At 38.1% G+C, this 144,179-nt stretch overlaps 2 protein-coding genes across 7 annotated transcripts; one reads left to right on the plus strand and one right to left on the minus strand.

Annotated features, from left to right (window-relative positions):
* The first annotated feature begins 1,519 nt into the window (after positions 1 to 1,519).
* On the plus strand, positions 1,520 to 23,622 carry GTF2B (general transcription factor IIB). Of its 3 annotated transcripts, none has more exons than XM_032117743.1 (7): positions 1,520 to 1,627; positions 4,052 to 4,158; positions 14,128 to 14,261; positions 20,252 to 20,398; positions 20,535 to 20,664; positions 21,248 to 21,529; positions 23,120 to 23,353. In XM_032117743.1, exons 1-7 carry the CDS (start codon positions 1,611 to 1,613, stop codon positions 23,251 to 23,253), a joined length of 951 nt encoding a protein of 316 aa, XP_031973634.1. In that variant the 5' UTR covers positions 1,520 to 1,610; the 3' UTR covers positions 23,254 to 23,353. The 3 variants fall into 3 exon arrangements, with proteins under 3 accessions (XP_031973634.1, XP_031973633.1, XP_031973635.1); XM_032117742.1 differs by lacking the exon at positions 1,520 to 1,627 and adding an exon at positions 1,836 to 2,532 and having other exon boundaries at positions 23,120 to 23,622; XM_032117744.1 differs by lacking the exon at positions 1,520 to 1,627 and adding an exon at positions 2,620 to 2,641.
* A 2,555-nt stretch (positions 23,623 to 26,177) lies between these two features.
* On the minus strand, positions 26,178 to 81,632 carry PKN2 (protein kinase N2). Of its 4 annotated transcripts, none has more exons than XM_032117727.1 (22): positions 81,302 to 81,632; positions 57,154 to 57,454; positions 49,112 to 49,263; positions 44,602 to 44,719; positions 42,899 to 43,044; positions 42,591 to 42,804; positions 39,621 to 39,806; positions 39,224 to 39,333; positions 37,163 to 37,306; positions 36,948 to 37,023; positions 36,450 to 36,624; positions 36,075 to 36,204; positions 35,477 to 35,613; positions 35,310 to 35,385; positions 35,136 to 35,227; positions 33,984 to 34,160; positions 33,339 to 33,401; positions 33,167 to 33,243; positions 31,675 to 31,817; positions 30,310 to 30,417; positions 28,650 to 28,730; positions 26,178 to 28,568 (listed from the first exon to the last, which is right to left on the minus strand). In XM_032117727.1, the coding sequence occupies exons 1-22, from the start codon at positions 81,347 to 81,349 to the stop codon at positions 28,365 to 28,367; spliced, it is 2,958 nt and encodes a 985-aa protein (XP_031973618.1). In that variant the 5' UTR covers positions 81,350 to 81,632; the 3' UTR covers positions 26,178 to 28,364. The 4 variants fall into 4 exon arrangements, with proteins under 4 accessions (XP_031973618.1, XP_031973619.1, XP_031973622.1 ...); XM_032117728.1 differs by lacking the exon at positions 81,302 to 81,632 and adding an exon at positions 78,178 to 78,267; XM_032117731.1 differs by lacking the exons at positions 57,154 to 57,454; positions 81,302 to 81,632 and adding an exon at positions 49,406 to 49,425.
* Positions 81,633 to 144,179: the final 62,547 nt, after the last annotated feature.

Raw genomic sequence — 144,179 nt, forward strand, 5'->3', positions numbered from 1 at the left:
TTTGTAGAACAGAATATAGAAGAAACCAAGACAAACCTGGAAAGCTTGAAGGTACTCATTGTGGTGATGGGGCACATCTGCTGCAGTCACTGCCCCATACGCATTTTGAGGTTATGGAGAAACTTAGTATCACGTACTGTATTACACCGCCAGTTACAGTGATTTTTCATTACTCTTTCATTATTTGGGTTTACTGAGCATTTCTGAAAAAAATCATTGGAAGTGGAAAAAAAGTTTTAAATTTGTATCTCAGCATCTCTAGTCTCTAATAGTTCAGCTTTCTTATATTCCAAAAGGTTTGTATTTTTTTATCCTAAGAAATTTGTTTTCAAGTTTAAACTAGCCCATTTTCAACCAGCACACAGTACTTCAGTTAGTAAAGAAGTGTTTGGAGATTGTGTGATAATTAATTTGACTCAATATTAGCAAGTATTAGAGAACTTTTCAACTGCAGGGAATTTCTTCCTTTGAGCTGGTAAATTGAAAAATATTCTTTTTATATAGTGGAGACATGGGCTTAACTGGTGTGAAAAGTCCTGTGTATATGATTAATAAATAGATAGCAAATTTATAACTGTTGAGAGACTTCAATACTGATCACTTTGAAGCATTGAAATAATGGCACTTTCAAAGATCTATAGACACTCCTGTCCCTTCTCTTTCAGCGAGGGTAGACTCATACTAAAGGAATACTTCCCTCCCCCCCCCCGTTTTATAGCTTGGGCTCGAAAACCTGTTGTTGCTACTCATTGTACAGACTAATTTTGCATACGGCTAATCTCTTGTGGAGTGAAAGCCGGGACTCGAGTCCAGTGCTAGAGGGCTTTGGTCTTGCAATAGTTTCTGTGGTTTCCCCTCCTCTTTGGCCCGATGTTTGCTGCTAAGGTGGATGCGAGTGGGAGAGACACAAGGGGAGCTGCTCACACCGTGCAGCTGTGTGCGGGGTAGCAAGGAAAGCCTGCACAAACCAGCGGGCTTTGCGTCTGCTTGAGTGAGCCCGAGCGTTTGGGCAGGGCCTGCTTGCACGGCCTTCCCTGGGACACAGGCCGCCCGACACCTGCGGGGCCCGCCCAGAGAAGCGCCGCGTTTTTCTCGTCATTCCGCCAGCACAGTGCCAAACCACAACAGCTGTAGCAGGCGATGGCAGCAAGCAGGAACTAAACTTTTTTTTCTCCTTCCCCTTTCAGGGAATTGGTCTCTGCTTAGTTTCAGAGCCAAGGACATGTGGTACCCCATATACGTTTGTGCAAGCTTGGGACAGTTTTGCTTACACTTGTTTTCTGTGGGAATTCAGGAAACTGCTGGAGTGTGCACAAGAGCAGCTGAACCGGAGTCACGGCCCGGGGACGGCACGGTGGGCTTTGTGCAGGGGCTCTGTGGGCTGCTGCCTGGGCCGATGGTTCCAGCCGCTGCCCCACAGCTGGCGCTGCCCGCCGGGACAGGGCCTCGGCTCGGGCCCGCAGCCGCACAACGCCGCCGTGCGCCCGCCCCTGCTCCCGCCCCTTCGCGGCACCCGTAGGAGCGCTCGCGGCGCCGCCCGCCCCTCTCAGCATTTAACAACCCGGGCCGCGCCGCCCCGCAGGCTCCGGCACTGCTGCAGCGTCGCCGAGATGGCGTCCACCAGCCGGTACGGGGGCGGCCCGGGCGCAGGGGACCAAGGGAGGAGCGGGAGCGGCTCCCACACCGCTCCCGTCCGCGGCACAGGCAGAAAATGGCCGCGTTGCCCCCACTGCCGGCCGGGGACGGACCGGCGGCCATCGGCGCTCTTTCCTGGCCCCGGTGCTGCCGGTTTAGCGCGGCTCTCGCGGTGCCCGGCGCACCGGCTCCGCTCTGGTGCCCGGTCTGTCGGGGCCGCTCCGTGCGCCGCTCCTGGTGCGGCGGGAGGCCGGACTTTGGGGAGCCCGCGCCTGTTTGGGCTGTGCCGGGAGGCCCCCGGCTGAGCGGCCTCTAAGGGGCCGAGCTCGCCGTCTTTGCGTCTTCGTGCTGCTTTTGCTGGGCAGCGCTCTCAGGGGACGCCGAGGTTTTTGGGGCATTTATGACCTGAGTGCGGGACTCCTCGTTAGCCACAGCGCGGTGCGAACGGTGACCCGGCCCGGTTCTTTCCCCGAGCGCGGCTCCGGCCTGGGCCTGGGGCGGTACCGAGCTCGTCCCACCGTGTCCCTCGGGCGGGCACCGCCTGGCGCGGCCCCCCGGGTCCCTCCTGCTCTGCACCGCCTCGAGCTGAGGTGCAGCTCCCCGGCCTGGCTCCGCCTTATCGGGCCTTGGAAACTGCTTTTAGCCTCCCGCCCTAAATCCGTACCGGCACCAGTTTGTGACCAGTTTCGGGCTCTGAATTCTTTTCTCCTGGAGACGTATCGAGTTTTTCTTTCTAGTCAGGAACGAAGAAAGGCCCACGAAGTCGGCTGGAGTGACTCTTAACTCCTGCTAAACCTGTCCTAGGATCTAGGAAGTGCTTCCTAGTAGTCTTGCTGCAACTCGGGAGTTATTTGCTGAGATGGGCCTTTACACACGTGCCATGCATTTTCCTTCGGTGTAGGTGGCTTAGTAAATTGAACCCATTGCAAGGAGTACGGTATATATGTCTAGATAAACCGAGGTAAAATTGGGATGGGAAGACAAATTTTTGCAATGTTTTATGAAGGTAAAGTCTGAAACAAAACACCACTGGTATTCTTTGAGGTGTCTGGATTTTTTTTTTTTTTTTTCTTTTGCTTAGTGTGTCGCTAGCCTTTTGTGTAATGCCAAATGTCAGGTGATTGTGAATGCTTTGTCAACAGTGTTGTCATATGAAACTACTGGCTGGGAATAGAGAGGAGGAAAGTAGTTTAAAGAGCTTTAAGGTAGCATTTTGAATATAATTTACATCTGAAGATCTTGTGTTGACATGTGCTTTCTGGAGATTTTAATATGAATAGTGATGTTGATTTTCAGTTTTGGTTTCAAGTTGTAGATATTTTTTGTGAACAGTGGATTGAAGTGTTTGGGTTGTTTGTATTTACACTCATCAGAAATATCTAAAAACTTAAGATGGAATGTATAGATTAGGTTGAAATAATAGTGGAAAATGGGGGAACTCAGAATAATTTTACTTGGAAATTTTTTACAATTAAAAGGACTGCAAGTTGTTTTTTGGTTTAATCAGATGGGGGTTAGTGAGAAGCTGTGATAAATTTTTTGTGATCAACTCCTGTACTCTGTGCTTTTTAGCTTGAGCGGAATGGCTTTGTGGAATACATGGATCCCAGTTGTAAACACATATTACTCCATTTCTGAAATAATTGGTCTTAGTAGAATTACTGAACAGTTGCTAGTATGAGGTATTTACTTTTAAAACATTTGGTTAGAAACAATTTTTTGTTATTTTGGTCAGTAACTAAAAGTTGTTGTAGTGAGTAATGCTAGTGCTTTATGGGAAGTTGTAATTGTTGAAGATCCATGGGTGTGAAAGAGACAGATCCCTGTTATCAGAACTTGTTGTCATATAATTGCCTTATGAGCTGATTATTTTTTGTTAAGATCTCACAGTTAATGAATTGCTTAATTAAAAATGGGATTTATTCTTCAAATAGTTGAAAATAAACTAGTGTTTGAGCTGAGAGTTTTCTAAACATACATGTTGTATGTGCACTACTTCCAGAGTTAAGGACTTGGTAAATAATACTGTTCTGATCAGAAGGAGTGAAAATGCTCATTTGGAATGAAGAAATCACCACTGACTTCTTGGGAGACTTCATTTAGCAGTAGTTTGTGAATTATGCTGTGTTTAATCAAGTCTGTTACATAGATTCTTGATGTTTTGAGTTGAAGTGGTTTTGGTATAGGATACATTACAATAAAATTGGAATTTAAGGTGATGTGAAGTCTTGATTGTCAAATGTAGTGTTACAGCATTTAAATTAAAAGTGCAGCTCAGGTAATTACGTTAATATTCTATAATTTAAGTCATTAAATACTGTATTATTAAAGCATTCTTATCAGCAAGGAACTCTTTTTTTTTTGATACGCAGCCTGCTTTTTTAATAATGATTGATACTTCTCATTTGTTTCTTAGTTTGGATGTACTGCCAAGAGTGACTTGCCCAAATCATCCAGATTCCATTTTAGTGGAGGATTACAGAGCTGGTGATATGATTTGTTCTGAGTGTGGGCTTGTAGTAGGTAAGTAGTTATTCATATTTTTATAAATTGCCGTATAACCCGAATGTTGTGTGTAGGTTTGCTCTCCCTTGATGCCCAAGTGTGGGTGGTAGATTTGGTGGTGTTTGTTTGGTTTTGTGAGGTTTTTTTTGGGGGGGGGGTGTAGTGTTTAGGGGTTTTTTTGTGATGGTCCGTTGGCTAAAAGCTTACTGTTTTGAATAGCCTGTTTTCTGGTAACTTCTTGCACTATGAAAAGAATCAAACTCTCTTTAAAGACTGAGAATTTAAAATATGCTGTAATATGAATTAGAGTAATCGTGTTGTCCAGTATTCTGTCTTTAATCATGACTCTTCTTTCATTTAGGAAAGTATAAGAAATGTTATAAAAGTGCTCTGTGAAATAACTTGCTTACAAGAAAAAAAAAATCACAACACAAAACCAAACCCCAACCAACCTCTGTTTCCCATTAGCTAGAGGTTATCTTCTGCCCTGAAGGATTTAGATTTATATGGTTGCCAGCACCTGTGTTTGTTAATTACCTCTCCCAAGGCTTTTGAGACTGGAATTCTGTGGAGCTCTTTTACTTGGTTTGTGTAGCAGCAGTTCTACAGACTAAACTGTATTTCTAAGTGTAATGGAATATTTAACATGAAGGGCCTTTTAGGCATTGTTTTTTGTTTGAATGAGAGAGAGGAAGTTGTCATAGAACCTGCTGCATATACATTTTTATGTATCTTTTCTAGGATGAGCATCTTATGTGCACCTTATTGTCTTTATTCCTTTTATCATGGGAACCTTTCCACACTTGGATTATGATAATTCTTTAAACTTCATTGATTTCTGTTAATTTTTTGTTAGGCATGCCATTATGAGAAAAAAACCCTCCTTGAGGGTGCATGTTTGGGTGATTCATCCAGTGGTGCTAAATGTTTCAAATTGTTTATATCCCTCTCTCCTAGACTGTGGTGGTTTTGTTTTGCCTTGCTAAACTTAAAATTTTTCACAAAAAGCTGAAAGTTAAGGAATTTGTGGCAAAGGTAGTACTAATTTAGCCAAGCAACTAAAATAAAATAACATAACTTGTTAAAGTAAATGTTAAACTTGAGTACCAGTTTCCTTTAAAATTATGAAACCATTTAAAACCTAAAGGAAGGGTTAAATCTGCTTTGTTAAAAGAAGGGCTGGTTTAGATTGCATAAATTTTGATAAAGGTCAGTGAATCAGAATAAACTTGCTGGTTAAAAATTCAAATATCCACAGCAGCGTTTCCTACTGAAATATGATAGTAAGTGTCATGGTGCATGTTCAGCTCTTTGTGGGGTTGTCATAGAAGTTGAGCAAAAGTTTAGAAAAGCCCGTTTTGATCAGTTCATAACTTTTAAGATAGTTCTGGTATTAGGAGAAGAGGAAAAGCTTTTTCTTCATAAATGTAATTTTTAGGAGCTTGGAATTTGTCAGAAGTCTCGCTTCATGTACTTTCTGTTACAAGGTACTCTTGCCTGAAGAGTTTTATCCCTCTGGCTTTTCTGAATTAATAGCATTGGTGATTTTTTTAGTTCAAATTGTTAGCACTTTCAATGAGCAGGATCATTAGAATATTAATAGAAACTGTTGCTGAATTGAGTTTTTAATGTGTTTGTAATTGTCTTAGTGCAGTTTACAGCCAACATTACTGGTAGAATAAAATATGTTTTTTAAGTTAGCATTTCTTGTAGATTTGTCACCAAAACGCTTTAACAGCATTGTGCTGATTGTTCTCATTCTGTGTTACATTCCTTCAGCTATTTAGCTTACCTGTATGTGTCCAATTCCTTAGCTAGGGTATCCAGCAGGTAATTTGGAAAACCAGTTAAATAGGATCAAGATGAATAATTGAAGAGCACATGACCAAAGAGAAGTGTGAGCACTCAATATTTTCTCACCTGATCTGATAAGAAATTTAGAGGAGGTGTAAACCAGATCCAGTTCTTGATGCCTGTTTTTTGGAGATGCTTATGAAGTAGGGATGTTTTAAAGGAGTGAATACAAAATTTAGTTTTGATGTGTTCCAAATGCAACTTTTCTGTATTTGTTGCAGATTCGATGATACATGTTCCCCTTAGGAGAGTAACAGTTTCATTTCTTGTTTTTACATAGAAAAGTTTTGTTTCAAGGCCTACATGCGTCATGATCACAAGTGAGCAGAGCCCACTGAAAATATATTTTGGGGTGGACTAAAAGTTACTGAGATCTTTTTTAGTGAAGGGGATCATTTAGAACAGTTAAGCCCCCCACCCAAAAATCAATATACTGTGTGGCCAAAGAAGTGCTACAGGTTTCTTTAAAAATATTATGATTTTAGTGTCTGCAGAGCACTGCTGGTGTATGTGGGACAGAATGGTAAATGCTGAATTTGTGCTCTTGCTTTACTACTGTAATGTACATACTGGTGTGACTTCACTGATTTTTTTTTTTTTATTTATTTTTTTTGGTGTGTGTGTGTGCAGTTTAGCTGTAGACAGAGCTAATAGTCTTTGAGTTAACTAAGTGTATTTGCATTTGATGTTTTTCTTGCTTGCTATGGTAAAGTACTGAAGTTGCATATTTATGGAAAAAGTGTAAATTTATTATCTGTAGAACTGTGTTGTAGGATAAAATAGCTGGTGAATAGATAGTTTTCAGGGAATAGGAGATTAAATCAGTATTGTTATTATAATAAATGATCTTGTATTTATCAGGTCTGCAGTTGAAAGGGTAAAGCAATAGAAAATTTTGGGGGAGCAGGAGGCTAGGAGAAGGGGGAGCTGATCTCTTTATCAAGTGAATTCCATATTTTAGGCAGAGCTGTATGCTGTGAGTACTGTGTTTTAAAGGGATTTTTTGAGAGATTTTTAATCAGAGTTGTTTTCTACTTGTAGGTTTTATTCTTAGTCTCAGTAAGATTGAAATTTAAGTTAAATCTAGTACGCTGGGGTTTTTTGCACAGTATTTTCCACGTGTTCTGAGCAAACTGGTGTTTTACTGTGCAGTATTAAGTCTTGTAATGTCAGTATGACTGAGACTGGTGTTGAGTGTATTATTGTTTCAAAATACTGCTTCAGTCTCGTATAAACTCTCACCTACCTTTCAGTATTACCTTTTGTGGATTAGCTTGTGTTCTGTCTTTTCATGGTAATTATTTCCAACTTGTTAACTTTTCCCTTTGCTAATTGCTTTTTGCATGAAAGGCACTTGGAGACCTAAATTACAATTATCCATGGAATTTTGATATTAGCCTGGATTGACCTGCATTTGAGACTTTACAACTCTGTCCAGGTTTATTTGCTGTCACAAGAATTGTATTTTATTATCCCTACCTTTCTCCATTCATTCTAAGCTATGTGCTACAGTAAGGGTTCTTGGGCTGGTGGGGGAGTTCATGGGCAGAGTTCTTAGGGCTTGGAGAAGTACTTAGTACTGTGTTAATTTAAAATGTTCACCATATCTCATTCTCCAGACAGACTTGGTGGGGGGAACAGCATGTTCTTCAAGAACAGAAGGCTAGTAAATCCTCTTTCTTGACAGGTAAATATTTTGTTTACTACCTTATAGGCAGTAAAAAAGGCTGGGAATCAGCTGATATGCCAGAAGGGGCTGAAGAAAGCAGAGTGAAAGTGGAAGACAAAGAACTGAATTTTCTTGTTGTAGCAAGGTGGTGATGTGAATTTCAGAGGAGGATAAGAACCAGTCCAGTGGCATGTACTGCTGTGTAGTATCTCAGGTATTAGGAATACCTTTCTAAGACATTCCTTAAATTTCTATATAGCTTCATTAAATGTTGTCTTAGTGTGCCAGAGTTAAGCAGCGAGGAATTTATTTTCAGTATGTAGTAAGTGATTTTCTCTAACTTAGCACTCTGCTTTGGTAGGCAGGTGTGGCTGAGAGAGGAACAGTGCTCTTGTATGGATCTTTTTTTGGGTAGGCTTTGATAAAAAAGCAGAAGTCTGTCTCCAGCTGATGAGGATCCTTGGACACGTATCAACTTGTTAAAGCTTTGAATCAGATTATGACCAATATTCAGATACTTATGCTGTGTTCTATGTATACCTGAGAGTTCAGTTGAAGAAATTTAGGGAAAAATATTCAACAGCCTGTGGTCGGGGTAAGGTTGTTGCAAAATTCTGTCTGCGTAGTTGTTTGGCTGATACTTCTGAAAAGTTTGAGATTGAAATGTTAGATTGTAAGTTCAAGTGTGGTCCATGAAGAATAGGTAAGATTTGACTATACTGCAGATATTTTCTTCTCAATAAACAAGTAGGAGGGGGTTTCACAGTTGCCTCCCAACTGGCCAGTTCATTACTCAGGATGTCTGTCATTAGGGGTAAGATTGCTTGCTTCTGTATAGCTGCTTGTTTTTTCTGAAAACCAAAGAAACCATTTTTTTCAGCTGTTTGTAGTATCCTGTAAGTGGGGAAGGTGCTTAAGTACTTCTGACTTGGATCCAGTAGAGGGCAGTTACATCCACAGGGAAAAATCTTTTGGTACTTGGGGTTTTGTTCAGGTTTACTCCTTTCTGCAAGTATTGTCAATCTTTAAAACTACAATATGAATTCTTAATTCAAAGTATAGCTTAAAATAGTAGGCAAAAGTCTTTAGATACGAATGTGTATTAGCAGCTTTTACATGCTTGGTGTCCAAACTACTACGTTGGTCTTGCAAAAAGACTTCGCATTCAGGGGAAAGCTAATTATAGAGGATACTGATGCTTAAAGACATTCTGAATAGTTGGCTCTTGCATGAGCATTCATGGGTACTTAATACAGGCAATTTATAATATGAAGAAAATACCCTACTTGCTTTTTTCAGCCAGCATTTCAAATAGTCTGTTTTAATTCTAACCCTTTTCAGCTTTAAAGGTAAGGGTGATACTTCTAGGTGTTCAGCAGTAATGCTTGTAAGAGTGGAAACAGAGTTTACATGTTAAAAGTTAGCATCCTTTGTCAGGCTTTGAAATAAGCACTGCTCTTAGCATGAAATTTCCTGGAGGGTGGAGGGGGCTTTCTAGTTGGTGGATTCTTGGCTGGCAACCAGAGGGGTTTGGGAGCCACTAGCAGTTCCATTAGATGAAGAGCTAGGTTTTTCTACTAGAGTAACAGTAACATTTTAAATCATCCTATTTAGGGAATGGTTCTTTACTTGCTTCCTTACCCAGCTGACAAAGTGATTTGGGCAAATAAGGACTGAAAACAATCTGAACTCCTCTGATGGAAAAAGAGTCTCTAATTTTGTGATGTAGGGTAGATCAGACACAACATTTTAAATTGAGATTCTGTAGTTTGGAGCATCCTTCACAAGTACTTGAGCTGTTAAACTTTGAAAGGCCTCAAGTCCTGGAGAGGTGTAACTTCAGCTGGCCAGACTTGTCCACCTGATCATTTAACATTTCTACTCTCATTTGCTTCCTCCAAAATTATTGTGGAAGCTGATGGATTAGGAAGCCTGTAAGTCCTTTTAGATTTGTCATCATTTTGATATGCAGGAGCTGCTGAGCCTTTGTTCTTGTAGCAGTCATTTGCCTGTGGTTCTGTACTGTCTTTTTCAATCCATAGTTGCCTTTTGGTACTGGTTCGATGCTGTTGATGTCTGGCAACTAGTAAAAATCATCTGTGGCTTTTTTGTTTTGTTTGCTTGTGGGGTTTTTGTGTTTGTTTAGCATCTGAAAGCCTGCTTTAGTTATTTTAATTGTGTTGTGAATAGACTGGTGTTGCTGGTTGTGATGATGTGTTTGTGGTGTTGACAATTCATTGAAAACAAGATAACTTTTACAAAGAATACTACTGTCTTATAAAAGGCTGGAAATTTTGTAGAAAAAGCTGGGACTGTAAAATTGTGTGTTCATTTTTTTCCCTCCTCATGAGTTTATTTTTTGGTAACATTTTATACATTTGGTCCTTAATAGAAGTTCTAAAGCTGCAAAGTAGAAAAAAAGGTTGAGTGCTACTCAAGTATGGGGCAGTCCGTAAGCTAATAAATAGAATGTGGAGTTGATACCTGGAGTACTGTGTCTGACTCTGTCCTTGTCTGTACCAGGAAGAGAGAGACTTGCTGGAGCAAGTCCAGCAGAAGGTTGCAAAAGTGATTTGGGAGTTAGGAGAGGCTGAGAGCTGAAACTTAACCTCAGACTGTTCAGCCTGGCTCTGTGCAGTTTCATGTCTTCATGATTCTCCCCACCTTGTAATCTGCTCCTTTAGTTTTTTCACTGTAGTTTGTTGCAACACCTGATTACCCTGCTTAATAAGGGGCTGACTGAAACTTAGGGTAATCCTAATATATATATATATATTTAAATTTGGTGTTGTAAAATGCTTTTAATTAAAACTATGATATATGTGCTCACTAGATGGCAGCAGATTCCTTAACTAACTGTAAGAATGATACATTCTCTACTAACAAACTTTTAATACTGTATTTATGTTAAAATTAAAATATTAGTTAATAATACACAGAACTTAATGCAATGTACAGCTAACATTAGAGCTCCTCTGAAAAGAGCTTATGAATGTACCTTCTCAGAACTGTTTCAAGACTAGATATGCTCATGAATATTTCTTGTTTTGGTTAGACATCTTGAATTTTAAGCTATATTGTCTTCTTATAACAGATAATGCAGAACGCAGAAGGAGAAGAAAATACATATGTTTTATGAGTTATTGCAAGTGGAGTGCAATGTTAAAATAGCTGGTATTCTCTGTAAATATGTAACTGAAAATTCGGGACTTGTTGATTGAAAATATTTTCCTCTCAGAAATGACTTCATTTTTAGGTGAGGAGTAAACCTACATAAATTTTGATGTGTAGATATTTCAAGCTAATTTTTGAAAACTGCTGAAAATTCTATTTTTATTTTTCAGTCTGACCTGAGTTTGCTTTTGCATTTCTGTAGCACATGCTCTTTGCATTTGTCAGTTGTGGAGAAAAGTAACCTTGGCCTGAGGTTTTCCGTTCTGAGTAGCACTTCTCCATTTTACTAAATGAGCTTTTCAGACGATGGGTAACCTGAGTCAGGGAAGTTGGCAGTCCGTGTTTGCACTGCAGCCTATGTGTTAGTCTGTTAGACTGTATTTTAAAGAGAAACTGGATACTGGAAGAGTAGTTTATGAAAAGAAATGGAGCAATGGAGAAAAATTCATCTGTTCAGAAAGGTGCTTTAGTATATCAGCCTGGAGATGCATTTCGCAAGGATTTGGTCCTGTAAACTGTTGTATTTGTATGTACTTAGAGGAGGAAGCTGAGAAGATGAACTCATCTGTTTGAGGAAAATTAAATAAAGGAGTGTCTAATGTAACTATATCTAGTAAAGCTGTTTTGTTCAAAAGGACTGCATCAAAAGGAAGTAGTGAAGGGAGTATGTGACCACTCCAATCCTTATTGCAGCTTTATAGAGTTGCCCAAAACAATACAATAATGTGAGAGAGACAACTTTATAGTGTACTGATTGGGAGCTTTTATACTCTCATGTAAGACTAAGTTTAGTGCTTTAAAGTTTTTTGCTTTGACCACTTAGGGTGGGGCTTAATTGCATCTGTACTAATATCACAGTTCCAAAGTGGTTTTTTGTATTTTGAAGAATTAAAGATAGTAAATGCCACATTTTGTGTTTTGTTTTTGTTTCTTGTTGAACACGGTAATCCAACCCATTGTACTTGTAGCTGAATATATTTTCCATCTATGGAAACCTTTGGGCTTATTTGTTCCATTTTCATTAATACTTCTAGCTTGTGTCACACTTTTATAAAAGCCTTTTGAAAGATGGAATGTGCTGCCTAGGACCTCCGTGTATTTTCAATGATACTGACAGTATACAGAAAAACTTCTTTCCTGCAGCAGCAGATTTCTTGGCAAAATGAAGGTATTTGCATACTGCATCTTAACTACACAAATGCTTTATATTCAGTGATTTGTTCTACTTAATCTTTTCTTACTCAGAAATAGTAGTCTCAATCTTCTGTTTGTAAAGTGTTTGCCAAAGCAGGCAGTGATATAGAACTTTTTTGTTAGAGCAGGAATGGTTCATAACTTACAAGAGGCAGATCCCTGAGTGAGTCATTTAGGTCATTCCCACTTGTGTGGAAAAATATTACATCATTGCTCTGTACCCAGTGTTCTATTTATACCATGCCAGAATTTTAAGTACATTTTGCTTTTTTTAGATGCTGTAAACAGTATTGGGGGTTTGTCTAAAAGTAAAGTTACTGCTAGGCCATAGAAGGAGCATTACTGAATCAAATATTTACAGAGAGTCCAGGAGCCAGAGGAGCACACTGTCTGCAAATTTAAGCTTGCCAAGGGTGTGGGGGTTGACCTTTATAGCAGAAAGAGTAAAAGGCAGCACAGATCCGTTCTGTCCTTAACCCTGTAGCTTTTAATAGTTGTTTTTTTTCTTCTCCCTTGTGGCTTTTATTAGACCAGTAAAAAAAGGTGGAGCCATAGCTATGAGCATGTCTGACAGATACTGATGAGAATACCTTTAACTTAAAGTTATTATTTTTTGTTGTAGCAATTTCTTTTGGTTCATTCACAGCTTTCAATTTCAGGCATTCTCCTTGCATAATTTTATGTTAAAAATTGAGTTACTCTGTCAGAATAGATTCCGCTTATATCCCCCGGGTAATTCTGCAGTTGCACCACTCTATCCACAGCTTCTGCATTTTCTCCAGCTTCGGATCTTGTATTACCATTGTTTGCAGAGTGCTTTTTTCTATCTTGTTTGTTTTCACCAGGTTAAATCAGCCTCTGTGGTTTCATTCTAAAACTTCCATAATGGAAATTAGGCAGTCAATGCTACTTGTTTTTGCAGACATTTCTTTCACAACACACTTAAACACTGATAAAGGTGGTGAATTTTTCCTTCGGTTTAGCAAAGAAGGGTGCCAATTATTCTGAAGTTTCTTCTGACATCCTACAAAGCTGTATTCTGCTTTACTGCAGAGCACTAAGAAAAGTGTTCTTCTGTACCTGTATTCTTAAAAATTCTGTAGTATTGCTCTGGAGGCAACACCTTTGAGATACAGCTTTTATCAGATCTGTGAATACAGTGAACTGTGCTGCCAGCAGTGGCTTTGGGGCTGGGGTTTATGTGTTTTCTTTTGTGTTTCTTTTTTACCCACCTAAATGTCTATTGTTGTGTTTACTGTAGGGCTTTTGCCTGCATCAGAATGTTGGTGAGAATTATTTCTCAAACTGATAAGTTGCTGTAGGAAAGGTTTAGGTGAATGTGAGATTAACAGAGGACAGCAAGGAAAGTTGTTTCATTCAAAGAATGTGGTGCTTTTCCTGTTTATTCTGAATCTGTACTGAAACTCTTCCAGGTATAGCAGGGTTGATTGTGTTTAAGAAGTAGTTGAGTATATATATTTTATCTTGATACTGTCAAGCATCTTGGAATTGGGCAGGGTCAGATCTGCCTTCAAAAACAAAAATTGATCTGCAAAATGTCAATGGTGGGTTAGAAGGTACAAAATTGAGAGTACAAAGGACCTGGAAATGATGCAACAGAAGTAATTTACTGTAGCTTAATGGGCTTGTGCATGATAGATAATTTACATGTGCACTATGAACACATGGCAAATGTGACAGAACTTGTTAAGTTACACCTGACTCATGGAGAACAATCCATAGGCAGTCCTGACTTCAGCTTGAAATCGAGGTTTTGGTTCCTTTTGTGTATTGGAAATGCCATGATACTCTTTATGGATAACTGTAATCCATAAAGATTACAGTTCCTGTGTTCTGGATGCATTTCTTTAGTTTTTTATGCCTTCTGTGCAGCTCTAATTGCGTTTTTTTTCCACTGCTTTAACTTGTAGGTCCTGAATGTTCTGGTTCATTGTCCTGCCAGTTACTGTTGTGTTTGGGAATGCCAGCAGACTGCCTTCTTACAATGCAGAGCTCAGATGTCTGACATAATGTTTCACGCAGTATTTTAAAGTGGTGTGTTAACGCAGACTTTGTGTTGCTTTCTGTGTTCTCAGGTGACCGCGTCATAGATGTGGGATCGGAGTGGAGAACATTCAGCAATGACAAAGCAACCAAAGACCCATCTCGAGTTGGGGATACTCAGAATCCTTTGCTCAGTGATGGTGACTTGAGTACAATGATTGGCAAGGTAACACTGGAAATACAAAATTTTACTAAGTTTGAGTGTTTTTATGCCAAGTACCAGATTGTATGTCCATAGAGAAACTATTCAGCATATGTATTTATGAAGAGATTTTGCCTGAACTGAACTTGCATGTTTCAGCAGTGGTCCTTTCCTGTGAATAGAAGGAAAGGGCTAACCTTTGCAAAAAAAAAAAAAAATTGCAGTACTGTGAGGTTACTTGCTACCCTTTGATATGTTGCTATAAATAGGAAAGCTGATGTTTCAATTTTTAAAGAAGTATACTTTGACTTAGCAAGTGTATTTGAGGTGATTCTGAAATAACATACTTAATTTTGAGATCTCAATACCTAGTGCTGCCTGTTTTTTTGTAGTAAAATCTGTGTCAGATTCATATTGGAGACCTGGAGATCTCATGTTGTACACGTTCTTCCAACTGATGTTAATGCACTGAATGTAGAATTCTTTCATGGTGTGAGTGCCCCAGAGGAAAATATTCAATCTATATTTGGGTTGAAATTTCGTGGTGCAATCATAATCTTGCTGTTTCCCATGAGAGGAAGCAAGACTAGTCACACAAATGCATTCTCTTTAATGAAGTAGTGACCCAGGTAAGTTTTAGTTGTTGTACTTTCTGCTTCATTTTTTACTGCAAGATCCAAATAAATTTTTGTGGATTTCCTGAATGTTTCATGAAAAGTGGTGCAGTTGTTGATAAATAACTATTAAAAATGTTTTGCTGCTTTGTGTGTTACATGCACACCAGGATTTCTCACAAGTTTTTGTCCCAGTGATGTTGCTAGGATGAAGTGCCTAAATATGTATGGCTATGTGTAGGGAAGTGTCCAACATACTTTTCATCCAAGAATTCTTCAAAGTAAAGAAGTAGACAACTTCTTCATAGAATACTGATGGGCAGCTAATGTTTCACCATTAGTGAAAAAGAAACCTTCTCTCTGAGGAATTGTCCAAGTAGATGGTTGTGTTTGGACAACTCCAAGCCTTGCTGCCTATCACATTTTAGGATTTTAGGTGGCTTTGGGAGTCCATTCAGGCAAACAGATTTCTGCACTGCTCCATTAAAAACATTGGCACTGCTAAGTGGCTCTGTGAAGCAGTCCTGTAGAAGTCACTGGAATTTTAATGCCACCTGCATAGGATCAGAAAGATTGCGGTTCAGAGGGCTTGGACTTCTGTCGCTGATTTGGTCAACTGTGATAAAGATCTATATACCTTTATAGACAGATGGAGAAATGGCCTGTTTGCTCCAGGTTCATATTGTTCCTCATTTTGGGGCTGTGTAAATACGAGGTTTGTTTCGAGAGCTCAGTTTGATTCAGTCAGTAGAATGACCGGAGCACCTTTAGAATCTGTGTGTTGGAAAAGACAAAAGATATTTTAGCTAAAGACAGATTTTTGTGTCCAGGTGATCAGTGACTTGTGCTGTTAACCCTCTTCCCTTTGGTTCAGATTCTAATTTAGAATAAAGAGGGATGGCAGCCTTAGTGAGAGAATTAAAGACACAAAGAACCTTTATGAAAAGTTTGTTTGCCCATGAAAACTAAAAATTTTTGGAGATGGACATTCAACTAATGAAACAGTTTTGCTGTGAACCAGAGCATCCCAGAAGGGGCATGACCAAACGTGTTGGAGCAGAGTGCCAGTCCATGAGGACAAGATGCAGGGCTGTTAGTGTGGCGTGATTTAACTGAGGAGAACCAAGTAAAAAGTACTGGAACTGCAGATTGTGTTGGGGAATGTAGAGGGGGTAGTCAGTCCAACTGTGGATACTTTATGTGCACAGGGAGGAATTGCAGAAGAGGTGCATTATTTTCTGTGGGAAATCGAGAGTCCCTTTGACAAACCAGGATGTTTCTGTACAAGAGTTCCTGTGTTTGTCTTGCTGGTAAGCAGGGGCTCTGGGATGTCAGTTCATTGATGTGAACTCTGTATCTAGGGCTGCTTTTTTTTTTCAGTCATTTGCAAGGAGGAGAATGGCTTTTATCAGAAGATGCTGAAGAAATCTTCTGTCAGTGCAGAAAGGGCATGAATTTTGCAGCAAAAATAACTAACTCAAGGAAGTAGTACATTTCTCAAGCAGTCATCTGAAGTCCCTGCTGGCAGTAGGCTGGGATGTGGATTGACCTAGATATGTACAGTGGTTGAACAAGGGTGAAATTGGTGTAGGCATGTAAGGGTAAGTAGTATCTGACAGGGTACAGAACAACTGTTGTGAATTCCAGAGAGTGAAGCAAGGTAAGGTTATTATTTTCCCAGTTACCAACTACTCTTAGAATGGCCTGGAGTGGACCCCTGTATTTGTGTGCCAGAGATAGATTTAGCCTTTCATATGGGACAGGACCAGGGCTATTTCTTTCTGCTTGAGGTAGGACTGCTGATAATAAAATCTTTACAGCTAACCTGTTCCACCCTCCCAAAAAGACCCCCACTAGAAAAAACCCTAAAACACAACCCATATTGTGGGAAATCTGAAAGAGAGGACACTGATAATTCTCATAGCACATCATGTTAGAGATCTGTTGTCGACTCCTGGGAATGTAGGTGGAAGTGGAGTCTGAACCAGTTACAACAGTATTGCCTTGTAACAGTAGAGGAACAGGGTCAGTTCTGCTCCACAGAGTGGTTTGTCCCTCTTTCCTTTGGGAAGGCAGGAGGTGCTGCTCTGGGGCCCCTTCCTGCAAGGGGGTGTGTGGTCTGTATGTGATAGCAGCAGAGGCTGCTCTGCCCGTGTAAAGGGATTAATTCCTAATTGGTTTTAATGCTCAAGGAACCCATCTGTCTGAGGCAGCAGCAGCCTGCATTGGAACAAAGATTAATTTGCCTGTGAAGAGGAGAGTGAATAGTATAGTTGGCTGTGATGGAAGTGGTTTAAATTCCACAGGCAGGTCTTCAGGATACTGGCACAGAACTGTAACTCTGAAATTAGATACTGTGTGCTACAGTTGATCTGATTACAATGCAGATCAATTGGAGGCATGGTGAAGTCTCACGTTAATTGTGGCTTCATTGCCAGAATGTTACAGATAGTTCTAACATAAAATAAAATTAAAAAAAAAATGGAACAAGCAGCTTTTAGTTTCGCTTTGATATAGGGAACTCTTTTCTATGAATCTGAAAGAAAACTGTAAGTTTTGTTTCCTATCTTGTGGAAAACATCTTTTGTCACCTTTGGTAGTTAATTGATTCCTTTCTGTAGTAACTGCAACTCCAAGAGAATTTAGATTGAAGAAAGATTTAATGCACTCTCTTGGCATAGAATTCCTATCCTTGGTTGATCAGGAAGCTGGCTGCTGTCAAACTGCATGGCCTGAATCTGGAAGTGCTACATTGATGAGCAATGAGAAGATATGAGGGGCTGATGATTCAAAAAAGAAAGGATCCATCAGACTGATCCACAATTCATAAAGTCAATTTAATTTCAGTTGAAACTGTGTGGCTTCTGTTTTTTTCCATGAAGGGAAAGGGGCTCCTATCATGGTTGTCAAGGGCTGAAATCAACAAAGCATTGTCCCTCGGTTGAAAGCTCCAGAAGGAAAGTTAGATGGTGCATTTAAATAACAAATGCAGGGAGAATTTCTGTGGTTTATGTAAGTAATTGAGGTGGAAGAGTGTTTTCCACCCCTTTGATAGTTGAGTTGTATATTGGTGATGGCTCTTGAAGAGTGCTCATATCAGCACAGTAAAATCTTTGTCTAGTTTTACTCTACAGCACCTAATAGATGTGGGGTTTTTTGTTTTGTTTTGGTTTTTTTTTTTTATGTTTTTGGTTCTCCTTAATCTGTGGACCAGGGAAAGTCCCTGTGGTGAAGGGGAATACTTGCTGGCTCCAGGACAGAGCAGTATTTCCTGGTAGTAGTCTCTGACATGAAGCCTGACTAGACAAGGACTGGGGACTTGCTGTTGTTTGTGCTCACTCTTCTGGCATTTACAAGAGTTTGAGCTCATGCAGTTCCTGGAAGCATTTAAGCATAGCACTGGTGTAGGAGGCCATGATAAACACAAATGTAACACACTGCAGGGAACAGGGGTGTGAGTGATGGCCAGCAAGGAGCCTTTTGACCTGAGACTTCTGTATACTTCGGGCCAAGGGAAGTTCTGGCATTATTTTTGAATGGAAGGCCTAGCATCGCTCTTCTTGGCCTGAAGTTTGTTGTGCTTTATTCTTGTTCTTTTTTTACCTTTTTGTCATACTGGGAACCTTTGAAGAGTTGGAGGTGTTCATCCAGCCAAGGAAGTAGGATTTTCTTTGGAGCAGACCTCCTCTGTGTTGGTGCCAGGATCATGTCTGGGTGCTTATTTTGTGTGAAAGGATGTTTGAAGTAGTAGGAAAAAACCAGAATGGTTCTGGAATCTGTTGTAGAGACCTGTTGAAGGAGCTAGGGAGACTTGTGAGGAGGGAGGGTTCTGTGCCGAAGTCCTCGGTTGCCACAGTGAATCAAGGTGTGTGAGCAGGGAGGGATCCACTGGGGCTGATGGAAATGGGATGTCATTGAGGCCTTGGGCATGGGAAGGGGAACAGTGTAAGTGAATGGTCAAGAGCGAGTGTTATTAGTGTCAGTCAGAGAAGCTGTATAAAATGCAGAAGTGCACCTCAGAGAGATGTCTTAAAATAGAAGGGCAGTCCCAAGAACATGGGTCAGGAAAGAAGAAACTGGGCAGCTCAGAAGAAGGAGGAGATGCCAGGGCGTGTTGTATCCTTTCTTCACTCTGTCTTTACCCCACTTTGTACAGCCTGGACATGTCAATACATTGCTGAATATTCAATTTGAGAACTCTGTGCAAGTGCTTAGCCAGGTTGTCAGTCAGTCACAGATCAAGACCTGCTTTATGTTTACTGGTTTTTGGCAAGATGACAGTGCAGTAGTTGGTGTCCGCAGTGGCTTGTTTAAATGACTAAATCTGTCTGCAGTGAAAGTTGGATGCCCTGCCCAGGTAAATTGTTTGAAGGTACCAGCAAGGAATAAATGTTGCAGATTCAGGAAATCCAGGTTTCTACACATAATGGAATTGTGAAGAAGTGTTTTCCACTTGAAAGAGCTGGGGGGGCCCTGCATACTGTGACAGCAAACATACATGTAGACAATGTAAATTACAGACATTGCTGTTCTGAACTTACAAGATGTGTTGTTGTCATCAGTTATCACTAATCTGACATGGCATAATTTGGTAAAGACTTGTTTTGGACTGCTGGCAAATTGAAAACCTTAAACATTTTAGACCCTCTTGGCTGCGCAAATTCGTATATTTAATAGAAGTATGCAATCTGCATTATCACTTTTAAGGTACAAACAAAAGTATACCTTGGAAGCTTGTTTTGAAGTTGCCAGGTTGAGTTTGAGGCTCTTAATTCTCCGAAGGCCTCAAGCCTTTCTTTTAAGAGGCCTGTGGTTTTCCCATAAAGTCAAAATATACAAAATATTTCCATTTTCTGATTAAGGCTTGCAGCCTCTAACAGGCACGGTATCAAGTTGCGTTTGACTGGTTTGTTGGTTTGGGTGTTCTCTTTGCCCAGGCCTTCACTCTGGTGGTTATCATTGTAACAACTGGTCTCCAGCTGACCATAAAATTGTTTTTCTGGCTTACTTGTCTGCCACAGATGCAGCCCAAAGGACACACAGGAGTTGCATAGAATATCATCTTGGACCTCAGCATTGGTGCCAGGAGTATTGAGATGCACACACTGGCTATATATTACCTTACTCTTTTTTACTCTGTAACTATTGTTACATGAGGAAAGAAAAAGCCCCATGTGATCTGTGGTCTTTGGAAAGCAATTCACAATTTGAGACTGGTGCAAAGTGTAGAACCTGTTGTGTGGAACAATGCTCAATTGAATGAGTTGCTTTCAGTGATGTTTCTGTGCAGACTGTTGGAACTGTTGCCTTGAATTAAAATGTATAAAGCTGGAAGATGTTTGCTCTTGAAGTGAGCAGGAAGTTGCATGTGTTATTGACAATACAAATTTTTCTTTTCAGGGCACAGGTGCAGCAAGTTTTGATGAATTTGGGAATTCAAAGTACCAAAATCGCAGAACTATGAGCAGCTCTGATCGTGCGATGATGAATGCTTTTAAAGAAATTACAAACATGGCAGACAGAATCAACCTCCCTAGAAATATAGTTGTAAGTTCATGTCTCCCTTTCTTAAATTGTTCTGGCATTGACTTAGTTAGCATAATATAATGAGCACATGAATTTTTGATATTGCTGCTAATTAAATGGCATAGAGTTAATTAAATTTTGTCTTCTTGTGTTGAAGGATCGAACAAATAATTTATTCAAGCAAGTGTATGAGCAAAAGAGCCTGAAGGGGAGAAGTAATGATGCTATTGCCTCTGCTTGTCTCTACATAGCCTGTAGGCAAGAGGGGGTTCCAAGAACATTTAAAGGTACGTCTTCAGTGATACAGATTCAATTTTGCTGTGAAGTAAAGGTTTAGTTACTGTCACTGTAGGAGGTTGGTTTTCTTATTCCTGGACTTTGTCAAATGGGTTGTTCTCAGCTGTAGCTCTCCTTTCAGGGGTGGGCAGAAGGGTCTGTGGGAATTTGTTATATTTGTGTAGTAGGCTCTTGGGCATGGGGGTTTTAGCATTTGCAAATTACTTTGAGTGTTGGTGAAATTTAAAAGGCATTGCTTTGATTAGAGGATGGATGGGGGGGCTGTTGTAACTGAACTTAACTGAATTTGAACCAGCAATTCTGCAGTAAATTTGTGCCACTTTTCCCTGACAGAGATACAATTCTCTAGCATTGAGTACCAAATTTCCCTTACTAAGTGAGCTGTATTAATTAGCTCCTTATGATAAATGTGCACTGACTGAAGTTTCACAAACATTCAGAGCTTATTTAGTGATGGTGGCCTTCAGGACATTGGCCATCTTTGTGGGTCTTAATATATTGAGAATCAAGTTTGATTATTTTGGGGGAGCGAATGCTGTGAAGCCTAAAATTTAATTTATACTCTTTCTTCAGAAATATGTGCAGTGTCCAGGATTTCAAAGAAGGAAATAGGCCGGTGTTTTAAACTTATTTTGAAAGCTCTGGAAACCAGTGTGGATTTGATTACAACTGGAGACTTCATGTCACGATTCTGTTCTAATCTGGGTCTTCCCAAACAAGTACAAATGGCAGCAACACATATTGCCCGTAAAGCTGTGGAATTAGATTTGGTTCCTGGAAGAAGCCCTATCTCTGTAGCAGCTGCAGCAATTTACATGGCATCACAGGCTTCTTCAGAGAAAAGGACACAAAAAGGTAAAACTTGACTTTTTTGGTCAAAAAAAAAAGCTTCCTGCTTGAAAGAAAATTCAGTGTTAGTGTAAAACTTGGATGAGGTCTGTGCAAACAGTGATAAGCTCCATTCTAACTGCATACAGCAAAGACCAAACCAGGGTCTCCCAGTCCCCAAAATGAACGTGGAGTAGTTGGCTATGCTCAGTGTAAACCGAGTTCATTTTCTTCTGGTATTAGAAGTTGGATTCTTGAATGCAGTGGACCAGTGCATTCAAATGACCATAATAATTTAAGTTCACCCATGCTAATATTTGCACATGTCCATTCTGTGGCTCTAAAATACTTCAAATGCAAACTTGGGGGCAGTTACAGGGAGCACTTGGGCTTTGGGATTACACTGAATCTTCAATCACTCCTACAGCCAGGAAATCACCTGCATTAGTACATGGTCCTTGACTTACTGTGAGCCTGTAGTAAGGACAGAAAATATGGCATTGCAGGGTTTGTTGTGGATCAGCTGGAGCAGATTCCCTGCTGGTAGGGTAGCCCCTGGGGAGCCAGTAAGGAGTTCAGGGCTTTTGAGCCTCAGGGCAGCATGGATCAGCCCCTGGAGCTCAAGGGAATGAGGCCTACAGGGTAGCAATGCCTGGAGAAAGAAGTGTGCTAAGACTGCAGGGGATAGAACTTGATGTGAGAAATAGATCCAAGTGCTCCACTGAGTTGTCCAGTTCAGATCAGAAATGTTAAAAATGTAGCAGTTTCTGAGTGGAGAGTTCCTTTTGGATAAAGAATAGCTTTTATCTGTCAGGTTCTGGTGTTTTGTTCTGCATTTGTAACTGCTTATGTCCCTGGAGCATCCATCATATTGGTACTTTCCTGGGCCTGTGAGTGATCTGGAGCCAAGGAAGTTCAGTGCCTTCATCCTTGCTCGTTGTGAGCTATGGGATTGTATCTCTTAAGAGTGAGTGTTAAAATACAGCTGCCTGCCATGGACACCACGGCTCCACACTGTTCCAGTGTTCTCAGACAATGCTGAAGGCTCTCATGCAGTTCAAGGTTTAAATCCTAACTTGACTAAATCTTGAATAAATTTAAGTTTCTGTGCATCTTAAACAAGTGTTCCCTTGGCTTGTTAGACAGTTCTCTGTGTCTCTGCCTTATTTCTTGGTGCATTTTAAGGTTAATGTATTTAATCTTTAATTGAAGGTATCACTTTTTGTCTGTGACTCAGTTTTTTGTTTGCTTTTGCTTATATTTCATCAAAGCATAAAAATGAAGATCCAGAAGTTGATGATGATTTGTTATAATATTAGTGGTCATATATAGAGCTTGCAGTAGATGTTTCTAATGACTTTTGCACTCTTAGCCCTCTGCCAATTTGAAATTGATGTTATTCCAAGATTGATAGGTTAAGTTGAACTGTGGCACATGAGAAGACAGACTTATACATGCAAAATATTAATCACCACAGTTAAAACCATTTCTAGCAGGCTTTTGGGAGAGTTGCAAATGAAGCAAGTGTCTAGTGCCTCTTGATAAGTTATGCTTGCTGGTTTCTTCAATTCAAATGGCAAAAGTAAAAACTAATCACTTCTCTGCTTTTTGTTGTAGAAATTGGAGATATTGCTGGTGTGGCTGATGTTACGATTAGACAGTCATACAGGCTGATCTATCCTCGAGCTCCTGATCTTTTCCCAGCAGACTTCAAGTTTGATACCCCAGTAGACAAGCTACCACAGCTGTGAGATTGCAGAGGGTTAATTTCTGCTAACCCCCTCCCCCCAAAAAACCAACAAAAACAAACTCTTTATTTTTGCCTATAATAAAGGATGTACAAAGTGTTAATACTGGGTCTTCGTGTTGTGGAACTGGAGGATATGGAGATGGAGCATAACTGCTGGAAGGCAGCACACATTCCAAGGGTAAAGAAGCTCATTGTGTGGCATTTCGTATGTATATATTAGTGGAAGTAAATATTTAATAACTGTTGCAACAAATTTAATTTCATATCGTTGTACTTATTTAGATTTCTTTTGTAGGGATCCAGTAAGATGTATTTTGGAGAATTTAAAATATTGTGTAATTCCCAAATAAACTGTTTTCCAAAAACACCATCTTGTGGGTATGACTGCAATGTGACATGCACGTACTGTTGTACATGCTGAGAACTGGAATGCAGTCCATGGAATGGTGGAGTGAGCTTCATGATTGTGGGCTTGGTCACAAGGCTGCTTAAATGCTCACTTTCTGGACAATTTCTGATCTCTAGAGTGGTTTAGTAGTTGTAGGGAGCTGTAGTGCAGGTGCTTGCACCCAGACTGTAAACAGTTGCTGAAAAGCTGTTCCAAGTTTTGCACAACTGCTGCAGGATATTTCTAAACTGGTTGTGAAATGATTAATCCCATCCTTGGCACAGTCTCCCTGATTCTCACTGATGTCTCTGCTTTTCTTCTGTGAATTTGACATAATGACAAAGCAGCTAAAGAGAAGCATGAGGACTCACTCTAGTTGAATTCCTGGTAACTTCATGATGCTTAGTACTGTACAGAGAAAAGTAGAAAGTATTTCTAGGGTAAGTTTCTGTTAAATTTCTGACCTGCCAGCCCTCCCTGCAGTCTGGCCTGCGGTTATGTTCTCAGTGAGCGCTTGCTGTTTGAAATGATGTGCCAGGTGCTGAGTGAAGGCCCAAAGTTGTTCAGCCCTGCCCAGACTAAGAACTTTGAACACTGGTTGCCTCCTGACAGTGTCCCTTTATGTACAAAGCAACAAATGTGCTTAACTGGGAGTCTTCTGGTTCCTGAGTTCATTTTGTATCACAGGTGCAAATTCAGTTTAACCATACAAATGAACAGCTGAGGGGTCAGCTTGCTGCACATCTGTTCCTAAGCCATCCAGAGGGACGGCTACGTGCAGTGCTAATAGCACTAATTGCCAGTAGCCCTCACTGTTTTCTTGCTAGTTGAGCTTTAATCCTCTTCTGCCAGTAGACTGGAAATATGACAACTGAACATTTTTTAATGCAAACAAGTAACAAAGGTTGTACAGTCCTGTTGCACCACAGGAGCTGTTGGTTGCAGAAATATTCTGGTGTCAGTGTTAGAAGGGGTATGACCAGTAGTTTGGAGGGTATGGATTCAGCGTCTGAGGTATTGCCTTTGACTTTGTTGCAACATTTTCTGTTACCTGGCTATTCCCGGTCTTGGTCTGAGCTACTCTGCCTGCCTCCTCTGTGGGTAAAGGTGGGATGTGTTGAATGGGATGGGCCTGACCTTTAATGCTCTGTTACATCTTGGGAATGCAAAGGTGGAAATTGCTTTTTCTGTGAGTGCTGCTTTCCAGTATAGATTCGTGGGTTAAATCTACCCCATGAAGGTTAGAAGTGACTGACATGTACATTGCCCATAATGCTCATACTTAAATCCTTTCAGGCATTAGGCATGAGCACTTGACAGGTGAGGGGTGAGTGTCTGCAGCTGAAATTGTTGCATACAACAAAGGCTGTCTGGACAGGAATTTAAGTGTATCTTTGCAAAGCTCTGAAGTGCAGCAGATGGAGGCAGGGATGTGCAATCCTGCCTTGACCCTGCAGTTCCACAAGCAGTTCCTGTGTCTGCCGGGCTGTGGAGCTGGCAGTAACTGTGCAGCACAAAGAGGCAGAACTGAGAATCTGCTTGATGGGGCAGGTATATTCTGAAGGCCACTTACTACTGGCTGCAGTAGACTGTAGTTAATGTGAAGCATTCCAGGAAAAAAAAGGCCTAGCTCTGAATTGTTTTTTAGGCAGCTCTGACCCCTTTGGTAGCTCCTGCCCTGCCTGTGTCAGCCAGGCCCGGGGGCAGGGCCCGGGGGCAGGGCCCAGGGTGGCAGCGTTTGCCCGGGAGCAGGGCCTGCAGTGCCGGCAGTGGCTGCCCTCAGGCTGGGGGGGCTCTGCTCACCCGGGGATGGGTGTGAGGGAGGTGGCTCGAAGCCAGCCCGGGAGAAGGCAGGAGGCTGAAGGGTTGCATTCCCCACACACAAGTGCAAGGGCAGAGCATCTTCAAGCACCTCCTCTGTTAATTCAACGGCAGTTTCAGACTAGATCCTTGAAACTCAGGAGCCTTGAAAACTCTGGAACAATTTTGTTTAGGCAGGTATGAAGTGTCTGTCTCTGGGCAAAATGGCGTCATGTGAAATTCCATGTGGCTCTTAAGAGTAAAGAATTCTGTTCTAAATGCACTCAGAAAAGAAAGCTTCATCCTCTGTCTAAAGAATGAGCTCAGTGTGGGGTAGGTAGGTATAGATTGTGGTTTGGTTACACAGCTTGCTATGGAATGGTGGGTAGGAAAGAGACTGTAATGAAGCAGTACCCAGGAGTGGGGGTGAGAGTTGTGTCCCCCCTGCCCTCAGAGGAAGCCTGTGAGGGAGAATGCTGAGTCAAGCAGGCCAGACTCCAGCTAACAAGGTCTGCTCCTGTCAGCACTGCTCCAAGCCAGAGACTGCTTTCCTTCAGAAAGAAGGGATGCCAGGAGCCAGTTTGTAATGTTCTTAAAAAAAAAAAAAAATGGAAGCACACTGAGCTCCCACCAAAAGACTGGGTCCCCTCCTGATGGTAAGTTCTTTTCTGAAGTTACCTGTGGAGAAAACATGACCAGCCACTTCAAGAAACAGCAAAATCATGTTTGCGACACAATTTACAAATTATTCTATTTAGAACTTTAATTTGTGATATTAATGACTGCAAAACACTTAGAATGACATTTGTTAAAGGCACATTTCATTTTAATGCATAGTGTACCATTCTAAAATATCCTAATTTCCTTACAAAGTGCTTGAGCAGCCACATACAGATAAAGTATAGCAAAATATATTTACAATCTAGGGTTTAAATCTTAATCTGCCTAAAAATATTTAAAAAACTACAGAGATAAAATTAGTGCTTTTTTCAGCTTAACTGGGTGAACATACCCTCTAATTTTTTCTAATTTTTTTTTTTTTTTTTAGTGATTTGCTTAGATTAAAAAAAGATTTCTGTACAAGATGTAGTTACAAAAAGGTATGTTTGAGGATACTTTTGTAAGTATTAAGCACCCTGTGAGATGCTTGTATATATATATTTGGGAACCAAAAAGGGTGAGCTGACTGTACCTCAAAACTATTGGTTTCAGCTAGATACAGGAACATAATGTTTCTTGTCAATATAGAACCTGGAAACAAGGAATGCTGAGGAGTTGACTCACTCTGCCCAACGTGATTTGTAGCACTGGGGAAGGTGCCTGCCCCACTCCTGTGGGGGACTGGCCTGATTTACACCTAGTAACCATTATTTTATTTTTTTCTCCCTTAAGCTGCTCCCCTGCCTGACCCTGCAGGTCTGTCCAGCATCGTGATTTTAAACCACCACCTTAGTATTGCATACTCCAGTGGTTTGTGTTTCTCTGAATTAATAAAATTACCAGTTTTTAATTCATTTGAGTGCGATGCTCACTGCCTTAGCCCATGAACAGCAAACTCTGGCCAGGATGAAGCTGTGAGGTTCCAGTGCTGAATAGTGCTCGAGGTAAGGACCACGTGGGAAATTTATTTTCCAAGAGTTAATGTCTGCCCACAGAACAGCAAATGCCAAAAATAGGTCTTGGTTTGCAAATACACACAGTGTTTGGTCTAAATTACTTCTCAGCTTTTGAGGTACAGCTTTTAGTGTTAAGGGGTTTATAAAATATACACTGTTTTTATCAAAAATATTCATACATTCTGTTACAACATATTGCTTTTTACCCTCAGTAACTGCCAATCCAGGGGCTGGAGGTCAGTGGCCTACATGGATACGTTTTTTTGTTCACTTGGCCACTATGCAACATTGGTGAAGTGGTACAGTTAAATTACTTGCCTGGAGGTAAGAATACATTACAACTTCCAAATATACATGTTCACAGCATGTATACATTGAAAATCCTTGAAGTTTTCTAAGTGATATGATCTTGTACAGCAGACAGAGGAGGTTGGAGGGGGTTAGATAGGGACTGGGAACTTCTCTGCCCCCTCAGGGCACTAGAAAGGCTCGAGGTGAGTACGGAAGGGGCCGGGCCTGGGCCTTTGCAGCTGCTCCGCTCTGGGGCTACACTGAGCAACGTCCTCCTTACATTCCTCATCCCAACCAGGGCCTTAAGCTGTGCTCAAGGAGCTTGAAGGCAAAATTGTTTGGCAAGTGACTTTGGTAAACTTTCCGGATTTTTCTGGATTTTTCTTTGTAATGGAAGCACTTACACAGTTGTTATCTCAAAGGCAAGGTCTTTAACATTTTTCCTAATAAATACCATAGAAAATTTACAAAACAAGGCATATCTGTTCTCAATACCATTATTTTAAGAACACAAGATGAAGGTGTAGAAATGTGTAGTTTTCAAGACTGCGCAATATTTAGCTGAAATCATTTGCCTTCTCCGACTAGAACCGTATTCTGTGTGAGTGTCACCAGTATCCCAACTTATTTCAATGTGGCTGAGTGGAGATTACCTAGCTCAAAGTCTGCTTTTCCCTCTTAAGGCAGATACTTTAAAAAGCGGTATTATCTGCTGTGGAAGAGTGAGAGAAACTGTACAGATCCATGTGTGCCCATGTGCGGGAAGTTCAGCACAGCCTGGGTTCACCACCTCAGCTTAGGAACGCCACAGACCTGCTTTCCAGTGCTCAGATAAAAAACAATATACAAAGAGGCCACTCTTCACAAGAGTGTTAAAACAGTACTTAAAAGGATCTTCATGTGATTTAAAAAAACCCAGAAGCTACAGGTGGCACAGAAAGCAATTGAAGGGTCGGTACTCTTCCGAGAGAGGCATTCTCGTAAGCCAGTCAGCTGGGGCTTCACAGTGTGTGTAAATTAACACCAATCAGCAATGTAATCAAAATCTCTGAACATTTCCTGCTCTTCTTCTGAAAGTATCCTTGGTTCCCGAGGTGGAGTGAGGATAGGTGCTTCAGAGGTAAATTCATCATCAAAATTACTAACATCTTCTCGTCCTCTAATGGTGGGTACGAAAGGAGGCTTGACTTTCTTGGCTAGTAAAGCGTGCCAATCTATTTGCTGTAAAATAAATGAACTGATGTTTAGTTTCCCATCTCTACTCTCTTTGTGTCCTTAGAAATAATACTAGTTTGTACTTACCCTAAAAAAGTGATGCTTTTTCACATCCTCAGCATCTTTCTCTCCAGCTCCAAGACGCCGCTCTGGATTTCTTCGTAGCAGCTGACAAAACATGCAAGGTTTCAGTGGAGAAAATCAGGGAGAGGGATAGGAAGGAGGAAGGATGAGTGTTACTATGTAAGAGGCAACACCAAGATGAGGTGGACAGTGAAATTCATACTGCCTGACCTATGGCCAATCCTTGCCCCTTGAAGAAAGGGACAGACAAAGCTTTAGCTTTTAGCAGTGCTCTTTCAGCCTGCCAGCACAGTTCCAGCAGCAGCTGAGCCAGCACCAGTGCCAGAGCAGACTCATCTGTCTCCCTGCAGAGCTGTGCTGCCATGTCTTGGTACTGGAGGTGATCTGGGACAAGGGCTCAGTATGAAGCTCAGAGTGTGAAGTTCCTCTTTGCTGTGAGGGTACAGATTTACATAAGCCAGTGGTTCTTGCTCGGCTCAGAGAAGAGATTACTCTGCTGTCTCAGTGCTCAGCTCCTTCACAGCAGCTGATTTACCATGAGAGGGTTCAAGCTGCTTCATACACTCAGCCAAAGGAAAGGGTTTCTTAACTAACTCCGGGAGCTTGATGCTCCCACTTGTGAATTGTACTGCTCTGAGCAGTCCCCTGTGCCAGGCAGGGCCCAGTAACAGGGTGAGTTGATATTCATGATGCAGCCATCAAAAAATAATGTCTACTATATTGTGTATGAAATTCTGTGATGGAAAGAGCATGCACAGAGCTCCAACTAGTAAAGTGGCAGTACAAAGTTCCTGGTACACATATTGTGGGTGCAGTGAAGCAGCACCCTGTCCCCTGTGGATACTGACATGACTTTTCACAGCAAAAATACCTTCCCCAGGTACTGCCTTAAAACTGTACTCGCCTTCTTTAGGCAAACACTCCCTGGGGCTAAGCAATTGTTTTAAGTTACTGAATATTTATGCTATTACTCAGATAGTTATGTCACAGTTACTGTGCTACAGCACATTGCTGAAATGGGTGCTAAACTGATACTCAGCATCAGACATTTACGTGGAGAGGCTGATTCCAAAGGCTTTGGAACTACCTCTCCAGTATTGCCTTTCTATCAGCTGTGGTAAGGTGCTAACTTAGACAGGTTCAACTGCCTGCCTTTGATAAGCAGGCACATCTCACTAAGGAATAGCACAAATAACAACCATAACCAAAATCAGCTGTTCCTTGCCAAGAATGGGACTGCAGATGCCATGTGTAGAGTGTTCCCTGCCGCAGTTGGAATGAAACCAAAAAGATTTAGAAGTCTTTGAATTAAAATATTCATGTGACAATGTTAATCTACCAAATAGGTCAATGCAGCAGTGTTCAGCTAGGAAAAGAGAGCTGAACGGCTCAAGTTAGGTAAAACTAGGAAACTTAGTTCAGAGAGAAAATAGAGCCTCAAGTGTTTTACATATTAAAAAGAAAAACTTGTTCCTAATAAAGTGGAATGGCATAGACAATTTCCATTTAAGGTGACAGGCAGCATGGCACAGAATAAATGAAGCAAGTCAAAAAAAAATTTACAAAGTGCAGGTTCCTGAAGTATTTTGTTCCTCACAAAAGTAATTGTTGGAAGCAGGGCAAGAGGGTGATACTGTAATATTAATTATTAAAATGTTCTTACCCGTCTCATTATTGAGATGGCTTCTGTAGACAGAAATCGTGGATATCTCACTTCATCATTTACAATGCTGTCAAACACCTCTTCTTCATCATCTCCAGGGAAGGGAGACTATAATGAAAATAATCTTAAAAATACTATAAACAGGCTTAAAATCACAATTGAAGACAACATAAACTCAGCTGAATGTTTGGAAATGAAGTCCTCCTTCCCAGAAACAGATACATGGCTTTCCATAACGAAGAGAGAAAAGGCAAGCTGGTATTATCCCATAATTCCTACTGAAGGACTGTGCTTTAAAAATGTGCTTTTACATGTAGAAACACCTTAAACTGGGATCTTCTTTGAACTCAGGGTGTACAGGGAACATGGAAAGTATCTCTCAGCTCTTCTTTGGGGTAGCTATCATTCACAAATAGTGTGGTCAAGACTAATGTGTTTTTGTAAAATCTTTAGCATGTTGCAGCTCAAGGGTTTTTAAACTGTTTTGAAGTGGCCAGACAGATGTATGTGACACTGTACAAACTTTCTGTCCTTTTTTACCTGAAAGGAAGTAAGCTGAATGATCATCTTTTTTTGAAAAAGAACAAAATTATGAATTTTTAGCATGTGAGCTATCACTGTGCCACCTGGGAGATACTGTTACAAAACAGACCAGAAGGTAGAGCACTATATGCAATGGCAAATAAACTTCTCAATAGTGATTTATTTATACCAGCTCATTTACATGGAACTGGGGCTTCCTGTTTTAGTGTCTTTGGCATAATCTTTCACTGCTATCCAGTTTTATGTGTTAAAGTTCACCTCCATTCAAACTACAGGAGTTAAGAAGCTTATTTTTTCCTCAAAAGTATTTGAAAGCAGAACACTGGTATTGCTGTGGACATCCAGACTTGGTAACAGATGTATCCTGGAAACTTAGCTCCCCCAAACTGTATGTATAGCTGTACTGTACTCTTACTTAGAGACACAGCTATTAATGTGCCATACTGGAATTTGATTTAAGACATAATGATGTAATTAAAAATAAAGCGAAGATTTAGAGGTTAAGTCTTTGACCAGTTACAACTCATTGGCTTTTACAATTGCTGGTAATTCAAGCTTCAGACATGACTTGCCAACTTCTCCAGTGTTACAGCAGCCAATATCAGGTGAGTAGCTGCTCAGTATTTCACACTTCTCTTCCTTGATGACACACATTAAGATGCTCACTGTAAATCTGGGTATGCCTATGCATGCTGCATAATGAATACTGATACTGTGGCAGATACAGGGCATATGAAATGTTGACAGGCTGGTACCTTGAGTTTTGTAACCTTTCAAACATTGCTTAGTTTTATGACTCCACTGTACCTTACTAGAACTTACCTCACCCACTAGCATCTCATAGATAAGAACACCAAGACCCCACCAGTCTACAGCTCTTGTATAGGACGTTTCTGTCAGCACCTCTGGAGCCAGAAATTCCGGTGTGCCACAGAATGTGCTTGTTCTGTCTCCAAATCCCATTCCTGAAAGTTACAGATAATGAAAAGCAAGCAGTATTTTCTGCCATTCCACAACCTATTCCTCCAAGCAGAACCTCTCTCCAGAGCAACTCCAACTGACACTGTAGATCCAGGGCCTGTGTCCTGAAGGCTCAGGCCAATGAGGTAAAACATTCCCTCCTTCTTCCTCCCTATGCCTTTGTTTCATACGTGCTTCTGTTCAAATTTTTCTTTCCCTCACTATATGCAGTGAGCCAGATTAAGCTTCCAGTTACACCTCTGTCACCCACTTACCTTTGGAAAGAAACAATCTTACTCTCCATTTCTATCAGTTAGCAAAAGAAAATGCAGTACACACTAGTTTAGTCAAACATGCTCCTCTAGATGCTTCTGTAGTGCAAACTACATATAGTAAAGTAAAACATGGAGTGTAGTGAAAGAACCTGGAGCAAAATAAGCCCTGTGGATTAGCCAGCGGGGCAGAGTTTTGGACATCAGCACCACCAGGCCTGATGTGACATGACAAGGGGAGCTGCTGCAGAAAACTTGAGAAAACCATTTATTGTAGCAGTCAGTGAAGGAAAGAGCTTTCCTTCTCATTTTATTTTGCCATTTACAGAACTTATTTGTAGCTATAGTCACAGGACTTGCCCTGGCACTCACGTTTGAAGACCTACTGAATTTATCCAATTCCCCCTTAGGCTACCTAAAAGGAAAAGATATGGAAGACAAGCTACGCAAAATGAAAAAGGAACTTTGCCCACACAATGGGGTTTTGAGAAAAACACTGTAATAGCTACCTCTATTTGGTAGGTGCCAGTAGTGAGATGCTTGGAAGTAACTTTCTAGGCCTCCCTTTTGGGATAATATCTCAATTTTAGCTATAGTGTACTTTGCACATCATTTCCATATACTTAGAGTTGCAACTATTTCTGAGCTAAAAAAATAGATAATGAATTTGTCAAAAAGTAAGAGCTTGGCCTGGATTATAATAGCACTTGATTTTGTTGTACAGTGTCAACATGTTTAGAATGAGGAAACCACCTAAGGCTTTTTCTACTCACTTGTAAAATGTGCAGTGTGCCTTGTTAACAAGCAGAGATGTGATCAAGTAAGAGTCAGAATAGGTGATGCTCACAACCGACAAAAAATAAATAAAAAGAACAGGGCAATGCTCAGGTGCTCCTCATACTTCCCTACTAAGGAACTTCCTCCTATCTCCACATTTGTACAATCAGAGATATATTTTTTTTCCTTCAAATGACATGGTAGATAGACCCTCTACACATCTGGCAGTCCAAAACTCTCAAGGAACAGTCAAGAGTAGGACAGACTATGGAATTCCCCTAGAAAGAAAATTTAACGGCCATTACCTTCTTTGCAAAGACCAAAGTCAGCAATTTTCACAAAGCCTTCTGTGTCCAGCAATAAGTTATCCAACTTCAAATCTCTAAATGAACATTTAAGAACAAAATTGCATCACTTGATGTTTCTTCAGTCCTGTTCAGAACAGCTGAAATTCATCTGCTGGAAATGACTACTTACCTGTACACTATCTTGTGCTCATGTAAATACTGAAGTCCAAGAACCACACATGCAGCATAAAATCTGTTGAAAAAGTTAAAATTTCAATGGAATTTCATCATGATTTTCAGACTGTGAAGTCCATTATTATTGATTTTTTTTTTTTAATGAGCCATCCTTTGAAGATTAACAATTACTTTTTTTGGCACGGATTAGTTTTATGCAAGGCCAGAGTTTTAAAGTCAGATGGCAAAAATGCTCAAACTTGTAGCCTTCAAACTGTAGTATGTTTGCTTGGGCTGGAGGATAAATTTTCTGTAGTGTTCGCTGCCATAGTATTGAAGGTTTTCTAAATAGGCTTATTCTTTCCTTTTTAGCCTTGTCTGCTATTTTAACTCTTCATTCAGCTTTTCTATGTAATGTTAAAAAAAGTATCATAAAAATTAAGTATTTGTATATAGATTTTGAATTCAGTGTAGATTCAGACACATTAAACCTGCATGTCTTTTTCTACCAAAATCAGTTAGAATCGCCAACCCTTTTAAAAACTTAAGCAGCATTTACTGAAGTGACATAATGTGGTGGCATGTGGTGATAAAGCCCTTAGTTCTTATCCACTGAGCAAAGTGCCCTTCACTTAATGCCACAGGAAGGGAAGATACTCACACTGCTCTGGGTTCAGAGAAGACATCAGTATGAATGTGCATCATCAGGTCCCCACCAGCAGCATATTCCATTACAAAGCATACGTGATCTTTGGTTTGGAAACAAGCAAAAAGGTTCACCAAGAAGGGATGTCTTACACTATTCACAGTTTCAAATATTCGCTTTTCACACATCAAGCTGCAAACAAAATCAGGAACAATTTAAAACTGAGTGCTGAACCACAGTTTTTCAATTCTCAGAAATTACTGGTATTTTATATTTTATGTTTTTTGCTCTATTCCTCAAGATAAGATAAGAACTTTTTATTTTGTTTCGAGAGAGATTTTAATACAAGGATTTCATGCATTTATATTTAGCTTTCTCAAATGAAAAGAGGAAACCTAGCAGTCCATGAAAATTGTGCCCTGACAATTTTCCTTCCAAATACTCAGATTGCATTAACTGTGCATTGATATAACGTGACATTCATTTCAATGAATTTTTATTTTAATTGTTTACAAGACATAAAGTAGAAAACCAGTGACAGTATTATAGACATCTATCTCTAGTAATTCCTGGTTATTTTTCCTTAAACCAATTGTTTAAGTTGTAGGTTATTGTTCATATAGCTATCCTTCTTCCTGCAAATGAATACAGTCACTCTTAAACAGTTGTAAAAACACCTTCTTGGACTAAAACCAAACAGTTTTGTAATGGTCCCTTCCCTTCCAAGCAAATTTAAAAAAAAAATCTGATTTTTGGGTCAAAAAGATTGAAAAACACCCAACAGTAGAGTATACAAAGGGAAAATATGATGGACAGAGCATGACAGTATGTTACAGGCTGAGAAACAGCAACATAGGTTCTGCCAGTAAAGAAAACAGTCACTGTTATCCCCTAATGTGATTGAAGTAATTAGAAATAAATAATTGCAAGAGAACCCGAAAATCAAAAAGAGGATCAGCTTTAAGTCAGAGCTGTAGTTCAGGCATAAGAAGGGCACTAAAACAAACCAGAGGTTACTCTGCTCCCTCCTTGCCCCAGAACAAGACTACAGCAGCCAACTATGCAGGGAGATGCCAACTGACTTTGCTCTTCCATTCAATTCATCAACTGCCTGGTAGAGCACACAATTGATTTATGGAATCCACGTGTTATATTGTACAAACTGACCTGTCTACTTCATCACGAGCCACAATATCTCCTTTCTTTAAGGCTTTAATAGCAAACATCTCGTTTGTGTTTTTGTATTCTGCCAACAGCACCTAAAACAGAAGGGATAAATTTAAGAGCTGTATCCAGTTTTTGATAAAGCCTTGACACTTGATACAGCCTTTTGACATTTACCTTTCCAAAATGTCCTCTGCCCAATACAGCGCAGCATCTGAAATCCTTCAGACTGAACTGAAATCTTTGTTGTGATCTATGTAAATAAAAAAAGTCACAAAGTTTCTAGTTTGTTAGCTGTAAGAAATATTATTCAGATCAAAACAGCAAAAGCACTGCTTTTTCACCTTCTATCTTCAGGCTCTCTGGTGTTGGTGTATTTCATGTCTGCATGGGGAACATCAGACTCACAGATTATTTCAGGCTGGAGTTTTGGAACAATACTATTTCTGCCATTTTCAAAATCAAAAGTTGTTACTTCATCCTGTGAAGAACAAGAAACCTGAAAATTTAGAACTGATTGTGAAGGCAGATGAATGCAGAAATTTTGCTATAAGCATGTGAAATTCTTCATACACCCAATACCTGGGCTAAAATGGCAAACTTTCAGATGATACAGGTAAGTAAGATTTTAACAGACTGATGAAACCTATTGCTCCAGTTCTTTCTGTTCTTTCTTAATAAAACCATTTTATCCTGAATACTCTAATAGTTTTGGAGCTCTGTTTCTTTTTCTGTGGTGAAACCAATGACAGGGAGTGTTAAACACACCAACCACAGAGAAAGTTTGCTACCAAGAGCAATCAGAGCATTCTATTGAGACAAATCTGTGTGTGGAAGTTAAGGGAGCATGTGCTGATATATAAAGGAAGAAATCCATCATAAAGATGCCAATATTAAAACCTTGTTAAACTGTATAACCCGAGATTCTTAAAAGTTACTTGCCTGAGAAGGCACATCAGGAGCCTTTATCTCAGAGGAAGATTCACATATTTCCCCAAGGGAAGATGCACGGGGTGGAGCAGGTGGAGGCTCAGGCTCAAGTTCAAAGTCCAATTTGGCTACAGGAGAGTCACTGACAAGAAAATAAATAACTCCTCAGTGTATAGCAAAGACTATTTTACTATCTGTAGATTTCTCCTAAACCAAACCTTGTGTGTGTGGATCAAGCTATAAAATAGTTTTCCACAACTAAAACATGGACAGTCTGCAGCCTTGCAGGACAACCAGACTCTGCACACATTGTGTACATTAGGGCAGAAGCATCTCACTGCTCCCTCCTGCGCTCAGGGGCACTGCAAAGCTGCAGGGGTGACCTACCCAGCTGGCAGGGTCAGTTCAGCGAGCTGGGCATCCACCACTGGCCCTGTGGCAGGCACTGGTGCTTGGGGGCTGAAGGTGCCAGAGTGATTCACTGTCGGAATAGCTCTTCTTACCAGCCTTCCCCAAGTGGCAATATTAATATTCATCTGAGGAGCTCTGAGAAATGTTTTGCCTATAGATATTGTGAAAAAAGAAAACAGAGTGCAAGTAATTTCCTTACTCATTACCGAAACCAATAATTAAAAAAAGCCCATATTAATTAGTTTATAGTTCATGAAGAACAAACTGAATTTGTCATACTCCTTAGCAATTTCTAATTATTCACAATTAAATGCTAATGCATAATAAGGAATTCAAATACAAAAGATTTCTAAGTGCAATGCCAAATCCTTCATTATCAACAGCACTATCTGCAGGCAAACATTAGACCTCTGTATAAAAAGTATCACAGATCTATACAATTTTTAAGCTTTAAATTTTATATTGAACAATCACCTTGCTGTTTCGAAAAAATTTTCTTCTGCCTCTGGAGTTTTGGTCTTCTTTCAATAACTGGATTAAAAAACGTAACCTGCAGTTCAAAAAACGTGTGTTAAAATTCAAGTTTCACAACAAAATGCATTCTTAAAAGTTTAAGGAAAAACTTGCTAAACTATTCTGCAACGTAATACTTGCAAGGATGTTCAAGTGCTTCAAAGAAACAGTCTTACCTCTGCAAACAGAGTGCCCTGGGGTTCAAGATAGAGACACATGCCATGCCGCTGGTTATCCAGGAAATCTTCTAACCTCAGAAACTTTACTGCACACAGAGATCTCCAGTCACGCCAATAAACTGAGATTTCTAATTCACGTGACTATGACAGGAAACACAGACACAGGAAATCACTTATTAGTAATTGTTCTGCAAGAGTTACCACAGTACAACTGTTAAGATCAAGCAACTCAAGGATCAAGATGCAGAGCAGTTACTTTAACTGGCTGTCAGAGCTAACCAGTCAGACTGAACAAGCTCTCATTAGGGTGATCACAGCATTTCACTTCAGTTCAGATGTGATCTCCAGTGTACAAATACAAGCATAGGTGTAAAATTTCCCCTGAGAGTAGAAGCAGAAAGCCACAGTCACCAGACTTTTTGGGTCAGTCTAACAACACTGCTTGATTGAGATGTATTAGCTCAAGCTCTGACAACAAAGTCTAACTTGTGTTTAGAAACCCCAATTTTAGTAGTTTCCACATTACTTGCAAGTATCAACTTAACTTCATGCCTGCAGACATTTTAGTACCTGCATGTACACAATGATGAAAAACCATATAGAGTATCTCTAGAAACGCATACACTTTTTGTAACATGGTCATGAAGAGGGACCAAAAACTTTAAACTAACAGGACCTACTGCTGTATCTTGCTAATGTGATTTATGTATTCTTAGGGTGTCTTATATGTGTGTTAAAAAAACCTGTCCCAGAAGTGAAGAATCTTGCAATACAATGTAGCAGCAGCATTGTATGTTACTAGTTTAATTGCATCTTGATACATCAGTTTACTGTCTACCACAGTTATAATACATTTTAAAAGAAGTAGAAGTCAAGAAGAAGCACCAGATGAAACAATAACGGGGTTTGGATTGTGCATTTCAAGTACATAAGGATTCACAGAATATTCTGAGTTGGAAGAGACCCACATGGATCATCAAGTCCAACTCTTAAGTGAATGATCCATATGGGGATTGAACCCACACCTTGGTGTTACCAGCACCATGCTTTGTCCTGCTGAGCCAGTCTCAGGATATGTGGCCAGGAACAGCAGAAGCAAAGTCCTTTTCTGGCACCAAAAAGCCGAGCTCTTAAACAGAGACCATGACTCATAGGAGGCTGGCAGGAGCAGCTACTACACCAAGTAGTTTAAGTCTTAATCTGAGAATAATTGAGGCTTCAGGGCTCCACAGCTGCTTGGTTTTTTTCTGCATTACTCCTACCTGTAACCTGAATTTCTCTACCTGCAAGTCTGAAGTTGCTTTCTTCCTAGACGGAAGGAATCTGGATTGGGGCTCAGTGGGAAAAAAGCAAAAACAGGAAAGCGGCTTTTATTTTTTCTCATGTGAGAAGCATGTACTGGAGTAAGCATGTACTGGAGATAACATTTAAGCTCCTAAAATATAGTGTAACTTTCAGTCTATATTTAACACTGACAGAAAAAAATAATCTTTGTACCTTAAAATACTAGGACTATCAGGTATCTAAAAAAAATGCTTGATTAAATATATATAACATAAATTCTACTTCCAGAGTATCAATTCAATACTTGTGCCCTCCAAGTAACATTTAAAGTTATAAGAAAGAACTATTAATGAATTTATTATTCCTGAAGAATTGACCAGCTGCAGATGAGAACACTTCTATAAAAACACTGTAAAAATTCTCTGACATGGTTTTACCAAAACACCCAAACTGTACTTGATATCGCAATTTACTGATAAATAAATAAAAGCTGATGATCCAAATAAGAATGTAAACCACATCTATCACAATCTAAAAACCCACTAAGGGTTAGATCTTGGCAAAAATATTACATCAGTTTGTAAGTTGGAAAAGATTTCTAGAATGCTGGCCCAGCACAACAGCCTGACCCCAGGGAGCTCACTCTAGTAAAGATGGGAATACTGCACTTACGGAATTTGAACAAAATGACAGCAACGGGGGAGAAAAAAAGCAACACAAAATTAATACAAAGAATCAACTACAGCTGTCAATGAAATCAGGCCACATTTTTACCCTGTCTAGTTCCAGTGTAAATTTCTGATCCCATGACTGATTGGAAATCGGTTTCCAGCTAGTTTGACCAACCACAGTGTTATCCAGCTTCAGTACAGCACAGACTTCATCTGTAAGTAAAGTACACAAACTCAGCTTAAATCTTTAAGAGGATTTTACACAAACAAAAAATTCTCCAGTAAGTTTCTCTTAGAAATATAATCTCATATTTAATTGGTTCTTATGGGCATAATAGTGTTGTTGTGCTTTTGCTTTTGTTAACAGCTTAACAGGTGAAGAAACATTTACGTTTAAAGCTTGAATCAATTTAGTATTTTAAATTACAGAACACATCATGCCCATGAAAATTTAAATAGAAGATATGCATAAAAATAAGAGAAGTAAGGGTATACTGAACTGGACAAGTCATCAGTTTTCAGAAGGTTTCTACTACTTCCACTTTTACTTTTACTGGGTCTGCTTATGAAAGATGATCGGGCTTCATTTGGACTCCAACCAGGTAATGTAATTGATGTGGCTTTTGATCGACCAGGGACATTTTCCAAAATATCTTGGCAGCCCATGAGCCTCACTTCCAGGGTACCTAGAAGAAGATGGACAATGATTTATCAAAGACTTCTGCTCTTAAGTAAACCAAGTGAATGACTAACGACTGATTGATGGCAATAGCTCACATTCTGACTCCCACAGGGTATAACAGAAATATCAGATGAAATCAAAAGACAAATCCAAGACACACATATATATTGAAAATAAAAGCATTAAAAGTCAACTATGTGGGACTCAACCTTCTAGAAAAGAGCAACAGTTCACCAAGGTAACATAAAATAAATTTTTGTTCTGTGTCTCAGAAGTTTCTTTGTTTTCTTCACTTGGGACCTAACTGACTTGGGTTCAAGTTGTTAGCAATGTCACTTTTTAAGACTGACAAATTTCAAGTTTCTTATTAAAACAATGAATCTTGCAGATGGAGCAATAAGAATTTTTAATGAGTTTTATATAGCTAATTAATACTGGATAAAATTAACAAACTATTGAGACTACAGATTTGCGTAAGAAATTGCACACTAAGAAATCACATTTGCCTGCTGCATGCTGAAGTCAAATTTGAGTTAGTATGTAATTTAAAATCATTGAATTGTTCCAAGTTGAGTGAATTTGGATTTACAAAAGCTGAGACAAGAAGCTATTCTTCAACAAGCTATTCTTCCAAATCTTCTACATCTTTAACCAAATGAGGTATAGAGGCTGCTGTTCAAATTGAAAAGAGTTTCCTCCAGCAGCACAAAAACATCTGAATACCACAGATGGTACAAGAATGGTAGGCTGGCTTCATCCTGTACAAGATAATGTCTAAAACTGTGACACCACCGACTGGCAAAATCAACTGCTAGAAGTGGTGAAATCAGCCAGTTCATAATCAGTGTCAGCTAGAAATGCAGCTCTGAAATGCAGTCTTCTTTTGATAGCAAATGTATTTAACCATGAAACTTAAAAGTACTCTTCTGTAACAGAAACTTAAGTCAGACTTAACCTAGAAATGATCTGGCAACATCATAGCCCACAGAACAGACACCAAGAAACCAGTCTAAGAAGAAATCCCAACCTGTAGGAAGCTAACAGCCGTAAGTGACAGCTAAGCATTAGGCTATGAAGACAAAGAGATGCTATTGGCTTCCGAAACAGGTTAAAAGGTAAAAGAATACTTCATTCCCAAACTCTGTTTAGAAAAAAAAAAGATATTAATAAGCAGAAAAGCTATACTCTTGTATAAGGAATGGATGCAAATCAGAAAGTTATGTTGATGCACGTTAAGAAGTATGACAGTAGCACTGCTCTATTTTTCACAAAGCATTAGAGGCAAAACACAGAGACACTGTTCATTTAAATCCAGCTCAATACAAAAGCTCTTTGTATGGGCAATATGAAAGTGAAACTACTAAGAACTTCACAAGCATGTAGCTTTGTTTTGTCAATTTCTGTTAAAAACTTTTCAGATGTATCAGTAAATCACCTGTAAAGAGAAATTGTGACTATAATGTATCTGATCCTTGATTATGTATTACAGGAAAAGAAAAAAATAGCAAGCTGTTTTATACTCAAGGCATGATACTTCCTGCCTACAGTCACTGATCATTTGAGATTTCATTTGATGAGAAAAGTTCCTCTTACCACACGACCTTACAAGGACTCTTGGCTGAGGTACTGATAAACCACAATGCAAGAGAAATAGACTTGCTCCATTTTTTTCTTATTCTTATTCTTCTTATTATTGTAGGTTAGCAGAAGACTTCCTCTTTTTGTTTTAAAATATAACCCTACTGTACTTCAAAACTAAATTCTGGTTTCAGTTATACATGTATAACCTGAGTAACATTTGAATTACAGGTGGGTTTTTTTGTAATAAACTTACTATATTAATAGTAGGCTTAATAGTTACATGCAAAATGTGTTAGGAAACAAAGCACAAAATCAAACCTATCTGTTCTAGGAATTCTCATGTGACCATTTACTAAATAAATTTCAAACAGCAACATACCCCCAGGCAGTCAAAAGCATGTTTTTCTTTAAGAACACTGTGAGGCAAATATTCAAGACCTTTGTTAAACTATCGTTCATCTCTTGAAACTTTACTTTCAAATGAAGGACAATTCCAGGTCAACCCAAACTATGAGAAGTTCCTAAGTCACATTTATATATAAATGTACTGGTCCCTCACAAGAGGCTAAGTCTCTAAAAAAAAAAAAAAATCACCCCCATCTTATTAACAAGGAAAACGACTGACATCAACAAACAAGAGTCTTCAACGGTTTCATGCATGTTTGTTAGGAGCTCCTTCTCTGGATTACAAAGGTAATGCATGATTTGGTAGTATAAATCTCACCTTCCAGAAATCCAGTGAGATCCAGTGGGTAAAACAGGAACTGGGAGAAAAGCTGGGTGCCTATCTCCAGCTCTGTCACCTACTTGTTGTATGATCAGGGCAACTCACCGAACCCTGCTGCAACTTTATTTTTCTATCTGTAGAATGGGGATAATGATACTTATCCACCTTGATGATAAGTATTTGATAATCTAAAGATGAAAGGCATTTGGTAAACACTAGCAATATAATTCCATAGGGACCTATTTAAGGCCAGAACTTCACATTTTCAGTAGGATTATAAAAAGGTCAACAAATAAATCAAAGAAACTTATCTGCATTTTTTGCAGTGCATAGACACTTGGAAACTCTAAATGCCTTTTTCTAGGAAAAGAACAACAATTAAATATGTCCAGTAAGAAATATAGTTGTCACTAAAGGCTTGTTTTAAATTATTAATTAAGATCAAAAAAAGAAAAAAGAAAAAAGCTCTTTAAATCATACCTGTTAAAGCTGCTGGTTTGGACAGTGTACTATACTGGTTTTGAGTAGATATTACACTTTGACGAGGACTTAATGTGGGTGAAGAGACTAATGAAAGCTCTTCTATAATAATACTGCTTTTGGGATGGTTTTTAGGAAGTTCATTCAATCTCTGTTCCAGTGAATACTTCAAGAGGTCCAGCTTCTGGCTTGATTCATTAAATCTTGCTTGTGCCTTTTTAAAATAAAAAGAAATTTGAAATAGTTCAGTTTTTTTCCTTAAAGAACCTTTAAAACAAAGTATCAGAAATTGTAATGACATAAATTACTTCTGAAAGTGCCTTTCTGTCGGTAACTTTCCCAGATCCAAGTAATTTCATCACATTTTTTGCACCTTCTGCTACAGCATACTCTATCCTAAAATGATGCCGTAATTCTTCCATTCGGAGTTCAAGAGGGCTTATCACAGGTTTTGCTGCGAAGAGATATAAACAAACAACCTTCATTGAAGATAACAACCAGGTTTAATTTCTTTAATATCAACCCCTTCTCCATATAAACAGAGAAGAAAAAGGAAAAAACCAGGAGAGATGCATATTTGGTAGTCCAAAGAGAAGCTTGAAATATGTCGTAAAAGTGACATTTTAAGCATCTGCATTTGAATGAAGAAATAACTGATCAGAGCCTCAATTCAATAAACAGCTCCTACTCCCTGAAGAGCTATAATTGCTAGAGGATGTGAGAAAAAGAATATGTCTTCAGGGAAGTTAAAGGGAATAAACCCAAATATCCCAAATATTCAACTGGCAAGGAGGTTTTGAGACTTCAACACTTGTCAACTACACTGTGAGCATTTATCTTTTAAACTACTCTGTAGCCAAGTAGATCCCTGATCAGTTTCTGATAATCCCCCTGCTTCACTTGAAATCCCATGGAATCTGGCTTCTGCCAGCAGAGAAATGTAAGAGATTCCATACACTGCCTTTGCCAAATGGTCTGGGTTAACCATTCCAATGTCCACATGTTACAGCGCTTAGATATCCTAAACAGAATATTTCCTGGATATATTCATTTCTGTTTAAAGCCCTAAGAGTAGTAAAAACACAAAAAGGCATTTGAAAGCTCTTTCTAGTTTGAATTTCTTTTTCTTTTTAACAAATGATATACATAACCCATGTGCTAAAATGCGGTGTTAAGAAGTGGTGTGTAAAAACAGAGAAACCAAACACCTCTTACACCACAAAACGGAACACACACATACACATTTTTCATTATCTAGGATATATCCAGGCCCTGACTACAAGCACTGTCATACAACATCAATATTCAGAAATGCACACAAATAAAGTTCAATAGAGATATACCCATATGCCCATAAGTTTCTAGTACACTCATGCTATTAGAGCTCAGGGGTAGTTTTTTTGTTATTTGAAGATTTTCAACGAAATCCAAGTTTAAAAATACTTCAGAAATGCAGCATGAATATTTCAAGCTAGGTAATTTTAAAAACACTTTTTTTGATGTTTTAAATATAGTTGTTTAGCACTCAATCTAGCCTAAATACCTCCAAAACTAGGAAAAATTCTCCTCCGTCTGTGCTCCCACTAGGAATAATAAGGTCAATCTATTTAAGTATGACAAGCAGGCTTTGTACTGGCATCAGATTTTTTTCTGGCATCATAATATAAAGACTATATGCTTTAAAGAAAATCACTAATTATTAAGACAAAAGAAAGCATTCATGAAGGGAAAAGGTAGACCACAAAGTAAAAATGGACTGCATAAGGCATAAAAACGATGCTAAAGAGAGATTGTATTTTTCTTCATTACGACAAAGGTATTTTCCTTCCAATCAGATGCATCTGGCACCCCAATGCACACAAAGTTTTGCCTAGTCTCTGATTACTTTTGGTTCATGCAAGCTTTATCAAACACTCCTAATAGAAATTTATGGTAAGTCTGTGTGCATATGGGTATATATCTATACGGTATTCTGACATTAATGACTCGTATTTCCTTTCTACACCATCACCATTATCAAAAGCCAATTCATTGGTCTGGACTGCCTGAAGAATCTGCATCCTTATAACTTCTATTTTTGTCTTGCTGTCCTGAAGCATCTGCTGAGCTGTTGCAAGAAGTTTTCGATCCTATTAAAACAAACAGACAAGTTGAAATCATAAACTTCTTCATGGAACAAGACACATTGAAAGTTTCAAAATACACATACTTAGGAACAAGAACTAAATCCGTGCATTTCCTTTGGTATAGCATTAGGCAAACTAACCACATTAGGATTTTAGTGGAAATTAAGTTAGGACAGAGGCATTGGTTGATTAAAGACTGTAAGCCTCTCCCAGGGAAACTGTATGTGTTTCAAGGTGAGTAAAGGAGGCATGATCTAGAAACATTACATGTGTAGATTAATGTTTTGTAAGCTGCTACTAAAGAAAGGAGAAGTTATTAAGTGCAAAATACCTCTGAAACTATGTAGAATGTCTCCAATTTTCTTTGAGTATGGTAGGAACTCTTGTAATAGACAAATTTGCTAGACTAAGCCCACATAAAAGTAATTGTACTATTTAATCTGAGCTGATTTCCAATAGTGAAATTAGAAATATGAAGTTGCTTACATAGCACATTATGTCTGCAGTACATTTTTCTGAACATATGAAAGCTGAAGATTTTTTGCATTAATAAATACGTAACAAACAAGGGTTACTTCATAAGCTGTTTCCTCAGCAACCTAAGTACTTTTTAATCTAAATAAACTAAGATAACCAAGTTTTGTTTTCAAAAGCAGTATCACAAGACGCCGTTTAGAAGAGAACATTCCTGAAGATGAGCTTTCATAAACCTCTATGGCTGCCATGTGGCTCACTCTCTGTGTTCTGGGAATTACCAGACAGCTTAAAGGTGATCTGACTTGCAAGTAAGAACAACAACACAAAAAAAAGGTATAAGAAAATTTAAGGCGGTGTATTTGTCCTGTCCATGCAGTACCGATCAATCAGAGTAATTAACAGCAGTCAGTGCAGATGTGTACCACCCTTGTCACAGCCCAAAGCGCATTTTGGTTAACTCATTTTGTAGCCGCTCTATAACCTCGCTAATAAGTTACTTTCCCATGGACATGGTTTATACTTGTATTTTTAATTTTATAATGAAGCTATCAATTATTTAAGAAGTTAATGAAATTAAATTCTTCTCTTGCCATAACCAAGACAAAGAACTGCACTAAAGCTCCCAGAGCTGGAAATACTGGCACCATGAAGCATACTGTAAAAAAAATCTGTATGCTGAGAAATTTACCTTCACAGAGCTCCTCTATGACCTTGCACCGAACGTATTACTCACTCAGATATTTTAATGCTGCCCTACATTCTGCAGGGTAGATACACCAGGATCTACACATAAGACGACTCTGGTTGCATGAAAAGAAATTGTGCCCCCTCTGCATACCATAGTGTCATAACTCTTGATTTTAAGTTTTAGTATTAATCAACATTTCAGAGAGATGAAAACCACTAGTTTTCATATTTTAAGATTCCATGTTACCTATCCAATTAATGATCACACTGACTTTCCTAAATCAATAGTTTCTCAAATACAGATGTAAAATTTTGAAATAATCACTGACTTTAGCAGAGTATAAGATTTAAGTAACAGATTACAAGTCACTCTAGAATGCTGTATTAAACCTTATCCATGCATCACTCTGATGTATAAATATGCTGTAAGTGTTTCTTTGTCTGTATCTTCCCTTTTATCTTATTTTGGATCTTGCTGCTCTTGATTATTGCTCCTAGTCTCTTACTGGAATAGATTTGCTTGCTCAGGAGCAACATTAGCCCTTCAATGTGTAGAATGGAGGCAATCCAGCATTACAGAGATATCCTTATGTTTCAAAGAGACAGAAGATCCCATCTTCAGAATCAAAATGTATGTGTAATGCTCAGCAGCTCTTTTAGTGTTGGAGCCTGAATACAAAGTATTTCAATGCATCTTCTGAGTACAGAAGAAATGACACTGCCTGTAAAACTGATCTGCAAAGCTGTCATGGGATCTCAGAGAACCTACACACGACCAAGCAAAGATGATCGTTATCTCTGAAATGTTTAAGTCCAAATAGGTTGACCTGAATGTTACTGCAGCAAGTAAAGTACAAAGCGAAAAGCCTCCCATGAGATGATGGGCTTATTAACAGACTACTTTTTCATTTTTAGAAAACAGATTACAACCTCCCTCCATTAAATTTAGGTCCGAAAATAATACAACAGATTTGAAATTAGATCATATAGTACACTTGTAGAAAGGTCACAAATGAGTCTAATATGTTTAAAGATGGTCCTATGACTACTTTTTAAAGAACTACTGGATAACTGGGACTGGATTAAAACTGGGGATTTTCTGCCCCTTCTGCCCATCCCATCCAGACACTTGGATTCTTTTAAGCTCTGCTTTTTAAAAACATAATCAGCATGCTCAAGCCTACAGTTCAAACTTGCCAAACTAACTCACTACTGAGCACAAAAAAAAAGAGAGAATGAATACCCACCATTTCCATCCTGTTTGTTGAAGTGGCTGGCAATGCTTTTGTGCTTTCCAGTTTGCTCTCTCCAGCCCAGTTACTATATACTCCCAATCTGGTAGGCTCATTTAAGCATTTACCAATTGCAAATACAAGATTCAATCATAAATTTTAATTACATGCCTCAATCTAAAGCAAACCAGAATTTATCTTCTCTACCTAGTCTGATCAAAGTCTCCAAACAATGTCTAATATTACAGCCTGAGTGTTTAGTTAAGTTTTTCAGCCTGTTATAAGGTGACTTACCAAGGGTTTATTAGAAACCTAATTTATGTACGTCTTTTGATCCATTTGGGTCAGCTGATTATTAGATTTAAGTGTACCTGATGTTAAGTAGATGGCCCCAGAGGATGTAGACTCCAAGGGTTTTCAGGAGCTGAGGGACTGTGGTGGATGGACAGCATTCCCAGGACCTTAGTCATAATGTGCACTCCAGATATTTCTTCTATTTGCCCCCAGCTAGTACATTTACAGGTCACTTTCAGATAAGGCTACCTGGGACAGAAGGAACTTGATGGCATCTCTGGTCCATTGAGTCTAAACTCATTTTCTGGGAGAAAGCAATGCTCCCTGCTATCTTTTCAAGGTATAAGGAAGTCATACAGTAGGCAGATACAAAATTATCTGCCTCTTCACTAACACCTAGCCCAAATTCAGTCAAAACCATGAAGTTCCTTTCCAACACTTTCTGGTTAAAATCAGTTATAAAGGGGAGCAATGTAATTCCCAGATGCCTACTCTTCAAGCCAAACACTTCCTTTTAGTAAGTTCACTGACCCAGGTAAGTGTTGGCTCAGCTAAGATCTTAAAACATTTCGATTTTACTACTGTCTGGACACAAAAACATCTAACCAAGCTACTCCATGCTATTTGTTAGAGCTACTCTTGTGTTTACTCTTAGTTTGGAAATTAATCTCCTTAATGATTTAGTAAAAGTAAATGGAAAGAACGGCTAATGAGTAATGAATGAAAGGTGAAGGGGCAGGGAAGTAGAGGATCTTCCCCTCCCTTTTTTCTAATTTGAGAACTACGACCGCCTTATACTCAACAAAATTGTGTTGTGGGGAGGGGTTTGTTAGTTTCTGGATTTGGTTTTGTTGACTTTTTTGATTTTGTTTTGTTTTCTTTCATTTAAAAGGTTTGGATGTTTCACTTGAATTAAGGAATTCTTAGAGTATGTATTTTATTACACAGGAAAGAATATGTAATAAGTTGAACTCATTTAGAGGTTAGCAAACACTTTCTCTCTACCTCCTTGGAAAAATTCTGGCGCTATCGAGAGAGTGAGTGCAAGTACTTAAAATTCAGATATAAGAATAAGTGTGGCTTTATTTTTAATTTCACTTTATTCTATCAGTTGCTACTGCTAGATTACACTTTCATAAAGAAAAATTCCCATGTGTTTCTTATGTGTATGTATACCAATGCAGGTTATGATAACTCTATCAGAATACTACACACATCTTATTGAAGCATTTGGCACAGATCTTTTTACTGCTAACTAGAACTAGATGACCAGTTCAGAACATACTTGGCAATCCTGCCTTTTTTGAAATTATCATGCACATTAAAATGTTAAACTAATGGATCTACCTTTTTGAGTGGAGCTAGGAAAAACATCAGACACCAGTCAGTGTCCTACCAAGCTTTGCTGCTAAGTGAATCCCACATGGTCAAAGATTACTAGATGTACTAAATTTAGTAAGCCGGATTTATTATTTAGGTTGAGCTGCATCTGCACAAACTGATAAAACAATCACTTCAGTGGGTATCAAACCACAACAAAAAATTGTATAGTAATTTGTAGTAGATTTGATGTAACTATTTAACAAAAATATAGCCCAAACTAAAAATACTGAAATTGCATACTGTTTATACATTGTACAGTCGCATTACAGCAATATGAAAATCCACAGTCATTTAATGATCTATAGGCATTCCAAAGCCTTACCTTTGAAGAGCCATTTGAGTACATCTGTATCATATTTTCTGCTCCCTGTTTTACCTTCAGTTCTATATCCAACTGCTTCTTTAAGGCCATCAATCTGTTGTTCGTAGAAAACCGAGGATCGCTATTTGGAGTATCAGGAGTGCTAGGGCAATCTGTGAATTAAAGGTGAGATATAAGTGTGCAGGAAAAAAAACAGGAAGAAAACACCCAAACCACTCCCCAAAACCCACCTTATACTCTATTCTATGAAGTTACAGATTAAACAGAATTGGAACACTGAGAATTAAAACTGACCCTCCTGTCCAGAGCTACTCTGCAACAGCACTGCAAATGCGCCTTAACATGAAAAGCCGCCCGAATGCCCTGTGACTCCTACACACGTCCTAATTCACATGAATCACTTCCGGGACTGGGCAAACAGGCAGGTTTGCAGCTAAGTCTATTTTTATTTCAAAGAAGACTTATTTCTTCTAGAATGTCTTGAGTCAATTAAAAATGCAGTTTTCCATTAAGCTTTCTTATATCCTTGATTTTAAATCTAAGTGTTTTAAAAACAAACTTGGATAACAGTAGTAGATTCTAATGAGCACTGTCTGAATACAGCTCTTGAGTAGCACCTCATCAATTTCAGTGTGAATACTGCAGACAGTGTTTATGTCAAAATTAGGAACAGATAAAATAAGCCTTTTTCTTATTGTAAAGCTGAATGCTTTCTGCTCTGGAGTCGTAACAGAATTCTGGGACAACTGGATATATAGGCAGACATATTATTGAACAACTGACTGATTTGTGGGAAGGATAAATTTTTTCATTTGACAATATTACTGTGTTTGGGTCTCCATCTTGTTGGATTAATTTAATGGAATGCAAGTTAGTTTTATCAATGAAATTATAAAGTCCAACTCCTTAACTTTTCATAACCAGTCTATTATATAACTTCAATTTCAGCTCTTGCAACATGAACTGTTAGCAAACTGAAAAAGAAGTGGCCACTGGACTATTTCCAACACACCTGTCCTTAGAGCTAACTATCTTCCCTAACATTTCCAATGATTTTTCTTCCAACCTTTTGATAAAAGAGGACCAATTATTTCCACCGTAATAATTTTTAAAAATTTTTATTTCTTCTACCTGAACAACTGAGAGAACACCTTCTCTATGGACAAATGACACTGGTCTCCTGGAAGACAGTATTTACTCAATATGAACAGTAAAATCTTTTCCCCAATTGTAAAAATCCTCCTTGTATTAAAACTAGGATGAGGAATCAAGTTCCTGAAATCCTCAATTACCAGAAAACACGGCAGTGCACTAGTAACTTACAAATTTTTACTTATGAAGTGTCATGGGGAGATGTCTTATCTGCCATTTCATATATCTTCTGTAAAAGCTTCTGATAACTACTTTTGGAGATTTAATACATTTTGCTTCCAGGTTTGCTGGGTAATTTCCTCCTAAATTGCAATCTTTGCCGAGGCTACATACAGATTTCATGTAAGGGTTTTAATTTCCTCTGCTGCTAATTCACTCTTCACTTCAAGCCACTTCAACTCTCTTACTGCATCCTCACTACTTAAAGGTAGGACAGAAAATACCAGATGTTAAAAAAAAACCCCAAAAAACAAAACAAAACCAAACCCAACAAAAAACCACCACCAAAGAAAACACCAAAAAACTGCATTACTCCTCAGCTGTTTTGTCATTGATCCTCTCCGCAATGTTTAGGTTTGGTTCCCCTGTGGAACTGCACTTGAATAGCTTTACCTTAAATCTGTTATTAGTAAAACAAAGATTAACAAAATGCTTTCCTATCACTTATGTCTTCACTTTCAACTAATCCTCACCTAATAATCTATTCAAAATGAGAACAAACATGAACTTGAAAGTCACAGTGTCAAGTCTCCTTGTAAAGTAGATTCACCGTATAAATGAGTATTTACCAACTTCAAATATATGATGCAAGCCTCTACCACTTAAAGATCCTGGCCCTCTGATGATCCCTGTGAAGACTGTGGGGCTCCTTAAGTCTGTTTTCACAGCTTTTGAAGATGTACAACAAGCAGCCTTCCTTTGCATTAAAACAACACTCAAGTTGCAAGTTGAGGACTAATTAGAGATACCATGTTTCAGGCTGCCCAGGCAGCTGTTATTATCTGCCTTTGCATGTCTCTGCTGTGAAGGTGTAACCACATCGCTTACCTAGGTCATCTCAAGAGTTGGTCTGTATTTGTGGGTGTAACCTACCCTCTACTACTTAGTTAAAATTGTTGTACTACATGCTTTGTTAGTAACTAACAGCAAAGGAAAATTTTCTGCAATATGGACTAATTGCAAGGAAGAAGTAATTTTTTGCCTTCAGGCATAATAGCTGCTCACCAACTCCCAAATATGGAACAATATGTTTCTTAATATATCATGCTTTTAAGAAGAAAAAAAAAATTACCAATAGCTTCTCAGAGATGCTTTCCAAGGGACTCCTTCTACCATCCCCCCAACCACCCTCCCCATTACTACTCAGTAAGCAGCTCGAGGCAGCTTCTTATAGAATTCATATTAACTTTTAAATCAGCCAGACAAACCGGTTCTATTGCAGAAAGCACTGACAGTCTTAGCAGCGACACTACAAGCTACATTTGTATTAGCTGTTTCCTTCTCTTTGTTCTGTAAGGTTGTAATGACTTTGCATGGCTAGCTATCTCAGATTTATTTGTGTAAAGCACTATACAGAGGGGGGTCAAATCTCCTCTGAAGGCATTTAGTTATCTTCATAGTACAAATAAGTAATAAATTCATCCAGGCAATTGAAATCAATGGGATTGATGTATATGGTTGAAGTTAAACAAGAGTTAAGTACTAATACCAAACTGGTATTTCACTCAAAGTAGGGACTGAGGAACAGAAGAGGTTCTCCAGTTTGCCCCATTTTTTGGTCAATAAGGGCAGTACCAGACTTGCCGTTTTGGATACATTCAAGTACGGCTTTGCATCAGACAGCAAGGGCTTTGCTGGGGTACAGGTTCGGGCTTCTAGGCCCAAATATTCTTGACAGTGAATATCAAGTGAAGTAATAGATGCATTTCAAGTGAACTTGACCTCAACAAGCAGGCATGCTATTATGCTGAAGAACTATGAATGCTTTTGCTTAACACTACTGAGTTTTTTGCAGCTTGTTAGCACACATCCAGGATGCTGGAAGAGCTGCAGTGCTGCTTCCCCAGCACCTGAAATATACTGTTTTCATAAAAATATACTCATCAGACCTAAAATAACTTAATAGGGATGGTTTAACTGATTTTTTTTTTAATATTTGGATTACATGAGGACAATGGCAGTTTCCAGTCTGAAATGCTTATCTGAACTGCGATCTTTGCTCTTCTGAAAACCTTTTCAGTTTGAGTTTGTACGCACTCAACCAGCAAAACCTTCTTGCTTCTAAACTGCCTTTTACTATCACTGCCATCTAAATTATATTTATAAAGAGTAGTTACGTAACTCTACTCTTCTGAGACTGCTGCTCATTCCTTTGGGATCTCCTCCCCAGATGCTACATATGCTATTTCTTCAGTAAGCTCAGTGTGAAATCTAGGATCCCACATAACTTTCTGAATTTGGGTTCCCAGATGGTACTGCAGCATGCTGCTTAAGTACTCAATTAGCAGCAAGTACCCTTTGGTAAACAGTTAATTTTAATCTTATCTGAGGATATTTCATTGCTGTTAGCCTCATCAGTGTCATACCCAACAGAAATACCTGCAATGCATTTAGGCATTGCTGAAGGGAGGAAGAAAGATGCATTATCAGGCTATTCTCAGGGAGACAGAAGGGTGGATCAGCACGTGAACTAAGCCATCAGTAGGTCCAAGGCAGCAGTGGACATTCTGCACTCAGAAAACATCCAGTGCTGACCTCCTGGAAACTTCTGAGGTTCACTTGTTATTTCCATTAGGTAATAGCTAATTTTAACTACAAAGAAGTGTCAGGACATTGTTTCAAATTGCATCAATAATGTTACCCTACATTGAGGTTCCCAAAAGTTATCATGAAATTCTCATGGATATGAGCTTTGTACGTGGAGTCTGCTGTCTAAAACGTCACTACCTATACCAGTTTGGTTGCTACCTCTACCAGTTTCCATTAATTGGTCTTATGTGGACACTTTGGTGTCTAACAGATTAACTTAGTCATTCACAAGAACAAAGAAATCCCCCAAACAGTCAGCTAATCATATTCTTAAACAAAACAATTTGTTTTCTTTGCAACACCTACAGCTAAATCTGATGTAAAGTGGATAGCTTCCATGCTAGTTAGGAGAATGGAAGAAAAGGCATGAACTTGTCTTTGAGTTTATTTTCTCCATGTTTTATCCAGTTTTATCAATTCGTTCAAAGGTTTTTCTATCATTGCACCTCTCTATCCACCTTAACTTCAGCTCTATGAAACAGACTAATTTCCCAATTTATAGATTTTCTATGTATTAGCTATATGTCTAATTAAATCAGTAACTTGCTATATGTAAGCAATTTCAGTCTTAAACCTCCCAGAGTTATATTAGAAACCACCATCTGTACTGCTACTTTTTGCACAAACACAAAAATACCCATTTAATCTCTGCTACTGTGTAGAAGCATGTTTTCAAGACAAACTTTCCTCATCTCTAAAATAGAAGTAATCATCCCCATGTGACACTTTACATCTCTCAGACTTTCAGCAGTAATGGTCACTAGGCTTGTTCTACTCATTTTATATTGCTGGATTCTGCTTCACTTTTGAGTGCTGACCTACGCATTTTTAAATTCCCCATCTTTGTATGACTAATACACTGCACAGCAAGGGCAGACTTGGGTACAAAGTCCCACTTCTAAAACAAGCTTAGATTCATCGGCAACCCCTATAAGGTGAAGTACACCTATGTTATGCTAAAAGTTGTTTCTGCATCACATACCCACTGTCAGATCTACCCTCACATGCAGTAATATAGCTGTTTGACTAAACTGCAAAGTTTAGTACCAATTCTTCAAATAATTGTGAGCTTTCAGCTCTAGGCAAACTACCATAAAAACATCTAAACTTGCTTGGAACAGAATGCTATTAAAACACATTTTTCTACATTAGATTTGTTAACACTACATTTAATGGTTTTAACATATATTGATTACACTGTGATGATTACAAAACAGTTACACTAAAAATTAGTGGCTTGTTAAAAAGTAATAGATGTTACTGCTTGATACCATAAGCAACAGAAAGAGTCACAACTGCCTGCGTAACACTTTTCAGCTCTGAATTAGGAGCACTTTACAAACATATGTTCACACCCACTTTTCAGATACAGGAACCAGGAAAGATTAAATGACTGTTCTGAGTTACCAAAATGATCTTTCAGCCAGTCAACAAAACAGTCAAAAAATCTTTAGAGTTCAGGCCTGACAAGTCAAAAGGATCAGCTCAATGAATCTCAATCCTGACTTTGCTACTTAGAACCCAAAAAAACCTACACAATATATTCTGTTAGACAGGGAAAAGCACAGGGCTTTAATACTGAAAAGTATTAAAGTTCACAAAGAGAACACAGACCTTCACTGCCATAGCTCTTGAACCCTCTTTACCTTATTTTCAGCATTCATGATCTGTGGAGACGAAAAATTTCGCATATATTTCCTTCTCTCTTTTAAATAACTTGTTACTAAGTGACCAGAAGAAGGTCAAACACAAGCTAAAGTGAAAAGCAGCAACCACGATTAAAGATAACCTCTGGAAACAATGCACTTATTTGGGGAGCTCCCATATTCACCAGTAAATGGTTATTAAATTCACTGCATATTCTTGCAAACACAAGAATTCTCAAAGTGAGATATCTGTGACCTGTCCACATGGCAGCGACCTTTAGGGTTATGTATCTACATACTTCCTCAATATTCCTTAATATTATGTGTGTGTGTATATATATATACACAGGCACACATGCACAGTTGGCACATCATAATTTTTGTATTACCAATATCATTTTGCAAATGCCAAGCTCACTAATAACTTACTTCAAGCCCAAGATTTCAGTATTAAAAATCAGAATATCACCAAGACGACTTGCAGCCATTAGTCTCAAGACAGACAGAACATTTACTGATAGTGCTCCCCCTCCATGAACTACTGACCATGAATGAGGAAGGAGACAAGAACTTAAATTACAAGGCAAACAGTAAAAAAACCTCAAGCATTTCAACTTTGGAGGGTGGACGCTTGCAAATTTTTGATCTAAAAAGAGATATTAACGGAATTAAAGATTGCATTTTTTTTTTTCTCAAGAACATTATGCAAAATATTCTATTAAAATGGGTCTTGCATAGGAATACCTGATGTGATATTTTGCAGAGAAGATTAAGATCTCATCAGAACTAGTAAGTATTTTCTTGCATATTTCCATGATTAAGACTATACGACCTATCTACCAATAACACCTAGAACAGAGTGGAATTTAAAAACACAGTCGTAAGAAGTTTAGCATGCATCAAAAGCATGTAGAAGCACCTAACATCAACCCTGATCTTTTATCCTTTGAATCTCTCCTGCATTTCCTGAGACACGCACATGACAATATTGCTCATTAACACATTACGATAAGGCTTTTAAAACTGCTACACTTGGAAAGGAGCATTCCAAAAAGAGCATTCTGTGCTCATACACTTTTCAAGTTCTACTACTAGATGGATTTTGCAAATTTATTCTGCACAGATTTTTAATATTTGGTCTATACAGTTTGTATACAATTCCCTTTCTGTTCCACTCTTCCTGTTCTTTTAAAAGCCACACTCCTGGCAACACCGAAGCCCATTTTCATAAATCTTGGCTGACATGGAACAGAATGCTTCCTGCCTACCAAAAGCCCAATGGCTATCTAGAAGCATATATTATTGTATACATTTTCATTTCATGCTGCAGCAACCACTTTGCCTTACTAGTTCCAGCTGTGTCCTTGCTTCACCTCTTGTATCTTGCACAGATAAAAAGCAAAAAAGAGCAGGGAATCCAGAGAATACTGCACAGGCCACTACAGATATTTGAGCATCTTTGCAGTATGTCATTGGGCCAGACTATGAATTGCTGACATCACCTGCCAGTATTTTCCTAAATTCTCACTGTAACCAAACTTTCATTACAAGGATGATGCAGACTTCTATTCTACTGCCCAAGCTTCCTCAGGCTTGGCATTCACTTCACATGAACCTTCAATGGCTTGCGCACATTCATTAACTTTTTGCCAAGAGGAGTCTGTGCAATGTGAAATCACCAGGCTGGCAGTTATCTCCCAGGTCATTCCACAAAGCTGAAAGAGGACTGTTTACTTTCACAACATTCCATCTTAAAATACCAACCCTGGTATTTTTAAAAAATAACATTCAAAATTAGTATTGACTCACTGCCATGCCACAAAAAATACTAATTAAAACCATTAACTACAGCCATTCTCTGAAAACAATTTCAAATTGTCTTTAAAATGGTAGCTTCGCTGTGGAAAAGGCCAGAGACTTAACAAACTGTAAAAAATGTCACTGTAAGAAATGTTTGATAATAACAGCATAACAGAAAAAACATTTTCTAATTTAAGACTTAAGTTAAAAAAAACCAAAAACCAACAAAAATTTTAAGTATAAATGTTGTAATATTTTCCCCATTGAATAAAGAGGTGCATTAGTGCTGATGACTACAGTATAATTCAGAGAAAGTCACTGGAAGAGTTCACGAAATTTACTTTCATACGGTGAGAAAAGCTATTAGGAAACATTACAGTGACTGAGAAAATATTTTAATATACTAAGAACTGAAAGTAAAGAACTCATAGTCCATAAAATACAGTGTTCCCTAGAAAACAGTTTAAAACTCAAAGGTACTAGATACTGATTTGTGAATCAAAACAAAGGGACACATGTAAGTAACAAGCTCACCAGCTACAGATTTGCTTGTTCACAGAGCAATTTTTTCAAGTGAAATGGGGAGAGCTTATCTCAGCTACAAAGAAAAACTGATTTCACAGCAACGCATGGTACCTGCAACATCTTCAAGATCCGTTACAACAATGTGTGCATTTAGCTCCTGTAACTTATGATGCAAGTCTTCTAACTTCTTATTCGATTTTTTCAAAATGTTGTCCACATATGCCAAGTTCTTTTTATCCGTTGTGACCCTCCTGAGGTTCTCTGCTCCCTCCTTGATTTTAAGTTCCTTTCTTATTTCTCGCTTGATTTGGTCCTTTATTTCATCCAGCTTCTGCTGTACCATTGTATCTGAGAAGTCCAACTTCTGGCCAGTACTCACATTCTCAGAAGTTACGAGACCTTTGGCATCCCCCTAGGAAGAAAAACAGTAATATAATCACCAGGCAACACTGTTTCTGACAACACACACTTAAAGTGACCAGGACTCAGGTCCTTGTACGTTAACTCTGTAAGGCCATTCACTAACCACAAGTTACACTCCCACTGACCTAAAGCAACAATATCACAAGATATGACATGTTAACTGGAGTTATATTTTACAACAGATTTCTTTTAAATTTAGTGACATCTTTACTATGCCTATTTTTAACACCAAGAAATTCAAATACTTTTGGATTTGTCATGGCTGCTTGCCTGGCATTTATATGCCTCAGAGCTAATAAGTCATGTTTGTAATTTATAGGTTCGTGTTTTAATAAGCAAGATGGATAGAGGAAAAAAGACTAACTTCTAATAATTACAATCTATGATGAATTTTTATACATTCATTAGAATAGGTTCCTTTTAAAGATTGTTAAAAAAAAAAGATTATAAAACCATACTGATGTTTGCAATTGTTTAAAGAAATACTGGCATCTTTATGAAAATTGTCAAGTTGTTACTGGAAATACATTTGCTAGGTCTTTTTATGTTTTTAATCCTTCAAGTAAAGCCTTTCACTTTAAAAAGTAATAATGATTAAAAAAATCAAACCTTACTTTTTTGTGCAGGCAAGCTAGGCTGAAATGAAAAAAAACGTTGCAGTGATGGAACAGGAGTTGGTGTAGTGAGGGAGCGGGGGATGAAAAGTCTTCAGACCCTCAGTACACAGAAGGCCACCACTGTGCCTACTATACATTTGCATATCACTGAGAAGTAAGAGCACAAAGGGTGCGCTATAGAACCGACATCAGCAAAGTCCACATACAATTAATTACATACGTCATAAGATTTCTGTGCCTTACACACAGACCCTGGACAATGAAGAGATGTTACATCCTACCCAAAAAAATCTCAGCTAGAGCTAAATGAGTGCAGATCAAAGAAGGGTACTACTGGACTTAGAATTTGATCCCGCTCTAATTCAGAATTTACTTAATAAATGTCTGGCCTGATTTGCACATATATACCCAAAACACCAAAATTCCAGCAAATTTTCCTAAACACAATGACAAAATTGTCTAGACTTCTGCAAAATGGAGTGGACAAAAAGGTATTTTAAAGCATAATTAAAATGTTGAAAGTTTTTGGTGTAGAACTAGTTGTCATCACCATTTGCTGTTGGAAAAAACAACGATACAGCAGAGTAAACAGTAGAAGAAAACATTCAGGAGGGAGTTCAAGGAGCACAGAACACAAAACCACTAGAGATACTCCACAGTAACTTGTAATACAAAAGAATTTGGATCACGAAGGTTGTGCCTGGGCCCTACGTGTCAACAGATAATGTTGGTCAAGCTATTTCAATCTGTGCATATTCCAGCAATACTGCCTTCCATAAGCAAGATCCAATCTACTAGTCCTCAACTATAACTTTACAGGTTTCCTGAATCTCTCATTAAAACATTTCTACCCATAGCTTCTACTTTTAGTACAAGAAGTTAATAACTCAAAGATTCTTAAGTATTTAAAGTAGTCAGAAGCCCAATCTTGCTGCAGAATTTGACTATCAGTTAAAAAGAGAACAAGTAAGCAATTTAGAAATGACAAACTAAGTAAGAAATGAAAGGGAAAAAAACCCATGCAAATCTACTTTAAGTGCACTTGTGAGTGCTTTTCTGTCAGTGCAGATTAAAATAAATAATTATGCATATGTAGAGAGGCTATTAATAGCTGTACTGGGAAATACATGGCATTGTTTCCATATATAGGCATATAAAATAGAATCAATTTTTTTTTTTTGAATAGAATAATCAATAGCAAAAAGCAACTAGTACAAAGGTTCATATCCATAATGAAGGAAATGAATGCATACGAATTGAGTGTTTTGTTTTGAGAAAACGGAAACTGAAAATAAATTGATATAACAACTGTATGGCAAACTATTTAAGTAGTAAGTATATCTAAATCAGATTAAGATCTTTGACTTCCCTGTCTAACACATAAAAATTAAGGATGTCAAAAAAGAGCATCAAGATTAGTATAATACTATTCGGCCTTTAAAAAAAGAGATGTAAAAAAAGTCTGCAAATAAAAAGCATGCATTTTTACAGCACAATTATTCATGCCTGCTCTACAAGCTTTCTAGAAATAAACTTCCTTAAAGCACGATGCTACACTTTTTAAAGTTCAAAGGAGAAAGACAAATGAGAAGTGTAAAAAAAGCCAAATTAAGTAACAAAAACACCAAAACCCACCCTAAACCCAAAAGAAAACCTTTATTTTATGCTGTAATAGCACCCAAAGTTTGCTAAAATTATGCCAAGTATGTACACTTCTCAAACAGAACAATGTAATTAAGAGATAAATAATTCAGAAATATTATTCACTGTGGTTTACTAAAGAGACTTCAGTTAATTGTTCATCCATTGAACAATAATGTATTTTGTTACAGGGGAGGTTTTCATCCCTCTACAAGCCCTATATTCCATCTGTTAAAGTCATGTTATGTTCTCCCATAAACAGGTTTTTGGAGACCTTGTTCCAGATAGAGTTCTTAGTAAGTCTTCAATGAAATTAAATCTCCATGATCATTAGTAATTTGCCTTCCAAATTTTCAGTAATTGAGTTAAAGTTCTCCTCAGCCTGAGCAGTCTCAGCAGCATCTTTGTCCCTGGATTTAAGGGTTTCAGAATAGAGTTGCTTTCTTCAATCTGCTTTTGAGACAGTAGAGAGTTCAATAGTGTGGATACTACCACTGAAAGCTGGTCACACTGCCTGTACATTTAAAAATTCTTTTTTAAATCCCCCCAAAAGCCACATACGATACTTCTTCTGTCTGTCCTGTCATCCAGAGGTAATTATACTTTTGAGCAAAAAGTACTCCCTCACCTAGTTATCCAGATATGTCACCTGGCACAAAGGTCACTGTGAAATAAATTCTTCCAAGGAGCCAACTGTGCACTCAGCGACCCTTGAAGGTCACTGTGAATGCAGAGCAAGAGTGTGTTCTGCAAGTGAAGCTGCTCTGGTCCTGCACTAATGTATTTTGCTGCTGGGATGCAGCAAAGGTTTCAGACAGATGCTCATGCTGCAAAGATGAGCAGCCTCAAAAGTGTTCCAGTTTAAGATGAAGATAATAATTATAATAGCACAACAGAACAGAACGTCCAATAGTTAAATCAGAGAAATGAGGTAGGATTTTTTCTTTAAGAAAAGCACCTCCCAAATGCCAAACTCAAAACTATACTTTTAAACTGAAGTAACTTAAAATACAGGATATTCCAGCATTATTAGATGACATCCTATTACAAGTCTCTGCTTAGAGTTGAATGTTCTTTCAAAAAACAATTTTTCTCATTTGGATAAACTCCTTCCCAGGATGAACTTCACATCCTTTAGGCTGTAGGTGTTCTGTCCACTCAACCTGAAAATTAAGACTGTTAAAAGAAACAACTGTTAGAGGCAGGGCCCAAGTCCTTTCCCTTGCACTGCTCAAGCAGGCAGAGTGCAAAGACAGAAGAAATCATTCACCTTTCTATGCCAAGAAGCCATCAATGAATTTTGCACAACTCTTCCCTTTACTCTCCCTATCCAAATCACTTAAAATATCTTAAGAGTGGAACTGCTCTGAAGCAGATAATGACTAAACCATTCCTGCTGCAAAACAGAGAACAGACCCCACTGCTTTAAAATCCAAGGCAAAAGAATGGGCAGCCAGTTACTGATTCTCAGTTTCTTTTTAAATTCTGGTAGTGTTTTGGCTGCTGGTTAAAAGAGAGGGGCCAATCTTTGCTGGGTGGTCCCAGTACTGGACAGCTCAGCACAGCATCCTTCTGCCTTGTGCCACAGCAAACTGCCGGGGACCTGGTTCTTGGCCCGAGCAGCGGCAAAGGGCAGCGTCACCCACTCACCGTGGGAGGTGTGGACAGCAATGACAGGCAGCACTGCACAGCTCTTTGCAGTACCAAAATACATGTTTGGGAGTCACACTGCAGATTTCTGAAACAATTCAGTGTGCAATGAAACTGAAAGTAAGTTTACTATCAAGGACCACAAATTAGATACTACTGCTTAATAAAAAAAAAAAAAAGGAAGAAGGAAAAAAGGAGTCCACTTACACAGCCTTCCCACTGCAACAGACTCAACCTCACTTTGATTGCTGGCTCAAAGACTATCTATTTACATAGATTAATTCAAGATGCCAGACTTTGACTTCTGTACTTCTGGGATGTTTTAAATATAGTTGCTGAAAATAATGAGTAGTGGTCTGAGCATGTCTTTTAATAATACAGACTATTCTGGCTGACGTGGTGAAAGAAAGTAGTAATACTGTTTATGAAAACCCATGCGGGTTTTTCAAAAGCACACTTTTGCTTTAGATCAATTCTGAACCAAGTAACTGGTGAAGCAGGTGCCTTGACATACTGCATTTATCACCAAAATCCCATTTAAGAATAAAACATGTAAACTGCATGGCAGTGGCAATGGTACTGCTGAAGAGAGTATCATGAAGCTGAACATATCAGAGAACCTGCTTAAGTTGTGTAAACTGAATGGCTTTGAATTCTAAATGACATTCTCAAACTGCCCCCGCTTAGAAGATAACATTAAACTCTGGGCATTAATAACTCCTGAAGACTTGCTCCTAAGAGCACAGTACAACTTCACTGTGCTATATCATATATTCATTATAGAGAATATTGATTAGAGCAAGAACTCAGATTCCTCATTTCTATTACAAGCTATTATAGAAAGGTAAGTGGAGCCTTAAACTACACCATGCTTAACAGCTGGTGAGTGCTCATGCACAATATTATTCACATTTCACATTCACATGCTACTAGCACACACTAAGCCTGCCTTTAGAAAAAATCCCAAACCAGACCTTATCGAAACTCACAGTAAAACAGCCTATGTTTTTTCCTAAAGGTATTAGCATTTCTTTTCATATGCTCTTGACTTTTGGTAAGCATTTCAATAGACATTTAGACAGTAAAAAAACCTGTTTGACAAATATAGTAAAAAATGCTTGGCTATTTAATATAAGCACACCTGTTTCAAATATAAAAATAGGACTTTCATCTTATGTATGATTTTAAAAAAATCATAACCCAGAAAGACAAATATTAACTTGTAATTTAATTTTGAAGAGCTACAAGTACAGATTTGGAACTAGCAAGTATCTTAGTATAATAATTTTCTGAGTAATTTTTTTGGGGGGGGGGGGGGAATTGCTTTTCTGAGCTAGCTGCCAAGATCCCCGAAGTTCTCTACAGTAATTCCTGAAACTAGAGTAAGTCTTTGATTTTAGGAACAATGTTAATCAATTGCAAACTTCCCTTCCCCCCGAAGTCATTCATGAAACCAGACGTGACGGCTTGTCTGTATTACTGGAACTACATGGACTATTTCCTCCTGCTCAGAAGCAAATGTGATTACGGTCAAGATCTCAGCACTCACCCAATGTCAAGAACTAAAAAAAAAAAAAAAAAACCAACTTGGAGGCTTAATAGATTTTGGCATTAGTTCGCTGTGCTAACATGTCACAAATCAGGATTTAAATTTAATCTAAGTCACAGCTTTCTGCTTTGTAACAACAGGCTGTTTAAGGGAGAAATATCCATAGTCCACTACATTATACGTGGATGAATTCAAGCAGGCACTGATTAAATGGGGTTCAGTTCCTGTGCACAAGCAGTGAGCTCCCAACTGCACCTTTACAAGACGAAATAGATTTTAAAAAAAGGAAAAAAGTGTTCCTTAAAATAGGGAGATCCTCAATCAGCTGGTGCCTTCTGCCACTTTCTCCCAGTTTGAGCTGTTGTCCTGATGAATACTTCAGGAGGAATGTTTGGTTTTACCCACACAATAGCTGCTGGGCTGCAGCACTTGGTCCTACAGCTCCTGTATGAAAAACTGTGTGGCCTGACTCAGCCAGAGCTCCTCATCTAAACAGGTAATAAAATTCCGTGGGGAGTCCTTGCTAACACCTAGCTTTCAGCACCAACAATCCCCGATTCTGCCAGAATTTTCTAACATATAGAGCGTGGCCACTAAAAGGTGCTCCAACAGCAGTAAAGACTTGCTTACAGAACTAGAAGTGGTGTCCACGCAGTGCTGTGCCAACATTGAGTAGAGAAAGGGGTGTAAGAGAGAGATTTCTTTGCTACAGAAGGGAAAGAAAACATTTTAAGAAATGCTGCCTTCAGCTGCTTCTCGTTGTAGCAGCTCCTGAAGATTTTATGCTAGAAGAACCTGCAAGGAGGCTTGCAAAGAAACATGGCAATGAAAGAAAATCCTCACGCTGACCTTTCTCACAATCACAAGAACTCGATGGAGGCACAACACAGGTGATGAGTACCCAAATGAGAGATCAGCAAATGGCTACAGTATCCAAGAGGCATGACTAGATATTCTAGCAAAAGGCGTGCTACAAACACTTTAGCAGTTTCCAAACTTTTATCTGTAGTTCCTACTCCAAGCCAAAAAAATTCCAATAGAGTCCAGCACAATGGAAACAAAACTTACCCTCTCTAGTTTCAGACGTGTAAAAGAAACAGCAAAATCCCAGTTCTCATTAATAGGGACTGCTGTTACAACCTTTGTTAACATGTGCCCAAGAAGAAGATCAGTATATGAAATTATGCCTATAACGATGCCTCTCCTCCATTCTCTATGAGACCTTGCTGTCTTAGTTTTCATTTAGCTTCTCATCATATATGAGAATAATATACTCAGAAGAAAACGACATTTTACATAAATAGTATGGTTTCAAGCAGACCACAAATGGTAGGTGAAGCTCTATTAAATGCCAAAATATAAACAATCCCTTTCAAGATACAGGGAAAAAGATTTTATGAAATATTAATACCATATTGCATGCTGAAAATATGGCCAATAATGATGTATCATAGAACTGTGCCAAGAAGACTGAAGTAATTCCCCTAAAACGCAGCCTCACCAAGATGCATGCAGTCAAAGCACCGAAATGAAAATTTCTCATCTAATTCCTGTAACATTATCATGGCATGTATTAATAATGTGGTTAATATACCCACTCTCCTTGAAAAGATGAGGAAAATGGGTGGATTAAATGATAGTTCAATAAATAAAAGAAAAGCAAGTTCAAAGAAACACAAAATATTACAAGACTAAGTCCCTTAGTCACAGATCCTGAACTGGAGTTGAACACTTACTGTACTGGACCGGGCAGAGAAAACAGATGGTATCTGTGTCCTACTTCCTCCCACTGCCAACACAGGAACTTCATGCACAAACTTGTTTTGCATTTTCTAAATTTGAACAACAAAATTTAGTGTTCTTTTGACACATGTCTTGGTGAAAAAAATTTCAAGATTCCATAAAAATATGAAGACTGGTAAAGAGCAGAGAAATGAGTATTTCTCTGTCTGTTTGACAGTTTGAGGCTTCTTTAAAATAAAAATCCCTTAAATTTTAAAACAGATAGCAAAAATATGTATTGTGAGGGACTTAGGTATCCGTGAATTTTGGTTTTTTTGCTTGTTACCTGAAACACTTTCAAAAAAAACATAGAAGTTACTGTTTTCTTCATGAGAACAAATACAATTTTTTGTACCATATAAATATATAAACAACTTCATTCTAGTGGCCTAAAATTATTTCTTGAATATATACAGCATGTACTTTTAAAACACAGTGTATTTTAATACACTTGCCAAACCCTACATAAGGGTACCCACGGTATCCATTTCTTTTAGAAATTCATACACTCATTTTGAATTACTGCTAGAGACTGAAACAAGGAAGGAGGCTTGAGAGAAATTCTTATCACTAGACTTGTATCATTTGACTTGACTGACTTCTCTGTAGTTATAATAAGCTAAAGTTTGGTGCAAGAAGTTGTTTTAATGCTTTGAAGTGCTTGAAGTCTAACCTAAGTTACTCAGGAAAACAGAATTATTTCAGATAAAGGTAAGGTCATGCAAATGTTGTGTGGCAAATTTGCCTCTAAGTACTAGTAATACAGAAACTAATCTGTCCACCAGGGAGAAACACTCTCCCCCTTCCCCATATTACTTCCACTATAACTAGGAAGATATCTGTTGAAGTGTATGTTAAAGCAAAAACCTAAACTCAAGAATTTCTGCTGCTACTGAAAGTTAGTATAATTTTGCTTTATGTCACCCCAATATAAATACTTTTATTGCAGTTTTTTCATATAAAACATTTACCTGATTTTGTCTAACATTCTGAGCAGAGTAACATTATACATGTAGCTCAAGATGAAAAAATAATGTCACTACATTATCCAAACTACAGGATGCGATATTTAATTTGGTAGAAGAGATTTTCAAAGGTGAAAAGGTCAAGTCAACAGACATGAGTCACAATCATGTCTTCTGACTTTGATAACTCGTCCTCAAACTCAATGTACATTGTACAAAGGTGATAATTTGTTGCGCATGCATCCAAAAATATACTTGCTTTAAAGTGAAGTTAACATTGCAACTATACATTTTCAACAGCTGTAATGCTAACATTAAGATAAACATATATGATTAAATTTCTGCTTGTGAAGGAGTTTTAGTTACTACAGAAATATAAAAATAAAACCTCATGGAACCCAAACCCTGATTTATTGATACTTACTGACAATAAGGTCCAACCCCATTGGTAAGGTATTTTTCTTGTATTATGATAAAAATGAATCAGAAAATAGCTACCACTAAAATGGTATTATTATCTGTCTCAGGTAATGCAAGAGATTGACCATTCTGCTCATCCACAAATCACAGTATCAGCTGTTGCCACATCTGTTAACTAGTGGTACTTCAGTGTAACACACTTCAACTAAACTGCAAGAGAAGAATGCTAAAATGTCTTAGTATAGAAACAAATCACTACAACTGGAACTCCTCTGTTCTTTCAGTGCAGGTTAAAAATCTTAAACATTAAAATGATGCAAAAGAAATCCTCAGATAATAAACAGGAATTTCTCAATAACACATGCAAGTATCAGGACATTGTTAAAGACCAATACATTGAATTTCTTTAATCTGAAAAGTACAATGAAGTGGTCCATGTATGAGAATCTTCATTTCTGTGATGGATAACTAGCAATTGAAAAGAAAAACCCTCTAAACTACTTTGTTTCTGGCAATTCCAACTTTCAGCACAGACAACGGATACATTAGTCCATTTAACTTTACTATATTTTACAAGAGCTATTTTTAGCCATTGCAAAACTAATGGAAGAGTTGAGAGTCTACATTCCACTCTAATTAAGCCATCATCTTTAGCAGCCAACTATTTAGTACATTACAAATGCAGCAATACATATCAGAGATAGTACTAACATCTGTTTTATAAGGCAAGAGGCCAAGTGGCTAAATACTAGATCCTGGTGAAGGAACCAGATTTTTTGCCTTCTAGGACTGCGTGCAACAGTGGCTTCACCAGAGCTTACGGGTTTCCTAACTTGGTAGCTGAATCTGTTACTACAGGAAAGGGACGTATGTTTGTATTTACGCCAAAGATCTATGTCTTTATACTCCAGGATTGAGAACTCTTTCACAGTAGCTTGGGTTGTTATATCTGAAGTTACTGAACTTCACAGCCTACACTCCAACCAGCTGGAAATCCTGCTCCTGCTTTCACCTCCAGCAGTAAAAGAAGGATGGGAAAGTATCCTTAAATCCTTTCCTCATCCTTTACAGGTGGTCAAGAGAAAAGATCAGTTTTCCCTATTGGGCCTGCCACACCCAAAATTCCACTTGCAGAGATGCAGGCATCTCATTCCATATCCTTCCAGTAAAAGTTCACGTATGAACAGAGGGTTATTTATAGAAGCATTACTTCACATCCCCATTTATCTGAGACTTTACAGAGCATCACTGATGCACATTGTGATACATTTGAATAGTGTTTTTGCAATCCTTCTTTCTCTGACTCTTAAAATATGGAAGAAAGATTCTCACTGGCTCTTAATGTCCATTTTCTACTTAAAAATTCCGTAGGCATTATAGAATAATGAAGAAATAGAATCCTGTCTTAATCTACAACAGAAGTCAGAAGAAAATTGCCTGACTTAACTGCTTTACATGCAACAGCAATGAAAAAGAGGCAGGTGATTTCACTTACTACTATATGGATTACAAGAAAATTTTAATACATTTCTAAATACAAATCTGCCTAAAGCTTTGGTTTTAAAACCTCTCTACATTTTCCTAGTTTTTAGGAGCTCTGATTCCCCAATGACTGCAATTACTCTAAGTAAATCTACTTTCTTATGACCTAAAATGAACATATGACTTACATGTGGAGTTTGCAGTGAGAAGTGTAGAATAAAAGCCTAGGATTTTAGCAAAGGATTTCTTAATGCATATTGAACAAGTTTTACTTTTTATGTTCAGTCTCAGCACCATCTCCCAAGTAAGCTGTTTCCTGTTTTGCACACCTACTTGCATAGGACTCTCTTCCATCTAGCTCTTGTTACCAGCACAGTTCAGTATCAGTTAAATAGAAAATGGGAAGCATTAGTTTCAAAATAACCAATGCACCAGTGAGACCTGTAACATAACAGAAACAAAGCAGAACAAAACAACAGCTTTTCAATGCATCATGTATAGGCGTACCTATAAAACTAAATATTAAAGGGTATCCTATAAACCCAAGTATACATTACAATGGCAAAAAGGTCTCACCTTACAACTGCATTAGATTAGGAGAATGATGTTTTTTTTTATACTGCTGAGTATTTAGAAAATCCACAATGAGATGTGCTTGTTAGTGATTTCAATACCCTTCCTCTTTCAGAGTGGGTAAGGTTACACATGCATTCTATGAGTTTTCCAGTAGCAATCATGTGAACGGAACCTTGAATGTGGTATGTAACCTCTGTTTATCTTAAACTGACCCATTTTTAATATTAAAAGCTTCACCCTATTTTACAGGGCACATAGAAGTTTTCATAAACACAATTTCAAAAAACATCCTAGGAGTACTTGTTGTCAATGTGAATCTGATTTTGGTATGCTCATAACTTTTGCGGCATTCTTCTTCAAGACTAAAAGTTTTCTACTTCGTTCTAGTTCAGGAGCATTTCAGTTAGCAGCCTGAGAAAAACCTACAGGTACTACTAGAAACTGTAGCATGAAAAATACGTTAAGCAAATGTACAATATTCTCTTTTATTAATAACTAAGAACTACTAGATATGACATTCAGCAGAACCTTCATGAAGAAGTGCCCTAAGCTAAGGAAAGAAAGTACTGCAGTCAGAAGCTATTTATGGTTGAAGTTTAACCTGCTGCATTCCCAAGAGTATCTACAATGTATTCCTCTACAATGACCTGTCTAATCTAAAGCATGTCACCTTTAGGAGACAAAAATACACAAATTAACTTTTGACAGAAAAATACCAGCAGGAAGATGACTCCAACTTGATGAAAGAGACCTGCATATTCTGAAATTTAAATATTACGGGGTTGTGGCTATTTCCTAACTGTATTTGCAAGGGGGCGATTGTGAGTGAGTGGGGTGTGGTTTTTTGATGCTCTCTCAAATATTCTATTAAAGATGTCAAGAGTCACAGGAGAAAAATAGAAATCAGTCTCTATAATAAAAAAAGAAATTAAACTACAGAAATAAAGTACGGTCCCAATCTGTCTACACTGTTTTCCAAACTAAGCTAAACTACTATATTTAGCTCAGGCTACCATCCCCTCAACTCTAAACATCTCTGACCTCTCTGAGCATTACTGGTTTCTTTTTCATGCCCTTCGCACAGTTTTACCCAGCCAGGACACAATGAACTAGCATTATTATAAACATTATGGGGTACAGCCAATGCTTCTGACTAGGCACAGGTTCTCCCCATTTGCTGAAGATGCCAGAACCACAGCCAGCCCTTCCTTTTGCTAACCCTGAGTGAGGAAGAGGCAGCTCTGTTCACTCCCAGTATATGCCTCTAAAATGCTCACTGCTTTTGTATCTCAGGCTTGCAGGAATTCCCAGTAGTTGGACTTCATTATGTACTAAGCTTCAAGTATATTCATTGCAATAAAGAAACATATATATTTCAGGACAGTAGACAGATTATTTTATAACAGTGGAAAAATTAATAAAAGTAATTAGAAACATCTGACATTTTCAATGTACATTGTTGGCAAAGTGCAAGACAAAAATTAGTGGAAGAATTTTCAGAAAAAACTACATGCCAGATAGAAATGAAGAAGAAAATAATTCATCTCCATAGTTCAGAAAATGTATGTGAATCAATTCAGAATACGGGTATCTGCAGTTAAGTTTTAAAAATCTGTTTACTTGAAGTACTGTATAAACCCTTAATTGACAGTGAACTAATTAAAGTAGATGCAACAGATGGGAAGGGAGGCAAATGCATAAGCAAGGAAATGCTACTTTTGAGCTCATAAAATAGTATAATCTATTGTTGAAAGAAAAAAAAAATTACAAAAATGGGAGACCATTAGCAGAACTTGGATCTCCCTCGCTTTTCTTTCATACCCAAGGTCACCTGGTTCAAGAATGCCACTGGAGCTAAAGAAATCAATTTCCATATGCACAGAAACTGCTGCCCTGACAGTGTCACTGAGTTACTCCCATCAAAAAGAAACACTTCAAATTAGTGCTGGCTGCTAACCTGAAAAATAGATGATGATACTGGATACCCCTCTACAGCAGGCCATCATTCTTTTTCCTCCTGCACTTAAGAAAATGCTAGGGATTTTTTAAAAAAATCTGTTAGAATTAGTTTAATTAAAACTTGAGAATATATTCTCTTGCTCTCTTGTATGGCATCTAATACAGATGAAGACCAATTTCTAAAGCAATTAAATTAATAATTGTAAATTGTTTCTGCTTTATGTAGTATGCTACAACTAAAGGCAGAATTCAAGAAAGGAGTTTGCCCCCAAAACAAAAATTAACTGCTGATGAATGCCACGTACTTTGCCATACGTAAGTATTTTATTTGAAAAATGCACATACAAAATGAAAAGGAAGAAAGTCACATTGAGATGTTACTTTGTGAAGTGGCCTGCTTGCATGCTGAGGAATCATATTTGAACCAGCTTGATAAAAATGAATAGTTAAAACTAAAATCTTTGCCCAACAGAAGAATACTTAGTTTGACTCACATTAACTTGCATGAATAAAGAAGTAGAGTAAATTAAAAAACCTTCTGAAAGAAATTATTTTGTTCTAATATTGAAGCACTATCTGTTTGAAATTTCAAAATGTCATGTTCCCATCTCTTCAGGAGAGGAGAAACCAAAGACACAAATCATAACTACTTGAAGAAAATTCCCTAAATAATGAGTTAAGTTTCAGTAACAAAATTTAAATAAACTTTCTGAGGACCTCTAGTTATAGATATAATTTGCAGATCATAACTTTTGGCATCCAGGCATTCTCAGCCTAAAACAACGGCTTCATATGAGCTTATAAATAAGCTACAAACAAACTCAAATATTGAAGAAAACATGCTTCCATTAAAGGAGATTGCAGAGTCCCAAATGGGCAGCAGTTCAAGAATGCTACATGAGTAGTCAGGCATGTACGATTTACACTACTTTTACTTTCCTACTGCTGCCACTAAGTTTAGAATATGTCTACAAAAAGGCCTTGCTGATTTTAAAATGTTCTGTAGATCTGTATGCTTATTTGTGTATTTTTCAGTACAAGTCTTTGAAACTTTGACTTTGTCTTCTATAATCTTTTGCTAGAATCTGGTTTACTGTATTGGCTCTCCCCATCCGATCATGACCATGTAATTCCCTGCATGGTCTGCATGGGTTGCAGGCAGCATACACCCTTACAACTTCAGAGGTTAGTAACATTTTTCAGAAAAGCTGACACTTCTTTGTCATCATTTATCTTATAATTTTAGCTTACAAAATTTGAGTATTAGGAAAGAATTTTGCCATGTCATATGGAGATCTATCTATAAAGGAAACATCCTCTTAAAAGACATTCCACTTAATTGCTTTTGCAGTGTCTTCCCATATAAATAAACATATGAAATTGAAAAGCAGTGGATGGTTTTACATATTGTGCTTGCAAAAAGCAACAGGCCACACAGTCAATTTGCATTCCTTCTAAATTCTCAGCAATAACTTTGGATGCTTTTGGGCTTACGTTACTCAAAAATCCAAGTGATAACATGTATCACAATGATGAAAAAGAAATTTCCATCTCATATCTAGCAACCTCAGTGATGTAAATAGGGCAAGTCCTAAAATCTCTCATAAAAGGAAGGGGTTATGTTCCTCTTCCTGCAGAAGAGAAATAAGAAAGGTAGAAACAGAACCAAGCAAGTTTCTTCCATTTATCTAAGGACTGGCATAAAGTTTCTAGCTTACATTACAGAAATAAGCCTGTTACCAGACAGCTTTGGAACACCTGGAATCACCAAAAACAATCTCCTTGTTTAAAATAAACATAATATTTCACCTCAACAACACAAATTTAAAATAATATGCTCAGGTTTGTCAGTAAGTACAAGGAGAATGAGAAGGAATTGATAATTCTGTAATTAATTCAACATAAGAACTTTGAAAACATTTTGTTACCTCAAACTTGTTCTGCACCATATTTTTTGGCCTTTTCTCCCCCAAATTTGGCTAGACCTCTGAAACACAGCATCAGTCTTGTAAACAGTAGTTCAAAGTCCTCTAAGTAGTGCTTTAATTGGTGCTCATGTGACCATTCAGAGATATTTTCTTATTGCAAACATTCACCTCATCGTTGTCAGGGTTTTTTTTCCCTACTGAATATTCAAATATTTCACAGTCATTGAGCTACTCATTAACTGACAAATGTATTCATACCAAGCTGCATATAATACATCAGTCTCTTCATTATCTTTATGGACAGTACGTTTATAGTATTATTTGCACAGTACTTTGCCTTCACTCCAAAATTCAACCCCATCCATTTCAATTGTATATTCACTTTTTCTTCCATTTCAGTTAGAGAAATAACAAAAAGACTCAAGATTTTTCAAAACTACTTCTTGCATTGAGTGCATAAGAGGTTTAACAGCAAAGGCTTACCACTTCTGAAAGTTAGCTAATGAAGTTGGGGTTATATCCCTACACTGACCTCATGTACTGCTACAAAACCTTAACACTGTTCTCAGCCTTCAACATCAAACTAAATGTAACTACGTCTTCCATCCATGCATGATGTCCAAACCAATTCTATTTTTAATGCTTTCTCAGACAAACAGGTTTTCGCCGTCACATGCATACTGTGAGACTTTCTGTGGAATGCAAAGCTAGAGAAGAATTGCCACAGACTGTGCTTGGACTGTTCATTGTCTGCCTATACACCAGCAGCAGAATCAGACTCTTCACAGTCCTTAGCGATGAATCTGTAATCTGATAAACATTTCACTGCATGAACCACCACGGCAGGCAAAAAAAAGCACCCTAAAGAACCAGCAGTTCTGACCTCCCCTAACAGTTTGTTCCTGCCCCAGACCATTCACTCATATATACTAGTACAAATCTTTTTATGGCCACACAGTGAACTGCAATTGTGAACCTCATCTGACTGAAAACTAATGTAGGGGTGAAAAAAACTCACTAAAACAAAACAACAAAATCTGTTCACCATATAGCTGCCTGTGCAAATGTAAAGCAACACAATATGGAACATACTCTCTCTTTCAGCAGTGATACCAGCTGACAAAGTCTGACACTTTCTTTGAGCAACGGACTCAAGTCTGTATGGGCAAAGCTTCCAGTTCCAGCACATGATGTCATCAATGAACCAACTAGAACTCTTCCATCCTTAATTTATGTCACAGACCTGCCTTACATCTTATTGTAACAAAAAAAATCAAACTGAATATAATTTTGACAGTTTTCAAAAATACATATGTTAAAGTTCTTAAATTCACAGGCCAACTATAGCAGCAGTGATATACTAAACCATATTACTGTTACCTGTTTAATTACACAGTTTGTGTTTGGGACTTCGAAAAAAAAAAAATGGACATTTTTTCTGATGTTTTAATCATCAACTCTCAATTTCTCCTCAAAAGTTACATGAAGTTTATTTATAAAAATAAATATACATCCATGCAGCTGAATAGAAGAATAATTTCAGAACACCAATGTACTGCAATTACTTACAAGTACTATTTCAGGTAAATAACAATTAAACTTACTGTTACTTCTTGTTAATTTTAATAACCTATTTATTTTAATAGTCTAACAAATACGAGTACATAGGATATTGCATATATATTTATGAAATTCATGTACATGTATTTACTTTTTAAATTTCATTAGAGAAAATGTATGTGGTAGTGACGTTCAAGTACTTTGAGTATTAAGAGCTAAAGAAAAAAAAAATAAATAAAAGGTGTATCAGCCCTCACATTCCAAGAGTTGAGCAATATTCTCTGGGTTTAAGGCTCAGAAAACTATTATTGTTGTATTTATCCACAAGAAAAGTTCTGCTTTCTGACCCGATCTGCTTGCAAGTGTTTCCATCACAGTAACACAGAACCCCACAATATTCCTGTGATTTATCTTAGAACTTGAATATAATCTATTAGTACCTTGGTATTGCAGATTCAATTATGCCTTCTCCTGGCTATAGATCTGCTGCCTATTGTATTTTGTTACATCCTAATAACAAGTGTGGAAAGTTAGTGGAAAGCTGTCTCCCTGGTTCTTCTCAATAGAAACGGAAGTGATTCTGCTACTTTCATTTTCAGGCCAACATGCTCTTGGGTTTAACGGAAACTTAAAATCTATGAACCCTACTACCATGTTGCAAGTTAACAAATGTCTGAAAACCCTGAAGAGAAAAAAAAGTTTGCTTAAGCACCAGACTCCCATACATAACACCACAGGCAAGAACCAGATATTAGAGGTTTTTGATTCAAGCTCTCTGATCTGCACTTATTTAGAGAAGAAGTCAGAAATTCTCTGTCATTTAAAAACCAATACATCTCCAGTGAGGAAAACAAGGCTTAAAGGAATGCATGGGAATTGGAGGTAGAAAAAGGTAGCTAATTTAGTCATGTCCCCATTAAGGTTTTTACCAATCCTGATTTGTACGTTGGGCCAGAGCAAGCTGTCCCTGGGTCTTTTTTTATGGCACAAAAAAAGAACAGGTAAATGCTGCGTATATTAAACTTTCACAGCCCAGCCCTTCCCAGTCATCATTTCTTATTTGTTACCTATCTGATAGCTAGCAATGTATCTACAGTAAAATAACAAAGGCTTTTAGTATAGATATACTTGGCCTAGGAAAACACACTTCTGCTAATATTCCTATTTTTTCCTGGCTGCCCAGTGGAAGCAACAAACTCCACTAATGAGAGCACAGTCTTGCCATCTCTGTGCATCTACTCCAGAAGTGCTCTGTACACCGCAGCAGCAGTAAACAGGAAGTACAGCCACAGTGGGCATAATGTTGATACAGAGTATAGGAAACTGTATCTATACCCGACATCAAGAAAAATGTAAGGCGTGGCCTGCTCTTAAAAAACAATCAGCTCACCACTACACAGCTGGCAGTCCCACAACTGAGCCAGAGTAACTAATCACATGAACCCTCTCAACTTACCCTACCCAAGAAGTTAAATGCACTAGCTCATATAGCTTCCTTTCAGCCTCTTCTATTAACCAGAGTACAACAGCAGCACAATTCCCAGCAAAGCTGGTCCATTTAGCTGAACATAAGCCTACAAATGCACACTAGTATCCTGTTCATGTGAGTGTCTCCTCATCACAGAACCTCAGCCGTATCATCCTCACCAGCTACCAGAATTTGCAACAGTAAAGCTGATGGATGCCACAAAACTTCTTTGTTTGACATACAGTGACAGAATTCCCGAAAGTTTGGAAAATCATCCCACAAAATTATGAAAAAACCCAGAGAACAGTACTTTCTTCCAGAGGATGTACTCCCAGACTGCCATGCAAGTAGTTCAATTCACTGGTGGGGTGTCAAACCGGTAACCGGTCAGCTATAAAACGGCAGTAACAAAAATGGTGTCAATTTGTGTCACTGTGACATAATTGTATTGCTGCAGTTCAAATAAACAAACATATCAGATCTACTGTAACTTGTAAGGACAGGCCTAAAGCATTTTGTTAGCTAATGGCACTATTAGTTTCTGTTTCAATACAGTACTTCTGAATCTTATCTCAAAGTAACAGAAGCCATGGGTTTGATTCTACTACATAAATCTCATTTCTTTAAAAAGAACCTCCTGCACCCACACCAAACACTAGCAAAGATGCTCTTTTGCTTGTGCCAGGAACTGCAGACCAAGCATTAATAATTAAAGCTTGAAAGTACCTTACAAATGCTTTGCCCATGCTACAGCGTGCAGTCTCGTGAGAGATGCTTCAGCTCAGCTTGTTCCTGAACCCATTCACTTAGTGGACCCATGCAGCAAAAAACCAAAACAAACAAAAAGCCTACCATCAACCAATTCATACCAGTTGTGCAAGTGATTTCTAGCAAAAGCAAAAAAAAAACAAAAAAAAAGAAAGCAGACTGAGCCCTCCACTGCACATAACACACATAAAACACATATAAGACTGTTACTCTGAATCTAAGTAGAGGTCTTAGTCTCTAATTCAGGACTGACGAAGAAATTCTTAATTCCAACATTAAATCCTTAAACCACTCTTTCCCAATGTAAAGGACACATTTATCTAGTTATTCTACTGCAGATTTTAGGTTACATTGTAATGAATGACCTTCACAATGTATAAAACTGTTCCAGAAGAGCTATTACACATGTAACTAAATACTTTTCTACTAGCCATCACTAATAATTTATCTTGAGTTTAAATAACAGATCTGGGTCCTAAAAAGACAGCTGCTCTGATAAAGGTAATTCAGTCAAATGTATACAAGTCTACATCATATACAAGTTCCCATGTTACCAGGCAGACTGACAGAATTCAAAAAATGGAAAAAAACCCAACACGAAACAAAACCAAGAACTCCACCCGTGCACCTACCAAAAGGTATTTTAAGGACTGTTGATGTTCCACTGAGAACAGGATGCATATTTTGCTAATACAAGATTTGAATAGAGGACTGTTTAAAGAATAATATACATCCACAAATGGAAAAACCCTGAAGTGCTTCTCTAAATCCACCAGTTCTGAAAGCATTTGCAGGGAACTAAGAAGTCCCAAGCAGCTGTACACACATTTTCATTTTTAAACTGCAGTTGACTAGTTCAGGATATTTTCACCTGAATGTAACATTCTCTCCCCCTGAAGAAACAAGAGTCATTCAAAATTATTTCAAGCTAATCTGTCGTAGCTGAATATTATTTGAAGGCAGTCTTACTGCTGAGTGTTCAGCCCAATTACAATGCCTCTTCAAAACAGATTAATTAGGTTACTTGTACCTTTTTACGGTGTCCTTAGGCACTTGACCACAGCTAATAATATATACCCAGTACTTTCCAACTCCAAAAAAGCTGGCATTGTTACCTCTATTCTAAAGATGAGAAAACTGAGACATGAGTAAGCAAAGTCATCTGCCTAATGTCACCTAGCTGAGAGCAGAGAAGCCAGGAATGAAATACAGGTCTTCAGAATCCCAGCTAGTAGTTTAGTAAGCACAAGTGCCCAGTTTTATACACATTTATATACAAAACATAATAGTATAACCTCAGACTCAACTGTCCAATTTGTATCATGCAGACTAACAAAATACTAAGCATTGTTCAGTCACATTAATTTTACAAATATTATTGTCCTAGATATGAAATGGAAAAATAAAACAAACAACAAACTATACCGGATGTGCCATCATATAATCATAATTTACATATATTTCAGTTGTGGTACTGTTCATCACTATTTAAAAAAAAAATTTACTGTGGCCTTTAAACACGATTCTGTCAGGAAATTTATGCTTTAAGATCTCTAAGTACAGCACTGTAGGAAATTAGGTGACCAGGGCGTTAAAACAAGATATTCATTAAAAAATCCCTTTATGCTGACCAGTATAAAGACATTTTTTACAACGTTCTGTAATATTAAAAGTATGTATCATGGTTGAGTTTGAAAAGTTAAGTAGGTAGAGCCTTTAATATTTCCATTTGAAGTAACTGAGGGTTTGTTACGTGCTTATTCTTTTTGGGGCATAGACCAAGTTCTCGATCTTGACCAAACAATTTCATTCAAGCAAATAAACCCAAGTAATATACTCTTTTCCCCTGATATTAAGCAAGTATTGCTTTGCAAAACACAACTTTGAGTGAAGCAAAAATTTTTGTAATATAAATCCTGTAACATTAACAATAAAAGCCCCAAGTTTACTACTGTCTAAAAAAGAAGCGGTAGTGAACACCTAGAAGGACAAAAGTGTAATCACTGTGGATACACAATAGTTTCATTTAAATACACTTAGCAATAATTTCTGTTAACCCAGCCATACCAACTTACTACACTGATATCTACCATTACTGCTAAGAAAGCACACACACTTAACAAAAGACCATTTTCTTTTTAATAATGGTTTGAAAAAACACAAACCAAACTTTTTTCAATAAAAAACTTACAATATTTTATTTCATGGATACCTTATTTAATAACCTACAGCACCATATGTTAGAGTTTAGTCTTATGAAGAAACAGAATTGCCACTTCCACCAGGAAGCAAAGAGTTAAAGACTGTGCAATTAACCTGAGAGCAAGCCCTAGAGAGGCTAGTTTACCTGGTGTACAAAGTTCTAAGGGATGCAAGCCCAGAGAAGGACAGCAGAATTTTGGAAGGGAAGGCAATCAGCAATACTGGTTCTTACCCAAGCTCATTCCTCCTCCTACTAAAGAACCTGTACTGGAGATAAAAGGAGGTAAAAAAGGGTAATCTGGCTTTATGTAATCTTTCAATCTTTAGTAATCTCAGGCAATTTTGCTGGTGAAGCTACCAGAACAAACTAAAGAGAGGATTTGCTTACTGCCAAGTTTACTTTGTATTTTGCATTTGCTAAGTACTGAGGAATAAGTGTTGCATTTTTCACCTTGAACAAACTTAGCTCAAAACTTGCTAAATAGCAAGATATACTTTCCACATCCCACTAACAGTCTGTAAAATGTTCAAAGTAAAATAAAATACAGAAGAATGGATACAATATTTTGTAGAAAAAGCAGGACAGAAATATCAAGTGGATATTTGCTAGCAGAGGCTTATAAGGAATTGCTCTATGAGATATGGCATCACTTATTTAAAATGCAAAACTTTCATTGTGAGAAGTGAGATCTAGAGCCTACTTAAGGCCTGTTTAATTAAGCCTTTGAAACAAGAACATGTACCACATCTATGTTTTGCCACTTTCTTATTAGCAAGCAGTTATTTTGCTTTTTTCTTTTTCATATTTTCTCCGAATCCACTTCACATCCTGTTAGTCAGTAGGTGTGACGGTCTGCCAATCTTTCTGTCAGGAGCATTCAGTTGATTGGTAACTACTGATCCACTTTTATCAACTTCATCCCAGCCTAAGAGTTTTCTTACAGCATGCTGGAGTACACAGGCCTGTCATAACCAGGTGCACACAGCACGTAACACAGCACAAAGCAATGTGTTGTATTGATCGCTGACTGATACTCACTTTAGAGTCCATGTCAGGAACAAGCTTGGCATTTACACTGGGTTTAGCTTGTTTTCAGTAAGTTTTCACATGTATTAACAAAACATCTAAACCACACATGACCCGTGATCTAGATCAACCCATGTACTTGACCCTTTAAACCTTTACTGCAGCCATGAATTCTACAACTTCCTCATCTTTCTGTGCAGGATTGCAATATGCAAGCAAAAGTCCATTTCACATATAAGCACTTTTCAAGTTAGACTTCTTATGATTGAGGAAGTTCCCTCCTGAAGAAATGTGAGTGAAATGGCGTATCTCACACTTCACTGCAGTTCCCTTTACTTTCTGACCATACCACTAAACCAACTTTAATGCACAGGTGTATGAAGAGCAATTTGTTTTGAGGTATTCCCAAGCAAAACTATATTGATGCCTTTGCCTTTCACTGCTAATACACAGCACTGCAAACAAAACACCATCTTTACAGCAGTTCTTTCTGATATGAAAGTTCCTCTTAAAAATACCTAAAAGTTAGCAGTTCACAAAGCTTAAACCCCACTGGGATTCTCCACCTTAACTTTTTAACTTTTCTGTCTTGTGCAAGAAACTATTTATTGATACAAAAGTTACCATATATAATGGAAGAGACAGTGCAACCAAAGAATCGAATCCACCCTAGGTTTGTTGGTGGGTTGTTTTTTTTTGGGTTATTTATTTTTTTAAAATTAGTATCACTGTCAGTCTTACCTTTCAAGGAAAAAAGCAACAAAACAAAACCAAAACCAACCCTTCCCATCTCCCAAAACAAAAATCTCCACTCATTTCTGTTTAAAGTAATTGGAACCCCAGTTTGGGCACTTTTACAGAAATGTTGCTTCCACTTAGCTTACTTGAAACACTACTATAGTTATTCACACAGCTCACCACTTCAAACAGGTTTACCAGCTTATATGTCATCGTATCAAGTTTATATTAACATAGTGATTCTTCCTAGGCACTTACGAGCCACTGATTAAAGTTCAGCATTTCTGATGGATTCTTAGCCTTCAGCCATCTCACGTGCTACAATATTAAGTATACTCCTACATCTGTTGTGCCTTCCCTTCCTTTGCTATTCAAGTGAGCACACCTCTAACAGTCAAAATTACAGGAGAACTTAACAGCATTTAGGAAATAAAATTTGTTTTTTTAAACATGCTTTTCTAATTTTTATTTGAGCATTAAATTCAATACTTTCCATTTATGGACTTCTTACTTGGGCTCATTGTCCAACTAATAAATTCAGAGACACATTTTCTGTGTGGGTAAACGTAACAGCTTGCATGGATTTAGTGATGTATATTAAAAAAAAAAAAAAAGAAAGAAAAGAAAAGCAAGCTTTCCTCAGAACAAGGAAGCCGAAGAGGTAGCAGGTTGTGCTGACATTTAAAGACAAGAGCACAAAAAGTGAAGCTCCGGAATTGCATCTAACCTTGCAGCTGACAAGCAGAAAAGTAGCAGTTGCACAGGCACCCAAAACCGGTGAGATTACAGGGATGGAAACCTCTAACCCTTGAGCTTTCAACCTTTAACAGTGTTGCGGGGTCTTTTGGGATTGTTTTTTTGTAGTGACAAGAACCCTTGCCGTGTGACAAATAACGTTGATCGCACCATTTTCTCCTCTTCCCAAGCTCGGCGTTCAAGGCCTACAAGAAGGAAGCTGCTCCGGCTCCTGCGCGGTGCCATGTCCAGGGGAGAGAGAGGCTCTTTGCCTGACCCTGACGGGGGCGTGGGGTGGCCACCGGGAGCCCTTCGGGCCGGGCCCGGACGAGCGCCGTGCCCCGGGCGGCGGGGGAGGGCAAGAGCTCCGGCCCCCGTAGCGGCTCCGGGCGCGGGCAGCCTTAGGGCGGGCGGAGGGCGATCCCGGGGCGGTGGGGCCGAGGCCGGGGCGGGGGGCGCGGCCCCGGGCAGGCCCCGCCGGAGGGACGCGGCCGCTCGGCGGGGGAAGGAGGGAGCCGAGCGCAGACAAAAGCGGGTCGCGGCCGGCGGCGGGGTGGGGCTGTGACCGGGCGGCGGCGGCGCCTCCGCTCCCGGGGGAGAGCAGCGGGAAAAGGCCTGGGGTGGGCACGGGCTTCCGCCGGCCCCCCAGCCCGGGGTGGGCGTCCCGCGCCGTGCGGCGGGCAGGGGGCGGCGGGGCGCGGCGGCTCCTCCGTCCTCCCCGCCAGGGAGGGAGGGGAGCGGGTCTGGGGCGGTGCCCCTCGCCGGTTACCTGCAGCTCGGTGAAGAGGATCTCCCTCTCGGCCGCGTTGGACGCCATTGCGCCGGGGTTTGAAGTCCGCACCTGGGCGCTGCTGCTGCCGCCGCCGCCGGCGGGGAGGGGAGCGAGGGAGGCGGGCCCGGGTCCGGGACTAAGGGCGCATCGGGGGCGGGGGGAGCGCTCCGTGCTAAGGCAGGCGGGCGGGCGTGTGCGGGGGGGCCGCCGCTGCCCCCTCTACTCTCATGGGGGTCGCGGTGGGCTGTGGGGCGCGGTGCGGCGCGTTCCCCGCGGTGCGGTACGGAGCGGCGCGTTCCCCGCGGTGCGGAGCAGCGCGCTCGGAGCGGTGCGGAGCGGCGCGGTGCGCTCCCCGCCGTGCGGTGCCCGCGGTGCGCTCCCCGCCCGGGCGCGGCGCTCGGCCCTGGCAGCGCTCGGGCCGCTGCTGCGCCTGCGGCCGCCGCCGATGTCGCACCATTTGGCTGTCACCCTGTCGCAAAGGCGTCGCTGCTTTGCGGCTCCGGGAGCACGTGACTGTGCGGGGAGGAAGAGTGCGCTCCTTCGGAGGCGGCCGCTGGCGCGCGCCCGCTCGGCCCCACCTCCCCCGCGCGGGCAGAGCGGCGCGAGGCGCCGAGCGCGGGAAGGCGGGCGCGAGGCTGCTCAGCCCCCTCAGCCCCTCACTCCCCTCAGCCCCGCGGCGGCCTCTCCACCTCCTTCCCTGCACACTCCGCTGGTGGTTCTTCCCCCTCCCTTAGGCTGCAGCGCTGGGAATCCTGTCGTTTTGTCCTGTGGTGGCGGGGTTTGGGGGGCGTGTGGCGTGTTCCTGGTGTTGAGGGCTGCAGGGGCTCGGCTCTCCCGGGCCCAGGAGACAGGTGAAGCTCTCTGTTGGTTAGCGAAGGCAGGTAGCTCAGGAAGGAGAGGTCACGCTTGTCTCAAGCAGCCACCTGCCGCCCTGGGGACCTGGAGCAGTGGCCCAGGAGGTTGTGGTGAGTGGGGGCTGTAAATGCCGTTTTTAATAGTTTAAAGGGCTAATCATTTGTACTTGGGGTTCTTGGTGAGTTTTTTGGGGGCTGGCACTGTTCAGTTAATCTGCAGAGTAATAAGCTTCTCAGAGCTTCAAAATCGGTTTGAGTGTCTGGGAGGAAATGGTTTTTCTTTCCTCCTGGCGCCATGTGACAAGACCATTTATTTTAAGCTTCCTGTCTGTATCGAGGGTTGGTGGTTTTTTCTCACCTATCCATAAACATGTGCTTTCTGTTGTCCACTCTATACCCACATGCATTCTCATTCCACCTAATATTGGATGTTACATTCACCTAATTGGACTACTGCAAAATGCTCTGTGGAAGCAATTTTAGCTGTTCGGTTTTTTTTTTTACTCTATGCAGCTCTTGTCAAATTCATAAGCTGAGGCATTTTCAATGGATTTAACTTCATGCAAGCATCATCAGCATTTGTTCTGTGTATGCTACTGCATCTCTGTATGGCTACAGGCCAACAGTAGTCTGTTTGCTCTAGGAATGCAAGTTAAACTTTGGAGGGTTGGGTTGTTTTTTTTTTTCGAGGAAATAGGGATGGGAAAAGTCAACAACAAATTATCACTACTATTCCTAGCAAATTTGAAACATTGTAAGTGTTCTTATACTTCCACTGTTGAGCACTAAACAAACCTGACAATCTAAAGTGCTATCATGCAGTAGGAAAGAAGTTTGTGAACATGTGCACACAGTTAGTTTCATGTAAAAGAAATATTAAGATAGTTCTGTAGTATCAATACCCATTTTTACTGAAATTACAGTTTCACTGACTTATATCTAAGTAGCTGTTTCATACAGTTCATAATCTTGTACATACTCAAATTTATGTCTAGACTTAGTCCACGTGAAGCCAGTGGCTTAATTTCTGTTCTAGGTGGCCGGTCATTTACAGGCTCAGAGGAAAACTTTACTTGCTGATCGTCTAAAAGTCACTATTTTAGAAAGACTGGAATTCAGTAAAATCTGCGCTAGCACAGCTTCAGTGTCAGTGGTATGAAGCAGTCCTATTTTAGTGGTTTCATGTCAACAGCCGTGAAATGGTGTGTGGCACATGGTGAAGTTTTGGGCACAGTGCTTACAAACGGGATGGGGGAGATGGGGAGAGGAAGACTTTTATGCAATAATTTCTCATTTTGACCATGGTAGAATGTTTCCAAACTGTGTTAAAACTTCATTTGAACTGGTTTTAAGAACAGATGTTGAAGGATATAAAGAAGTAATCAGAAACCACTGGATTACTGTGACTTAGTGACTTCATATACTTGTCAGCATATATGTGGTCCATTACTGCAGCTCGTCTCCTTGCCTAGTCCCATTGCAAAGGAGGAGAATCAATGTGCTTGCATGTATAGGTTACAAGACGTGGTCAGAGGGAAACACAGATTGTGCCCCAGAGAAAATTCATAGATATATGAGTGAGTGTCAGCAAAGTTAGTCAAGCTTGGAGATTCTCTCTAGAACAGGCAACTGGGTTTGGTTCATGCTTAACCTAGCCTGCCTATTAAGTGTAGCCTAGAGCATATTATTACCCCTGTCAAGACAAGGCCTGTAATGTTTTTTTTGTATTCCCAATGTTATTTGTCTTGGAAGGACACAGTCCTAGATTCTTTGATGGAAGTGTAGTGGCACAGGAATCTAAAGAGAAACTGGTTTGAGAAAACAATATTAGCTTAGCTAAATCTCTGATACTTAGTCGTTCTTCCTTCAGAGTCTGGAAAGCACAAGGCAGTCCTGGACAAATGTAGCTCTGCATTTAAGTACTGTGATAATAAATTACTGAGCAAGAGGGAACATTCCGAATGAGTCCCAAAATAGAAGGCAGTTAAGTAGCTAAGTCCGAGAATTTAGCATTATATGGAATCCTGAGTTCAGCCTGTGCCTTAAAATATGTGAATGCAATTTCTTCAGCCATTATTCTGTTAGCTCATCCCTGTTGTCAATTAAGAAGCTAGAAGAGCAACCGAACGAAGCGGATGTCAGTATTACTGGCTAAGGCCTTTAATTGTTCTTCAAGTTGTATTATTAAAGTCCTCGTCATGAAGACCTGGAAAAGCGAATAGCTGAGACTTTCAGTGTTCCTGGTGCAAAACACACCTTGTGAACCCTTAAGCACAGTACAGAACTCTTTAGATAAATGTTCAGGACACCGTAAGCAACATCAAATGTATTTTTTAGAATAGTTCTAAGTAGTACAATATATCACCTAAGAAAGAGCTTACTTTCACTTGGTGATGCGTATAGAAATGAGCATTGACATGTGAAGAGCACCAGGTAGGTGTTAATTATATTATTGTACTTACTACTGGCAAAATTCTACCAGGAAGAAAGGTAATTTCTTATTTAAGCTTCTGGTTAATCTTGCTTGTTTAAATTAGTGATGTAGGTCTAGAGGGAAAACAATGTAGAGATGTGCCTAGGGATGGGCAAAATGAAACTCTTGAAAAGAAGAAATTGGATATGATTCTACATGTGTCCTTAGATGAGTGGGGCAGAGCAATACTAGGCCAGCTCACCACCTTTTCAAGCACAGAACAAGTTCTAAGGATTAGAGACCTTGTTAATGGGGAGGGCTAAAGGTTATTTAATTTTGCAAGTAATATTGATACCTGTTCATGGAAATCCTTGTCTCATAAAGCGGGAATGCTAAAATTCACACTTCAAATCTACTTTGGGATAGTATTTTAAGTTCTTTCATTTAGGAATAAAGACAACTAACTATGTAAAGGAAGTGTAGCCCCAACATTAGTTTAAAAATAAAACCCCAAAGCACTACCACCACCACAACAGATTTTTAATAATGTAACCATTAGTCGTCCCTGACTTCTAGACAAAGCAGTGTTACTCTTGCATAGTTGACCTCTAAGTTGGATCCTTTGAAAATCTTATGAAATTCTGGAACTATGAGGCACAGAAAAAAATGAGATGGAGAATATATCCATCTTTTGCCTTCTTTATTTGTTTACTTCAGCCTGGAGATGTTGAAAAAACAGTATATTAATGAAGAATAGTACTTTCCATTTTCCTGTTTTGCTTCACAAATAATTGTGGGAATAGGAGAAGTCTTTGTTTTGTAAAGCTTCCAATACTACATCTTCCAATAGATTTAGGAATAAATATATCTAGGTCAGGTTAAACCTTAAGGGAAAGTTAAATGTATATAATAATCTTTCTTAGACCAACAACTTGCTGGTATTTATTGAAGAAAATGCCATAAAGGAGAAAATATAAAATGGAAAAAAAAATCAAAAGTGTGGATAATTTTCGTTTTTTTGAAAACTCACTGCTTCCATAGTAGTTCTAAGGAGTTAATCACCTGCCTTTCACTCAGATTTCTCAAAGGGAATTCCGTGTCAGAAAAGGCTCCTGAGAGCATGCGGGCTCTCTGAGTCTCTTACTGGTGTACCAGTGGCAGTGAAGGGGACAAGTTTATGACACGTCATAAACAGAAAACTAAAATGACTACATAAGTTTATTTAGCTCTTGTGGTGCTTGCAAATTTCATGTGTACTTAAGCTATTCCTTTATTACTCTTAATTACACAACTAATCTTAGAATTTCTATGTGGATTACTGTGATGTAATCATAACCCTCCTAGCAATTGCTGCACACTTTCTGCTTAAAATTTGTCTTCTGTGTTTACATACTATTACCCAGGGCTAAGCGTAGGCAGATGTTATGAGGTGTGGAGTGCAGCAGACTTTATCTTACTATCTGTTTTATTAATTCTTGACCCTGGGAAGACTTGCAGTCAGTGAGAAAAGAGTGCTCCAGGGGAAGGAGGTTCGTTCCTGTTATGGCCTCCTGTTTTTCTTTTCCATCCTTCTCTTAGGAGGAAAAGTCAGCCTTATGCCAGTTAATGTCAGTGGAACCTTGAGGCGAGGAAAGTCCTGCCTGTGCAGAACCAGCTGTTTAGATCAGACCTCATTTCTCTAGAGGAGATCAGCTTGGATTATTTGAAGTAATAACAAAATGCATTATGTCTGTACATTAAGGCTATGAGCCCACAAGTGGATCAACAGTATGGATCTCTACACCTTTGCTAAGTCCCAGTGATTCTAATTAAACTTGATTGTAGGATCCAGCTTATTATACTTGGTGTTGTTTCTGCAAATGAACTGCCCAGAAGAACTCTTGTGCTTTCATTGAGTCCACTGAAGGGAATAGGGCCTAGTGCAGCACTGGTAACATCAAGACCTTATTTTCTAACAACGTAGATGAGAGATCAGTCCAAGCAAGGTAACCTTTGGATGGTTCCTGGTCTCACTGCTTTATTTCTGTAAATTGTAAGCACGTTACTTCAAATGGTGACTAGGGGAAAGTACCTTAGCTTGCTACAAAAACAAGGCAAAATGAATTCAAGAGTGATTCAAAATATGTCATCCTGTTACGAAGAAGGCTGATTTTCTGAGGGAATGTAGGTGGCTGGCTGTGATCTAAAGTTGCTATGAGTAAACGTCAGAAAATTCAGGCTCAGGAGATAATTGAAGGACTTTCTTGTGCAGCATTAAGGTGTGCAACTTCCTATGATTCTAGGAAAATCAAGTTCCTGCAAAAGGCTTTTCAAATATTAAACAAAGTTTTGCAACTTTAGCTGAAATCCCAGTCTGCATTTGGAGGAAAGGGAAATGTATTGCAGAGGATGAGTCAGAGAAATCTTTGCAAAGGAGATCTGTACTTGAAAGGCTGCTGCAGGGATATCTCTTGCATGCTCGTAATGTGGGGTTTGACTTGCCTGTGGGCAATCTGTTGCTTCCAGAAATATTAGACTGCAGATTTGCTGGCAGCTTGCAGCAGGGTGTACAGAAGTCAGAGGATTGTGTCCATTCTCCTCTGCATCATGCTATCGACAGACTGATCTCACCTTCTGTTATGGAAGGTGATGTGTGTGACTTGGGAACTTCCGGTCGTCTTCAACCACCAATTTTGATTTGCTGTTTTGAAATCTGCAGCAAAGACTGACAAAAACAGGAAGTAAGTCCTGTGTATGACATGTCTGGTGATACAGCATCTATACATCCGTGTTTTCTTAACTCTGATATGTTCGTGGACGCATAAATAACGATGTCAAATGGTCCTGAAACAGACTTCATCAGACACTCAGTCTTAGATGGTAATGATTTCTGGTCATTATCAGCTTGATGGCTGTTTTTTTTCTCCATGTCTTTATCTCTTCTCAGAGACAGTAGTCTGCATATGTAACTCTGTCAGGGAATGAAGTCCTAAGTAGTTATTAACTTGTACTTAGTATGCAATGTCTCCGAATTAAAAGGGCAGATCTATCTTCATCTAATGAACGCTTAGAACAAGAGTTACCTGGCAGGTTTGTAGCTAGCTCTAATTGCATTCTTCTTGCTCTGCTGGGACTGACATCCCCAGGAGAGAAGAGAGCTTAATAACTTTCCAAGAAAATGACAATTGCATCAAACAATATCAAGAGAAAAACATTCTGATACCTAACATGTTAGTACTTCCCCCTCATTCTTCCTCGTCTTAACTACCTATCTTCCCTCACCTTCAATTTTTTTGCTTTTAGGCTGTGGCAAACTTGCTGTCATGTGATTTAGTGCAACTTTACCTTGCTTTTATTTATGTTCTGCTGCTTATGAACCCTGTGGTTCAGAGATGTCTTGTTACATTGTATTCCCCTTAAGTGTTATTTAAGCATAAGGGGAAGTAAGACTAGTATCTCTCTCTTTTTTTTCCTTCTTTTTTGTCTTCTTTTTTCCTTTCTTTTTCTTTCTTCTTTCTCCCCCACCCCTGGAGAGGGATGGTCTTAACATGAGCGAGCAGGGAAGTTCATGACACTTGTCACTTTTGGGATATACCTTTTTTACTAGCTGTAACTTCCACGCATTTCAGGTTCTTCAAAGGTATTTTCTCTTGTGCGAATGAATCTGCTGGCATTCTCATGTTTTCTGAAAAAAAACACAATGTAGAAAAGCTTAGGTGAGATTTCTGTACTGAAGCCTAGTTGCAAAGTTATTTGTGGAGTGACTCTTCTGACTGGAAAGTGATTAGGCATCTGTGAGACTAATTAAATTATTGTGCTTCTCTTAATTTCCTTAGATACGTAGATTTAAAAAAAAAAAATTAAGATTTTTTAAAAGCCAGTGATTTTTTTTAAGTGTAAAGTGTTTTCTTGTAAGGATTTAATGTCATGGGCTTTATGTTCTAGGGAAAACACTGGAGGTCTTAAGGACTAAGCGGAATCAGTTTGAGTTAAGTTGCTTGAAATGCATTCACTAAAATCCCACACTTCAGTCTGGCCTTGGATTTGAATTGTTTTTTATAATCACGTAATGAAATATAAAAGGCTTTCAAGTTGATTTGCTGTCTAGCAGGTAGTTTGCAGTTAGTGAACTTGTTTGTTCCTTATAGATAAGAAAAATGAGGCTAGAAGCTACTGAAAAACATGGGGAAAAATGTTTAGGAGCCTTGATCTATTTTCTGTATCTGCCCTGTCAAGGAGCAGTCAGCCAGAGGCAATCACTGAGGTTAATGGAGGAGAGGTCTGAAGTATACTGGTTTGATATTTGAAATAAGATAATGTGGATATTCTTTATGTTCATTTATGTCTTTGCTTGCTGCAGTGTTAACATGTTAGCTTTAATGGAGGTAGCTTTTACACAAGTGCTAGAAATGTCTCTAGCTAATGCAGCATGCTCTCATTCTTTGCTTTCTTATGTTGCCTGCATACACCCCTTTTCCACCCTGGAAGTAGTGCAGTGATGGAGCAAGGCATAAAAATGAACTGTAATAATCTCTAAACAAAAAAATAAGGTTTACCCTCCTCCCGTCCTATATGCTTTCTCTTCATTTTGAGGTCCATTGAACTGCAATGTCCTTAATGACTATTTGATTGAGATAAGAGAGTTTAGATTAATTGAACCTGTGCTAGATGTGGTCATGATAATGATGGACATGATGGGGATATATCAGTGATATATGTCTTCAGAATCTTTAGAACCATGGCTGAGTTCTGTAAGACAGAAATGCACAATTACCTCAGTAGTTGCATAAACAGCCTAATGTTTGGGGTTTGTTTATCACTAATCATGATAGATAATAGTAACAGTTGTTAGAAGAAAGCGCCACATCTAGACATTAAAAGCATGGATTTTCACTATGGACCTAAATACAACAGTAAATCCAGTTGTTATTTGCACCTGCTATGCAGGTAGAGGTTGATTTAACATTAGAAAAGTGCAATAATAAGAAGGATAATAAAATTGTATACTGTATTATCATGTTTGCAGACTTTAGATGCTGCAGACAGTATAACTTGTTTTCATGATGCTTAGATTATCATACTTACCAATCAAAAACATGAATATTTTGTAAGTATGGTATAACAGGAGTCTTTTAAAAGAAAAAGGTGCAGCAGAGGCCAGTTGGGGATTGCTGTTCACAGGCTGTCCTTAGCTCTGCTTATTGCTTCCCCTTTTCCCAGCAAATCCAGTATTTAAGAAGGATTGTAAGACCCATGTAATCATTGAGGATTTACTTTCTTGGTGCCTCAGAGCTGCATTCAGCAACAACACCAGTGTTTTGTTTTTTAAACATACACATCACCTTCACAAGGTACAGATAGATGTCATCAGGAAGTATTTTGGATAGTAACAACTGTAAATTGTTGCTTGAAACTAACATTAGAAATATAAGTAAGCATAGGTTCAACTTTTGGTCTTACACTGGCAGAAGGCACTGTAGTTCTACAGCCATCTTAGATACAACTGATGTAAATTGGGACTCAGACTAGTGAGGTCAAGCCTCTTTTCCTTTTGTGTCAGTAAAAAATATTCTTAATTCTCAGTTTGATACTAAAATACAGAAGAATTCTAAATATATAATAGGCTAAGGCTCAGGGTAGGGTAGAATAATCTCTGCTGGCAATAAGTTCTGGTGTTGGGTGAATAGAGAGCATAATATTCTGATAAACTGCTTAATATTTCTTAATGCTTAAAAGTTTCTGAAGATTAGGGAGTGTAGATTGGTGGATTAATTAAATGAACAGTTTAATTGAAGCACTTTAGAATTGCAGTTTACCTTACACTGTTTCCAGTCTTTGCTTCAATACAGGCAAAATATAGAAACATTAGTGTTTATTCATATGCAGCTTTCCTCTTACTTGCTTAATATCCAAGGACACAGCATTTCGAAGTGTCCTTAGCATAAAAACGAAAAATAAATCGGTAATGAGAAAGGTGTATTAGTGAAAGAATCTTTATAAATGGAAATTTTAATATTAAATTGCTCCATCTAGTGGCAATCTGCTAAAACTGCTGTTTTTCTTTAGTGATTCTTATCCTTTGGTAATGATTATACCTCTTGAGAATTTAAGATTGAATTCTTTTTTTACATAGGAAGCACTCTACCAAGGGAACTGCACATGTGACAAGGGACAAACTTTGATTTTCCTTCCAGGTTCTTCTGAGGATTTTCACTGTTTCCTTAAATGGAAGCAAGCCTTATGTGTCCAAGTGTCTCAACTGCTTTTGAGATCTTGGTTTTAGCGCCTTACTATCTTTGATTCGAGTTCTTCTTGGGCCTGGGAGGGAAAACAGAGAAGCTGGATTGCATAAATAATACAATAAGGATGAAGTCTCTGATTCTTTGTCAAAGAGTTAAAATACACAGTGAATCATGTACTAAGTCCAGCATCTCGCGTCCTAACGTGAGAGAAATTTCAGTTGCAGATTGTTTCATCCAGATGCCTTAACTGGCATTGCTGCTGTATGTTTCATAATAATAATGAACTAATCGAATGGCTCGTTAATGTCAATATACTTTGTAAGCGGTTGGAGTTCTTACTCCAATCAAGGTGAAAACACCTGTGTTTCTGAATCATATGAAAACAGGGAGAAAATTCAAAAGGAAAATGTTCAAGAAGAGCTTTAATCGAGACATCTCTGGTGCCTTCTTCCTTTGAACACCCTGAAAAGACAAAAAAATAAACAAAAAAGAAGGGAGCTCTTGAGGAGACCTGCATATTTCTTGCTGCCCACTGCTGTGATCCCTTGTGCAGCTGGCTTTAAGGGGAACTGAGGTGCTTAAGAATGCAAAATCATAGAACAATGAATCACTTTCAGGGTGATTGTTTGGTATTTTTTTTCTGTTTATCAATAGAGCCCAAAACTGTGCAACCAGCAGCTGAAGTCCTGCAGAACACAAAAAATATTTAAAAATGAAAAGCAAAGAAAAGGCCCAACTGAAGTAGTCTAAACCCAAATTTTAAGTATTAGATTTTTATAAAAGAAAGCTGGCTGTTCTTGAAAATATAACAGCTGCACTGGACTTGCTGACTCCCCTGTCCTTTATTTTTGTACTAATTTTTTAGTTTTGGTTAATCTGCTACCTTTAATTTCCTGATAGATTAATTCTCTCCTCATTCCATGTCTAAATACTCCTTTAGTATTGAGAAACTGCTCTGTAAGACTGGAAGAGGTGCATTGTATTCCAAGACTGTTGTTGTTTTTATTATTCACTTGAATAATGGAACATAGACCTTTTAGTGCACTTTTCCAGACTTCCTCTTCCCAATTAGTTTGGTCACTTAAAATTGCAGATTGCTATTCCTATCTTCCTTTCCCAGGCCATTAAATATCACAATTGTGTAACTTCCCTACATGCTAAGTAAAGTTTCCTTGCAGCGTGCATTTTAACCTCAACTGTTATATTTCTGGCTGAATTTGCAAAGTTTGAAATACAAGGTATTACATCCTGATAATAGTTCATGAAGAAATATTTAATTGCTGTGAAATGGAATGGTGCTTTATCTTAAAACAGTAGAAATTTCCTTTGAATTAATTAAAAATATGTATATGGAATCTTTCTTGTTTCCTGAGGCAGAATGCCTTATGATGATTTGTACTGGTTCAGTTCTGCTCCTCTCTGGGGTTGCTTTGTTGTGTTGTTGTACTGATTTTGATACTGAAAAACATCTATACCATTTTACTTCTCATCCCATCAAAAATGCCTTATTTTTCTATTTAAACATAATTGTTTTAAGCCTGAGCCAAACAGCAGCAGTCCCAGGAAACAGTCAGCATGTGCACTGAAGGAGACAATATTTAATGTATACTCCTCTATTTTTTTTCAAAATGTGCTCATCAGAACCTGGTTGTTACCCACATATAGCATAAATAAATATTTGGCATTGACCACTTTTTCTTTAGGCTTCATCTTTGTTTCTGTAATGCTTCCTTGGTTTCTAGCAGAGTATGTATTTTTAAAAATGTTATGGGTGGATACAAAAATGGTGGGCATGTTTATCTTTTTGCAGGTTACTGAGAGTCTGCTGATCCATCTGATCTGAGCCTTTTCTCTGAACAACTTCCATAGGACAGTTCAGGACTTGCAGAGTGGTTGGGGTTTTTAGTATTAACCTGGACTTGAAGAGCTTGCTTTTCTCCCAAATTTCTGAAGATTTTGGTCTTATGCACCATCCTATTTAGACCAATGCCATGAAGTTTTGATTCTGTCAATCTTTAAAGGGAACATTTTTGCATTTTACATTGTTTACTGTATCAGATTGCTTATTTCATAAGCTTAATGTCGGATTGTGTGACTTAACTGGGCAAATAACTTATTCTCTTTCATTGAAGAGCGAGTCTAGATCTCCAAGCATGGCTAACCTCTTTCATTTTGGATTGTAATAAAATCTGATCTTACTGATTATTCAACCCTTTTTCATCATATAGATGTTATCTCCTCCAAAGAAATAAATGCCACATTTTGTTTGTTTGTTTGTTTTCAGTACATTCTTACCATTGATGATTTTTCTAGTTCAGTCAGGTTTAACCCCTTCTTAAACTTTCTTTCATACATTTCTTATTGAGTATCATATTCTAATTTTGGTGGTGTTTCCATGGTTGGCCTTCTCTTAGCTAATTAACTGATTTTCACATCCACCTCTAATAAAAAAGTGTCTGCTATAGTGGTGTGCACTGTGAAAAAGGAAAGCAGCATGTGACTTCTTGTCTTTACCTATTTCCATGACAGATAAAAAAGCGTTCTACTCAGTTGTTCTGCTCAGGTTTGGACTTTTAACCTTTGATACCATGTGGTCTTCAGGAATAATTTCAGTCCCAATATTGTAGCTAATCTGAAAAGATTTTAATTACATCTCTTCTATGACTGTAGAACAGATAATGGACTATATTGGTGCTCCTTTCTAGATTTACTACTAGCAAAGTAGAAGTCCACATTGAGAGGCATTTTTTCAGTCCATCAAGCTCTCTATGTCTGCATTCATGTTTCCATGAAATTGTGAATCAAAGCTTCAGTGAAGCAAAACATCTGAATCAGAATTAGGCATTCTTATTCTGGACAGGCGCAATCACGTGGTAATTCATTAGCATGGCTAAGAATGCTTATGTAGAAGTCCTGAATGTCTCTGCTATGTTGTAAAGACAACCAGTAAAAAGGACAGCTTAAGTACAGAGCAGCAAAGTGTGCTTGGCTTTTGCCGAGACTTCTGACACTTCTTGTGTTTATTGCTAATATGAACTTACCACTCGTTAATTAAACATGACTGCTCATAGCATCCTATTTTCTTTAGCAGATTCCAGTCACAGCAGTAATTGTCAGACTTGACAGACTGGCAGCTGGAGATACGAACCAGGCATAGTAGGGAAAAATTTAGGTGTTTGAGGACTCTTAGATCTCTCTTATCTTTTCAATTGCGTCTCTTTTCTTTCCCTTTTTTTTTTTTTCCCTGTTTCTCTAAACTGAATTTTTTCCTGTTACTCTCCTAAAGTAGAATTACGGGTTTTAATTTTTCTCTCCTCTTCTGTGAGCAAAAAGTGGGTTGCAATATGCAAGGTGATTTGGAACAGAAAAGAATAAGGGTTTGCAATGGAGGCAAACATTCCCTAGAAGTAGCATATTTCAGTCTGCTTTTAGCATTAGATTAGCATGGAGTTTAGCATTAGATTTGCATGTTGGAGTGTAAAACTGGACATTGTAGAAAGCTCTGTCAGAAAGAAGGGATGTCCTTCTGAAGCACATAGGTCCTAAGTAATAACACTTTTCTGGAAAAAGTCTATATATTGTGCCCACAACAAACAAGACAAGGGATTCAACTTCTGATTAAAAGCCCCAAAAAATCCTTGTGGGGGTTGAGCTGAGATATATGTGCAGATACAGCTGCTATATGATCAGAATGTCTTGTGCGAATCAAAGTTAAAAGTTGGTAGTTATTGATTTCAACAAATTAAGAGTCTGGAAGGCTGATGCATCTGGATCATATGACTTTGTATCTGTTAACAGGTAACAGGCCTGTGTTACTTTACAAAACTGTATGAGGATGCAGTCTCCCACAAGGCTGTAGGGAATGTACTTGACTTACTGAGAAACAGAAACAGCACCTGTGGCTTTCTAGTGGTGAGATTGTTTCCTAAGGCTGATAGGAGGCTTTGCTAAGAAGGATGGGTAGATTATGTTTACCTTAGTTTGAAATTTGCCTCCTTTTAAGATAATGTTATGTCATGTTTATTTGCTGTAAGACAGTAATCACTTACTTCTCTGCATGTTCTCCTGCAAATAGCTCTGCACATGAATTTCCTGTGCACCACGACATTTATTGTTTGCTGCTTCCAGGGCTATTAGAAATGCTTTCCAGTTGCAGACCTAATTCTACAGCTCACCTACCTTGTCACCATGTAACTTGCCATCTTCACAAGGTTGCATATCTGATCTTATGACTATTTTCTTTTCTTCCACACAAGAGGTGACTTTGAAATTACCTCAAAACAATTGTTTTACCGTGTGTGGCAGTTATGAAGGAACACTTGGCTTGTGGTGCTCAAATAGCAGGGTCTGCCACTCGTGAGGATATGGAAAATTGTGGACTCGCAGCCTCTGAAAACAGATATATCATGCTTTTCTAACTTAGTAAACGCTTGAAGACTTGGCAAAAATAACTGGGTATTAGTTTGCTGAAAAGAAATTTGGGAGGGCTGACAGGGGAAGCAGGAAAATCACCAGCAGATCTGTTAAATTTTGATTATAAGCAACCAAAGAATAGTGCTCTTCATTACTTGTGTTAAGTCTCTGTGGTCACTTGGAGAAGAATAATGTGGCAAGTAACAATCCAAATGGATCAGTATAATCAGCCATATCATCTTGCTTGGTTTCACTCTTTGATTGGATAGCTAATCAAGTACTAAAGGGGCTGTATACCTTTGTAATTTCTGTTTCATTTAATTCAGAAAATGCAGTAAGGAATCTCTGCTTTTCAGAAAGATTTAACAACAGCATACAGGCAAAGGAGACTGAACTGCACTGTGGTCTTGCTACTGCAGAATCCCATTTGAATTAAGTGAATCCAGTTTATTGGACTGAATATACACAGATTATCTGACTAACTTATGTATAGTAATGCTAATACTGTTTTTGAGGCCTGTCCCTATGTGCATGTGCATTAAAGATGGGACTATCTTTTAGCATTCTTGTGTGATCTGCCAATTATTTGTTATTTTATCCAATAAGTTATCTTTTAAGGTAGAGTTGCAGATAACTTTTCTATTTTTTCTGAGATTCCCAGATGCCTAAAGGCTGTAGAATATTGTAAGCCAAAGCATGGAATCCTATATAAAAAAAAGGACTTTAGTTGTAATGCATCTTTTGCTGCTTAGCATCAGTGAATTTTTATCCCACAGACAGTCAGTTTTGCTCCAGGAAATAATCTGACTTTTTATCTACTTGAGAAGGTTCAGGACCAGCTCATTAGCATCACATAAGTAAAAGCAGAATCAGGTTTGTATTTTGAGAAAGTTCATTTGTAGAAGACAATTGAAATAACAGATGTGGTGGTTTTTTGTTTCACTACGGAGAAAGATTAAAAAGATAATACTTTTCTCCTTATAGTGAGTTCCCTGAAGGCCACTAATTTAAGTTCAAAAATGCCAAACTTTTTTGGGATGAATTAGAAACTTTGCCTAGAGCGTGTTGATAACTCTCCAATCAAGGAACAATCTTCCCTTCTCTACAGGGCAGTTCACCTTATCTAGGGTTTTTTTAAACCATTATTGTGAAGACACACATGGCCAAAATATCATCCGCTGTGTATTTTTCATACCTTTCTGTTTTTAACAGGAAGTTGGAGCCCTCAGTCTTTCTTACGTTGATTTGATGTTGTTTTTGTAAGTGGAACAAACTTCCTTAATCAGTAAAGCAGAAAAATGCATGGAACCTGCTTTCCGAAACTATTTCCAGAGACAGTGGAAAGCACTCAGTGGAAGCTTTTGTTAATTTAAACTATTGAGTTGGCAGTCTTGGCCACTCTCTTCCCCACTAGGATGGGGAATACAAGTTTTTCCATTCCCGCCATAGCCACACATTGTGTCACTGATGACTGAATGGGTAAGATGCAAGGATAAAGGAAGTAGCTGAATTACTATGCTCATTTAATCTTCTTACTGTTGAGATTTCAGAAATAGTGCCAATTAGAAAAATTGCTACTGCAGTCTTGGCATTCATACGAATTAAATTTCACAAGCGAATCAAATTCTGTATAATGACTTTCCTACAAGGGTTCTAATTCTGCTGGTTCAACTTGGTCAGAAGCTGCCATATAGAAGACCCCATAAGAACTCAAGGATCAACGTTTAGTATTTGCCTCTGTTCAGTAATTGTTTTCTTTTATGCGACTTTCTGGAGTGCTCTGACAAGGAAGGAATGAACAGCTTATCTTATCAAGATTTATAGTCAATAGCTTCTGTAGTCTTGTGAAGAAGACATCTGCTGTGCAAATAGCAAGGTTAAAGTGATTGCACATGAAGTAAATACACATGAAGTAAATACAAACTTCAGCTAGTATTTCATCCTGAAAACCAGTCTGAACAATACTTAGATAACTTCATGTAATGAAAGGCCTTTCATAATCTTGACCCATATTCAGTTTTGTCAAATCCAAGGTCAGATAGAATTTAAAAAATAAGCTTTATTTGAACTTCTGTAACCATGATTTCACAATTGTAAGCATGCTATTTAATAAAAAAAAAGCACTAGTGTTGTGTGGTGGGTTTTTTTAAAAATTCTTATATAAGTCTCAGAGTTTGATCAGTTGTAATAGAAAAGAAAGTATTATCTATTTGTTTAGGAAATGTCTTCTAAATCATTGCAGCAGCAGACAAAAGGAGTTAATTTCAAATTGATTAATGTGCTGTAAGTACCTGGAATTGCTTGGTCTAGTCACTCTGTTGCTTTCTCATCTCTCTGAAAAATCAAATGAAGCATCTGGAGATACCTGATTGATGCAGTCAGCTTTGTACTGATATTACAGTGCATTTCAGGAAACGTTCAAAGTAATTTTCAATCTATTTTCAAGCATGCTGCAGTAAAGTTTTTCTCTCCGATTATACAAAGTCCGTTTCCCAAGAACTGTGGATTTTTGTGTTGTGCATTTGTGGGCAGGTGCTTTTACATATGGACCTTTATAAATACATATGAGAAAACGATTTATCAGTGATATTGCCTACTGTTGTACTATGCCAAGGTGCATTTTTTTTCTCCATAACCCATACTGCCTCTTTTTCTTATGTACAGGCTTTAATTATTTTATTTTCTCAGAAGCCATGTGTAACTTGGTTTCATTTCATAAGGTATGTACAAATTTTCCAAATCTTGCTGCAGAATGTTTCAGGACCAAATATGGTAATTCATTGGTAAGAATGTTAAAGTACAGGAAACTGTAACAAAGAAGATTATTTTCCTCCTAAATAGAGAACTTAGACAAGACAGTATTACTAATTCCTATGTTTGTTTTTTCTCAGCTTGCAAGGAAAGCATGAATTACCTTAAATTATCAATTTCTCAAAGTCATGGATATGGATGTGATGTGGCCAAAAGAAATTCATGCACCTAAGCTTCCTGAAGCTGTTTAAAAATCTTACTGTTGATTTGGTTTCTTTATGAAAGCATTCAGTGAAATAAAAGCGTAGCCTTTGGTATCCATAAGCTGTACATGCAAACTCTGCCGGAGATCTTGAGCTGCAATAAAGGTGGAAATACAGAAAAACTGTAACATTCCCTCAGGAACCCCCTCCAGTTCATAGCAGAATGGCTGGCTGCTTGCCATGCTGTCACTGGCTGCTGGCCAGCACCAGTACTCTGTGACCCCTTCTGGCACGGCTTATAGGGACTGGAGGATGAGTTAATGCTACTTCTAGCACCATTAATGAATCAAATTTTAAATGTGGATTCTCATCCACTGTGGTGTGGGAAAGTCCATTGCTCTGAGATGGAACCAGGAAAGAGAAATGTTCTCTTAAATTTAGATTTCATGTAGCTGAATAAAAGGTGTCTTTTTCTTCTGATCACCCCCATAAACAACATTGTTGGTGTCTTTTCTTACAACAGCATGAGAAAAGAACTGATTTTATTAGCATATTGCCATGATTTGTATAGCATATCTTGTATGTGCACTCTGAAGGCTGCCTGATACATAGTTTTCAGTGTTCTTCTGTCTTTGTCTAAAATATATAGTGAAATATCCTGATTCAGAAAGAAAAATAGCAGAACACATTTAAGCTTGTACTTAACTTCCATTGAGTGTAATGAGGTTGAAAAAAGACTTGTAAATTCTAATATGCATAGGTATTCTCATGTAGAAATACTTAGGGAAGATTATTTCAAGTTATTAGTTCTGAAAAATGGAATGCTGACACTCTTAAAAATTTATCGAACACATTTTGTAAAAAGTATTCCACTGTCTTCTGAGAGCAAAGCAATTCTATCTTGAAATTCTGGAAGCGGAGCACAAACATGATGAAATTAGTGTCAAGATTATTGTGATATAGACCTTAAATAGGGTCTCCTAATGACAATGATTTACCAAAATTATTTATTTTAAGTAGCTGAAGCAGTAACACAAGTGAATATTCTTTTGTGGTATAAATAGTGTTCAATTCAGTCTCTATTTGCTTGCTTATTGCTGCAGTGAAGGAGGCAAAACAGTTACATAATCAAGTCTTTATTGTATTGGTATAATTTGCATGTTTATTGTTTCAGAACCATCACAAATTATTATGAAACACTTATTTTCATGCTGGATGGATGATTGAAAGTGTTGAGTGAATCATTCCATATTTTGGGGTTTGCATGATAAGGAAATATCCAAAGACACTCTAGTTTTGTCTGTTATATAGCAAAGTATATTTTCCTCTTTTTTTAACCTTCAGCATATGTAGCCTGATTCTTTTTTGCTGAGGTGATTTTGTGCCACAGAAGTTATCAATAGGGCTGTATCCTGAACACTTTCCTTCCTATGAGCATTATTTGTGCAAAATTGTACTTGTATGAGCAGTGCCATTGTTTTCAACTTGACTACATTTACAGGGGTGTGCTCGCTGTAAACTTGGCCTACTGAGTAAATGGAAAATGCTTTTCTTGAATTCACTGCAAGTTTGAGCTAGGCTTACAGTGGTACTAATTAAGCTCCACCGTGCTGTTTAAAAATTTACTCTTCAAGAAGAAAGGCATAATCAATAAAATGGCTTGTTTGTTGGTTTTCATTTTGGTTTGTTTTTTTTTTTTTTTCCTGTTTAGCTGTGGGGGAATGTCAAGGCTTTGCTTAATAAAGTTGTTACTGACAAGAGCAGCTCTGGTCTTAATCCGATCCTATTCTGAGGCTTGATTATGAAGGGCTGTTCTACTGCCTTGTGCTAATCACAGATCAGTTTGTGGCCCTGTGTGTTTTGTAGTACAGTGCCCCACAACTCCTTCATCTCAAGTACACCACTCCTGTTCTCTGCGTGTGGCTAAATGTTGTAAGCAAAGTTCCAAAATAGTTCCAAAATATAATAGTTTCAAAAAAATTTGGCCTCCAGTTTTAGGCTGTTTTCTTATGGATGGTAGCAAAAGACAGTAATTTTCAGTGTTCAGGTGCTTGTAGGTCTTCATTCGTTCTTCATTCAATCTAAATTCAATCATTTATAGAATGCTACAGTTTAGCTAAGGCATTTTTTTAATGTAATCGTCTATGGCACTGTTTTTCTTCCCGTTCCCTGAATAGGTTTCTTTTTCTAGGTTAAGGACAATTCATTCCATCTAAAACTGTCTTCTTTTTTTTTTTTTAATTAGGCCTAGAAATGTTTTGCATGACATTGTAGCACTCCTTCCCCATTCTATTTCTGTTTTGCAAAGTGACATGCTGGGTCTGTGCTTGTATTTTGTAGTGTTTGCCTTTGGTCGGCACTGTGTCAATGCAAAGCTCTAAAAACAGTAAAATACTGACTTTGGGGGAACAGAAAGGCTGAAGGATTGGCTGTATATCTTTTTAAAATTATAACAGTAGTCTCATACACAGTTTGTATTAGCACCTCTATCAGCACTGAAACACCTTCTCCCAGAAAGTACATGTTCCAGACTTCCTGAGTACATGAAACACTTCCCTTAAGAAAGCAATTTCCCTGTAGAATCAGTGAGCTTTGCCTCCTCCTTGTCCTTCTTGGAATATCCTGTGCTTCTGGCCCTTTAATTTAATGTGAGGCGTTCCTGCACTCAGGCAGCAAAGAGACAGGTTATGGCAGAGCCAAATCAGTATTGTGAGAAACATCTAATGAGCCATACAGCCTGCAGAATTCTGGACAGCATAAAGGGGAGACACTTAAAAACAGCTTTCTCAAAGTAATCTCATTAGCCTGGGAACCAGGACTAAGAGATAAGAGAATTCTTAATCAGAGACTGGAACTTGCTTCTTGTGTTTATTGGAAGCTTGTTTTTCTGGAGGTTATACAGTGTATTTTCAAGGGTCTGATAGCTAAGCTGTAGTAACCTGACCTGTCTTGAGTTTCTGTCATTACTGCTTGCAGACTGTGAACTGAATCCCCAATGGTAGTTCTATAAAACAGTAACTAGTAATGTCTGAAGGTAACCAGAATTTATAGTAGGTTTGAATTCTGGAATCCTTGCCTAAGTAATCCTCTGAAATCGAATTGTTTTCAGACAAGTAGTGCAACCAGAACTGGGTAGGGAGTACTACTTTCCCCAAAAGCTTTTCTCCCATGACTATTTTAACATTAAATACAAAGTTGATAGAGGCTTGAGCCTCAGCTCCTGAGTAACAATTTCCCCTTCAAAAGTATGTTTTGGAAATAATACTGGAGATCCCTATACAAGGATAGGAAATATAATTTTGTGAGATTCCTTAAATAACTGGAAAAAGCTTTTGTTCTGGAAAGAGGAAGTGTGTAGGTATGCAGGGGTGGGAGGGAGAGGGAAGGGTGCATTATGGTTCCCACTCTAGTACAGACTATGCAGGAACAGAGCTATCAGCAAAGTGGAAAATAGGAATCAGCTTTGCTTCTAAGGAAAACAACTCCCAGGAGGAAGCAAAAGTCCATATGTAATACTATAACTGCTGATGTGCTGTTACTTCCCACAGCACAATGAAAGTTCAGCTTATTTTTTTCTTAAAGGGATACCCATGAAATTACGGAAATTCTCATATATAAAATTTAGTACAGGGCTTCTACTAATAAAGTGAGTCACCTGCTGCAATATGTATTTTCCTCTGTTATTTATCTGCAGAGGGGGAGATAACAGCAAAAGAAATCTCATGCAATATGGACTTGAAGGGGTGTTAAGGCATTTTCTTAACCAGACCTCCTGCCCCAAGACAATCAGCTGAGCCTATGACATGCCAGAGAATCACCAGTATAGGAGAGGTTACAGTTTCTGAAGGCAAATTTTTGCCTTACTTCAGTGTCTAGCTACCATTATTTGAACCCATGCTTATAGGTGTGTATTTATCTTACTTGTTGGTTCAAAACTTTGAAATCTGTGTCCCTTATTTAAGCCATTTAAAAGGTGCTGATGCACATGTCTTTCCTTTGTTGAAGAGGGAGGAATAAACGTTCTCTTGCAGACCCTGGTGGGTAGACACGTGATGAAACTTCCTCTGACTACCTTTCACCAAGGAAACTCACGCAGCGAAGTGGAGATGCTGGTGTCCTGGTGCTCCAGGTGCATGTGACATGTGGCCAGGGAAGCTAAGCTTTAATTGATATGAAGCTTTTGCCCCCATAAATACCCCAAATGTAATATTTCAAAATAGTTGCATTGGTAAGTATTTACGGTTATAGTTATATACTACTGCTGTCACTTGTAGGAAGTAGGAAAGTTGGGGTAACATGAGGTGCGATCTCTGTTTTATGCCAGTAGGAGTTTTGTGTACATGAACTTACACTGGGAAAATTGTTGCTGCTGTAATCTGTTCTGTGCATTATGGCTTAACTGTATTGGTACAATGCACATCCCTGTTAGATTCACAGTAGGAAAGCTTTGGGGGTATTCCTGTGTTAGAGTGCTTATAATAGAGCTATAGCATGAGCAAATGGCAGACACGTTTCTGTATGATACACTAATTCTTATTTATTCGTGTTGCTACAGCTTCACAGTAAAGTTTGAGGCCCTTGCATACAGAACAAGGGAGAAATTTTAAATCCTGGAATACTAGGGTTTTGCACTTAGAGCTCTCACCAGGACGCTGCTGTCACGGCTGCTGGGAGCAGGTTGGTGCCTGAAGTGCCGCCATGGAAAAGATGTTAGTTGAACGCCCCCTAGCTGAAATAATTTTCAGAACATGGCTAAGACAAAAGTTTCCGGGGGATTCCAATATCGAGCTGGGGGGAATTCCACGTACAGGCTTCTTTGTTTATTGGTTTCATCTCAGCCAAGCAGTTACTCTGAGGATAGATACATTTATGTTCATATACTGATCATTTTAGAAAAGTATCTTGCATTAAGAAAGCAATCTTCATTTTTTATTCCTTTTAATTAGGTTGGTACAAATTTGGAAATATGAGGCTGTGCTTGCAAAACTTATCTGAAAACTAGATTGCCATAGATGCATTCATACTTTAGAGGCAAATTGAGCAATCCTACAAATACAAGTGTCATAGAGCTCTGTGCCTTCTCTGGTGTCATAGATTGCAGATACTTCTCAAAGCAAGAGAACTCTGCCTTTTCTATTAGTACAGTTGGTGGTCTTTGAATAAGCTGCTAGCATTGGTTTTTTATCTTCAATGAAATGGACATTTTAGTATAGGGAAAGAAAAGAAGGAAAACCTCTTTCTGTGTAGTTAGCACTTTGACTTTGTTCTATTATATACACAGGATGGTATTGATTCTACCCCTTCCTTGATTAGATTGCTCTACATAGATCCATCCACAGGAATTTCTCAGAGTCTGCCAACACTGTATACATTCAGGAGAAGTTGTGACATATCCAGTTAATAAATGATTTCTATTGCCTGTATTCTCTCTCTCTCTCTCTCTCCTTCTCCATAAGTCTCATTTTAATGTCATGTTGGAGTGAAATAGACAGCCAGTTTTAAAACCCCAAAGGTATACAAAGTTAAGCATCTCAGGTGATATGCTTAACTGCTGCTTGATTTTGGACAGGCTTCACTGTGAGAGTTTCTTTAACCATTAAAAAAGTGTCACTTAGCTATAAAGTGGATGGTAGACTTGTTAAAATGGCCATACAGCCGTTCTTTTGCAATGCTGACATCGCTGCTTCCACATGGAGCAGGGTTTTTGAGGATGAAGTAGTATTGTAACAATAGATTAGCCTGGTAGTTGCAAAAATCAAGTTATTGAAGATTAGAGACTTCCTTTCCTGAGATTATCAAATGAGGTTTTTTTGTCTTACTGTTTTCTGTGCATGTAAGAGTGCATGAAAAGGTGGACTGTTACCACAAGCTGTCTATATATTATTTTTCCTCAAGCAGAGTATACAGAACTGAGCAGAATTAATTGATAATACACTATAGAAAATGCTGTCTTCAAGTTTACAACAAGCATAACAAAAGTATATTCAGTATGTCTCAAATGCTAAGCAACAGCAGTTGTGAGAAAAAAAATTGACAGAGGTTTAGTACTTCCATCTCCTCCAGTTAGTGCTGATTAAAACCTAGTCTCCCTTGTATTTCAAAAAGCAGAAAGTAGGCTTTTAAGCAACTTGTAAAACATCATCATCTTGGCGTTTTGCTGAATGTATAAAAGCAGCAAAAAGACACAACCCCTGTATCTTCCTTTGTGGATCACTGTTATGTTCAGAGATCTCTTTTCTCTTGGCTACAGCTGCAGTAAGTAAGTCCAAAAGTTGATGTGCTGTCTTTTAAGGCCCTTGGACTTTTTTGTGCCTTTAGGGAAACCAAGACTGGGAGACACATGATAAGAGTAGCTGAAAGCAAAAGATAGTAGCTGATTTCCAACTGCAGCTACCTAACATTTTAATGGTTACAGGTGTATTTCCAACAAGTACAGATTTTTTTAATGAAAATCAGATCAAACTGTGAAATTTGAAACTTACTTTTGCACAGTTCTTTATGAAGTGTGATCAGGATATGGTCTATTGATAAGACTACAATGACAAGGCATGGCAATTATCTGAAAAAATTCCCTTTACTTTCTCACTGGTTTTTTTTTTCTGTATTAATTATTCTTTATTAGAATTTGAAAAAGGACAAAATTAATTTCTCTCCTTCCTTCCTTCCTTCCTACCTGCCTACCTGCCTGCCTTCCTGCCTGCTTGCCTGCCTTCCTGCCTCTATTTGGGAATCACTGAAAATAGGCTGCTAAATAGTAAGGAATTAGAACATTTATCAGGTTGTCCATTTTAAAGCAGTTAAAGCACACTGCATATGAAAATCTCCAACAACTACACTGGTATTTGTAGTTTTTGCATAAATAAAGAGGTGATGTGTGCATCTTTACATATATAATGTGTATACTGCTTTCAGTAAAGAAATGAATTTGCTGATAAAACACTTGAGAAGATTCTTTGACTTGAAAAATCAAGAAAAATATGTAAGTAAGACATTAGCTTACATGTATTAGTCTTGCAAGTCTTGAATACACCAAAATAAAATGATTCAAACATTACTGAACTACCTGCCTGCACTAAAATTAAACGAAGATGACACAAAATATTAATTGCTATATTAACATTTCTGAATCAGTATTAACTAATTCCACTACCACCTACTCATTAGTTATTGAGGCCCAAATTTAATACAATTGCTGTTTTGTATCAAAGTACCAAGCCATAATAAAGGAGCAGAAGAAATTAGTTTAAGTTGTATTATTTTAGCATGTGTTTAAATCATGCTGCCAAATTACTTCTGTGTTTAGCTAAGTAGATAGCTTTAGTCATGAAAACTCAGCAAAAGAAATTGATTCAATACTTAAATACTTATAGTCATACAAGTTTGAGTGCATAACACTGAGTCAGGATTTTGGCTTATCCCTGCAATTGATATTTTTACTACAAAGATCTTTGTTTGGATCCCAATTCTTAAAAACATCTAGTTCTAGACCCTTCTGTAACAAAATATCAATATGATGTCCTTCTGTTACAGGCAATCCAGCATGCTCCTATTATAACCAGATGGGTTATCTAATACTCATTAGTGCCTCAACCATGAGATTTTGTTGCAGTTAGAGTGTAATCAATCAGGAGGGAGAACTATTTGGTACTTGTCTAGTGCTTTAGTAATTCATTCTCTATAGATCCTCATTAGAACGAAAAATTACAGCTGTAGAAACGTCTTAGTTTCAAGAAGCAGAAGCACTCTTTTTCTTTTCCCTCTTTCCATGATAAATATTCCATGGTTGTAGGTGAAGGACATGGGCATTGGAAGAAAAGCATCAAATGGCTTCTGGTAGGTTAATCATTGCATTTTTAGCTATGAGGGAAGTTCCCTGCTCTATACTGCTGTGCTGGTTGCTACTTTAAAACTAAGTTCTCTTAAGTTCTACACCGATACAGGAGAACCAAGGCTGAGAATCAATTACTGTTGGAAGTAATGACATGTGATTTTATGAAATGCCACAGGAATTGTGGCATTTATTTCCTCTGCAGACTGTTTTGTGAAAAGGGAAAGAAAAATCAGAAAAATTAGGAAATATTGAAAAATCAAAAGTCAGAACTCATGGGGTTTCAAATTATTTTCCTGCAGAGAGCAAGAAAATTGGCCATGATTTTTTACCACTGACATGTTATACTACGAATCCACAACTATGAAAATTTAGTTTCGTTTTAGTGCAAATCTTGCTCAACTCTGCAAGTGTGAACAGTGTTTGCATGGTGGAAGAAATGTTAACAGTAGGCCTCTCTGCCTCTTTATGAGTATGTGTGTCCTCTAAGGGAACCACTTGCTTAGTCTCAAGTGTGGGCTGGAGATGAAAGAACGTGCAGGCAGAATAGGTGTCTCTCAGAAGACAGGATTAAATGGGATATTTATGTCTCTGAGGTGGCTGCTCTTTGGCTATTTTCCTGTAATCAAACTTTAACATAGAGATAACCGCAGAACTGTATCTCCATAGGGCATGTCTTGGCTCTCCCTCTTGCTGTAGTGGGAAATGTTTCTAGTGGGAAATACAGATCAGGCAAAGCGGCTTCTGCAGGTTGGAAGAAAGTTCACTTGCTTGACCAAGGAGTGTGAATGGCTATAGCATGCCAATGTTAGGCCAGACCTATACAGGCCAGATTTAATCTGTAGTGCAACATCACTAAAGCTGATGGACGTGGTCTCATTTGCATAATACATGCAGAAGTTTGAGACTTCACTGCTCAGTCTGTCTGCTCCTTGCGCTGATGTTTCCACCCCTGAGGCAAAGGTAGCGCAACAAGATAGGGGAGTTTGCATCTCTGTTTATATACTTTTCAGCCTGATGGATTAATGCAAATTCAGCTTCATTGTTCATGTAAATTAATATATCAGTTTGGAGTGACTAGAGAGAGGTGTAGACTTTTACCTTTCTGCTGTCCTTGCTTAAGGGGACAGCCTGTTGCAGAGGTAGGTAACTTTTAAGGGCAGCAACACTGATTTGCACTAATAAACTTGTGGAGCCTTCTCCATGAAAGCTGTACGTTTGAATTATTTTCTTTAAGTATTAATGGATCTTCTATACATCTTCTCAAAATTAACAAGAGAAAATAATATTTTTGCAATATTCTTAAGGAACAGTTTTTTAGGAAACTCCTGGCTCTTAGTGATTACTGGGATACCTGACCTTGGATTTATATCTAAAGCTATTAGAAATTTGACTGTCTCTAATTACCACTTTAAGTGGTAGTCAGATCATCATGTCTTGTCTATTTAGCAAGTCTAGGTTTTTGGAAGCTGCTTGAGATTTGGCCTTACTTTTTAAATTACTCAGAATCATTTCACATATCTAATTAGCATGTGAGAAAATCAACTCACCTCATTTGACATTAGTCCATTAATGTAGCCCATGAAGTTTTATCTATTGTTATATATTACTGCCACTTCTACATGAATAAAAATTCAAAAAGAGAATTGCCCTAAACAGAAGCTATAAACCAGTGAATCATACAGTGTTTATAGCAGTTTTACCTTGGCCAGCAAATTGTCATGTGTCACTTCTAAGTAAAAGTAAGCCATGGTCTGGATGAAGAAAGAGGGAAAAAAAAATCTATGCTATGCTTGTAGGAGACATCATTTAATCAGCTAGACCAGTTAATAACTCTTGCTGCCTTTTTTATTTGTCAAGGGCTCAATATTTTTTCAATATGAGGTCTGCTTCAGTGTGCTTTAAATGGCAGTTTATAATTAATGGTACTTGAGCGTGTCTCTTATTTCAAAAATTCATACAACATTCTTGGTTACAATTTATACGCGATTTTAAAGTATAATTAACGTTCAGCTTTACAAGATATATGCAAACAGATATGCAAATTTGGAAATAAATATGCAAACATATAAAATGTTGTTGAATTAAGTAGTCCTTAACATTTTTAATGAAATCAATATTTTATTCATATTTTGCACACAATTTTGAGTACTTAGTGATTTGGTAGTTCTCAGACTTTTGTGGACCATGGCTGCAGATAGATTCTCTTGTGGCTCATCTTGTCTTCCAGTCTCCTGAACCTCATACTTTCTTTATGGAAAACAGGAGCTAATCCAAACCTCTCTAAATTATTGGGATTGTTTTCAATTATGCTTTCTGGATATTTGAGATAGTAAACTTAACATGTTACTGAAACAGTTGAAAATAGTCTTTATAAAAACTTCCATACTGAATCACATTAAAGGTCTGTCTAGCCCAATATCCTATTTCTAAAAGTAGCAAAATAATAAGGGAAAGATACGAAAATGTACATCAAATATATCATCTAAATGTTTTTCTAGCACACAGCCAACTGTGAGTCAAGAATGCTTATGGTGGTTTCTATGCAGTTAGTTACCCTCCATGAATTCTGTTTCATGTGTATGTATATATATATATATATATGTATATATATAGCCTGTCTTTGTATATGTATATATAAAAATGAGAAAAAAATACACATACACACACATATTCTGGATATATACATATATTCTGGAGATACATATATGTATTCTGTCCCTGACAGTGTTGGTGACATACCAGTTTACCTGTGTCTTTTGAGTGGTAGAGATCCCAACCCCAAACACACTATTACAGATGTGGTCTAACAAGTGATGAGTTTCTCTTCCCTCAATCTGCTGATTATGCTGTTACTACAGTCCAGGATGATGCGTGCTGTCTTCACCAGATGTAGTGCGAGCACACTGCTGCAAGCAAGGACATTGCGTCATCTGCTCCAACCCCAAGACATGGATCCTCACAATCCCTGCGGCTCCAGACCTGGAGGTTGGCATCCTCTCCTCAGGAGCTCATATAACCCAAGTATTCCCTCCAAAGGACATGTAGCTAAGATACCCAGACAGTCAAGGTATAAAGATATGTGGAATTTTGTATTTAACTGATAAGATGGGAAAATCCTCAGGGGTCCTGAAAGAAAATCAGGGTTCTGGATGTAGTTGCTAGTAAATAACTAGCTGTTAGTACTGGGAGACTGATGGGGGCTTGACAATTGTCATGGATATATATGTCGTTACAGTGTAGCAATAGATTGAACTTGGAGGTCATAAAATACTGGTACTTCAAACTACATCCTTTATAGTGTAATAATATAATGCATTCTGAGGTGAAGCAGCAGGAGCAGTTGAAGGGTTTGGTGTTAAAAAGGCTAAAGGCTGAAGTAGCAGGCAAGATGTGGAGACAGGTTTTCATTCTGCTTTCATTTCCATCTGAAGCATGCTTAAAGGTTGCACATTGTTGAACTACTGAAAGAATTTCTGCAGCTGGAGAAAATTGCTGAAATTGGCAGTTTCTTCCAACACCTAAAGTCCTCCATCTAGATTCTGCTGTTAGACAGGATGGCTTGGACAAGCATTGACTAAGACTGAAGGAATTTGAATACCAAGCATACAGATGTAGAGTGGATGAGTATGGCATAGCTAATTGCATTCAAGTCGCAATGCACCATAGATTGCAGGAGGTGTACCCTATTCAACTTCCAGTCTCAGAAGCTAAGTAAATGTTACATTTTAAACTTCATGTGCTACAGATCCCACAAGGTGACTATCAGTTGAAGAGTAAATATGGTTCCCTATCCTTGGTTTGTGAGATTTCTGACCAAGATGGCATGTCTGGGCTTTAATTCATTTAGGGTTACTACGTAAACTTGTTGCATACAAAAAGAGTCATGCTGAAGCCTATGTTGTTGATTATTTAAGACTTGTGCATTTTAATAGTCTGTAGATTTGGTCACTTACATTTTTTTCAATACAACCTAGAATATGTTTCATTTAGTTTACGTTGATGCATAAGTAATCAAAATCATAATTATATTGCTAAAGAAACATCACTTAAAAATAGACACATAAATGCTGTTTTGATCACTGCAAACTGCTATTTGTGGTGCAGTGTTTTAGTTATGTAGAAAAATTTATCTGCCTTTGCAGGTGCATACTCAAAATGCTATTTCAGGGCAAGTAGTGCTATAGTATTTTTCTGAGAGATACAGATTGATTTATTACTACAGGTATAGTGAGTGAAAATCCATGCAGCTGCTTCTTCCCTGTACATCTGTGGTAGTTTCAAAGTTTTCAGAGTATAATTGACTGAAAGAAGTAAGAGCTTAATATACTAGCAAACCTGTGTTCAAGAGCTGTGCAACACCCTCTGCCTTCATACCAAATGACATTGGTCTTTAAAAGACTATATTGCACACTTGCTCATATACGTTTTATTCTCACAGCATACTTCAGTGCTGGGCTCTTGCAAGATTTTGTTTCTGTGGGCTGGATTTCATTCCAGCAGATTGCCCAATCTCCTCTTCCTTCTGTTGGAACTGGTTTTTGAATTGTCTCAAATTCACCAATGGCTTTACAACAATCTGAAAATTAACAATGGCCCATTACTTGCACAGGGCTATGTGATTCACAAATTCCTTACTTAACTGATACTTCTTTTCCCCTTACTTCCAGCCACGCAATTTTGTGTGCTTTTTAAACCAGTGTAGAGGCAGTAAAATGTGTGTACAATGAAACTTTTTCTTCCTGGCACTCCATCACTTGGAAAGCAATCTGAGGCTTTTCCATAGGCTGATGTATTGGCAGTAACTTAAAAAAAACCCCCAAAATTTAGAAACATGATTTTTGATTATGCTATAAATTGGGATTATTTCCTTCAGGCAGGCGGAAGGACATGCCAGCTGGACTTTATATGTTGGCTGTTAAAAAGCTTTAGGAGCCAAAATTATAATTAGCTCACTCATACTGAAATATGTTCTCCCTTGCTGTTTTATTTTTTTGCCAGAGCCTGATGCAATTCCTGAAAGATGCAGTTTTCCTCAGCACAGGAAATATGCATCATACTGTTGGCATTAAGCAACCACCTGTGCAGTGGCTGTTGCAGTGCTTGCAGGAGGAGGCGATGCATCAGCTCCCTGGTGCATTTTGGGGGTGTCTGTCTGCAGGGCCTGGTGCAGAGGGCTCGCACTGACTGGGACTGCTCAGTGCACCAACTGCAGGGATCCACGCTTCAGGCAGAGGGGGCATGAATCACCCAGACTTGCAGGAAGTGCTTTTTAGAAGCAAACTGGGTGAAAAGCAGGGCTAGTTTGTCAACAAATCATCAGTGCAAGAAAGTTGCTTGTATTTCAGCAGCACCTAGTTTTATGTGTTATAAAGTAGTGCTTAAGAGCACCCATTTAGATCTAGGTGTCACCTATGCAAAATTACTATTGCACACTGTACATAAGTGGTGGGAGTGAAGGACTGGTAGGCATAGCTGAAAGAAACTTTATCAAGGAACTTTGACAGGAAACATGGACTACAGCACAGGATGCAAAAATCTGCCAGACATCATGGATACTTACTGGAAGAACTAAAGTCTCACTAGGACAGTTGACCAGGCCAGTGAGAGTAGAGCTAGACTGGGAATGTTTTCATTCACGCCGCTCTGTCACTCTTCTGATTTTAGCACAGATGTGTCCACTGTGAGAACTGGTCCATAACTTCTGTAGTTCACCAGAGCTGAGAAAGGGAATGAAGTATACTGAGACAGACAGTACAGCAAATGAGATTTCATAACAAGTCAGACACAGCTCTGCAAAATGAATCCAGATTCTCCTGTTTTACAGTTCAGTGTCATCCGATGGTTCATTTTAATTTGATCTGAAATTGTTACTGATTTTTTCCCCCACTGCTTGGACTGTTTATTTGCAAGATGGATATTTAGTCATATTAGGGGTGGTAAAATGCTTTTCACTGAAAGTTCTCTCAGATTCTGCGTTTGGTTGATTCCTTTTACTTGCATTTGTTCTTTCTCTCTATGTTGTGGATGCTTTCCCATGAATGGGAAAATTTCTCAAAATGAGCCCATTTTTTAAATTCCATATTAGATATCTATGATGGTTACACAGTTGCATATTTTGAATATTTTGTTTTGTTTTGTATAAAGGACTTATCCAACTCTCCATATTACTACTTTCTTCCCAAAGGAATATAAAACTTTAGGAACATCATTTAGTTTGGATAATGGACTCATGAAGTTCTGGCATTGGGGAACAATGAAGAGGGAGTGTTCCTAGTAGATGTTATGTCCATGCGGGAGCTGCGCCCCGCTGGCAGCTGTGGTTTAGTCGGCTCTTCCGCAGCTGTGGCTGAGCCGGCTCTTGCGCTGGCGGGGCCAGGCAGAGGCAGCCGCCCCTCCGGCGTTTGCAGGGTGTGCAAGCACAGCCCAGCGGGCGCTTCGGGGCACAGAGAGCCCTCCCCGCACAGCAGCCGGGGACCCGCAGGACCCAAGAGCATTTTAAAGAGTACTGAATAAGTTTCTTGTATTTATTATTTCAGTGTAAAACCCTATAGTATGTTCATGCATTGATTAACTCATTTTATGGACAGCCTCCCTTCAGTTTGAATTCTCTAACTGGTTTTGAAACTGATTCTTTGCAGACACAAGAAACACATGGAGAATCATATTCTTGCAACCATAGATCAATTCAGGTATTTTGGTAGGCAAAAAGAAGAAATTCAAAGCTAGAGTAGAAGAAAGAGCTAAACATTAATGGACCACTAACTTTGAAGTTTGCAGGCAAGCAGTTAAGTTAGTCTATAAGGCTGATAGTAATCCAGCAAATTTTTTCCCAGATGATGGATCTGATGCATGTTTCTCTCCTTAAGATGCTCTTTGTTTTACATCTGTTGAAAGATTAGGGAAAGAAACAGGCTTATAATGCTTGAGTTGAAAACTTTCTTACTAATATTAGCAATATTCAAAGGGGCAGTTTAATGCCAATTTGACTTCTTAATTAACAGTCATCTGGTATTGTAGTTTTGCTTAGATTCCTGGATTCATGCTAACATCAGTTACCATCTCTAACTCTTCTTTTTTCACATAAGAAGAATGAATGCTGTAGAGTGTGGTACTACCAGATAATACTAAGTCACTGAACAGAATGAAATGTTTAGAATTGGAACTCCAGAAAGTAAGCATGAAGGTGTATTACTTGAAAATTACTATAGTTTCCATGGTGAAAAATGTAGAAGGATTGTAATACAGTTTGTAACATCGATAAAATGTTTTATTTTGATGGACCATTTTCTATATTTTGAAATCGATGAAGTATAAGTGATGGGAATGTGGTAACAAATATGAATGGGGTAAAAACTTGAAACTTTTACTGCTTGAAAAAAGGGAGTACTCAGACTTTCATGCTTCGTGTTCTGGAAAGTATTAGTAGCTGAAATGTAAAATCTTAATTTTCCTATACGTTATACAGCGACATACTTGCAAAAGTGATATCTTTTCTTTCTCTTTAAAGCTGGATGTGTATTATAAAAGCAGTTACTTTTCACACTTTTTATTGACTTATATCTTCATAACTGTTTTTGGAACTAGTTTTGCATTAAAATACATGATGCCACAGTAATTCTCTTGGTTGTACATATTTTCATAGGACTACATGTTGCCAAAGTAATTCTGATTATACTTTCAAAAAACTCCAGTAAGGAAAATGCGGTGGTAACAAATATCTTTTATGTGTTTTTGGAGGAAATACATATATTTGGGGAAAGGAAGAGAAGTTTGTATGTACTTTAGACCTGATTCAAGCACTTTTGTTTAATATAATAGTACTGATAAGCACTGTTTTTCTATGTCCCTACTGATTTGCTACAGAACAGGAAATGTAAACAAAGATCAGTAATCCCCCCAATTCAAGTTCAATGCTAGGCGTGTTTAGATTCCTACCTCTTTTTTTAGGTAAGTGAAGATATACAAAGGAAATACATGTTTCACTAGGGCTGTTTGATCTGAAGTGAGTTTGCTTTGAAATTATTTTTGCTTCTTGAAATTTGTCTGCTTTGCTATCTTTGCCTAGAGTACCTACCTACCAAGACTACTCTGCCAGCTGAGGATATCTCTGCTGTAGCAGTTAATGAATGTTTGATGCATGGACTTACTTTTTGACAATGCACTTACCTTAGTGTCCTGTTGTGGACCTCGAAGTAAGAGGCACTGTCTTACGCTAATATTTCAAGATCATCTGCAAACTCTGACTGGTGGTGACCATGCCGTAGGAGCCAGTAGGAAGTCTGTTCTGCTTTCTTCATGTATAGGTGGTTAACCATTAGCAGTTACCAAAAATAGCGTTATATGTACATACACGTTGAAAAAGAAGCTAGAATTTTTGTGAGAAAAAATAATGTAAGTGTGGAAACTGTGACACAAGAAGGGTATACTACACACCCATACAGAAGTTCTCTGTATAATTTGATGGCTTTAGTACAGAGAAGTCGCTGTGTGGAATAACAAACTGTTGTACCTCTGAACTTACCATTGAATAAAGAATTCTCAAAACCAAAAAAATGAGACCATGAATAAGCAATGATGTGTCAGCTGAAAAGAAGCAATGAAAAACTGGGAAGAGAGAGAAAAATGAAGAGGATTTGATGCCGAAAAACAAAGTTGCAAAAAAATCAGCGTCTGTCAGATTGGTACAAGCAATAGTCCCTAGTTCCTCATTAGCTCCATATACAGTGCATGTTGTCAGAGTCCTTTGGTCCTACATTAATTTATAAAGTATTTTGATAAACAATTTATTCTTTCCAAAGATGTGCCAGTGGAGACAGAGAGGGGAGGAAGCAATATCTAGAAGCAGTCATGTAACAAAGGCACAAAATGCAACCAGGGGTTCTAAAAGTTTACTGAAATGCATTTCTCATAAAATGCAATGACCAGATCAACAGTCATCATTCCTCCTAGGACTTCTATAGATCACCGAAGAACATAATTTTCTATGTTCAGCAGCTATTTATTTGTGATACTAATATTATAGAGATAGTAAATGTACTTCATTCCTTTTATGCAGCTCAAGTGACATTGAGGAGAAACCGTACAATTATCCAGCTGTGCTTACACCATTAGGGAGCTTGTTCTGGATCACAGGTAAGTCAGATAAATATTTTGGCTTTGCGTATTTGGGTACAGAGCCTGTGGTTAGCAGTTGGTATTTGGCATGCAACTGCCTACTTTATCCATTTTTATGCACCAACTAATTTCCTTGATGTAGGGATTTGGGGATGGTGAAATAATTTCATAAATTATAAGCAAAAAAATTAATCTGTTTCATCCACTTCATTCTGGATAGCCATTGCATAAAAACTGTCAAAAACATATTGCTCCGGGTTCATCCCTGCTGCAGTTCCATTGATTACAGTGGAGTTAAATCAAAGATGAATCTGTCTGTTCAATTTAAATCTAATGATTGTTTAAAAAGTCGGGGGGAGAGCCCTGTCTAAATCCAGGGCTGTTTTATCCTTGTGTCAGCATTTAATTCCATTTGCATGTAAGCCTATTTCCCTTCTCTAAATTTAATTTGTTAGAGCTTGGCCCTCAGCAACAACAGCAACAACAAAGTAATTGCATGCACTATTGGGCAATGGTGCCAATACAGCATGTGCTATAAAAATGTCTCATGCACATTTATAAAATGTAGACATTAGTGACACTCTGCCTGGTAACAGGTGTCTGGATATCAGAAAAAAACGCCAACCTTGAGCTCCATGGACATGTAACATCTAATAATACACATATGAAGAAGCCTTTTTTTAATATCAGCTATTAATTGTGGCCGTTTCACCAAAGGAAATAAGATATCCATGTCTTGTATGACCAATAGGAGCATTCTAGAGTTTCACTGCGATGAGATAAAACTGGCTGAGGTTTAGTTCTCAGGCTGCATTAGATATCATCTGTGACTTTGCACAAGGTGCTCTTGCATTGTGACTTAGCAAGCTTGTTTTAAACTGGGGAGGAGTGGTTGGCATTGTCACAACATACCTTGTTTGTTTAGCTGCTACACTCCACTGCAGTACTGTGTTCTCATATCACCTAGCCTCCAAACACAGAGCCTGGTCTTCACTGAGACCTTTCACCTGGCCATTTTTGAATAAAGAGACTCTTCTTGTTGAACTTGACCTGTTCAGCAGTCATTCCAATTCAGCTGTTCTTCCAAAGGTAGTGCTACCTGCCTTAAGCTGATAGAATCCTTTATTCTTCTTTTCCCTATCCTTAATATTTGATTGCACCCAAATGGGAAACACTCAAATTTTGTAGGATTTGAGTTTTTCTTTCTGCTTTAAACCCTGGCTTCTTCATCATGCATTCTGATGCATTTAAACTAATCATGGTCATAGTTTCTTATGTCTTGTCAATTTTGCACAACTTCATGATCTGTTGAGGTCACTTCAGTTTCACTATTTGTGGAAGGAAGACACTGATGCCAAGGGGTAAATATATTGACTTGGGGCACTGTGCAATTTTATGCAAATAACAAAGCCTGGAAGAGAAGCCAGGTTTTCTGAAATAGGGCTGCATAATGTGGGACTAAGGCTGTGCTATACTTACTCACAGAGAGTGGAAAATAAACACTCATCTTCCCACTTTCTGATTTCTGTGTTTAGATAAATCAGGTTATTTCCTAATGTATCAGATCTTTTTAATACACACTGTTCCTCATGTGGACAGGAAAGCCCACTATTACTTCTGTTACTTGCTCCCATTACCTCTTGATGCACTTGCAGCCTATCCTCAGTAGGATTAGAAGGCACTCAGGACCTTTCAGGAGGCACTTACCACTTTACAGGATTATTATAAGCCTGCCTTTGATGTTTTTGTGATCATACCCATCTGTCATAACTGAACATGGTGAAGTAGGCTTTCTTTTTACTTACTGTTCTAACTACGTTTAAAAGGGTGAATATAAAAATATATTTTCTCAGTTTGCCTGCTTTTCTTTAAAACGTCAATAAGGATATGTTGTTTTTCAATATATATGCTAACGTTTGAAAAGTAAAAAAAACCCCATGGTTAGAATCAGCAAATAAAGATGTGGTTTCACCTGATTTTAAGGTTTAACAATTGTACTCCATGTCACACTCCTTCCTCTTTTTCCATCCATATATTCATTACAAATGTCAGATAAGGCTAATCCTTCATGTGACATTACTACAGATGGTTACATTGAGGACTTAAACCAGATGCTGATCATCTGGATAATCTGGATAAAAGCTGGTAACCTAAAACAAATCCATTTTGTGTATTACTCATGCTAACAGTTAAGAAATACATAAAATCTTTATTACCTTTTAACACTTTACATCACTCTTTTGCTTTCCTCTTTTTATACTTTCAAAGTTGTTATTTTACACAAGATTTTTCTTCATCTCCCGCTGTCCTTCTACTTCAGCTAAATCATGCATGTATGTATGTAATAAGATTTAGGGAGGGGAGAGACACTTTCTAGATAAGAATGAATACTACATTTATCTTTTGTTTTAAAATTCCCATTGGATTGAAAATTGGTACTGGGAAGTAACTTTAATTTACTTTCATAAAAAGAGATTTAATGAAAATATAAGCAGTAAAAAACTAACTCCCTTCTGTACTTTTGAAGAGTCTTTGAAATTCAGTGATTAGGATAGGAGCTGGTAGGGATGTGTTCTGCTGAGTGGCCCAGACCTCTGACTAGACTTGAGTGGAACCCATTTTTCTGTCTATTTAAGAATAGAAATATCATATTTTAGATGGGATTTACTCTGAATTTTATGTGTATGTTTATTCTTTCATTTAGTAATGAAGTTTGTATTCTGAACCAGGGGATTCACAAAGACTTGTTAGTCTAGGAAGAATTCTGTGTGTGTGTTAAGCAGCTAATTACTTACATGGGAAATTCTGTGCCATAAAAATACTGGATCCTTCCTTGCCCACCTGTGACTATCCCTGAATGCTGCCTATGGCTAGAGGAATTGGAGAGGAAGATACTACGTTACTGTTTGTAGCTTAGTATAAAGCTGTTTTGGGCTCTTTCAGCTGTACTATTTTTTATTTATTACTAGGTTTTGCTTCTAAGCTGGTCACTAGTCTGGAAGTACGGGAAAGTAAGTTTACCAAGCACCTGAGCTATGCAATTATTGTGTAGCTTTTCATCTGTTGCCTAGGACACTTGGGATTTAGATTAGGGTAAGCAACTTGAGCAGGTCCCCATACAGTATATGATCTAGGGTCTAATCTGATCTCTGTTTAATCCAGTGAGCTATGAGGGCAGTGGTCTGGAGCATGGTTCATGGAGCATGCTTTCTGTGATTTGCTTCTAAGCTTGTTTTGCTCCTAGTGTGTACTATAGGAACAGGTAAAGAAGTCGAGGTCCCTGGTCAGCCAAAGCATGTGTAGTACTGAGGTTTGAATACTGGGATTTAATACCACCTTCTATTGCCAGTCAAAGCTCTCAGGTGGACAATCCTCATAGTCTTTAGCACAGATGCAGTAGCTTGTAATGACTACCTCTCTCAGAGTCCTCACTATTTCACTGATTCTAAAAGTGTATAGATTACACCATTGACTTAAAATTAACACAGTTCTACTGAAATCAACAGAATCCAGATGACTTACACCAGTGGAAAAACTTCCCTTCATGTATGGAATGATACAGCAGTGAAGTATACTGCTCACTGTGAGTCAAATAATTCTCAGCAAGTTGCTGAAAATGTTTAGAAGAGTAGTCAGTCATTATGCCTTAGAGCATACTGCATATGGTGCAAACCTTCTGCAAGGAGATGAGTAAAGACTTATTGTCCAGATAGTTTCTGTTGTTAATATTCTGTTGTTAATATACTGTTAACAAATACCATCATAATTGTTCATTTTATATTTATACATTTGTAGTGGAAGATAAGGTAAATACTTTGGTCTGAAAGGTTAGCCAAAGGAAGAAAAATTATTGCAAAAATGTGGAAAGGTGAAAGGGGTGAGTAATTACATGAAATATTGCAAGCAAGGAACCAAACTCTTACAATTATGTGTTTTGTGGCAAATGCAGTCTTGGTGGGCTGATACTCAATACACTAAATATTATAATTAATAGTGATAATGTTATTTTAATGTTCGTGGTAATCAAAGAGTGGAAGCAATAACTGGATCTAATTGATAGCAACATTTGACTAACTTTCGACAATTACTTTTTTAAGTGTAAATTTTTAGATTGTCACTTTAAACAACAGCAGTTCCTTGATGATATATTTTAGACACTTGCAGAAAGTATGAAAATAAAGTTCTATTACTGACCACATAGATGTGGTTGAAAGACCTGTGCATGGGGCACATATTTTGCTACCATCTGTTCCATCTTAGAGGAAATGCCCAATTCAGCAGAGCTATTTCTTTGCATGTTGTAGGCCTGGAAATGCCATGTCAGCACTATAAAGTCTGATTCATCAAGAATGAAACGTCACTTTCAGAAATGCTGTTTAGTGGAGTGCGTATGTATGGAAATTATATCCTGGTATAGAGAGGGTCCTGGGTTATGGGTATTTTATGATCCACATACCTCTAATTCATCTTTTGCTTTTGAAACATAACACATGTTCTAGCTGCACTGATATGGGTTCTTGCTTATTATAGTTAATGGATTATTCATCCTCTTTGTCCTTGACATAATCCTAAGTATGTGCATAAAACTCAGATCATGTTGCCCATAAAAACCAATCAGCCCAGAGTTCTTCTGCAAGGTGTTGAACATTCACCCAGAGCAGATGGTAAAAATAATGTTTAATAAAGAGTTAGAGGATTAGTTGGAACAAAAATAAGCTAAGAGAAAGGGATAATTTAATTTCATATGAAACTCCATTACATTTCATGTACCCAAGGACTGATTAAAATTATGCCAAAAGCTGCTCTTTTTGGCCCGTTTGTCCTAATACTGACCCTGCTTATATTGTCAGCTGCTATATCTGCTTGTGTTATTTTACCACTTTCTGAATAACTCAAAAGAAAGCTCTTCTGATTCTCCTGTTGCTGGCAGAAGTAATTCTTAATTAAATAGGAAGAGGAGAGATGATAGGAGTCTGCTAAATGTGATGAATATATTTAAGCAACTGATACCTCAGCTGAGGTTTAGAAGAAAAGTTTTATAGGTCATTTTAAACATAAATTTTAAGTAGTAGTTTTCATAATGTGCAGAGTTAAGCTTTGGTTTGCCTTAAATTTTTAGATGCTAAATGGAAAACAGAGCAGGGGATAGTCCATAAATGATTTTCAGTCTTGTTTTAGGAAAATTTATTTTTGCTATCAAAAAAGTAGTGGAGTAACAAAACTTACAGATTTTGCATAACATTTGTAATGAATGTCCAGTTGTTCTTTAATAAGACTTAATAAAAGAAATTGAGTAAAACAAATCAGAAGCAAATATTTTACAGTTATGGTATTTCTGGGCCCACAATTGTCTGCTATAAATTTAAGATTTATAAATCAGAAACTGACAAAGTATGTCAGGTATGGGTGCTGCAGAAGCAATGTAAGTGGAATTTACTTTTAAATGCAGTGTCCTTTGTTCCAAACACAAAATTTAAATTATTTGAAGCTGTTCTCATAAATAAACTCATGTTCTTTTAAGAAGACATTTTAGAATGGTTGGTGGGAGACAGAAGACAACTATTTCTTTCAATGGTTATGGCACAAAAGCAAAACAGGATCAAAATCCAAGCTATTAATTTTCTTTACTGAGACTCGGTGGTCACTGAAGCATAAAACCAGATGTGAGCATCTCTGGACTTACTCCAGCTGAAGCTTAAAGCTCTGATCAGTCTTTAATGATAGAGCTCTGTTAGCTGCTTCTGTAATGCAGGAAGACAAAAGTATTCTAGAATCAACGTAATGGCTTTTGCACTTATATGCAGAAGTGGGCCAAAGCGGAAACCTTTGCAAGCCTCTTGATATTTGGTGGCTTGGGTAATATCACTACCTAGTAGTTCCAGCATTCAGCTGAAATCTTCTGAAAACCTGCTCTGCATTTTCTAGCCATTTCCTGTGCTTAAGGCAGTGTTTGCCTCCCCAAAACAAAGGCCCTAAAGTTGTCTTCTGCTGCAGATTATTCCTAACTTAATTTATGCTCCTGTTGCTTCTCTAATTAGTTACATTTGAAAATGTTTCATTGGGCACTTCAAACAGCTAGGTATATTTAAAATAGTCTGGATTAACATAAAAATAGCAAGACAATTAAGAATGAAGTGGAAATTAATGAAACCTTAATTTCACTGACAATAAGTGTAAATATTTTATTACAAGATGCAGGTTTAGCTGATTAATGGTTGTAAAACAGATTACTTTAAAACTTATTTCCAAATTGCCTTCAGTCTGCTAAATACTTGTTCATACTTCATTGTAGCCATCTTTTGAAATCACAGTGGCAAGAATAAAGCTCAAGAAGTGTGTCAGTTGATACACAGTATCAGAATCCGATAGTGCAGCTCAGCAAGAAGAGAGAGTCATATCGCGCAGCTGAGATGAGACATAGACAAGTCTAAAGCAAGTTATGGCTTTATCTCATCTCAACCTTGAACTAGATGCCCTTTGCAAAGCCCTCCCTTCCCCCACCCCCCCGTGCTTGTAGTATGCTACAGCTGTGCTGTAACAAACAGCTAGAATTAACAAAATTGGAGATGGGAGAAAGGCAGCTTCAAAAAGGATATTTTTCATTCAAAACATGTTTCTTAAAGTGTACAGCTAGAAATAAATTGATTGACTACCTGAATTTTGAAATAGAACAAGATATTCAGGTGTAAAAGGACTTCTGTTTAGTCCTTCATGTTAGTAGAATAATAATAGCAATGAAATGTATTGTGAAACAAAATATTTTTAACTTGTTCATATTTTTAATTTAAATAATGTTCCCACTACAATAAACCCCAGAAATTATGATCATTGAGGAGTGGGTAGGTGTTCTAATTCTTTCCCAGATGGTGAATGATTAATATACAAGTAATTTCTCCCAGCACTCAGAATGTTGTTCACCTTGCAAGTCCCTTCAGTTACTCACTCTCCAGCCTGCCAATTAGTGTGTTCACACCATCCTCAGATAATGCTTTTTTTCCTCCCCATCTGTATTTTTTTGGTCTTGGCAGGGAAATGTCAGAAAACAAGCTTTGTTTTGATTTCTTCCCCTTTGTTTTTCTCAACTGCTGCCTTTTCAAAAGTTTTCAGAAATCAAATGTGTGTGGCTGCTTTTTTATTTCCATTTTATCTGTAGTGGTTTCCTAGCTTGCATTCTCCATCTCTAATATCTCCTTTAATGGGGTCTCTGTGCTTCTTTTCTCACAAGGTGAACACTTTCTTCTTTTTCATCTGAATTACACACTTGTACTTCATAAAGAGATTTTTGGGTTTTGGTAGCTTTGGGATAGGTGAGATCCTACCATTAAGCATACCACATTTTGAATGCATTTCTTGTGTGCACAGTTATTGCTCTTGACTTGGATTTAAAAAAAAATTTTTTTTTTTCCTCTAAGGCTCTTATATTCAAATGCATAATCTCTTTCTTCATTGTTAGATGCTTATCCAAAGGAGGGTTAAAGTTATGCTTGAGTATCATGAGGACAGTATTTTTTTTTTAACAGAAAACCCACAAATTATTCATTGGCCCAATGTAAGTATCTCTGGAACACACCCTTGAGGAGATAATAACTGTGACGATATGTGCTTTTCTGTAGTAATAGTTTTATTGGCAAATGTAATGTTTTGCTTCCTAGTTACATCAGTGGGTTTTAATAAACAGATATCATGCAGCTACAAGGAACTATCTAATGATATTTCACAAACTGCTTTTCCCAACAGGAAAGAAAGCCAGTAGCAGCTAAAGTCACTGCTTTTCATTACAAATATTCTTGATTTTTAATTTATGTTAGGCTAGGGGATCTCCAGAATAACACAGTATACCACATATGTCCAAAACTCAGAGTACAGCTACATTTTCTCTTCCTCTATAACTTCCAAGGTCCCTGCTGAAGATTTACTTTAACTGTCTTACCAGGTCTGATGTAAGTTCATACCCAAGACAGATCTCAGTCTGTAGCTGCAGTTGTATATCCAAAAGAATAACCACAATGACTTAGTTCCTGCTGTTAGGTTATTGCTGCACCTGTGACTTCTTAAATTAGCCACAGCTGGCCTAGCTAGGACCTAGCAGCTGCCAGTGGGGAGCGGCAGTCTGCTCCAGGAACTCTCCAGCTTCTCCATCACATGCTTTTGAATGGAAAAACAGCACTGAGGCAGGAGAAGGGCAATGGCAAACTCAGGTTCTCTTTCCTCTCATAGGAAATAACCCTTACTCAGTTTAAGCTGAGTCAAAGCCATATTCTAACACCCGCTTTCCAGATAAATGCTTAAATTTCTGCATATTGCAGAAATATAATCGACATACTCCCTTAATTTGGAAGATCTCCCAGTCACCTGGAAGTAAATTATCATTTTTCAGCACTTGTGACTTCTATTTCCTCCAGATATGCAAATAAAAGCCAAAACCAAACCGAAACCCAAAGCTGGTGCAGAAGAACTGGAAAAATCCCATTATAAAAAGCGATTTGAAAGGACTGGTGTTTTTTCCATCCAGTAAATAATAGTTTCTTTAAAAAAGTACTCATAACAGAAGGGAAGAGTCACCCTTCTGCTATGCCCTTCCTTAGATATCCTCTTCTGGAAAACCCAATAAAAGAGGAAGGAATTGTATGCTTTAAGGATGCCCTTCATTAGCATAATTAGAGAAGCAATACTGTCTTCTGCTTTCTTCTGAGACAACAGCTATTACCTGCCTTGGCTTGGCTTGCCTATGCAAGTCACACTAAGATGGCTGCTACTTTGGCCAGTGAGAACATGGAGAAGCTGGGTACAGGAAAGATTGGACCCCCACATTTTCTAGTAACATCACGTTTTTCAACCTCCTTTCTTAAAGAAAATATAGAAATTGCTCCAGGTTTTCAGTGAAGAGTGGCAAGATACAAAATACATTCCTATTCCCCAGAGATTAAATTAGTGGGTAGGAAGGGTTGTCTGATGCCTTGCTTGCTTGTAATTGCCAATTAAAGAAAATGAAAGGAAATGTTTTGTTTTAAACAATTCTATCCCCTTTTGAATCTGGGCAGATGTGTACATACGAAAATCAAACTTATAATATTTCCAATGCATATAAATTCAAGTATAATACTTTTAATCTTTAGCAGGTAAGTATTTACTGGGGACCTAGATTAATTCTGTTTCCTCAGAATTTCCTTGTGCTCTTTTTGGTATAATAAAGCTGTTTGTGACATTAAGTGTGGTGGATTTGATTTTACTTCAGGTTGACATTTCATGGCACTAAGCGTGAAAAATTACATCCTCAACCAGGCTTTCCTTGGTGGAGCTCTTGGAGACAGCAATAACACCTTCTCATGCTAATTGGAGCCTGTGTGATGGCTGAGGGGTTGCTTCACTGTTCTTTTTGAGTTTTTGACTCTCACCCTGTTACCATCAGATGCTAAAGATAAGATGGAAGAGTAAAAAATGTAAAAAAAAGGAGAACCAACAAGGCTACATATTGGTTTTGTGTACATTTAAGTGGCATTATTTAAGCAGGTCAGTTCTCTTGCAAATCAAATGAAAATGAAGTGAATGGAGGATAGCTGGAATAGGTAGATCTATCATTGCTAATCTGGACTAGGATTTCTTTCTATTGAAGCTACAGGAAGTCATGTAAATAGGGGATAGTTTTCAATAATTCTCAATGTTTTCAAAATGAATATGTTCATGTACATACATGTCTAATTGTCAAGCATGATGGAAGTTTGTAGAGACTGATTGCCTTGTGAATCAATAACAATGAGGCCTTGTCTTTATGAAACTCTGAGCCTTGGATTACAAATCAAACTAAATGAGGGCAAACTAAGAGCTACTGTATGGCAAGGATGCTTAAGATTGAGTGCAGTCTGTCTTTTAAAGAAATATTGGTCTTATTGAGGCAAAATTTGGTGATACCGACACGTGGCATTGCCACAGAGAAAAGATAAATTTAGATTGAGTGATTTCTCAGATAAATAGGGACCAACAGGGAGTTCATAATGAAACAATTTACACATACTTTGGAATATGACAATGGCAATTTTTCTTGTGCTGAAAACAAACCATTACTGATGTATGTTTGTGACCCAGCAGGAAGTTTTCTAATGTGGACTCTTTCCACATCTATCCAGTAGCAGATGTAATTTGTCCAACTTGTGTAGCAGTATATAATACCATGTATTGTTACTCTTGTCACATTTTTCTATCATGGTGAAAAATTTAGGTTTGTTAGGAATCCCCCAGAAGTGACATATGTCCTTCAGCCTTGAAAGTTTAGCTCTTAATGAATTAAAGGCTTAAATTCACTTGTCTGTTTTTAGGTTTCATTAAAAATATTTGTGGTGTAATCTCTGATTCTAAAAAAATTTATCAGGTAACATTTTGACATATGTAATAGCAATTTTTCATTCAAATGCTCTAATGTAAATCAGGAGGGGTTCCTTTGTCAATGCAGTAAATCAAGGTGAAAGAACTGACTTCCTTTTAACAGGAAATTTTAGTTGCATTTAAAATGCCTGATACTAGAAGTACTTTTATTACTTGTGGCTTATTTTAGCTGTGTAACAGGAGAAAAGGTTGTCAGTATTTCTGATCTAAATGTGAGGTCTAAAGTGTCTGTCTTTGTCAGTGTGTATACAACCAATCCCACTCAAGATTGGTACAGTCAGTAGTGCTTGTGGACAGAGAATTTCTTGTAAGAGCAACTGAGCTCTCAGGTGATCTTCAGGATCACTGCAGGTCAAATGGAACTACTGGTGCTCCCTAGCATTGGGCAGAGACATTTCTAAGACTTCCTTGCTGAATGAGATGATACTGATACAGCTGATTCTGAACTAGAGAAACAGCTGGCATTTATAAGCTTGGGATCTTGAAGAGCTGCCCATCTAAAGGAATACTTTGTTTCTGCAGTATTGGTGTGCACCATTGATTTATGGGAGAAAAGTTAGCAGAAATTAATTGTAAAGTATTAATAATTGCACTGAAATTTCTGTGCAGGCCCAAGGGGAACACATTCTTCTGATTTCTGGATTATATATAGCAACATCTTGATGCTATTATCATGATTACCACTTTGCAATTGGTATGTCTTAGCACAGGAACATAACATTCCTAATGAGATATAGCAATAATTTACCTGTCACAAAATGATCTTTTCCCTTGGAAGCGACAGTGTCTTACTGTTACAAATATGTCCCCATTGACTAAAGCACTAATGAATAAAGGTCTAGCATTATCATATTAGATGTTTATGCCATTTGATAAAGTGTAGAACCTGGATAAAAACTATTCATAGTAGTGCACGAATCCTGGAGGTAGTTAAGGAAGTGAGGATATCTTTTCTCTTTTTTTCCTGGCACACAGAAGGCTTGAACTACTCAGGAAAATAGCTGGGGTAAATGCAGAGATTTTTCAAAGGAGACTAGAAGAGTTAAGCATTGCAGTCTTAATGTAAGTTTTTGTAAGCAATTCCTTTTGGAATCTCTGAGCCATTGTTTCTGTAAGGCTCAGTTTTGTACTCCTTCTTTAGGCTTTGAGCCCACAAATTTATGTGGGATTAATTTTAAGCATGTGGGCCTGTGGACTTCAACAGGCACATGTGTATGCATTTTCAGAAACAGAGCTGTAGGAGAGATTCCCATGTATTTTGATGGGAGTTCTGCCTGAATGCAGTTTGAACTCTTGTGTTACTAAAGCCATTCTTTGACACTCCAGTTGAACTGTCGTAACTAGGAAGAAGGTAATTCAGTGAGAGAAATGTGTATTGCAAGTTTTGCCACACTTATGAGAGGAAATCTGTTTCTTACTGCTTAATTTCCTTAGTGATGTAGATTTAAGTTTACTTTACAACACAGGGAGTAGCCAATACATAGTATAATGTCAATATTATCTGAATTCTGTACTGTTCCTTTTGTATTATTTTGCTTCCTATGACTGTGATTGAAGAGATGGTACAAATCTTCGAAATACACATTTTATGTGTGGTGATATGCATCACTGTGAATTATTTTATAACCATTCTATCATTTTTAAAAGTACTCTATTGTATGGTATTTCTTGGCTGTGTTGTGAGTTTTGGTCATTTTCTTACAAATCAATGAGGATGACTTTCAATACTTGAATAGGGCAAAGCTATTGACTAGATGTTTAGAATTGTGTTTGAATTGTGCATATAGCTGCTGGTCAAAACCTAATGACATTATGTAGCTCAAACTTCCAGAATTTGGAAGCCAGTTTTTAATAAATATTTTAAGATTAAGGTTACTGTTTTAACATAATACCACACCTCCTGCATATTGCTTTGTGGGATTTAATGGAGACCTGGGCTTCAAAGTGTTGTATCATTTTGTGGTAGTACTGCACTTACTGGTATGAATCTAGATATTGCAGTATCTGAATAAAACTGGGTTTTGAGGTGAAAGAGAATCTTAAGGTGCAAAATTTCATGTATTTTCTGAATGGTGCATGAGACCTTGTGAACTACTCTTCAGCACTGCAATGTCTGTAAGCAGGAAGAGGGCAGGGATTGAGACTGATAGTTACAGGACTTTAGAAAAATTGCAGCCAATGCACCAGAGTTCCATTGTGCACTTCACCTACAGGACTGGGTATGATTTCACTAGAAATATCTTCCCCACATATTTTTTGTCTGAATGAAGAAACTGATCTGAGTGTGGGTTTGAGCAGGTACTATTGGGAGACACATGCTTGCTCCAGCTATAGCCTACCTTTAATTACAGGGACTGGTTTGTATTATGTTGTTTAAAAATTTTAAGGAAACAATGAACTGACTTTACCTCCATCAGTACTATCCCAATATGTTGCTTTTTAGAACTAGAAATGTTTAAGAATTTCTGAAAATTCATGTGACTGGTTCTAGGCCTTCACACTGGCTCTGTTCTGTAGCAGCAGAATGCAAAGTCAAGCATGCAAACCTGAGCCATGAGATGACACCAAGTACAAACCCATATGAGGGACTGAGGAAATAGCATAATGTGAGATATAGGAAGTCCTCTTGGATAGCATTTACCTTTTCCCCCACATTTCCACACTAACATTAGAAGTGTTGATGAGATAGGACAGAGTCCTGGATGGCTCATAAGTCCTTTCAGTATATAACAAAATACTGTAGTATTGTATATCTCCATCTGTTTTAGTACTGGTTTCCTACTAGGAATATAACTCAGGCCAGCTTACACCTGATAATTTCTGGACAATACTAAAGTAGAGTAGGTTCCAACTTGTACCATGGAAGTGAAAGACCCTATTTATCTGTGCCTTGACCCTCCATCAGCAGAGTTTATCCAGGATTAATATTTTTTACTAAAGGCGTTAGAATCACTTGAATAATTCTGATATAAACTAAGTTTGGATCATCTTATTCTAACACCTCATCAACCAGAGTAATGTGATGAAGAATGTAACTCGATACTTTGTCTGGGAAGATTAGGACAGTCCTTCTTTAAAAAGATTGAAAAACCTCTGATATATGTGAGAAAAAGAAAACCTGTTCCATTTTTACTGAAATATGCAGGGAATCTTTAAACTGCTAAAGCAAGGCTATGTTCCAAAGTGGTCCATTATTAATATTGAGCAAATATGTACAAAAAAAGCACACAGAAGGTATGTAATATAAAGAAGATGCAAAATATTTCTTCAGTAGTATTACTTGAGTATTTTCTGTTACATGACCACATTTGTATTTGCTTTGTAAGCAAACCATTTTCTTTTGAAAAAAAAATCACAACTCATACTTGACATATAAATAATACAATAAAATGAATATGCACAATAAAATAATATAAAATGAATAATACAATAAAATGAACATGGAAATAATTTCTTTACAGCCCCCAAAGGGTGGACTTAGATAGCTGAAGAAACTGAGAAAGAAAAATTAAATGTAAAAGTGCATCACTGACCCAAAAGTTCGCCATATTTGGGTACTTAGTCTTTTGGTTCTGCTACTACAAGCATGTTAATTCAATCCACAGACTAGTAACTAGCATGTAGAAATGAACCATCTCTGAAATATGTAACATTTATGCAAAAGCATAAATATCAGTGTTAATTAGCAAAATAGGTGCAGCAACAATTTTACATCTGTAAAAGCTGATATAAATTAATATTTTAGTGATGTAATGATGTATACTAAAGCTCCTGTGAAAGTGCCTATTGAAATAGCTATTGACAAGTTCTTTTATGTACTCAGTGTACTACCCGCTCAGCAGTACACTGTCATTTTAGAGTAATTGCCCAGCAAACTTTTAAAATGCTGTCACAAAAAAATTGCTAAAACAGAGGTAGCTCTTTAATTTGTCTGTCACTTTTTCTGTCACTCCTACTGCACTTTATGTTGAGTGCAAGTTTAGCTGTCACATTTGAAGTTCTTCCACATATTTTTACAGATTGGGTTGAGGCCATGTTGCCAATTTGTCCTACAATGTTAAGGAAAGTTTTAAATAAAAATATTTTATACACACTTCTTTTACTTGTACACTTTAATATAGAAGATTGGGAATTATTCCTCCTATAGTTGGGGAAACTATTTTGGATTTGTAAAACAGAATGAGTTTCACTAGAGATGATGATTTGTCCAAACCCAGCTGTTTCATAGGAGAATGTATGTGGGTGTGTATATATGTGGTTATTTATATATATATATAATACAGCTGCTTAAGGCTGATCAGTAGTTGATATTCTGTCCAGGTACAGGTTCTTCAAATGAAGATTTTCTGTTCATAGAAGATAAAAAGGCTACAGTGGGAGGTTTGAGAACAACTTACCCCAGACTTCAAGTGGCCATGGTGCTCAGCTGGGATGTGAGAGAATACTAAGAGAAGAACTAGAACGTGCCTGTGTGCACTGTGTTTTTGTAATGTTCACTGATTTATTCAGATAGGAAACAGTAAAGCATCTGGAAGCTTTGAATTTTCATGAGATGGGAAAACTTTTCTTCACAGTTCTAGATCCAGGAAGTTTCTTGTGCATTAGCTATTCTTGTGTGATGCTGGAGGCAAGAAAGCAAAACTGTAATTCAATTTTTTGTACCTTTTCTAAAAGGTTTTATTTTCTGTTTGCTTTTTTAGGCAGGTCCTTCCAAGCAATAAGATTCCATGTTATCTCCCAGGGCAGAGTAGAGGTATAAGGCAGCTATGTCAGACAGCAACTTCTATGCCAGGAAATGGGGAAGAGTTGCTTTAAGGCCAAAAGAGAGTTATGCAGTCATCAGACTTCCATGTAGTTAGTATTATACTTTGCTGGATATTCTGAGATCATGAGCAGGAAGTAAGCAGAACTGAGTGTGTTATCCTTCTTTTAAAAGGAACTTAACTGTGGCATATATTGCAGACTCCACAATTGAAACTGATTGTAAAATTCTGAATTGCAGCAACTTGATCAGCTAAATGCTCTTACTGCTAGAAAACGGTTTTGCTGTCTGAATACCATCACAACTGGAAACTGTATTAGGAGGAAACACCTGAAGTTCATTATCACATGGATCACTTTTTGTTTTCTTACTCCTTAAAAAGACTTTTCATTTTTAGCTTTCATACTTTTTGAGGGTAAAATGATAAGGAAAAAATTACTGTTTATAGGATTACTTTTTGATTTCAATGAAAGGAAGGTTGCATTTTGATTTTTCAGCAGCATTTAATTCTTTCAAGTAAATAGTTACAAAAGTAAAAAGGAATAATAAAAATATGAGCTAGGTATGCTTGATACATTTAAATGATGGAAAAAACCTTTCTTTTAACATACAGAGTTACTAACAGTTTACACATTTGACTGTAGGGGGAGTGAATATTCATAATAGGAGAAATTTTACAATATGAGAAGGCAGTAGTTACTGACAATCTGTAGATATCAAAGAATGAGGACTGGCACATTAATAAGGAACTTAAAAGCAGATCCACAATCTAACATCTTAGGAACTATAAAACTACAACTTCTACATGAGTCATATGTTTGAACTCCAAACTATCTTAGAAAATTTAGCTAGAACACATTTTTCTTGACACAAATGAGTATATTAATTTCCATAAGATATTATCTCTTACCATATATTTAATTCAGTTTCTTTTTCTACTCCCACTAAGATAATTGCTTACAATATACTGACTTGATTTTATATGGCTAATTAGAGCAGTGCATGGAAAAAATAGGTTTGCAGGTAATAGTGAAATTAAATATGTTAATCTGTGGCTCAGTGCACACATTTTCTATGAGTTCTAATTTGCTATATAAATTACAGTTCTGTGTTTATAAAATGCCCTTGAAAGAATGTCCTATTTTTTGAATACTAATACCATAGGGAAACAAATACACAAAGCTTTTAGCTATAGGCTATATTTGCATAAATTAAGACAACTAGTCAGTCTGAATATCCAACTGCAGATATACTTTTAAATTATATTTTACTAAGAGTTGATAGGACTCTGTGTATTTAAGATTTTCATTCAGTTAGCAATGCAGCAGCCCTTCATAGTAGGCAAGTACATTTTGAACAATGAGGCATAAATAGTATAATAAATAGGCTGTGGTTTATCAGCTAGAGCATGGACCAAATATTTCAAAAGGCTCTGAACTCATTTCTCTGTGAGCTAGTAGCAAATATCTCCACTACTGGTCTGCTTTACAGGTTCATTCTAGAAGAAGCTGGTGTGACTCTCAGTGTAGCTGCCCAGTGCAGTGTGTATTTTGTGACATGACTGCAGTGGCAGTTTCACTGCTATTCTCCACAAAGATTCTGGTAACCTCAGCTAAAAGGCTGGTAATTTCAGCCTTTTAAAAAAAATCCTCACTGTTTAGATAACTCTCCATCCATGTGAATTCAGTTAAGATTCACTAATGATAGGGAGAAGGCAATTACAAAATTTGTGATGCAGAGTCCCAAATTCCGCTTACACTGTTTTATTAAGAAGGGCAAAGGTATATGCATGGCAATGCACTTTTATGCTTTTTTCATAGTCAGAGTGGTCAAAATATTCTCTCTTGTTTAGGCAATGGCAGTAAATTGGGATCAAATCACGAAATGTGTAGAAGAACCTAAATCCTTTCTGTGTCTGGCTCAGGAACAGTATCTCTACTGGAGTTACATAGCCACATGTTGTGGAATGCATAGGAAACATTGTATGGCATTCAAAATGCATCCCTGAGAATGTCTATTTTGAAGCAGCATCTTAATTCATTTTTATTTCCCATGGCTCTGTATCAGTAATCAAGATCTTGTATGCTCTTGACAGAACAAAGCATCACTGGTCAGAAAGTTTTTGATGAGTCTGACAGACATTTAATAGTGTTAGAGTATTAACATTTGGGCTATATTTTATTGCTTCCGTTACCATCTTAAGAGCCAGTAGTATGCTCTGAGTCTTCCCACTAGCTTCACCATAGAACAGAAAACTCAGAGTTAATTTAACCTTCAGACTGTCAAAGTAAAATAAACATTTTTTAAAATGAAAATAGCTAGTCAGGAATAGTTCACAGTGAAGAACTTCATTTTTTATTCATTCTCTTCATACAAGGTGAAGATCATACAAGTGAATGCCTAATACTGTTCCTCTGAGGGAGTGTCATTGAAAGTTCCATGTAGAATTAATGGTTTGATGATGCTGAACAAGCCAGAGAAAATTGCCCCAGAATGTTTTTTAGTGACACTACTATTTTTGGGTGAAGATTTCCCCCTTAGATTTTCTTCATTCTATATAATGCTGTTTGTGCAATTAAATAGTGAATTTGACTTTTTGGAAAAATAACCCTTCAACATTAGCTTTCTAGTAAGATTATTGTGATTGTCCATTGCTCCTTGCTGTTACATGGAAGTTAATAGAGCGCAACAAATAAATCTTCTTTGCTAAAATAAAAAAGCATGTTGCATAACTAAATGTCACCAGCTATGACTAAATATGTGACAGTATGAGCCCCAGTTACGAGAACTGGTAGAAGAAATACAGTCTCTAGTGATACTTTCATCAATCTTTAAGCCAGGTCAGAAGTTTATGTGACACCTTTTTATCTGTCTTCTCCATTACTAATCTAGTAACAGCAACAGAATAGCAAATATAAAGGAACATTTAAAATGTGAAAATTGCCACAAAACTCAACTTAGACCATGTAATGGTGTAAGGTTTGAAGAGAAATCTCCCATAGGAAGAAATCCAACCCAAAAGTATGATAGAAGTCCTGTCAGCTGGCCAATTTTTGATTTTTCTTTACTTTGAAATATGGCAGAACACTTAGCTGAAGTTTACAGTCTTTAGGGCCAGTTAGCATGGAAGACCATCATACACAATTTCAAGATGCAATGAAAAAAACCAGCTGGAATGGCTGCAGAAACCCTGTTTCATAGCAAGTACATTGGCAGGTTAACTGTGACTATAGGGGGAAACATGGCAGCTGAATGATGGAGAGTACAAAAAGTCCAACACAGTTTCCCAGATTGACTTAGCCTATGAAGACACTGGCTGGATTTACTGAGAGGCTCTGCAGATAAAACCCACAAACTCCACTTAGGAGCAGTAGAAATCAGGGGTGAAAGAAGGATGAGCCTTAATCCTTTCCTCCCATTGCAATGAGAGCTCATCCAATCTGTACTAAGAGCAATGTAATTTTGCTTCTGCCTGGAAACTGTCAGCTAAGACCAAGTGAAACTTAAAATGGGACAATTTCCTGCAAGAGTTGCTAAATTCTGTCAGTCTTTGGAACACTGGGGGACAAAACCAGGGGTATGCTGAAGATCTGTATTTCAGGATGCTCTCTGGGTAGGGTTTGTGTAGATGCAATACTGGAATGTTTGGTGGGGCAGAATATCGGATTCATAGGCATTCTAAGAATGGGAAAGTAGAGGAGAGGGAGAAAGGAAGGAAAAAAAAAAAACCGTTAATAAAAACTGTTCCTGCTTTTTAAAATCTAAGTTTATCCATATATCACACAGTCTCAGTATCTCTGAATCAGTGTTTCATTGAGATGAGAAATTAATAACATTTTTAAGCAATATTTTAGATGGAAAAGCAAAGAAACAACATATTTATTTCTCTTCAAAGATGGAAAACACCTGAACTAAAACATGCAGAGAATAGCAAACTAGAATCCTTTTTCTGACTAAAAGTGCTGTAGGGCATCAAAAAAAATCACAAGACTTGCATCTGATACAGAATCCTTTTAATTAGTCAACAAAGGTCAGGTCTTAAGTCAATGCACCAGAGTCATTAGAATGGACTGGACTGTACTAAATCTAATTATTCCCAGTCCTACTGTCAGACAAAGATGTTTTGATAATAACTTCTAACAGAGTAATAATGATAGCACTCAAAAAAAGGAGGAAAAAAAAGATGGTTCTTCAAAATAAAATCAGATTGATATCAACATATATTATCATTTGCAAGTACTACTTCAATCAATCAAACATCTGCTTTTTGATTTTAAAATCTGTGACTACTATCCTACTGAACTTCTCAATTTCTTCTTATTGTAAGGGGTATTGTCAAAGCCTGTTGACAGTTTTCAAACTTTCCACATTAGAAGGCACATCAATGCTACACTCTTGCTTTACGCACTTGGACACTCGTACTGTTGAACACATTTTACACAAAATAATGAATCATGATACCGAGGCTACAGAAGTAATTGTGAATCTGTCACTCATTGCATCCCACCTTTGGGCCTTGGCTCAAAGAGAGGTCTGTCTGGCAGTGAGGAAAGACACAATGGAGAGAATCTTGCCTTTAATTCACTATTTCATTCAACTATTTTTTCATATAAATTGGAATGGCTATCTGCCTTTTTTTCAGAAGCTCCCACTCATGCTCTTCCAGCTTTAAGGTTCACATAGAATCAGGTTTTTTTGGTGTCACTTGTTTTTGAAAAGTACACTAAACCCTTAAGTTTCGGGGTTTTAAAAAATTTTGAAAATGTATTAGTTAAAATAATTGGAAATATTTTTTAAAAGCCCGACAAAACAAACCCTGTACTAATTATGCTGAGTACTGTCAGTATGATGAGATACATGCAAATACTTCAGCTGTGCCTGTGCCACAGAAATTCTGGAGTACATGATATTTGAATCGTCAACATGTAGTACTCTGGCTTAGCTGCTAGCAAATGTATATTTTAAATATCAAAATTTTGCTATATAAGCATAAGAAATTTTTTCAAGCAAACCTAATTTTTTATGACAGTTGTTTAAGTTAAAAATTAACTAAACTTTACCCGAAACTGATCTAAAACCCCAATAATTATATTTCTGTTTGAGTCCTTACATGCCAAGTTATAGCCTGGTATCAAAGTCTAAATATTTAACTGTTAAGAATTCCAGTAAATCCTCCTTATGATTGTTGGATCAAACCATGAAATGTTTAAAAAACTTTCCTTTTGATTTTGGTTCTCTCATCTTTCTATGATTATGACAAGTGGTATACCTATACGTCTGGATTCTGTGCAAAGCAGAATTGTTCAGTGGAATTATTATTTTTGCCTGGCTATTTTACTGTGAAAATAAATTAATTTCTATTTAATTACACATTGCAACCTAACTGTATATTAGAGCTATTTGGGACTACATTTTATCAGAAAACTTTGATCATTGATAAGAAAGTATTGAATATGCCAGTTTTGAATATTTTTTGGAATAATTTCTAGGCCAGACTATGGTGGAAAGGATGGCAATGTGCCAGCCACAGAGAAATGCAGGTTCAAGTATCAACTCTTATGATTGTTTGTGCAAAAGATTCTCAACAAGTTCCCTTTCAGAATTACCACTGATCTCTGGGATATGGTTTTGGCCCAAGAATGACTGTTGATGTTAAAGACAAACCTCAGCTCCTGAATGAGTCTGTAGTTTAGAACAGGGATGAATATATACTTTTGCCTGGCATCTGGGACACACACGTAAGTCCTTTTTCTTTATCCCATATCCTCTGTGAATGCTCTGAGCACTTGGTGTTGACTTTCAGTGCCTGCGGCCTCTTTCCTTCTTTTCATAAATATCACTCAGGGCAATCATTGCGTAATCAGTCCTGTTACTGAACCTGACCTGCAACATCCTTCAGAGTGCAAGTCTTGTTTGCTTCTTTCCTTCATGTCCACATGGAATATAGCAATACATATTATGCAAATGACAACACCAATTTTTGTTTCCTTGTCATTGTGGCCCTTTCATTATTTCGCATCTTGGCAGTCCTTTTGTTGACTCAGAATTTCATCAAGTTGAGAATAGGAATAAGATCAACCGGAACTCTTCCATCTGGTGCTTTGACACCAGTATGAGTGTAACTCAGTTTGTGAGTGACCTTAAGGTCTGCTTTAAACTCACATTTAACTCATAATTATAATAGCTAGCTTTTACCCCAAATGCATCATGTCTATCAGAAATCGAAACCAAAGTTCCATTCATGCATTTTTTTTTAATGTAGTCTCCCTTATTAGTGGCATCTTTGACCCCTACATTTACAAACCCCTTGGACTCAGGATCCTTAGTCCTATTCCATGCTTGTTGTACTGTTTAGTGGGAGAACTCCTGGTTCATACAAAACTGGTTTATGTTCCTCAGTTCTCCCTTTGGCTCTTGCCTGTTTTGTGCTTATGTCAAGCGGATGTTGTGCTTCATTGATACGCAGCCAAAAGGAGGATCCTTAGGTTCAGTGACAAAGTTGCTGAATTTGTAACACTTCTAAGGCTGTCCTGACTTACACTGGGAATGGAATTATTCCTCAAGTATTAGAAGAAAATAAAAAAAAGGATAGAATTAAAAGCAGATTCCTTGCTGCAAAATACAGATTTGTATTCTGTATAGGAGGATCCGTCCCTATTTCACCAATGAAACAATTCCCTACATGCCTAATAACACAATCAAACCTTTTTCTTTCTTGCCAGCCAGGTCTGCGGGTCTGTAGTAGTTTTTTCAAGTTCATGAAAAAACTGCTCATTCTAGTTTGAATGGCTTAACTGCTTTTGTATGTACTGAATGCAATTTGCCCATGAGATCTTTGTATTAATTATGATATATCAAACTGTATTTCATGTGTATATAGTGCTGTACATAGATTTAATAACTAGATTTAAACACTTGTTTAGTATCAATGCAAAAGGAAAGATGAAGGGGGTATACTTGCCACAAAGGGCAGACAGTCTTCTTTATGTTTAAGGGAGTGAGGTAGTGTTTTTTTCACCAAATTAAGTAGATGGAACTGCAGCTTAAAAATGACCATAAACAGGAGAAAATGATGGGGTTTTTTTGTTTGTTTTTCACTAGGCGGATATAAAAGACTTCTCCTTGGAGTGTCTAGCATTGAAGTTTCTATTCTGTAATGAAATACATGCCCTTTACTTCAAACAAATTCTAGTTGTTAAGGTGGATGGACCCATAATTTGAGTAAAAGAATTTGTGCAATTAAAATAGAGAGTATCTTGTACTTTGGCTATAAAGCACTTAAATTTATTACATACAGTGAAAAGTTCTCATTCAATGAAATTGTTCAGTGGTCTGACAGATCACTTGTTTAAGGCACTGAATTAATAGTAAACTATATCTACAGATTAGCAGTTTGGAGCTTGAGCCTATAAATATTCCTATGAGTAATCCCAGTGAAGTAATTTCTTCCTAAATGATTATTTCTAAATGCTTTAGAAGAGTGTAGTGGCTGTATTCTAAAAAGATACTGCTTTTTGGAATACTTTCCTGTTTCCAATGCATAGTGTCCACTGCCAGCCTACACATCAGCTTCAGGAATCAGCATAACTGTTTTCTCAAATATATATATATATATTTTTCAATCTGTGAAAAATTCCAGTCTTGTGAAAAGCACTAATTAATGCCAGTGAAATCTGTGGAGCTGGACCCTCGTGGGAGTAGCTAAATCAGGGTAAACTGAGTAGTACGTTTGAAAGTAGTATTTTACGGCTACCAACACTGAGCCAGATAGCAACCTGGCCAACAGTTTGTGGCACTTACTCTTCATCTGTGTAGAGCAGAGACTGATTTGTGAAGTGTTGGGCGATGCGTTGTGTCATGAGGGGCTCCATCAGTGTACGGGTTGGATGGTTACGCACATGGCAAGGCTTATTCTTAGGAATAAGGGAGGCTTGGTAGGACTGAAAGGCTGAGCTGAAACTGGGGGTGCTCAGTGGCCCGAGCTAGACCTTGTTCAGCCTTGAAGGGCCCCACCAGACAGTGACACATCGGGCCCGTGCCCCCTCACCCGGGCGGCTGGAAACTGCGTTTTTGAGGAGAGGCCTTGGGCTTGCGGGAAGATCGCTGAGCAGGACGCCGCGGTTTGCTCAGGGCAGCCTGAAGGGCAGAGCTTTGCACTGGCCCAGGCGCGGGGCAGAGCGGGCGGCTCCCGGCACGGGGAGCGCAGCCTCGGTCCCCTGGCTGCTCCCGGCCGCCAGCCCCGGCGGCGAAGGGGCGCATAAGCGCTCAAATTCGCTCCGCGGCCGCGCGGCTGGGAAGCGCCCCTGGCCCCGCCGCTCCCCCCGGAGCTGTGCCGCAGCGGCGCGGGGCCCTCGGGGCGCCTCGGGCTCGGCGGCGCCGGGCTGCAGCCGCCCACACGCCGGAGGCGGCCCACGGGGGCCACTGGCGCTGCCACCGAGTCTCAGGCGGCCGCGGGACTCGGCGGCGGGCAGGGGCGGGGGCAGGAGCGGGGCAGGGGCAGGAGCGGGGGCAGGGGCAGGAGCGGGGCCGGGCAGGGCACGGCAGGGCCAGGTGCAGGGCCAGGGCCAGGCTGCCGCCTGCTGCCGGCCGCCGCGCGGGCAATCACGCGTCCCCCCTCACTGCTGATTTGCAAGAGCAGATTAATCAGAGCGCGCGGCTTGATGAAATTTGCTGTTATTGTGCCCATTTTTAGAAACATCTTTTATTATCTTCATTATTCATTTACAGGGGACCGGCATCAATTATGCAAATGAGTTCACAGACTTTGCAGATTACTTCATTTGCCGCTATTGTTTGTGGAAATTTAATTATTAAATATTATTAAGCTTGCGTTTTCTTCAATTTTCCGAGGCTTAGTTTCATTTGATTTTTCCTCCAGCTGCTCTCGTTTCCTTTCAGTGCCAAAACAGCTCCTCATCAAAGCAGCTCTGGCATGTGAAGACCAAATAAAATCTCCTCAATTTAATAATTTTGATGTTAGTCCCTTGTTCTCAGCTGCTTGCTCAAAGCAATGCAGAGAGAAACGCAGAGCACATTCAATTTAATGAGTAGAAATTGAATTCAAGTTTGTTCGGAATTGACTTCAATTAAGCAGAGTCTTAATGATAAATTAATCTCTTTTCTTTATTCCCTAGAATTTGTTTTTCAAAGTAGGAAATTGGACTACATTGAAAGACCAAATAAAGAATACCAATTTTAACTAGATTATGGAACCGATAGCAAAATTTAATTCTTTATAGTAACGTACTTGGACAAATAGCATTCACTCTATGGCATGTATTATAATTTATATTCATTGTTACCACTCACACTTTCATGGCATGGATAAAATGGCAGTTGAATTAAATATGGGCCTGTAATAGACTTCAGAGTTTTAATCTTTATTAAGAAACTCTAATTGAATGCATAATTAGCTTTTCAGGGTCTAGGAAACTAGGTTTAATATCTATGTGGGCTGAAAACATAGATCAGGCATTTTTTAAAGAACATTTTTTATGAGTTTATTTTTTAGGAGAAATTATCTTGTAACATGGCTTGTGTAAAAAGCCACTTTTTAACTTCATTGCAAGAAGCTACGTATGGAGGAGTGGTAGCAAGTTTCCTTGTGCTCTGAATTCCCAAAGACAGCTCTTGCTTTCTGGATTGATAGTGGGTAGTGCAATCGTCTTTCATTAAAACAAGTCAAGATGCCTTGTGCCTGTCCCCATTGAAACACAAAGGCAAAACAAGTCAATGCTTTTGAATAGCAGTGTGCCCTTTTCCTTCTGTGCTACAGTTCTACCATGCTTAGACACCTTAGTATCTTCATTATTTTCCTCTGTGTTATTCTTGTGGTATGACTGCCATAAGCTCTATATTTTGCTATTTCAGAGAGCAAGTCATTTTTTCAAGAGTGGAGAGTAACTTGCGTGCCTGCTCTAGGTTTTCAAAGGTGATCAAGCATCCTTATGATGTCTTAAGCTGGCCATCTCATGCCATTGGTAATTCATGAAACTGTGATTCTTTTACCCCTCAGTGGAAAAATCCCACTGTTTTACTGTGTTTGATTAAACTTATAAAAATATCATTAGATGAGGGACCTTCAAACAAAGCTCTGTCTCATATATGGTTATATTTATGTTCAAAATGAATAGAATATCCACCCATAGTACTAGCATTTTAGAGCTGTTATGCAAACATTCTATCCAGTGATGTCTCAGGTACGGAAGGAATTTTTACTAAGATTAATTACAGGTTCAGGGGGTGTCAAATTCTGTGCTTTTGGTTTTCAGTGAAGAGAGTGGGTAAGTTCAGCCAGCTGAGGAACATTCAGTCTTCTGCTTTACCTGCACATAAATTCTGTGGTTCCCAGGCACTGAGCAAAGGTATATATTGCTTTTTAAATAAGAAGTAATAAATTGAACAATTTCCGTTAGACACCTTTTACAATCTGCACTGGACTTGTGAGCACCTCCCACTGTGTGTCCAGCACTGGTGTGTTTCTGTTTTCCTAGAGTTTTCTGTTATGTTTTCTTGGTGGAAAGGGTCAAGAGCCTGTTAACAGACTCTTTGCACGGCACACAATTGAAAACATTTATTAAGGAAACATGTTTATTTTTACAGATCTGGAAGATTAAGTTTTACTGCTTTAAGGGTACCCATGTTCCAAAGATTTGCTTCAATTTTCTGAATGTGTTTTTCAGTAAATATCCATTTGGAAATGGGAACCAAGTTTCTCTGGAAATGATAAAGAAAGGTTGTTTTGTCTTAACTTCTTGTATGTTTTGGGGATATGGTTTAGTGGTGAACACGGTGGTTCTGGGTTAACAGTTGGACACAATGATGTTAGAGGTCTTTTCCAACCTTAATGATTTTATGATTCTATACTTCAGAACTGCAGTTATTTAGAAAGAGATTAAATGTTTTTACAAGAAGCTGCAGTTGCAGTTCATACATAGCTGTGTTGTTCCATGTAGAAATCAGTCCCTCTGTTCCAGTAGACATAGACCAGATTTATGAAAACATTCAGGTGCTCAGGGTCACAGACAGCCTTGTAGAGGTGGGAGATGTCAAAGCTCCATCAGTCTTTGTGGCCTACATGTCCGATTGAGCCTGGGTTTAGGGATGACACTGTAGGCATCACACACATGCATGTTCCAACAATTGACTACATTTTAAAACATCTACAAAGAAGTCATTAAGATAGTGTTCCTGCTAGAAATACCTATACTATAATAGCACTGTGGTACTCCATATTCCCTTGTATATCACTGATCCTCTTATCAATTGCTTCAGTGCAAAAGCATTAAAAGCTTTTATTGCATATAGATCTTACAAGTTCACTTTAAGGTCTGACCATTAAACCAAGCTGTTTCCATCTATTTGTCTTCATTTGCAGTAATGGTTCTGTAGTTTGGTGCCTGCCTTCTGCAGTCCCAGTGTTCTCTGATTAGACTCCTGTGGACACCTGTGCAGATCACACTGCCATCTTTTCCTTTCATCTGAAAAAGCCCTGCAGGGCCCTATATGTGGTAGAGTGAAACAGTTTCTCAAAGTTACTTGTCTTATGTACAAAGGAAGACTGTATGTCAAAACAGCTTTTTTTAAAAAAACCCTGAAACTGACTTTCCCCCTTTCACAACTGAATCTGATCTTGGTGAGCAAGTCCCTTTTCTGCCTTGTACGTTTTCCCAGGAGATTTTGCTTTTTTGAATCTCTATGAAGCAGAAATGGGATGACTCCATAAGCAAAATTCAGCCAAAGCAGTAAGTTCCTTGGAAAGGAAAAGAGCCATAAAACCAATTTCAACTAATGAGTATATTCTGCATCTGATTCACAGAAATGCTGTGCGTGTATTAATATGCCTTTTAAAACAGAAGAGTGAATGTTTTTACAAGAGACATTGTGTCAATTTTGGCTATGCTAAGGAGTACAGTTACTAGTAGATTATCTAGCCTGGCTGGAAGCTCAAGCTCCCAACTTCTCAGAGAAGGATGAGGCAAGATACTGTAAAAGGAAATAATTTGTTTCTACAAGAAAGATGGAAGGGGAGGGAGAGATCACCTTCCTTAAATTATCCTTTACTAATATGGAAGAACTCTGGTCTGCTAGTATTTACATACCTACAGTGTAAATAATGCCCCACTTATGAGAGGACTATAGTTATTTTATATTCTGAGTTTATTTTCTGGAGATTTCAAAATAATACATTTCTTACAATCAAGGTTTTACAGCTTTCTTTAATAATTTCTTACTAGACAGTATTGTTTGCAGTGCTGCTTTTTTCTACTTCCATTTTTTTTCTGCACAGTCATTCAACAACCCTGATGCTAAATGCATGAGGCAAGAGTAAGGTTAAATATTCAAAAGGTAAGAAATATCACACTTATAAAATCCCTCTAAGAAGCAACTCTTGACTACATTGTCAGCTACTATTTCTGAAGTACAATTATTATATCACTTCAGATAGTGTTGCATTTTGTGCTGTTGAGCACTTGGTATATGCCAGAAAATCTGGCAAATCTGTCTCAGCTTTTCAACATCCATGAGCCAAAACTGCATTCATGACTACTGCAACCTCCAACCACAGGTCTCTATTCTGTTCTCATGGTCAGGGGCAAAGCATGGATTTGCTGATCCACCAACATCTGAGTACTTTCTAGTGAATAATTCTGTAAATCACAGCTGCTTTGCAGGTTTATTCTACATTGCAGGTATGATTATCCAAATTTCAAGCCTGACTGATGAACTGGGTAGCTATAATTAACTGTCAAGGACAAAACAAAGCTCTATGAGCTACAACTAAAATTATTTCTCAGGACACAGCTATGGGCAAGAGAGAAAAATGTGCATTTATTCTATATAGTGCTGTTTAAGAAGTGTTTCCAAGTGGCCCACAAATTTTTATTCAGTTGTATCAAGTGTCACTGGAATGGAAATTTACGTAACAGAAACATCCATGTGTTCTTTGAAGTGATTACTTATTGTTATTTTTTTAATCTCTGTTCTTATGGTAGCTGTGCTTAAAATCACTGTTTTCATTGTTTGTGTTGGATGACCACACTGCAGGTGGTGTTTTGTTATTGCTTACTGGTGGGTTTCTTATACCTTTCCCTGAAGCATCTTCCGTGCAGGAGATAGGATGTGAGACTAAGTAGCCTGTGATCCTAAGCAATTCCTGTGATCCTAGGTTTGTGTACTGTATTGGAGCTTTGAAACTCTTGCATTAGATGGGATATGGTTGTATTGCCCCGGGGATGCAAAGCTGAAGTACCAAAGGAACAAATTAACAGGATGTCACATTAAAATAATTTTTCAACTCTAATTTAGGTAACTAGATTAATGTGAGTTCATTTAGGAATACTTAAATATAACATAATCACATCTAAATGATGTACAATATCAACAATAATTAAGGTAGAAAAATCAAATTTATGTAAAAAGGAGTCTAGACTTTCAGTGTTTGTACACCTCAAATACATCTGTTGAAAGAAAGTAGAGTCAGAAGGGAATGCTTGTAATTCCAAATCATGCAGTAAACATGACTTTGACTCTTGGTCTTTCTGTAGGGAACTTTTTAAAACGTGACATTTTCTTCTGGCTTGTTTTCCATTACCAGAACTGGTCAAGCCCTTCAGTCCACTTGAAAACACTGTAGAATTTCTGTAAGTACTAAAGCAATGTGACCACAACCTATAATAATAATTCCCAAAAATATGTGTATTTTCAGTGGTTTTTTTAATGCGCGTGCTGTGGTCCTGTTTTATGAAATGTATAAATGGCACAGTGACTTTTGGCATGGATGTTTTAACAAAGCAAGTTTTAAGGATGAAATGCAGAGGAATGCCAGAAGAAAAAGAACCTTTGAAGCTTGTGATATAAGTGAAATAGACTAAATATATAATTAATAAAGGGGAAAAACTAATTTTCAAATGGTTTGTTGAAAAGCAAGGAA

This window comes from Corvus moneduloides, chromosome 9 (assembly GCF_009650955.1).
Source record: "Corvus moneduloides isolate bCorMon1 chromosome 9, bCorMon1.pri, whole genome shotgun sequence".
Classification (NCBI taxonomy): Eukaryota; Metazoa; Chordata; class Aves; order Passeriformes; family Corvidae; genus Corvus; species Corvus moneduloides.

Excerpts from the sequence above, each read along its gene's own strand:
- GTF2B (XM_032117742.1), top strand. The coding sequence starts at position 2,495 with ATGGGCCTTTACACACGTGCCATGCATTTTCCTTCGGT. Across the intron at positions 14,262-20,251 it reads TGAGTACAATGATTGGCAAG|GGCACAGGTGCAGCAAGTTT; the intron begins GTAACACTGGAA and ends TTTTCTTTTCAG. Across the intron at positions 20,665-21,247 it reads GGTTCCAAGAACATTTAAAG|AAATATGTGCAGTGTCCAGG; the intron begins GTACGTCTTCAG and ends CTCTTTCTTCAG.
- PKN2 (XM_032117727.1), bottom strand. The coding sequence starts at position 81,349 with ATGGCGTCCAACGCGGCCGAGAGGGAGATCCTCTTCACCGAGCTGCAG. Across the intron at positions 37,307-39,223 it reads TTACACTGGAACTAGACAGG|TCACGTGAATTAGAAATCTC; the intron begins GTAAAAATGTGG and ends TTCCTGTCATAG. Across the intron at positions 28,569-28,649 it reads AAAAGCATCACTTTTTTAGG|CAAATAGATTGGCACGCTTT; the intron begins GTAAGTACAAAC and ends TTTATTTTACAG.